The sequence below is a fragment of the Dermacentor andersoni genome, chromosome 5 (assembly GCF_023375885.2).
Source record: "Dermacentor andersoni chromosome 5, qqDerAnde1_hic_scaffold, whole genome shotgun sequence".
NCBI classification, from domain to species: domain Eukaryota; kingdom Metazoa; phylum Arthropoda; class Arachnida; order Ixodida; family Ixodidae; genus Dermacentor; species Dermacentor andersoni.
In genome coordinates, this window is record NC_092818.1 from 133,035,303 (window position 1) to 133,147,699 (window position 112,397).

A 112,397-nucleotide genomic window follows, 5' to 3' on the forward strand; every position below is an offset into this window, starting at 1 on the left:
GGTCCGGTAAGTTTGGTCTAAAGTGTTTGTTCTTGCTATACATCAATATCAGCGCACGTTCTGACACTGATTCGGGCGATAAATACACGAATAAGCTCAGAAAATGTTTCTCAGAAAAATTGAAAAAATGGTAAGCCTATAGCCCAGGAAAAGTTGGTTTCTGCCAAGTCCAGTAAGTTCGGTCTAAAACGTTTGTTCTTTCTATACATCAATATCAGCGCACGTTCAGACACTGATTAGGGCGATAAATACACGAATAAGCTCAGAAAAAGTCTATCAGAAAAATTGCAAAAACGGTAAGCCTATAGCCCAGGGAAAGTTTGTTTCTGCCAAGTCCAGTAAGTTCGGTCTAAAGCGTTTGTTCTTGCTACGCATCACTGTCGGCGCACGTTCTGACACTGATTCAGGCGATAAATACACGAATAAGCTGAGATAACGTTTCTCAGAAAAATATAAAAAATGGTAAGCCTATAGCCCAGGGAAAGTTTGTTTCTGCCAGGTCCAGTAAGTTTGGTGTAAAGCGTTTCTTCTTTCTTTACATCAATATCAGCGCACGTTCTGACACTGATTCGGGCGATAAATACACGAATAAGCTCAGAAAAAGTCTCTCAGAAAAATTGAAAAAACGGTAAGCCTATAGCCCAGGGAAAGTTTTTTTCTGCCAAGTCCAGTAAGTTCGGTCTAAAGCATTTGTTCTTGCTACGCATCACTGTCGGCGCTCGTTCTGACACTGATTCGGGCGATAAGTACAGGAATAAACTCAGAAAAGGTTTCTCAGGAAAATTGAAAAAAACGGTAAGCCTATAGCCCAGGGAAAGTTTGTTTCTGCCAGGTCCGGTAAGTTTGGTCTAACGTGTTTGTTCTTGCTATACATCAATATCAGCGCACGTTCTGACACTGATTCGGGCGATAAATACACGAATAGGCTCAGAAAAAGTTTCTCAGAAAAATTGAAAAAATGGTAAGCCTATAGCCCAGGAAAAGTTGGTCTCTGCCAAGTCCAGTAAGTTCGGTCTAAAGCGTTTGTTCTTGCTACGCATCACTGTCAGCGCACGTTCTGACACTGATTCGGGCGATAAATACACGAATAAGCTCAGAAAAGGTTTCTCAGAAAAATTGAAAAAACGGTAAGCCTATAGCCAAGGGAAAGTTTGTTTCTGCCAGGTCCAGTAAGTTCGGTCTAAAGCGTTTGTTCTTGCTACGCATCACTGTCGGCGCACGTTCTAACACTGATTCGGGCGATAAATACACGAATAAGCTCAGAAAAAGTTTCTCAGAAAAATTGAAAAAACGGTAAGCCTATAGCCCAGGGAAAGTTGGTTTCTGCCAAGTCCAGTAAGTTTGGTGTAAAGCGTTTCTTCTTTCTTTACATCAATATCAGCGCACGTTCTGACACTGATTCGGGCGATAAATACACGAATAAGCTCAGAAAAATCTCTCAGAAAAATTGAAAAAACGGTAAGCCTATAGCCCAGGGAAAGTTTTTTTCTGCCATGTCCAGTAAGTTCGGTCTAAAGCGTTTGTTCTTGCTACGCATCAGTGTCGGCGCACGTTCTGACACTGATTCGGGAGATAAATACACGAATAAGCTCAGAAAAGGTTTCTCAGAAAAATTGAAAAAACGGTAAGCCTATAGCCCAGAGAAAGTTTGTTTCTGCCAGGTCCAGTAAGTTTGGTCTAAAGTGTTTGTTCTTGCTATACATCAATATCAGCGCACGTTCTGACACTGATTCGGGCGATAAATACACGAATAAGCTCAGAAAAAGAATCTCAGAAAAATTGAAAAAATGGGAAGCCTATAGCCCAGGAAAAGTTGGTTTCTGCCAAGTCCAGTAAGTTCGGTCTAAAGCGTTTGTTCTTGCTACGCATCACTGTCGGCGCACGTTCTGACACTGATTCGGGCGATAAATACACGAATAAGCTCAGAAAAGGTTTCTCAGAAAAATTGAAAAAACGGTAAGCCTATAGCCAAGGGAAAGTTTGTTTCTGCCAGGTCCAGTAAGTTCGGTCTAAAGCGTTTGTTCTTGCTACGCATCACTGTCGGCGCACGTTCTAACACTGATTCGGGCGATAAATACACGAATAAGCTCAGAAAAAGTTTATTAGAAAAATTGAAAAAACGGTAAGCCTATAGCCCAGGGAAAGTTGGTTTCTGCCAAGTCCAGTAAGTTCGGTCTAAAGCGTTTGTTCTTGCTACGCATCACTGTCGGCGCACGTTCTGACACTGATTCGGGCGATAAATACACGAATAAGCTCAGAAAAAGTTTCTCAGAAAAATTGAAAAAACGGTAAGCCTATATATAGCCCAGGGAAAGTTGGTTTCTGCCAAGTCCAGTAAGTTCGGTCTAAAGCGTTTGTTCTTGCTACGCATCACTGTCGGCGCACGTTCTGACACTGATTCGGGCGATAAATACACGAATAAGCTCAGAAAAGGTTTCTCAGAAAAATTGAAAAAACGGTAAGCCTATAGCCCAGGGAAAGTTTGTTTCTGCCAGGTCCAGTAAGTTCGGTCTAAAGCGTTTGTTCTTGCTACGCATCACTGTCGGCGCACGTTCTGACACTGATTCAGGCGATAAATACACGAATAAGCTGAGATAACGTTTCTCAGAAAAATATAAAAAATGGTAAGCCTATAGCCCAGGGAAAGTTTGTTTCTGCCAGGTCCAGTAAGTTTGGTGTAAAGCGTTTCTTCTTTCTATACATCAATATCAGCGCACGTTCTGACACTGATTCGGGCGATAAATACACGAATAAGCTCAGAAAAAGTCTCTCAGAAAAATTGAAAGAACGGTAAGCCTATAGCCCAGGGAAAGTTGGTTTCTGCCAAGTCCAGTAAGTTCGGTCTAAAGCATTTGTTCTTGCTACGCATCACTGTCGGCGCTCGTTCTGACACTGATTCGGTCGATAAATACACGAATAAGCTCAGAAAAGGTTTCTCAGGAAAATTGAAAAAACGGTAAGCCTATAGCCCAGGGAAACTTGGTTTCTGCTAAGTCCAGTAAGTTTGGTCTAAAACGTTTGTTCTTTCTATACATCAATATCAGCGCACGTTCAGACACTGATTAGGGCGATAAATACACGAATAAGCTCAGAAAAAGTCTATCAGAAAAATTGCAAAAATGGTAAGCCTATAGCCCAGGGAAAGTTTGTTTTTGCCAGGTCCGGTAAGTTTGGTCTAAAGTGTTTGTTCTTGCTATACATCAATATCAGCGCACGTTCTGACACTGATTCGGGCGATAAATACACGAATAAGCTCCGAAAAAGTTTCTCAGAAAAATTGAAAAAATGGTAAGCCTATAGCCCAGGAAAAGTTGGTTTCTGCCAAGTCCAGTAAGTTCGCTCTAAAGCGTTTGTTCTTGCTACGCATCACTGTCGGCGCACGTTCTGACACTGATTCGGGCGATAAATACACGAATAAGCTCAGAAAAGGTTTCTCAGAAAAATTGAAAAAACGGTAAGCCTATAGCCAAGGGAAAGTTTGTTTCTGCCAGGTCCAGTAAGTTCGGTCTAAAGCGTTTGTTCTTGCTACGCATCACTGTTGGCGCACGTTTTGACACTGATTCGGGCGATAAATACACGAATAAGCTCAGAAAAAGTTTCTCAGAAAAATTGAAAAAACGGTAAGCCTATAGCCCAGGGAAAGTTGGTTTCTGCCAAGTCCAGTAAGTTCGGTCTAAAGCGTTTGTTCTTGCTACGCATCACTGTCGGCGCACGTTCTGACACTGATTCGGGCAATAAATACACGAATAAGCTCAGAGAAGGTTTCTCAGAAAAATTGGAAAAACGGTAAGCCTATAGCCCAGGGAAAGTTTGTTTCTGCCAGGTCCAGTAAGTTCGGTCTAAAGCGTTTGTTCTTGCTACGCATCACTGTCGGCGCACGTTCTGACACTGATTCGGGCGATAAATACACGAATAAGCTCAGAAAAAGTTTCTCAGAAAAATTGAAAAAACGGTAAGCCTATAGCCCAGGGAAAGTTGGTTTCTGCCAAGTCCAGTAAGTTCGGTCTAAAACGTTTGTTCTTTCTATACATCAATATCAGCGCACGTTCAGACACTGATTAGGGCGATAAATACACGAATAACCTCAGAAAAAGTCTCTCAGAAAAATTGCAAAAACGGTAAGCCTATAGCCCAGGGAAAGTTTGTTTCTGCCAAGTCCAGTAAGATCGGTCTAAAGCGTTTGTTCTTGCTACGCATCACTGTCGGCGCACGTTCTGACACTGATTCAGGCGATAAATACACGAATAAGCTGAGATAACATTTCTCAGAAAAATATAAAAAATGGTAAGCCTATAGCCCAGGGAAAGTTTGTTTCTGCCAGGTCCAGTAAGTTTGGTGTAAAGCGTTTCTTCTTTGTATACATCAATATCAGCGCACGTTCTGACACTGATTCGGGCGATAAATACACGAATAAGCTCAGAAAAAGTCTCTCAGAAAAATTGAAAAAACGGTAAGCCTATAGCCCAGGGAAAGTTGGTTTCTGCCAAGTCCAGTAAGTTCGGTCTAAAGCATTTGTTCTTGCTACGCATCACTGTCGGCGCTCGTTCTGACACTGATTCGGGCGATAAGTACACGAATAAACTCAGAAAAGGTTTCTCAGGAAAATTGAAAAAAACGGTAAGCCTATATAGCCCAGGGAAAGTTTGTTTCTGCCAGGTCCGGTAAGTTTGGTCTAAAGTGTTTGTTCTTGCTATACATCAATATCAGCGCACGTTCTGACACTGATTCGGGCGATAAATACACGAATAGGCTCAGAAAAAGTTTCTCAGAAAAATTGAAAAAATGGTAAGCCTATAGCCCAGGAAAAGTTGGTTTCTGCCAAGTCCAGTAAGTTCGGTCTAAAGCGTTTGTTCTTGCTACGCATCACTGTCGGCGCACGTTCTGACACTGATTCGGGCGATAAATACACGAATAAGCTCAGAAAAGGTTTCTCAGAAAAATTGAAAAAACGGTAAGCCTATAGCCAAGGGAAAGTTTGTTTCTGCCAGGTCCAGTAAGTTCGGTCTAAAGCGTTTGTTCTTGCTACGCATCACTGTCGGCGCACGTTCTAACACTGATTCGGGCGATAAATACACGAATAAGCTCAGAAAAAGTTTCTCAGAAAAATTGAAAAAACGGTAAGCCTATAGCCCAGGGAAAGTTGGTTTCTGCCAAGTCCAGTAAGTTTGGTGTAAAGCGTTTCTTCTTTCTTTAAATCAATATCAGCGCACGTTCTGACACTGATTCGGGCGATAAATACACGAATAAGCTCAGAAAAAGTCTCTCAGAAAAATTGAAAAAACGGTAAGCCTATAGCCCAGGGAAAGTTTTTTTCTGCCATGTCCAGTAAGTTCGGTCTAAAGCGTTTGTTCTTGCTACGCATCAGTGTCGGCGCACGTTCTGACACTGATTCGGGAGATAAATACACGAATAAGCTCAGAAAAGGTTTCTCAGAAAAATTGAAAAAACGGTAAGCCTATAGCCCAGAGAAAGTTTGTTTCTGCCAGGTCCAGTAAGTTTGGTCTAAAGTGTTTGTTCTTGCTATACATCAATATCAGCGCACGTTCTGACACTGATTCGGGCGATAAATACACGAATAAGCTCAGAAAAAGTTTCTCAGAAAAATTGAAAAAATGGTAAGCCTATAGCCCAGGAAAAGTTGGTTTCTGCCAAGTCCAGTAAGTTCGGTCTAAAGCGTTTGTTCTTGCTACGCATCACTGTCGGCGCACGTTCTGACACTGATTCGGGCGATAAATACACGAATAAGCTCAGAAAAGGTTTCTCAGAAAAATTGAAAAAACGGTAAGCCTATAGCCAAGGGAAAGTTTGTTTCTGCCAGGTCCAGTAAGTTCGGTCTAAAGCGTTTGTTCTTGCTACGCATCACTGTCGGCGCACGTTCTAACACTGATTCGGGCGATAAATACACGAATAAGCTCAGAAAAAGTTTATCAGAAAAATTGAAAAAACGGTAAGCCTATAGCCCAGGGAAAGTTGGTTTCTGCCAAGTCCAGTAAGTTCGGTCTAAAGCGTTTGTTCTTGCTACGCATCACTGTCGGCGCACGTTCTGACACTGATTCGGGCGATAAATACACAAATAAGCTCAGAAAAAGTTTCTCAGAAAAATTGAAAAAACGGTAAGCCTATATATAGCCCAGGGAAAGTTGGTTTCTGCCAAGTCCAGTAAGTTCGGTCTAAAGCGTTTGTTCTTGCTACGCATCACTGTCGGCGCACGTTCTGACACTGATTCGGGCGATAAATACACGAATAAGCTCAGAAAAGGTTTCTCAGAAAAATTGAAAAAAAACGGTAAGCCTATAGCCCAGGGAAAGTTTGTTTCTGCCAGGTCCAGTAAGTTCGGTCTAAAGCGTTTGTTCTTGCTACGCATCACTGTCGGCGCACGTTCTGACACTGATTCGGGCGATAAATACACGAATAAGCTCAGAAAAAGTCTCTCAGAAAAATTCCAAAAGCGGTAAGCCTATAGCCCAGGGAAAGTTTGTTTCTGCCAAGTCCAGTAAGATCGGTCTAAAGCGTTTGTTCTTGCTACGCATCACTGTCGGCGCACGTTCTGACACTGATTCAGGCGATAAATACACGAATAAGCTGAGATAACATTTCTCAGAAAAATATAAAAAATGGTAAGCCTATAGCCCAGGGAAAGTTTGTTTCTGCCAGGTCCAGTAAGTTTGGTGTAAAGCGTTTCTTCTTTCTATACATCAATATCAGCGCACGTTCTGACACTGATTCGGGCGATAAATACACGAATAAGCTCAGAAAAAGTCTCTCAGAAAAATTGAAAAAACGGTAAGCCTATAGCCCAGGGAAAGTTGGTTTCTGCCAAGTCCAGTAAGTTCGGTCTAAAGCATTTGTTCTTGCTACGCATCACTGTCGGCGCTCGTTCTGACACTGATTCGGGCGATAAGTACACGAATAAACTCAGAAAAGGTTTCTCAGGAAAATTGAAAAAAACGGTAAGCCTATAGCCCAGGGAAAGTTTGTTTCTGCCAGGTCCGGTAAGTTTGGTCTAAAGTGTTTGTTCTTGCTATACATCAATATCAGCGCACGTTCTGACACTGATTCGGGCGATAAATACACGAATAGGCTCAGAAAAAGTTTCTCAGAAAAATTGAAAAAATGGTAAGCCTGTAGCCCAGGAAAAGTTGGTTTCTGCCAAGTCCAGTAAGTTCGGTCTAAAGCGTTTGTTCTTGCTACGCATCACTGTCGGCGCACGTTCTGACACTGATTCGGGCGATAAATACACGAATAAGCTCAGAAAAGGTTTCTCAGAAAAATTGAAAAAACGGTAAGCCTATAGCCAAGGGAAAGTTTGTTTCTGCCAGGTCCAGTAAGTTCGGTCTAAAGCGTTTGTTCTTGCTACGCATCACTGTCGGCGCACGTTCTAACACTGATTCGGGCGATAAATACACGAATAAGCTCAGAAAAAGTTTCTCAGAAAAATTGAAAAAACGGTAAGCCTATAGCCCAGGGAAAGTTGGTTTCTGCCAAGTCCAGTAAGTTTGGTGTAAAGCGTTTCTTCTTTCTTTAAATCAATATCAGCGCACGTTCTGACACTGATTCGGGCGATAAATACACGAATAAGCTCAGAAAAAGTCTCTCAGAAAAATTGAAAAAACGGTAAGCCTATAGCCCAGGGAAAGTTTTTTTCTGCCATGTCCAGTAAGTTCGGTCTAAAGCGTTTGTTCTTGCTACGCATCAGTGTCGGCGCACGTTCTGACACTGATTCGGGAGATAAATACACGAATAAGCTCAGAAAAGGTTTCTCAGAAAAATTGAAAAAACGGTAAGCCTATAGCCCAGAGAAAGTTTGTTTCTGCCAGGTCCAGTAAGTTTGGTCTAAAGTGTTTGTTCTTGCTATACATCAATATCAGCGCACGTTCTGACACCTATTCGGGCGATAAATACACGAATAAGCTCAGAAAAAGTTTCTCAGAAAAATTGAAAAAATGGTAAGCCTATAGCCCAGGAAAAGTTGGTTTCTGCCAAGTCCAGTAAGTTCGGTCTAAAGCGTTTGTTCTTGCTACGCATCACTGTCGGCGCACGTTCTGACACTGATTCGGGCGATAAATACACGAATAAGCTCAGAAAAGGTTTCTCAGAAAAATTGAAAAAACGGTAAGCCTATAGCCAGGGGAAAGTTTGTTTCTGCCAGGTCCAGTAAGTTCGGTCTAAAGCGTTTGTTCTTGCTACGCATCACTGTCGGCGCACGTTCTAACACTGATTCGGGCGATAAATACACGAATAAGCTCAGAAAAAGTTTATCAGAAAAATTGAAAAAACGGTAAGCCTATAGCCCAGGGAAAGTTGGTTTCTGCCAAGTCCAGTAAGTTCGGTCTAAAGCGTTTGTTCTTGCTACGCATCACTGTCGGCGCACGTTCTGACACTGATTCGGGCGATAAATACACGAATAAGCTCAGAAAAAGTTTCTCAGAAAAATTGAAAAAACGGTAAGCCTATATATAGCCCAGGGAAAGTTGGTTTCTGCCAAGTCCAGTAAGTTCGGTCTAAAGCGTTTGTTCTTGCTACGCATCACTGTCGGCGCACGTTCTGACACTGATTCGGGCGATAAATACACGAATAAGCTCAGAAAAGGTTTCTCAGAAAAATTGAAAAAACGGTAAGCCTATAGCCCAGGGAAAGTTTGTTTCTGCCAGGTCCAGTAAGTTTGGTCTAAAGCGTTTGTTCTTGCTACGCATCACTGTCGGCGCACGTTCTGACACTGATTCGGGCGATAAATACACGAATAAGCTCAGAAAAAGTCTCTCAGAAAAATTCCAAAAGCGGTAAGCCTATAGCCCAGGGAAAGTTTGTTTCTGCCAAGTCCAGTAAGTTCGGTCTAAAGCGTTTGTTCTTGCTACGCATCACTGTCGGCGCACGTTCTGACACTGATTCAGGCGATAAATACACGAATAAGCTGAGATAACGTTTCTCAGAAAAATATAAAAAATGGTAAGCCTATAGCCCAGGGAAAGTTTGTTTCTGCCAGGTCCAGTAAGTTTGGTGTAAAGCGTTTCTTCTTTCTATACATCAATATCAGCGCACGTTCTGACACTGATTCGGGCGATAAATACACGAATAAGCTCAGAAAAAGTCTCTCAGAAAAATTGAAAGAACGGTAAGCCTATAGCCCAGGGAAAGTTGGTTTCTGCCAAGTCCAGTAAGTTCGGTCTAAAGCATTTGTTCTTGCTACGCATCACTGTCGGCGCTCGTTCTGACACTGATTCGGTCGATAAATACACGAATAAGCTCAGAAAAGGTTTCTCAGGAAAATTGAAAAAACGGTAAGCCTATAGCCCAGGGAAACTTGGTTTCTGCTAACTCCAGTAAGTTTGGTCTAAAACGTTTGTTCTTTCTATACATCAATATCAGCGCACGTTCAGACACTGATTAGGGCGATAAATACACGAATAAGCTCAGAAAAAGTCTATCAGAAAAATTGCAAAAATGGTAAGCCTATAGCCCAGGGAAAGTTTGTTTTTGCCAGGTCCGGTAAGTTTGGTCTAAAGTGTTTGTTCTTGCTATACATCAATATCAGCGCACGTTCTGACACTGATTCGGGCGATAAATACACGAATAAGCTCCGAAAAAGTTTCTCAGAAAAATTGAAAAAATGGTAAGCCTATAGCCCAGGAAAAGTTGGTTTCTGCCAAGTCCAGTAAGTTCGCTTTAAAGCGTTTGTTCTTGCTACGCATCACTGTCGACGCACGTTCTGACACTGATTCGGGCGATAAATACACGAATAAGCTCAGAAAAGGTTTCTCAGAAAAATTGAAAAAACGGTAAGCCTATAGCCCAGGGAAAGTTTTTTTCTGCCATGTCCAGTAAGTTCGGTCTAAAGCGTTTGTTCTTGCTACGCATCAGTGTCGGCGCACGTTCTGACACTGATTCGGGAGATAAATACACGAATAAGCTCAGAAAAGGTTTCTCAGAAAAATTGAAAAAACGGTAAGCCTATAGCCCAGAGAAAGTTTGTTTCTGCCAGGTCCAGTAAGTTTGGTCTAAAGTGTTTGTTCTTGCTATACATCAATATCAGCGCACGTTCTGACACTGATTCGGGCGATAAATACACGAATAAGCTCAGAAAAAGTTTCTCAGAAAAATTGAAAAAATGGTAAGCCTATAGCCCAGGAAAAGTTGGTTTCTGCCAAGTCCAGTAAGTTCGGTCTAAAGCGTTTGTTCTTGCTACGCATCACTGTCGGCGCACGTTCTGACACTGATTCGGGCGATAAATACACGAATAAGCTCAGAAAAGGTTTCTCAGAAAAATTGAAAAAACGGTAAGCCTATAGCCAAGGGAAAGTTTGTTTCTGCCAGGTCCAGTAAGTTCGGTCTAAAGCGTTTGTTCTTGCTACGCATCACTGTCGGCGCACGTTCTAACACTGATTCGGGCGATAAATACACGAATAAGCTCAGAAAAAGTTTATCAGAAAAATTGAAAAAACGGTAAGCCTATAGCCCAGGGAAAGTTGGTTTCTGCCAAGTCCAGTAAGTTCGGTCTAAAGCGTTTGTTCTTGCTACGCATCACTGTCGGCGCACGTTCTGACACTGATTCGGGCGATAAATACACGAATAAGCTCAGAAAAAGTTTCTCAGAAAAATTGAAAAAACGGTAAGCCTATATATAGCCCAGGGAAAGTTGGTTTCTGCCAAGTCCAGTAAGTTCGGTCTAAAGCGTTTGTTCTTGCTACGCATCACTGTCGGCGCACGTTCTGACACTGATTCGGGCGATAAATACACGAATAAGCTCAGAAAAGGTTTCTCAGAAAAATTGAAAAAACGGTAAGCCTATAGCCCAGGGAAAGTTTGTTTCTGCCAGGTCCAGTAAGTTTGGTCTAAAGCGTTTGTTCTTGCTACGCATCACTGTCGGCGCACGTTCTGACACTGATTCGGGCGATAAATACACGAATAAGCTCAGAAAAAGTCTCAGAAAAATTCCAAAAGCGGTAAGCCTATAGCCCAGGGAAAGTTTGTTTCTGCCAAGTCCAGTAAGTTCGGTCTAAAGCGTTTGTTCTTGCTACGCATCACTGTCGGCGCACGTTCTGACACTGATTCAGGCGATAAATACACGAATAAGCTGAGATAACGTTTCTCAGAAAAATATAAAAAATGGTAAGCCTATAGCCCAGGGAAAGTTTGTTTCTGCCAGGTCCAGTAAGTTTGGTGTAAAGCGTTTCTTCTTTCTATACATCAATATCAGCGCACGTTCTGACACTGATTCGGGCGATAAATACACGAATAAGCTCAGAAAAAGTCTCTCAGAAAAATTGAAAGAACGGTAAGCCTATAGCCCAGGGAAAGTTGGTTTCTGCCAAGTCCAGTAAGTTCGGTCTAAAGCATTTGTTCTTGCTACGCATCACTGTCGGCGCTCGTTCTGACACTGATTCGGTCGATAAATACACGAATAAGCTCAGAAAAGGTTTCTCAGGAAAATTGAAAAAACGGTAAGCCTATAGCCCAGGGAAACTTGGTTTCTGCTAACTCCAGTAAGTTTGGTCTAAAACGTTTGTTCTTTCTATACATCAAAATCAGCGCACGTTCAGACACTGATTAGGGCGATAAATACACGAATAAGCTCAGAAAAAGTCTATCAGAAAAATTGCAAAAATGGTAAGCCTATAGCCCAGGGAAAGTTTGTTTTTGCCAGGTCCGGTAAGTTTGGTCTAAAGTGTTTGTTCTTGCTATACATCAATATCAGCGCACGTTCTGACACTGATTCGGGCGATAAATACACGAATAAGCTCCGAAAAAGTTTCTCAGAAAAATTGAAAAAATGGTAAGCCTATAGCCCAGGAAAAGTTGGTTTCTGCCAAGTCCAGTAAGTTCGCTTTAAAGCGTTTGTTCTTGCTACGCATCACTGTCGACGCACGTTCTGACACTGATTCGGGCGATAAATACACGAATAAGCTCAGAAAAGGTTTCTCAGAAAAATTGAAAAAACGGTAAGCCTATAGCCAAGGGAAAGTTTGTTTCTGCCAGGTCCAGTAAGTTCGGTCTAAAGCGTTTGTTCTTGCTACGCATCACTGTCGGCGCACGTTCTGACACTGATTCGGGCGATAAATACACGAATAAGCTGAGATAACATTTCTCAGAAAAATATAAAAAATGGTAAGCCTATAGCCCAGGGAAAGTTGGTTTCTGCCAAGTCCAGTAAGTTCGGTCTAAAGCGTTTGTTCTTGCTACGCATCACTGTCGGCGCACGTTCTGACACTGATTCGGGCGATAAATACACGAATAAGCTCAGAAAAAGTTTCTCAGAAAAATTGAAAAAACGGTAAGCCTATATATAGCCCAGGGAAAGTTGGTTTCTGCCAAGTCCAGTAAGTTCGGTCTAAAGCGTTTGTTCTTGCTACGCATCACTGTCGGCGCACGTTCTGACACTGATTCGGGCGATAAATACACGAATAAGCTCAGAAAAGGTTTCTCAGAAAAATTGAAAAAACGGTAAGCCTATAGCCCAGGGAAAGTTTGTTTCTGCCAGGTCCAGTAAGTTTGGTCTAAAGCGTTTGTTCTTGCTACGCATCACTGTCGGCGCACGTTCTGACACTGATTCGGGCGATAAATACACGAATAAGCTCAGAAAAAGTCTCTCAGAAAAATTCCAAAAGCGGTAAGCCTATAGCCCAGGGAAAGTTTGTTTCTGCCAAGTCCAGTAAGTTCGGTCTAAAGCGTTTGTTCTTGCTACGCATCACTGTCGGCGCACGTTCTGACACTGATTCAGGCGATAAATACACGAATAAGCTGAGATAACGTTTCTCAGAAAAATATAAAAAATGGTAAGCCTATAGCCCAGGGAAAGTTTGTTTCTGCCAGGTCCAGTAAGTTTGGTGTAAAGCGTTTCTTCTTTCTATACATCAATATCAGCGCACGTTCTGACACTGATTCGGGCGATAAATACACGAATAAGCTCAGAAAAAGTCTCTCAGAAAAATTGAAAGAACGGTAAGCCTATAGCCCAGGGAAAGTTGGTTTCTGCCAAGTCCAGTAAGTTCGGTCTAAAGCATTTGTTCTTGCTACGCATCACTGTCGGCGCTCGTTCTGACACTGATTCGGTCGATAAATACACGAATAAGCTCAGAAAAGGTTTCTCAGGAAAATTGAAAAAACGGTAAGCCTATAGCCCAGGGAAACTTGGTTTCTGCTAACTCCAGTAAGTTTGGTCTAAAACGTTTGTTCTTTCTATACATCAATATCAGCGCACGTTCAGACACTGATTAGGGCGATAAATACACGAATAAGCTCAGAAAAAGTCTATCAGAAAAATTGCAAAAATGGTAAGCCTATAGCCCAGGGAAAGTTTGTTTTTGCCAGGTCCGGTAAGTTTGGTCTAAAGTGTTTGTTCTTGCTATACATCAATATCAGCGCACGTTCTGACACTGATTCGGGCGATAAATACACGAATAAGCTCCGAAAAAGTTTCTCAGAAAAATTGAAAAAATGGTAAGCCTATAGCCCAGGAAAAGTTGGTTTCTGCCAAGTCCAGTAAGTTCGCTTTAAAGCGTTTGTTCTTGCTACGCATCACTGTCGACGCACGTTCTGACACTGATTCGGGCGATAAATACACGAATAAGCTCAGAAAAGGTTTCTCAGAAAAATTGAAAAAACGGTAAGCCTATAGCCAAGGGAAAGTTTGTTTCTGCCAGGTCCAGTAAGTTCGGTCTAAAGCGTTTGTTCTTGCTACGCATCACTGTCGGCGCACGTTCTGACACTGATTCGGGCGATAAATACACGAATAAGCTGAGATAACATTTCTCAGAAAAATATAAAAAATGGTAAGCCTATAGCCCAGGGAAAGTTTGTTTCTGCCAGGTCCAGTAAGTTTGGTGTAAAGCGTTTCTTCTTTCTTTACATCAATATCAGCGCACGTTCTGACACTGATTCGGGCGATAAATACACGAATAAGCTCAGAAAAAGTCGCTCAGAAAAATTGAAAAAACGGTAAGCCTATAGCCCAGGGAAAGTTTGTTTCTGCCAAGTCCAGTAAGTTCGGTCTAAAGCATTTGTTCTTGCTACGCATCACTGTCGGCGCTCGTTCTTACACTGATTCAGGCGATAAATACACGAATAAGCTCAGAAAAGGTTTCTCAGGAAAATTGAAAAAAACGGTAAGCCTATAGCCCAGGGAAAGTTTGTTTCTGCCAGGTCCAGTAAGTTCGGTCTAAAGCGTTTGTTCTTGCTACGCATCACTGTCGGCGCACGTTCTAACACAGATTGGGGCGATAAATACACGAATAAGCTCAGAAAAAGTTTCTCAGAAAAATTGAAAAACGGTAAGCCTATAGCCCAGGGAAAATTGGTTTCTGCCAAGTCCAGTAAGTTCGGTCTAAAGCGTTTGTTCTTGCTACGCATCACTGTCGGCGCACGTTCTGACACTGATTCGGGCGATAAATACACGAATAAGCTCAGAAAAAGTTTCTCAGAAAAATTGAAAAAACGGTAAGCCTATAGCCCAGGGAAAGTTGGTTTCTGCCAAGTCCAGTAAGTTCGGTCTAAAGCGTTTGTTCTTGCTACGCATCACTGTCGGCGCACGTTCTGACACTGATTCGGGCGATAAATACACGAATAAGCTCAGAAAAGGTTTCTCAGAAAAATTGAAAAAACGGTAAGCCTATAGCCCAGGGAAAGTTTGTTTCTGCCAGGTCCAGTAAGTTCGGTCTAAAGCGTTTGTTCTTGCTACGCATCACTGTCGGCGCACGTTCTGACACTGATTCGGGCGATAAATACACGAATAAGCTCAGAAAAAGTTTCTCAGAAAAATTGAAAAAACGGTAAGCCTATAGCCCAGGGAAAGTTGGTTTCTGCCAAGTCCAGTAAGTTCGGTCTAAAGCGTTTGTTCTTGCTACGCATCACTGTCGGCGCACGTTCTGACACTGATTCGGGGGATAAATACACGAATAAGCTCAGAAAAGGTTTCTCAGAAAAATTGAAAAAACGGTAAGCCTATAGCCCAGGGAAAGTTTGTTTCTGCCAGGTCCAGTAAGTTCGGTCTAAAGCGTTTGTTCTTGCTACGCATCACTGTCGGCGCACGTTCTGACACTGATTCGGGCGATAAATACACGAATAAGCTCAGAAAAAGTTTCTCAGAAAAATTTAAAAAACGGTAATCCTAAGCCCAGGGAAAGTTGGTTTCTGCCAAGTCCAGTAAGTTCGGTCTAAAGCGTTTGTTCTTGCTACGCATCACTGTCGGCGCACGTTCTGATACTGATTCGGGCGATAAATACACGAATAAGCTCAGAAAAAGTTTCTCAGAAAAATTGAAAAAACACTAAGCCTATAGCCCAGGGAAAGTTGGTTTCTGCCAAGTCCAGTAAGTTCGGTCTAAAGCGTTTGTTCTTGCTACGCATCACTGTCGGCGCACGTTCTGACACTGATTCGGGCGATAAATACACGAATAAGCTCAGAAAAAGTTTCTCAGAAAAATTTAAAAAACGGTAATCCTATAGCCCAGGGAAAGTTGGTTTCTGCCAAGTCCAGTAAGTTCGGTCTAAAGCGTTTGTTCTTGCTACGCATCACTGTCGGCGCACGTTCTGATACTGATTCGGGCGATAAATACACGAATAAGCTCATAAAAAGTTTCTCAGAAAAATTGAAAAAACGCTAAGCCTATAGCCCAGGGAAAGTTGGTTGCTGCCAAGTCCAGTAAGTTCGGCCTAAGCGTTTGTTCTTGCTACGCATCACTGTCGGCGCACGTTCTGACACTGATTCGGGCGATAAATACACGAATAAGCTCAGAAAAAGTTTCTCAGAAAAAATGAAAAAATGGTAAGCCTATAGCCCAGGAAAAGATGGTTTCTGCCAAGTCCAGTAAGTTCGGTCTAAAGCGTTTGTTCTTGCTACGCATCACTGTCGGCGCACGTTCTGACACTGATTCGGGCGATAAATACACGAATAAGCTCAGAAAAGTTTTCTCAGTAAAATTGAAAAAACGGTAAGCCTATAGCCCAGGGAAAGTTTGTTTCTGCCAGGTCCAGTAAGTTCGGTCTAAAGCGTTTGTTCTTGCTACGCATCACTGTCGGCGCACGTTCTGACACTGATTCGGGCGATAAATACACGAATAAGCTCAGAAAAAGTTTCTCAGAAAAATGGAAAAAACGGTAAGCCTATAGCCCAGGGAAAGTTTGTTTCTGCCAGGTCCAGTAAGTTCGGTCTAAAGCATTTGTTCTTGCTACGCATCACTGTCGGCGCACGTTCTGAAAACGATTCGGGCGATAAATACACGAATAAGCTCAGAAAAAGTTTCTCAGAAAAATTGAAAAAACGGTAAGCCTATAGCCCAGGGTAAGTTGGTTTCTGCCAAGTCCAGTAAGTTCGGTCTAAAACGTTTGTTCTTTCTATACATCAATATCAGCGCACGTTCAGTCACTGATTAGGGCGATAAATACACGAATAAGCTCAGAAAAAGTTTCTCAGAAAAATTGAAAAAACACTAAGCCTATAGCCCAGGGAAAGTTGGTTTCTGCCAAGTCCAGTAAGTTCGGTCTAAAGCGTTTGTTCTTGCTACGCATCACTGTCGGCGCACGTTCTGACACTGATTCGGGCGATAAATACACGAATAAGCTCAGAAAAAGTTTCTCAGAAAAATTGAAAATACGGTAAGCCTATAGCCCAGGGAAAGTTTGTTTCTGCCAGGTCCAGTAAGTTTGGTGTAAAGCGTTTGTTCTTTCGATACATCATTATCAGCGCACGTTCTGACACTGATTAGGGCGATAAATACACGAATAAGCTCAGAAAAAGTCTCTCAGAAAAATTGAAAAAACGGTAAGCCTAAAGCCCAGGGAAAGTTTGTTTCTGCCAGGTCCAGTAAGTTTGGTGTAAAGCGTTTGGTATTTCTGTACATCAATATCAGCGCACGTTCTGACACTGATTCGGGCGATAAATACACGAATAAGCTCAGAAAAGGCTCTCAGAAAAATTGCAAAAACGGTAAGCCTATAGCCCAGGGAAAGTTTGTTTCTGCCAAGTCCAGTAAGTTCGGTCTAAAGCGTTTGTTCTTGCTACGCATCACTGTCGGCGCACGTTCTGACACTGATTCGGGCGATAAATACACGAATAAGCTCAGAAAAAGTTTCTCAGAAAAATAGAAAATACGGTAAGCCTATAGCCCAGGGAAAGTTTGTTTCTGCCAGGTCCAGTTAGTTTAGTCTAAAGCGTTTGTTCTTTCTATACATCAATATCAGCGCACATTCAGACACTGATTCAGGCGATAAATACACGAATAAGCTCAGAAAATGTCTCTCAGAAAAATTGAAAGAACGGTAAGCCTATAGCCCAGGGAAAGTTTGTTTCTGCCAGGTCCAGTAAGTTTGGTGTAAAGCGTTTGTTCTTTCTATACATCAATATCAGCGCACGTTCTGACACTGATTCGGGCGATAAATACACGAATAAGCTCAGAAAAAGTCTCAGAAAAATTGCAAAAACGGTAAGCCTAAAGCCCAGGGAAACTTGGTTTCTGCCAAGTCCAGTAAGTTCGGTCTAAAGCATTTGTTCTTGCTACGCATCACTGTCGGCGCACGTTCTGACACTGATTCAGGCGATAAATACACGAATAAGCTGAGATAACGTTTCTCAGAAAAATATAAATAACGGTAAGCCTATAGCCCAGGGAAAGTTTGTTTCTGCCAGGTCCAGTAAGTTTGCTCTAAAGCGTTTGTTCTTTCTATACATCAATAACAGCGCACGTTCAGACGCTGATTAGGGCGATAAATACACGAATAAGCTCAGAAAAGGTTTCTCAGGAAAATTGAAAAAACGGTAAGCCTATTATAGCCCAGGGAAAGTTTGTTTCTGCCAGGTCCAGTAAGTTCGGTCTAAAGTGTTTGTTCTTTCTATACATCAATATCAGCGCACGTTCTGACACTGATTCGGGCGATAAATACACGAATAAGCTCAGAAAAAGTTTCTCAGAAAAATTGAAAATACGGTAAGCCTATAGCCCAGGGAAAGTTTGTTTCTGCCAAGTCCAGTAAGTTCGGTTTAAAGCGTTTGTTCTTGCTACGCATCACTGTCGGCGCTCGTTCTGACACTGATTCGGGCGATAAATACACGGATAAGCTCAGAAAAAGTTTCTCAGAAAAATTGAAATACGGTAAGCCCAGGGAAAGTTTGTTTCTGCCAGGTCCAGTAAGTTTGGTGTAAAGCGTTTGTTCTTTCGATACATCATTATCAGCGCACGTTCTGACACTGATTCGGGCGATAAATACACGAATAAGCTCAGAAAAAGTCTCTCAGAAAAATTGAAAAAACGGTAAGCCTATAGCCCAGGGAAAGTTTGTTTCTGCCAAGTCCAGTAAGTTCGGTCTAAAGCGTTTGTTCTTGCTACGCATCACTGTCGGCGCTCGTTCTGACACTGATTCGGGCGATAAATACACGAATAAGCTCAGAAAAAGTTTCTCAGAAAAATTGAAAATACGGTAAGCCAATAGCCCAGGGAAAGTTTGTTTCTGCCAGGTCCAGTAAGTTCGGTCTAAAGCGTTTGTTCTTGCTACGCATCAGTGTCGGCGCACGTTCTGACACTGATTCGGGAGATAAATACACGAATAAGCTCAGAAAAGGTTTCTCAGAAAAATTGAAAAAACGGTAAGCCTATAGCCCAGAGAAAGTTTGTTTCTGCCAGGTCCAGTAAGTTTGGTCTAAAGTGTTTGTTCTTGCTATACATCAATATCAGCGCACGTTCTGACACTGATTCGGGCGATAAATACACGAATAAGCTCAGAAAAAGTTTCTCAGAAAAATTGAAAAAATGGTAAGCCTATAGCCCAGGAAAAGTTGGTTTCTGCCAAGTCCAGTAAGTTCGGTCTAAAGCGTTTGTTCTTGCTACGCATCACTGTCGGCGCACGTTCTGACACTGATTCGGGCGATAAATACACGAATAAGCTCAGAAAAGGTTTCTCAGAAAAATTGAAAAAACGGTAAGCCTATAGCCAAGGGAAAGTTTGTTTCTGCCAGGTCCAGTAAGTTCGGTCTAAAGCGTTTGTTCTTGCTACGCATCACTGTCGGCGCACGTTCTAACACTGATTCGGGCGATAAATACACGAATAAGCTCAGAAAAAGTTTATCAGAAAAATTGAAAAAACGGTAAGCCTATAGCCCAGGGAAAGTTGGTTTCTGCCAAGTCCAGTAAGTTCGGTCTAAAGCGTTTGTTCTTGCTACGCATCACTGTCGGCGCACGTTCTGACACTGATTCGGGCGATAAATACACGAATAAGCTCAGAAAAAGTTTCTCAGAAAAATTGAAAAAACGGTAAGCCTATATATAGCCCAGGGAAAGTTGGTTTCTGCCAAGTCCAGTAAGTTCGGTCTAAAGCGTTTGTTCTTGCTACGCATCACTGTCGGCGCACGTTCTGACACTGATTCGGGCGATAAATACACGAATAAGCTCAGAAAAGGTTTCTCAGAAAAATTGAAAAAACGGTAAGCCTATAGCCCAGGGAAAGTTTGTTTCTGCCAGGTCCAGTAAGTTTGGTCTAAAGCGTTTGTTCTTGCTACGCATCACTGTCGGCGCACGTTCTGACACTGATTCGGGCGATAAATACACGAATAAGCTCAGAAAAAGTCTCAGAAAAATTCCAAAAGCGGTAAGCCTATAGCCCAGGGAAAGTTTGTTTCTGCCAAGTCCAGTAAGTTCGGTCTAAAGCGTTTGTTCTTGCTACGCATCACTGTCGGCGCACGTTCTGACACTGATTCAGGCGATAAATACACGAATAAGCTGAGATAACGTTTCTCAGAAAAATATAAAAAATGGTAAGCCTATAGCCCAGGGAAAGTTTGTTTCTGCCAGGTCCAGTAAGTTTGGTGTAAAGCGTTTCTTCTTTCTATACATCAATATCAGCGCACGTTCTGACACTGATTCGGGCGATAAATACACGAATAAGCTCAGAAAAAGTCTCTCAGAAAAATTGAAAGAACGGTAAGCCTATAGCCCAGGGAAAGTTGGTTTCTGCCAAGTCCAGTAAGTTCGGTCTAAAGCATTTGTTCTTGCTACGCATCACTGTCGGCGCTCGTTCTGACACTGATTCGGTCGATAAATACACGAATAAGCTCAGAAAAGGTTTCTCAGGAAAATTGAAAAAACGGTAAGCCTATAGCCCAGGGAAACTTGGTTTCTGCTAACTCCAGTAAGTTTGGTCTAAAACGTTTGTTCTTTCTATACATCAAAATCAGCGCACGTTCAGACACTGATTAGGGCGATAAATACACGAATAAGCTCAGAAAAAGTCTATCAGAAAAATTGCAAAAATGGTAAGCCTATAGCCCAGGGAAAGTTTGTTTTTGCCAGGTCCGGTAAGTTTGGTCTAAAGTGTTTGTTCTTGCTATACATCAATATCAGCGCACGTTCTGACACTGATTCGGGCGATAAATACACGAATAAGCTCCGAAAAAGTTTCTCAGAAAAATTGAAAAAATGGTAAGCCTATAGCCCAGGAAAAGTTGGTTTCTGCCAAGTCCAGTAAGTTCGCTTTAAAGCGTTTGTTCTTGCTACGCATCACTGTCGACGCACGTTCTGACACTGATTCGGGCGATAAATACACGAATAAGCTCAGAAAAGGTTTCTCAGAAAAATTGAAAAAACGGTAAGCCTATAGCCAAGGGAAAGTTTGTTTCTGCCAGGTCCAGTAAGTTCGGTCTAAAGCGTTTGTTCTTGCTACGCATCACTGTCGGCGCACGTTCTGACACTGATTCGGGCGATAAATACACGAATAAGCTGAGATAACATTTCTCAGAAAAATATAAAAAATGGTAAGCCTATAGCCCAGGGAAAGTTGGTTTCTGCCAAGTCCAGTAAGTTCGGTCTAAAGCGTTTGTTCTTGCTACGCATCACTGTCGGCGCACGTTCTGACACTGATTCGGGCGATAAATACACGAATAAGCTCAGAAAAAGTTTCTCAGAAAAATTGAAAAAACGGTAAGCCTATATATAGCCCAGGGAAAGTTGGTTTCTGCCAAGTCCAGTAAGTTCGGTCTAAAGCGTTTGTTCTTGCTACGCATCACTGTCGGCGCACGTTCTGACACTGATTCGGGCGATAAATACACGAATAAGCTCAGAAAAGGTTTCTCAGAAAAATTGAAAAAACGGTAAGCCTATAGCCCAGGGAAAGTTTGTTTCTGCCAGGTCCAGTAAGTTTGGTCTAAAGCGTTTGTTCTTGCTACGCATCACTGTCGGCGCACGTTCTGACACTGATTCGGGCGATAAATACACGAATAAGCTCAGAAAAAGTCTCTCAGAAAAATTCCAAAAGCGGTAAGCCTATAGCCCAGGGAAAGTTTGTTTCTGCCAAGTCCAGTAAGTTCGGTCTAAAGCGTTTGTTCTTGCTACGCATCACTGTCGGCGCACGTTCTGACACTGATTCAGGCGATAAATACACGAATAAGCTGAGATAACGTTTCTCAGAAAAATATAAAAAATGGTAAGCCTATAGCCCAGGGAAAGTTTGTTTCTGCCAGGTCCAGTAAGTTTGGTGTAAAGCGTTTCTTCTTTCTATACATCAATATCAGCGCACGTTCTGACACTGATTCGGGCGATAAATACACGAATAAGCTCAGAAAAAGTCTCTCAGAAAAATTGAAAGAACGGTAAGCCTATAGCCCAGGGAAAGTTGGTTTCTGCCAAGTCCAGTAAGTTCGGTCTAAAGCATTTGTTCTTGCTACGCATCACTGTCGGCGCTCGTTCTGACACTGATTCGGTCGATAAATACACGAATAAGCTCAGAAAAGGTTTCTCAGGAAAATTGAAAAAACGGTAAGCCTATAGCCCAGGGAAACTTGGTTTCTGCTAACTCCAGTAAGTTTGGTCTAAAACGTTTGTTCTTTCTATACATCAATATCAGCGCACGTTCAGACACTGATTAGGGCGATAAATACACGAATAAGCTCAGAAAAAGTCTATCAGAAAAATTGCAAAAATGGTAAGCCTATAGCCCAGGGAAAGTTTGTTTTTGCCAGGTCCGGTAAGTTTGGTCTAAAGTGTTTGTTCTTGCTATACATCAATATCAGCGCACGTTCTGACACTGATTCGGGCGATAAATACACGAATAAGCTCCGAAAAAGTTTCTCAGAAAAATTGAAAAAATGGTAAGCCTATAGCCCAGGAAAAGTTGGTTTCTGCCAAGTCCAGTAAGTTCGCTTTAAAGCGTTTGTTCTTGCTACGCATCACTGTCGACGCACGTTCTGACACTGATTCGGGCGATAAATACACGAATAAGCTCAGAAAAGGTTTCTCAGAAAAATTGAAAAAACGGTAAGCCTATAGCCAAGGGAAAGTTTGTTTCTGCCAGGTCCAGTAAGTTCGGTCTAAAGCGTTTGTTCTTGCTACGCATCACTGTCGGCGCACGTTCTGACACTGATTCGGGCGATAAATACACGAATAAGCTGAGATAACATTTCTCAGAAAAATATAAAAAATGGTAAGCCTATAGCCCAGGGAAAGTTTGTTTCTGCCAGGTCCAGTAAGTTTGGTGTAAAGCGTTTCTTCTTTCTTTACATCAATATCAGCGCACGTTCTGACACTGATTCGGGCGATAAATACACGAATAAGCTCAGAAAAAGTCGCTCAGAAAAATTGAAAAAACGGTAAGCCTATAGCCCAGGGAAAGTTTGTTTCTGCCAAGTCCAGTAAGTTCGGTCTAAAGCATTTGTTCTTGCTACGCATCACTGTCGGCGCTCGTTCTTACACTGATTCAGGCGATAAATACACGAATAAGCTCAGAAAAGGTTTCTCAGGAAAATTGAAAAAAACGGTAAGCCTATAGCCCAGGGAAAGTTTGTTTCTGCCAGGTCCAGTAAGTTCGGTCTAAAGCGTTTGTTCTTGCTACGCATCACTGTCGGCGCACGTTCTAACACAGATTGGGGCGATAAATACACGAATAAGCTCAGAAAAAGTTTCTCAGAAAAATTGAAAAACGGTAAGCCTATAGCCCAGGGAAAATTGGTTTCTGCCAAGTCCAGTAAGTTCGGTCTAAAGCGTTTGTTCTTGCTACGCATCACTGTCGGCGCACGTTCTGACACTGATTCGGGCGATAAATACACGAATAAGCTCAGAAAAAGTTTCTCAGAAAAATTGAAAAAACGGTAAGCCTATAGCCCAGGGAAAGTTGGTTTCTGCCAAGTCCAGTAAGTTCGGTCTAAAGCGTTTGTTCTTGCTACGCATCACTGTCGGCGCACGTTCTGACACTGATTCGGGCGATAAATACACGAATAAGCTCAGAAAAGGTTTCTCAGAAAAAATGAAAAAACGGTAAGCCTATAGCCCAGGGAAAGTTTGTTTCTGCCAGGTCCAGTAAGTTCGGTCTAAAGCGTTTGTTCTTGCTACGCATCACTGTCGGCGCACGTTCTGACACTGATTCGGGCGATAAATACACGAATAAGCTCAGAAAAAGTTTCTCAGAAAAATTGAAAAAACGGTAAGCCTATAGCCCAGGGAAAGTTGGTTTCTGCCAAGTCCAGTAAGTTCGGTCTAAAGCGTTTGTTCTTGCTACGCATCACTGTCGGCGCACGTTCTGACACTGATTCGGGGGATAAATACACGAATAAGCTCAGAAAAGGTTTCTCAGAAAAATTGAAAAAACGGTAAGCCTATAGCCCAGGGAAAGTTTGTTTCTGCCAGGTCCAGTAAGTTCGGTCTAAAGCGTTTGTTCTTGCTACGCATCACTGTCGGCGCACGTTCTGACACTGATTCGGGCGATAAATACACGAATAAGCTCAGAAAAAGTTTCTCAGAAAAATTTAAAAAACGGTAATCCTAAGCCCAGGGAAAGTTGGTTTCTGCCAAGTCCAGTAAGTTCGGTCTAAAGCGTTTGTTCTTGCTACGCATCACTGTCGGCGCACGTTCTGATACTGATTCGGGCGATAAATACACGAATAAGCTCAGAAAAAGTTTCTCAGAAAAATTGAAAAAACACTAAGCCTATAGCCCAGGGAAAGTTGGTTTCTGCCAAGTCCAGTAAGTTCGGTCTAAAGCGTTTGTTCTTGCTACGCATCACTGTCGGCGCACGTTCTGACACTGATTCGGGCGATAAATACACGAATAAGCTCAGAAAAAGTTTCTCAGAAAAATTTAAAAAACGGTAATCCTATAGCCCAGGGAAAGTTGGTTTCTGCCAAGTCCAGTAAGTTCGGTCTAAAGCGTTTGTTCTTGCTACGCATCACTGTCGGCGCACGTTCTGATACTGATTCGGGCGATAAATACACGAATAAGCTCATAAAAAGTTTCTCAGAAAAATTGAAAAAACGCTAAGCCTATAGCCCAGGGAAAGTTGGTTGCTGCCAAGTCCAGTAAGTTCGGCCTAAGCGTTTGTTCTTGCTACGCATCACTGTCGGCGCACGTTCTGACACTGATTCGGGCGATAAATACACGAATAAGCTCAGAAAAAGTTTCTCAGAAAAAATGAAAAAATGGTAAGCCTATAGCCCAGGAAAAGATGGTTTCTGCCAAGTCCAGTAAGTTCGGTCTAAAGCGTTTGTTCTTGCTACGCATCACTGTCGGCGCACGTTCTGACACTGATTCGGGCGATAAATACACGAATAAGCTCAGAAAAGTTTTCTCAGTAAAATTGAAAAAACGGTAAGCCTATAGCCCAGGGAAAGTTTGTTTCTGCCAGGTCCAGTAAGTTCGGTCTAAAGCGTTTGTTCTTGCTACGCATCACTGTCGGCGCACGTTCTGACACTGATTCGGGCGATAAATACACGAATAAGCTCAGAAAAAGTTTCTCAGAAAAATGGAAAAAACGGTAAGCCTATAGCCCAGGGAAAGTTTGTTTCTGCCAGGTCCAGTAAGTTCGGTCTAAAGCATTTGTTCTTGCTACGCATCACTGTCGGCGCACGTTCTGAAAACGATTCGGGCGATAAATACACGAATAAGCTCAGAAAAAGTTTCTCAGAAAAATTGAAAAAACGGTAAGCCTATAGCCCAGGGTAAGTTGGTTTCTGCCAAGTCCAGTAAGTTCGGTCTAAAACGTTTGTTCTTTCTATACATCAATATCAGCGCACGTTCAGTCACTGATTAGGGCGATAAATACACGAATAAGCTCAGAAAAAGTTTCTCAGAAAAATTGAAAAAACACTAAGCCTATAGCCCAGGGAAAGTTGGTTTCTGCCAAGTCCAGTAAGTTCGGTCTAAAGCGTTTGTTCTTGCTACGCATCACTGTCGGCGCACGTTCTGACACTGATTCGGGCGATAAATACACGAATAAGCTCAGAAAAAGTTTCTCAGAAAAATTGAAAATACGGTAAGCCTATAGCCCAGGGAAAGTTTGTTTCTGCCAGGTCCAGTAAGTTTGGTGTAAAGCGTTTGTTCTTTCGATACATCATTATCAGCGCACGTTCTGACACTGATTAGGGCGATAAATACACGAATAAGCTCAGAAAAAGTCTCTCAGAAAAATTGAAAAAACGGTAAGCCTAAAGCCCAGGGAAAGTTTGTTTCTGCCAGGTCCAGTAAGTTTGGTGTAAAGCGTTTGGTATTTCTGTACATCAATATCAGCGCACGTTCTGACACTGATTCGGGCGATAAATACACGAATAAGCTCAGAAAAGGCTCTCAGAAAAATTGCAAAAACGGTAAGCCTATAGCCCAGGGAAAGTTTGTTTCTGCCAAGTCCAGTAAGTTCGGTCTAAAGCGTTTGTTCTTGCTACGCATCACTGTCGGCGCACGTTCTGACACTGATTCGGGCGATAAATACACGAATAAGCTCAGAAAAAGTTTCTCAGAAAAATAGAAAATACGGTAAGCCTATAGCCCAGGGAAAGTTTGTTTCTGCCAGGTCCAGTTAGTTTAGTCTAAAGCGTTTGTTCTTTCTATACATCAATATCAGCGCACATTCAGACACTGATTCAGGCGATAAATACACGAATAAGCTCAGAAAATGTCTCTCAGAAAAATTGAAAGAACGGTAAGCCTATAGCCCAGGGAAAGTTTGTTTCTGCCAGGTCCAGTAAGTTTGGTGTAAAGCGTTTGTTCTTTCTATACATCAATATCAGCGCACGTTCTGACACTGATTCGGGCGATAAATACACGAATAAGCTCAGAAAAAGTCTCAGAAAAATTGCAAAAACGGTAAGCCTAAAGCCCAGGGAAACTTGGTTTCTGCCAAGTCCAGTAAGTTCGGTCTAAAGCATTTGTTCTTGCTACGCATCACTGTCGGCGCACGTTCTGACACTGATTCAGGCGATAAATACACGAATAAGCTGAGATAACGTTTCTCAGAAAAATATAAATAACGGTAAGCCTATAGCCCAGGGAAAGTTTGTTTCTGCCAGGTCCAGTAAGTTTGCTCTAAAGCGTTTGTTCTTTCTATACATCAATAACAGCGCACGTTCAGACGCTGATTAGGGCGATAAATACACGAATAAGCTCAGAAAAGGTTTCTCAGGAAAATTGAAAAAACGGTAAGCCTATTATAGCCCAGGGAAAGTTTGTTTCTGCCAGGTCCAGTAAGTTCGGTCTAAAGTGTTTGTTCTTTCTATACATCAATATCAGCGCACGTTCTGACACTGATTCGGGCGATAAATACACGAATAAGCTCAGAAAAAGTTTCTCAGAAAAATTGAAAATACGGTAAGCCTATAGCCCAGGGAAAGTTTGTTTCTGCCAAGTCCAGTAAGTTCGGTTTAAAGCGTTTGTTCTTGCTACGCATCACTGTCGGCGCTCGTTCTGACACTGATTCGGGCGATAAATACACGGATAAGCTCAGAAAAAGTTTCTCAGAAAAATTGAAATACGGTAAGCCCAGGGAAAGTTTGTTTCTGCCAGGTCCAGTAAGTTTGGTGTAAAGCGTTTGTTCTTTCGATACATCATTATCAGCGCACGTTCTGACACTGATTCGGGCGATAAATACACGAATAAGCTCAGAAAAAGTCTCTCAGAAAAATTGAAAAAACGGTAAGCCTATAGCCCAGGGAAAGTTTGTTTCTGCCAAGTCCAGTAAGTTCGGTCTAAAGCGTTTGTTCTTGCTACGCATCACTGTCGGCGCTCGTTCTGACACTGATTCGGGCGATAAATACACGAATAAGCTCAGAAAAAGTTTCTCAGAAAAATTGAAAATACGGTAAGCCAATAGCCCAGGGAAAGTTTGTTTCTGCCAGGTCCAGTAAGTTCGGTTTAAAGCGTTTGTTCTTGCTACGCATCACTGTCGGCGCACGTTCTGACACTGATTCGGGCGATAAATACACGAATAAGCTCAGAAAAAGTTTCTCAGAAAAATTGAAAATACGGTAAGCCTATAGCCCAGGGAAAGTTTGTTTCTGCCAGGTCCAGTAAGTTTGGTGTAAAGCGTTTGTTCTTTCGATACATCATTATCAGCGCACGTTCTGACACTGATTCGGGCGATAAATACACGAATAAGCTCAGAAAAAGTCTCAGAAAAATTGAAAAAACGGTAAGCCTAAAGCCCAGGGAAAGTTTGTTTCTACCTGGTCCAGTAAGTTTGGTGTAAAGCGTTTGTTATTTCTGTACATCAATATCAGCGCACGTTCTGACACTGATTCGGGCGATAAATACACGAATAAGCTCAGAAAAAGTTTCTCAGAAAAATTGCAAAAACGGTAAGCCTATAGCCCAGGGAAAGTTTGTTTCTGCCAAGTCCAGTAAGTTAGGTCTAAAGCGTTTGTTCTTGCTACGCATCACTGTCGGCGCAGGTTCTGACACTGATTCGAGCGATAAATACACGAATAAGCTCAGAAAAAGTTTCTCAGAAAAATTGAAAATACGGTAAGCCTATAGCCCAGGGAAAGCTTGTTTCTGCCAGGTCCAGTTAGTTTGGTCTAAAGCGTTTGTTCTTTCTATACATCAATATCAGCGCACATTCAGACACTGATTCAGGCGTTAAATACACGAATAAGCTCAGAAAAAGTCTCTCAGAAAAATTGAAAAAACGGTAAGCCTATAGCCCAGGGAAAGTTTGTTTCTGCCAGGGCCAGTAAGTTTGGTGTAAAGCGTTTGTTCTTTCTATACATCAATATCAGCGCACGTTCTGACACTGATTCGGGCGATAAATACACGAATAAGCTCAGAAAAAGTGTCTCAGAAAAATTGCAAAAACGGTAAGCCTATAGCCCAGGGAAACTTGGTTTCTGCCAAGTCCAGTAAGTTCGGTCTAAAGCATTTGTTCTTGCTACGCATCACTGTCGGCGCACGTTCTGACACTGATTCGGGCGATAAATACACGAATAAGCTAAGAAAAAGTTTCTCAGAAAAATTGAAAAAAAGGTAAGCCTATAGCCCAGGGAAGTTTGTTTCTGCCAGGTCCAGTTAGTTTGGTCTAAAGCGTTTGTTCTTTCTATACATCAATATCAGCGCACATTCAGACACTGATTCAGGCGACAAATACACGAATAAACTCAGAAAAAGTCTCTTAAAAAATTGAAAAAACGGTAAGCCTATAGCCCAGGGAGAGTTTGTTTCTGCCAGGTCCCCTAAGTTCGGTCTAAAGCGTTTGTTCTTGCTACTCATCACTCTCATCGCACGTTGTTACACTGATTCAGGCGATAAATATAAGAATAAGCCCAGATGACCTTTCTCATAAAAATGAAAAAAAATGGTAAGCCTATAGCCCAGGGAAAATTTGGTTCTGCCATGTTCAGTAAGCTCAGTGTAAAGCTTTTCTTCTTTCTATACCTTACTCTCCGCGCACGTTCTCACAATGATTAAGGCGATAAATACACGGATAAGCTCAGATAAATTGTCTCACAAAAAGTGAGAAAAGTGTAAGCCTATAGCCCAGGGAAAGTTTGTTTCTGCGAAGTCGTGTTAGTTCGGTTTAGGGCGTTTGTTCTTCCTGCGCATCACTTTCAGCGCATGTTCTGAGACTGGTTCAGGCGATAAATACACGAATAAGCTCAGTTAAATTTTCTTAGAAGTGAAAAATGGTAAGGTTGTTTCTGCCAGGTCCTGTAAGTTCAGTCTAAAGCGTTTGTTTTTCCTATACCTTGCTCTCCGCGCATGGTCTGACCCTGATTAAGGCTATAGCTACACCAGTAATCTGAGATGAATTTTCTCAGAAAAAGTTAAAAAATAGTACGCCTATTGCCCAGGGAGTTTGTTTCTGAAATGTACAGTGTGTTCGGCCTAGAGCGTTTTTGCTTCCTATATTTTACTCTCCGCCCACGTTGTGAGACTGATTAAGGCGATAAATACACGAATAAGCTCAGATACATTTTCTCAGGAAAAGAGAAAAAACAGTAAGCCTGTAACCCAGGGAAATCTTGTTTCTGCCCGGCCTAGTAAGTTCGGTCTAAAGCGTTGCTTTTTCATATACATCACTCTCGGCGCACGTTCTGACACTTATTCAGGCGATAAATACACGTATAAGCTGAGTTAAATTTTCTCAGGGAAGGATAAAAAATGGTAAGGCTATAACCCAGGGAAAATTTTTTTCTGCCCGGCCTAGTAAGTTCAACCTAAAGCGTTTCTTATTCATATACATCACTCTCGGCGCACGTTCTGACACTTATTCAGGCGATAAATACACGATTTAGTTCAGATAAATTTTCTCAGATAAAGTGAAAAAAGTATCAGCCTATAGCCCAGGGAAAGTGTGTTTCTGCCAGGTCCGGTAATTTCGGCCTAAAGCGTTTCTTCTGCCTATACATCACTCCCGGCGCACGTTCCGACACTTATTCAGGTGATATATACACGAATAAGTTCTGATCAGTTTTCTCAGAAAAAGTGAAAAAATGGCAAATTTGTTTCTACCAGGTTCAGTAAGTTCGGCCTAAAGCGTTTTTTCTTCCTATACCTAACTCTCCGCGCACGTTCTGACCCTGATTAAGGCTATAAATACACGCATAAGCTAAGACAAATTTTCTCAGTAATAGTGAAAAAAAATGGTAAGCCTATCGCCCAGGGAAAGTTTGTTTCTGAAAGGTCCAGTAAGTTCGGTCTAAAGCGTTTGTTCTTCCTACACATCACTCTCGGCGCACGTTATGACACTGATTCAGGCGATACATCCACGATTAAGCTCGGCAGTCGGCGCAGACACCTCCCTCGGAGGGCGCCACGCGGCGCAGCGCTTGTTTAGGCCTTGCCTGCGTGGGGCTCAGCGGCGTGGCGGGGTGGTCCGATCACCAAACTGGCGGAGAAATGGGAGAGTCCACCCGCCGTAATAATCTTCATATGGCAGTGATCCTCGGCAGTTCCTGCGTTGACTGGCACACCTTTAACAAAGATTAGAGGTGAATTCCCTACCGAAAGCGTTTCCGAAGGCGGGAGCCGGAGTTTCGACACCCACACTTGTTGCTGTCGTCGTCTTCCAAGCACCGATGGTTGGAAGAAGGCTTTTCGAGGTTGTAAATCTCCCCGAACCCCTGAGGTCTACCGATCAACCCCTATATGCCATTATTCTACGAAAATTATAATTCCGCATGTAATCTATAAAAACACAAATTGCAAATTTGAGACCTTCTGTTAAAAAAGTTTGTGGGGTTCTACGTGCCAAAACCACTTTCTGATTATGAGGCACGCCGTAGTGGAGGACTCCGGAAATTTCGACCACCTGGGGTTCTTTAACGTGCACCTAAATCTAAGTACACGGGTGTTTTTGCATTTCGCCCCCTTCGAAATGCTGCCGCCGTGGCCGGTATTCGATCCCGCGACCTTGTGTTGAACAGCCCAACACCATAGCCACTGGGCGACCACGGCGGGTTGCTCTGTTCTGTTCTGAGACCTTCTGTTCCCACCGAGGAGTTTGCAAGCCGGGTCAGCTACAAAATTCATTTCCGTATATAATTCTCTCCTTGATGTATAAATTGTGCATAACATTGTTTCAATAGCTTTGTAAGCTAAAGCTCATCCTACTTAAAGAACTCGGGAGTAGCTCAACCGTTTACAGGAAGTCACGCCTTGATGAGAGCTGTCCTGCCCGTGATAACGATTTTGTGTGCCTTGAAGAATAAACTCACATACTTTGCCCCCGTATCTTCTGACCATGACTTGTTTTCTGAAGCCTAGCTAGCCCTCGTAGTACCCGCATGTAAATGCTCCCGTTCTACCTCTCGTTTGCAAGTCATGACAATGTTCAATATAACGAAAGCATGAGGCCCACCGACGTGAATGCCAGCCTAATATGCTAACCTACGTTGGTGAGGATTATAACATTAGAGTGAATCCGCAGGTCCCGGTTTAGCAGGCCCAACATCAGAATTCATATCCGGAGGCATGATGCCAAGAGGCCTGGATGAAGGTGCATCGCTACTCTGACATTTCCAACGGCTCACGTCATAGCAGTTTCCGCTTGCTCTAAACACAGAAATGCCACCTGCTGATGCGAAAGGTAGCACCCAGACAGATGCGTCTCGTCATACACTCAGCCTTTGCAAATCCACCTTCTCTGACGCTGGCCTTTTTCTGTATACATTTTACCTCACCTTTTCATCCCATTTGGCCAAACACTTCACACAGGATATTATTTTTTTCTTTAGAAGGGTACTGACAACAATTTGTCTCGTTTTTTTATAGAGGCTACTGGTATGACTTGACATTTTCAACCTTCCATTGTCGCTTTTGCGTTATATAGAGGTCAGAAATATCTACACCATTAAAAAAAGAGCACACAGATAAATGAAGAAGCGCCCAAATTAACTTACTCTAATACCCTATTTAAGGCAGTTTGTCGTGTGCGTATCATGGCCACGCACGCTTATATCGCCTTCCGTTTCTCTACCACGGGATGCGCTTTAAAACCACGGCGCTGTAATTTTGCTTCAGAGACCTTCCTTCCCTCCCATCTTCTCCGCCCTTAAACTGGCTCTCTTAACTACTACACACAGAACAAAGCAACAGCGCGCGCATTAGATCCCATAGATGAGATGAATATTTACAATTAGTATTAGGGTTATAATTATATTCGAGTGCTGATTGCTGTGCTATCGTTTGTTACCGAAGCTTTCCCTCAAGTCTAAATATTTTAAGGCAGTTTGTCGTGTGCGTATCATGGCTACGCACGCTTATATCGCATTCCGTTTCTCTACCACGGGTGCGCTTTAAAACCACGGCGCTGCAGTTTTTGCTTTTCTTTTCTTTCTTCTTCTCCGCCCTTAAACTGGCTCTCTTAACTATACTACACGCAGAGACAAAGCAACAGCGCGCGCATGCGATCCCATAGATGAGATGAATATATATATATATATATATATATATATATATATATATATATATATATATATATATATAGAAAACTATCAGTCATAGCTCTCGTAGTATAGCCCTCTGGGCCGTTTCCTTTTTTTTTCGAAAGTAGTCCTATTAGGATTATTATAATTACACGAAGGTATTTCGCCCTCATCAGCAGCAGTCCTTGGTATAGTTATTCTGGCGGCTAGCTTCCCACGCTATGCGTGCCGCCATCGCACCTGGTTAAGCTTTTCCTAGACGCTAGAGTTATGCTTTGTCCGCGCAACCTTGAGCGTTCGGAAAGCGCGTTTCCCCCTCTTGGCCGGCGGAGAAGGGAGGCTTCGTTCCGGCCGCGAAGCTCTCCACATCTCTGTAAGGTGCCTTGCGGATGTCTTGTGCTGACGATGCCCTCTCGGTGAGCGCATATTTCCCCCCCTCATCTTTTAAGAGGTTCAATACATACAAGCATCTGTCTCGCAAACCAGATTTTTTTTTTCAAGGGAATTTTCCATGTCTCAGTAATTTCTCTCGTCGTATTCGAGTGCCGATTGCCGTGTTATAGTTTGTTAACGAAGCTTTCCCTCAAGTCTAAATATTTTAAGGCAGTTTTCCTAGCCTCTAAAGCTGCTCGAGTTCGCTCTTCTCCTCGAGCGGCCATTTTTCCTAGAAAGTATACCTTCCAACCACTCGGAATATCGCGGACAACATGAGTCTCTTTCCACGTAAGTGTGAGGCTCGGAGCAGGAGCTGTGGCGCTTGAAAGTAGCCTGGGGCCTGACGAACCAACCGACTGAGCTATCTTTCCGGGCAACACCGAAGGGTCACGACTTCAAATCACCTGTTATGTTCCTTTTTTTTTCCGCCCCTTTTTCTTTCTTTTTTTTTTCTTTCTTTTAATGTCTTTTCCTTTATTTTATCACTGTACGGGAACCCTCCTAAAAAAAAAAAAAGAAAGATATATATCTTCAAATATGTATGGCCTCACACTCACATGTGCAGGTCATAAATACCAGGTTCTCTAGCCGAGTGCCATCCATGCGGTATAACCGAGCTCAGATTGGTCCACCTTGACTGACCAAGTAGGGCACCACTGTAGGTTAAATGAGGCGTACAATTCCTGCGGGACCCGCCGTGGTTGCTCAGTGGTTATGGTGTTAGACTGCTGAGCACGAGGTCGCGGGATCGGACCCCGACCACGGCGGCCGCATTTCGATGGGGGCGAAATGCGAAAACACCCGTGTACTTAGAATTAGGTGCACGTTAAAGAACCCCAGGTGGTCGAAATTTTCGGAGTCCTCCACTACGGCGTGCATAATCAGAAAGTGGTTTTGTCACGTAAAACCCCATAAATTAATTTTTAATTTAACTCCTACGGGGACGGTAGAGTATCCGTCTCCAGTGCAAGAGGACCGTGATTCAAATCCCGGTGCCGCGCTATTCTCCACCGGAAAATACAAAAAAAAAACCGTGTGTTGAGAAAATTGCACAAACAGGCCTGGAGTGCGGCCTGATCCCGGTGACCACTGCAGAACCGGTAACGCACTCTCTCACCAGAGCAGGATTGGCCACCCTGGTGCAGTACTTGGCCACAACCTCCTATATGAATACAACAATCGAACCCCGGCCCTCAGTCCCCAGCAGCCGCGAAGCAACTGACCACGGCGGCGGTCAGATCTGTGACGCTGCAGAGGGTGCTAAGAATACCTGGCTCCGGACAGGCCGCCATTGGAATCTGAACCTGGCAACGTTTAACGTTAGAACGCTATCTAGTGAGGCGAGTCTAGCAGTGTTATTGGAGGAATTAGAGGGTAGTAAATGGGATATAATAGGGCTCAGTGAGGTTAGGAGGACAAAAGAAGCATATACAGTGCTAAAAAGCGGGCATGTACTATGTTACCGGGGCTTAGCGGAGAGACGAGAACTAGGAGTCGGATTCCTGATTAATAAGGAAATAGCTGGTAACATACAGGAATTCTATAGCATTAACGAGAGGGTGGCATGTCTTCTTGTGAAACTTAATAAGAGGTACAAAATGAAGGTTGTACAGGTCTACGCTCCTACATCTAGTCATAATGACCAGGAAGTCGAAAGCTTTTATGAAGACGTAGAATCGGCGATGGGTAAAGTCAAAACAAAATACACTATACTGATGGGCGACTTCAATGCCAGGGTAGGCAAGAAGCAGGCTGGAGACAAGTCAGTGGGGGAATATGGCATAGGCTCTAGGAATAGCAGAGGAGAATTATTAGTAGAGTTTGCAGAACAGAATAATATGCGGATAATGAATACCTTTTTCCGCAAGCGGGTTAGCCGAAAGTGGACGTGGAGGAGCCCGAATGGTGAGACTAGAAATGAAATCGACTTCATACTCTGCGCGAACCCTGGCATCATTCAACATGTAGACGTGCTCGGTAAGGTACGCTGCAGTGACCACAGGATGGTAAGAACTCGAATTAGCCTAGACTTGAGGAGGGAACGAAAGAAACTGGTACACAAGAAGCCAATCAATGAGTTAGTGGTAAGAGGGAAACTAGAGGAATTCCGGATCAAACTACAGAACAGGTATTCGGCTTTAACTCAGGAAGAGGACCTTAGTGTTGAAGCAATGAACGACAATCTCATGGGCATCATTAAGGAGTGCGCAATAGAAGTCGGTGGTAACGCCGTTAGACAGGAAACCAGTAAGCTATCGCAGGAGACGAAAGATCTGATCAAGAAACGCCAATGTATGAAAGCCTCTAATCCTACAGCTAGAATAGAACTGGCAGAACTTTCTAAGTTAATCAACAAGCGTAAGACAGCGGACATCAGGAACTATAATATGGATAGAAATGAACAGGCTCTCAGGGACGGAGGAAGCCTAAAAACAGTGAAGAAGAAACTAGGAATAGGCAAGAATCAGATGCGTGCGTTAAGAGACAAAGCCGGCAATATCGTTACTAATATGGACGAGATAGTTCAAGTGGCTGAGGAGTTCTATAGAGATTTATACAGTACCAGTGGCACCCACGACGATAGTGGAAGAGAGAATAGCCTAGAGGAATTCGAAATCCCACAGGTAACGCCAGAAGAAGTAAAGAAAGCCTTAGGAGCTATGCAAAGGGGGAAGGCAGCTGGGGAGGATCAGGTAACAGCAGATTTGTTGAAGGATGGTGGTCAGATTGTTCTAGAGAAACTGGCCACCCTGTATACGCAATGCCTCATAACCTCGAGCGTACCGGAATCTTGGAAGAACGCTAACATAATCCTAATCCATAAGAAAGGGGACGCCAAAGACTTGAAAAATTATAGACCGATCAGCTTACTGTCCGTTGCCTACAAAGTATTTACTAAGGTAATCGCAAATAGAATCAGGAACACCTTAGACTTCTGTCAACCAAAGGACCAGGCAGGATTCCGTAAAGGCTACTCAACAATAGACCATATTCACACTATCAATCAAGTGATAGAGAAATGTGCAGAATATAACCAACCCTTATATATAGCTTTCATTGATTACGAGAAAGCGTTTGATTCAGTCGAAACCTCAGCAGTCATGGAGGCATTACGGAATCAGGGTGTAGATGAGCCATATGTAAAAATACTGGAAGATATCTATAGCGGCTCCACAGCCACCGTAGTCCTCCACAAAGAAAGCAACAAAATCCCTATAAAGAAAGGCGTCAGACAGGGAGATACGATATCTCCAATGCTATTCACAACATGTTTACAGGAGGTATTCAGAGGCCTGGAGTGGGAAGAATTGGGGATAAAAGTTGATGGAGAATACCTTAGCAACTTGCGATTCGCTGATGATATTGCCTTGCTTAGTAACTCAGGAGACCAATTGCAATGCATGCTCACTGACCTGGAGAGGCAAAGCAGAAGGGTGGGTCTGAAAATTAATCTGCAGAAAACTAAAGTACTGTTTAACAGTCTCGGAAGAGAACAGCAGTTTACGATAGGTAGCGAAACACTGGAAGTGCTAAGGGAATACATCTACTTAGGGCAGGTAGTCACCACGGATCCGGATCATGAGACTGAAATAACCAGAAGAATAAGAATGGGTTGGGGTGCGTTTGGGAGGCATTCTCAAATCATGAACAGTAGGTTGCCACTATCCCTCAAAAGGAAAGTGTACAACAGCTCTGTGTTACCGGTACTCACATATGGGGCAGAAACCTGGAGGCTTACGAAAAGGGTTCTACTTAAGTTGAGGACGACGCAACGAGCTATGGAAAGAAGAATGATAGGTGTAACGTTAAGGGATAAGAAAAGAGCAGATTGGGTGAGGGAACAAACGCGCGTTAATGACATCTTAGTTGAAATCAAGAAAAAGAAATGGGCATGGGCAGGACATGTAATGAGGAGGGAAGATAACCGATGGTCACTAAGAGCTACGGACTGGATTCCAAGAGAAGGGAAGCGTAGCAGGGGGCGGCAGAAAGTTAGGTGGGCAGATGACATTAAGACGTTTGCAGGGACAACATGGCCACAATTAGTACATGACCGGGGTAGTTGGAGAAGTATGGGAGAGGCCTTTGCCCTGCAGTGGGCGTAACTAGGCTGATGATGATGATGAATACCCTTTCTACGAAGAAGCTTTGGCGTCGGTGCTCTGGAAATCAATACGTTTCTGTGATCGCTGAGCGCAGCCAAAAGAAACGCGCGCAGCACTCTTGTTAACTTTTTTTTATATGAGCAACGTCATTATACCTAGCCGTATTGCCACAAGACGTCAGCAAATTTTGCTTTCTATCGTGACGTCACAATACCCTCTGTGGCGCCAGGTATTTCGAGGCCAACATTAGTTTCTAAATAAAGCCTCCTATGTTTTCCAAACTTAGCAGGAGGTATTCAAAATGTCAATCGCCTTCTACCGACTTGCCCCAAAACACCATTCGCCATCTCGGTGACGGCACGGAAGACGAAACTACTCGCAGGACAGCATATCGACACGTACAACAGTTGTTTTCACATTTGTTCTGTGGTGACATCCCACTCCCGTTCGCCGATATTACCGAAGGAAGGGATTCGTGACAGCGCTGTCAACAACGTCGCGTTGTCTGTTTTCAGCAGCCGGCGCAGCAAAATAAGATAAAAGCAAATCCGCATGCTAAACAATTGCCGACACTGACGACGTTGCGGACCGAGCGTTGCTGTTAATGCGTAACGGTAGCCTTTAACTTTAATTTCACTTCCTTGACTAGCACAATAGCCTCCTCCCACTGCCACCATGGAGAAGAAGAAAGAAAATGGTTATATTTAACCACGTCAGCTTTGTTTAAATTTGGTTTGAAGGGCATCAAAATTGTATTAAGATATGTATTGAGTACACGAGCACGACATTTTGTTTTCTTTTTGTGGAGGCCATGCTCTATACAGCGAGGCACTTCCAAATCTTTAAGCGCTTTAAGCTTTTTAGAGGAAAAATACGCTTTGCTAATGAAATCAAAAACACATTGCAGGTCGTTGAGGATACATATGGCTGTAAGTTTATTGCGGACCGAGTGGAAATGAAAAACGTTTGAAAAGACAGTGCGATGTTCACAAAAATTGTATTTCAGTCACATACAAAAAAAAAAAAAGAATTTTCTTTGACGCCTTAGTTAAGCGTGCAGACGAAGCAACTATTATTGCTGTTTATTCACTGAAAAATTTAGACAGCACAGCAACTTTAATTGAAGCAGGCTTTGCCAAGCGAGGATAAAGAGAGTGGTTACGACGTCGGTGCCTGTTGATTCAGCAGGTATTCAATGCAGCGTACCAAAGGCCGAGATAGACAAGGCCCAACCGCTATATCCCCAAGCCGTTGCTGCTTTACCACACAGCAGGCTTTTCAATCACATGTGTATTCGTTTTCCGTACTTTCATTGGCCACTTAATTACCTCGTGCTGATTCATTTTCGGCTCTTGTATTCAGAAGCCCCGCTATAGTGTGCATATCCGCGCGCTTGCTGTATTGCTGATGTTATTGCGCTATGCTTGCGTCCTGAGCGTCTTTAAACAGCGAAGTCCCCAGCTTACAGATACAGAACAGTGCGCGAATTAGAAGTTAACATAACGCGGGTGAGAGGGAACGCGCGCATTGCACCATCGTTTGAGAACTTATTACGTGCCATGGCAAACGGAACGAAAAACAGCGCACGCAAGCAAGTCCTGATGTCTAGCCAGCCGATCCAACACTTGTACTCCATTTTCTCGGGACATGCTTGTGCCACCTTATTTGTGCAATTTCCGCTCGCACAGGCAAAGGGAGAATCCTACTCAAGAAAGGGCAACCACACTTCTCACTGGGTGGGTGCTTGAAGTCATCAGCTACGACGCACCGGAGCTTTTATTTCTCTCATGCTACGCGTTTCCTTGCGGACAAAACGGTTCTGGATCATCGCATTGCTATGCCAGGTTGTTTTCCAGGCTTGAAGCGAAAATTCCAATGCGAATGAAAAATTTTTCTTTTTTTCAGATGATTTAGCTCAGGTTCAAAGTGCTCGCATCTTGTGAGTGCAATCCGGACGGATATCAAAGTGTGCAAAAAACCAATGGTGTGGCTTCGTTGATTTGTGACAGTACAGTGAAGTTCGCTGTTCTTCATTCGCTACGACAAACTACAGCAAGCTACGCCATCACCAAGAAGGCTGACAAGTACAGTGCTGCTAGATGAGTACGCACTTTGAACATCTATGTGCAAGCGTATTGCGTGCGAGGAGCGTATGGTAAATACAGCTCTAGCTAATAAACACGTGTCAGTACTTATTTAGTGCAAAGTTGAATTATTTCGAAAATTATATGCTTTTACACGCCAATAATGCAAAGCTGTCGACTCCGTCAATGCCGCATGCAGTATGTAGCGTCACTTCCTTGAGGGCTCTACAAATAAATAAAACACGCCACAGCTTTTTCGAGATCAGTTTGAAACGTGCGTACCAAGTGCAGCGCAGCTTGGAACGTAAAGAAAAAGGCGCACCAGGTAACACAGGCCGGAAATTGGGGTCACGTGATGTCACGCACGCGAGGCTTAGAGCTGTATAAAAATAAAAAAAAATCACACAAAAAGAATGCCACATGCAACTGACGTTGTGCGCGACGAGAGATCGGGGAAGCAGCAGCGGCCAAGGCCGGCAGGCCCAAGCAGCAGCTAACCTGTGTGGGGGTGAGACCCAGAGGTACGGACCGCGCGCCGGCTTCCGAGAGTGAGAGCGAAGGCCACGTGACGTCGAGGCGATGCCCTTTCCCCTCACGCAACACCTGGCGCGTTAGTGCGACAGCAGGCTTGAGAGTAGAGGGTATCGCTGCCCTACTCGCATCGCCCGCTCTAGTTCGTCGAGGCGCTCTCATGACATGCATGGCGCCACAGCCGAAGGTAACGCGATTTTAGGTGCCGTTGCGCAGCTACAGGTGACGCAAGCTACCTTTTCCGCTCCATGGGCCATTTGGCACTTTCACATCGAAAAAAGAATATAAAAGTTGCCTTATCTGGCGACGTCGAACCACGTGCTGTCATGCTGATCATTTTTGGACATTAGTTTTATCCGCGTTGGCTATATGGCGCAGTACACTGCGCAGTCACGAAACGCGAAGGGTAGGAAACTTGTCTAAAACTGTAAATTTGAAATTGACTCATTTGCTGGAGCTTGTACCTGTTGCGATCAAACCGTTCATATTGATACATGCATATATTGCGTGTTTCTTGTGGCCAATGCACCCGGACGCCCCGACGAAGACGACGAACGCTCTCTGCCTCTTGAGCTGTCCGCTGAACTGGTCAGCGCTGCAGTTATCATTTGTAAACATACTTTGTATGTACTCTCCAGTTCATAATCCTTCGCTCGCGCAACAATATCTCGCTACATACAATCGTCGTAGGCTAGGTAAACAAAGCTTCGCAAAAATATAAGAAAAGGAAGATGTAGACCCCCACGCATTGTGGGAATCGATGTTATGCGAAGTATCTTGCAGGTAGCTGGCTGTCAAGCATTATCTGGGGTTCCGCGAAGCGTTACCAAGCGGACCAACAGGTTTGTGTAAATGGAGCGGTTGTACGTTGTACGAGTTGTGGTCGTGCATGAAATAAGTGGTAGCTGGCCCATGCCGTCGTCCATCTCGCCAACGCTTGGGACGTGGTTGTAGGGAGGAATTTGCTCTCATCGAGAACGAGGACCACGGTATTTATTTACAAAATTTACATTAAGACAGGAGATACATTTGAACAGTCTAGCATGACTGCCAAATGTAGCACGAAAGACGAAGCACGAAGCACCCACCCACAAGCACCGAAAAACGGCTCCCTCTCTAGATCACCTTCTGTCCTCCCTAGATCCCTAGGTGAGGTAAAACTGCCGTCCAATCGGAGCGTCCACAATCGGTGGAGGCGTAGTCGATCCGCCTCTGAGGGGAAGGGTTTACACATTCACATCCCCACTTTGGATTCACAGAACACACCGAGTGGAAAGGGCCCTCGTAGACACGGGTTGACAACCCATGTCTACCCAGCTTTACCCCAGCGGGCGCCTCTTGATTCCAGAGCTGACTGCTCAGGTAGCCCTCGCGATTGTCAGCAGGCTGTGACGAATTCTGGGGCCCGCGAAAACGCACCGCAAAACGGCCTTTTCCAGGAGCTTTCTTGCTCCAAGTAGACCATGAAGGCGACAGCGAGAGATAATTTAATTGAAAGAAGGCAGAGAGGTCGGCCTGAGCCAAGGCGCTCTAGCCTGCTACTCTGCACAGAGGGAGGGGGAACGGGGACATAAAGGCGTGATGAGGGATTCGGAAAGGTGAAAGCAAGTTCAACACTCTGATGATAAACATACACAAATGTCATCCATGAAGGCACTATCAGGTTTCGTATCAAGTCTGTAGTCACTAATTCAAGTGAACTTAAAAATAGGGGCGCTAGGACGAAGCTGGTGTGTGCCGCCCCCCCCCCCCCCCCCCCCCCCTGATTGAACAGCACAAACGCCAAACAAAATTTTTATAGCATATAAAGAGCTGCGATAAGCGGCTCTAGCACCGTGAGCACTTGTAGGGCACCTTTAGCGGCCGGAGTCTCGAGACCACCGAGAATCACGCGCGTTGACTCTACTAGGTGCTTCAGCATTTTTTGTACACTCTCCTTCTCATTGTGTTCATCTCCTTGCTTGCCCGTTGTGTCACCGGTTTCATTGGCCCTGTAATTCTTAGCTTCATGGCGTAGAGGACCACTAGTGCCCGCTGGTATGGCCGTGGGCCTATAGGGCAGCAAACGCCATTGCGTGTGAATCAACCGACAATACTCGGTCCGCCGAACGTGGCCAGCCCTGACGGCGTCGCCGACTCTCCGAAGGTGACACATGGTTGACTAGCTTTACTGAGGTCTCCAGTTCTCCGAAGGACGTCACTGCCGCGGCTCGATCGAAACAACTGCAGCGGGCTGGGAGAGGTTTGCAGGTCAGTACCCCTGCAGGCCGATCGTAACAGCGCGAGTAGCCAGTGCCTGAGCGATCGGTGGCAGCCATCATTTATTCCTTTCGGAACGGGACCGCCTGCCGCTATTAAGAGAAAATTCATTTTTGTTCGGTATAATAATGCATCTCTAACGCGTACACGTCACTTTGACGCCGTGAGTTTTCGCGGTTTTGTGACGTCGCGTGACAGGCAGGTGAAATGGTGCAGCTCGAAAATTTTTGACCAATAGCCACAGAGGTGTCAACCGGCGCCACGAGGACGGCAGCGAGCGTGAGGAGCGCCGGAGCGGAACAAGCGGAGGAGGTAGTCATCGCCCTGGCCATCGCAGACGCAGACTGCCACACGGTGCTGAGTGACTCAAGACAGGCGGTGCGAAACTTCGCCAAAGGGCAAATCTGCAGGGAGGCTGTGCGCGTACTGCGAGCGGTAAAACTAGAAGACAGAAAAGTAAGACTCAAGTGGTTCCCAGCGCACGCGGGTGACGCGTCGGAACGCAATGAGAATCACAATGAGATGGCACACGCAGCGGCGCAAGCGCTAACCAACCGCGCCCCGGCGACAGACCGTCCGACGTGGTTCGGAACCAAGGACCACATGACGGAATACAATGAAATCACGAAGTCCTACCGCCTGGCTCGCAGGACTCTCCCGCCCCCGCACCCGAGGCTGAGTCGAGCGGAGGCGGTACTACTGAGACAGATCCAGACCGGATCGCTACCGAGCCCGAGACTGATGCATTGCATGTACCCCGAGACATATCCGACCGATAAGTCTGCCGGAGGGAGACGACAGATTACAGGCACATCCTGTGGGACTGCGTTAAAAACCCGGAAGATGCAAAATCAAGAACGACCCCCCCGCGGCTCGAGGCAGGCACGAAGAGCTACGACCGAGACGAACAGCTCTGGGCCGTCTAGCAGGTCCTCGGGGCGCTCGAAAGGCAGGGACCCAGCGAGCCGGCAACGGCGAGCGGAGACCCGCACTGAGTAACGTCGACTTCGTAGATGACGTAGGCCCTCGTCGGGACGCGCGAGCGCCCAACTGCAGGCACAAATAAAGTTGGCTCCAATCCAATTCAATGACCAATGCCCGAGGGATAATGGCAAAACGGCGTCGAATCAGAAACAACTATTTTTCTTTTGTTCAGTCCAATCATGAATAATCAGTCTGTACAAGTCATATCAGATGGAGAGCTATCGTGGTTTTCGTAACGTCGCGTGACAGACAGCCAAAGTGGGGGTGGTCCAAAAAAGTTTTTGACCAATAGCGGAGGGCTGATTGCAGAATTGGAATAGAAAAATTTGGAATAGCTTTACGTTATAGCACCCAAAGTGCACTCTATAAAGACTCAAGGGGTGTAACTTCCCTATCTTAGTTCATGCATGGAAGATATTTGTTAATAAAGGGCAGTTTCAGCTTCGTCTCTGCCATCCATGAATTGTTTTAATTTAAGAATAAATTACTTGGCTTACTCAAGAAATCAGAATTTAAGGAGTAAGGAAAAGATGGAAGCCCAGTGAGATTATTTAGACATAAATAAAATTTAAATTTAACGTCCCTGTTATGCAGATAACATTTAATTTTTTTTCAGAGAAAAAACTTACGTACTGAAGAACTTGCCTGTCATTTCCAAACGTTGTCACTTCCAATCTCTCGCGTAGCACAGATGCTTTGGTTAAAATCAGAATCTGACTGGGACTAATGGCAACTACCAGCTCAGAAGTATGGGAGAGGCCTTTGCCCTGCAGTGGGCGTAGGCAGGCTGATGATGATGATGAACAGTACCGTGAACAAATAATTTGTCAAATTACTCATTAAGACCTCTCATACATACTTACGGAGGAACTTATGACATTGAGCTCTACTGCGACTTATGATAGCTGTGTCATTTAGCGCAAACTAACGCAGATAGTCCCGTGTACCTGCATCACAGGAAATTATGCAGTGAAAGACGCCAGGCTATCATGCTTTTGGCACATATAATCACTTTGTGCCCGCATATCATAGCATTAAACTACTATGGGAGCCTTTGTATGAAAGCGACTTTTCTTTTGTTCTTGTTTTTTAACGGTCGAGCGAATTTAGGCTAGGAAGCAATGAAATCTCTGCAAGATAGTAAAAATAAACATGTGTTATGGCTTTAGAAAAGGAGCTAAAAAGAAGCAGAAGATTTAGATTATTCACTTTAGAATGCAGCTCTTCTAAATAAATACTGTACATTTCTTATATCGCATTTCGACACCTATTTTTTCGCGACAGTCAAAGTTGTCAAAAACATGCAAAAAGGCCGGTCAGAAACCGGATCTCTAATAATTACAATGGTACACACCTTGAGCTAAGAAATAGGGGGCCGTTTGGCTTCCTCTTGTTTTCGGTGTGAGTCAGATGTGGCGCCTAAGATAACGCTCTTACAGGCCATTTAGAAGTACAGTTGCGTGGAAGAAATCAGGAATTCCAGAATGCAAATCAAATAGCATTTTGTCAAAAATGCTTTTCACTTTTGAGATGTCTGACCGCTAGACCAGTTTACATTTGTATGGGGGGGGGGGGGGGGTGTTGAACTAGGGTAATGACAGCAATAAAAAAGTAGAAGGCGAGTTGTGCAAAAGCAGAATTTATTGAGAAATGCTGCCATGTGCAGCTTTATCATTTTCTTTCGATGGTCAGCTTTCTTGTTCACATTTACTAAGCTTGTTAGAAACTGGCAATGCTTTAGATTTGAACGTTCTTCTTATATTTTTTCCGTTTTGGAGAACGCGGAAGTGCTGTCAGTTTGCTTAGTTATCGAGATATGACTTCTGTGGCCATGTCTGCACGTCCTCTAATTCAGCTGAATCACCGAATCCTTAACATCGCTTCCGAATGTCTCGACTCGATTATATTTAACACGTGTGCATTTACCGTTCATGCAGATCTGCAAAAACATGCCACAAATTCAATGCTTATAATTCTGCCTCTGTAATTACCAAAACAAAACATTCATTGACACTATGCTTTGAACCTTACCGCGCGTGGTCTGGTATCGTTACAGCTCGTGCCATCAGGTGCGTCGTTGATTATTACTACGTCTGGTCTTTCAGGCACGTTGCACGTGATGATGCACTTATCTAAACTCAGTCTCGTGTCAGAATGCTGAAAGAAAATTCATAGTTCTTGTATTAGCTGTAATGTTAGCGTGAATAAACACTGTCATATTTCAAGGCACATGTATGATGATATGGGGTGTTTTATTGGCCAATGGCCAATCATGGCGATAGAACACCAAGCAATGTTGTAATGCACTCAGTGATATATATAAGGACTAATTCAAGGCATGTTTCTTGCTCTGACTAATATACATAAACATTTCAGATCATTGTAGTATTGCTACAGCTTGTTGGCTGCAATCATCCAAAGTATACAAATAGTATAATATTGTGGTGTTGTTCAAAATCGTGTACAGATTCAGCGACTACGCTCCCGTAACATCAAACGTAGTCGGCGTGCCTAATTATTAGTCGTTTTTACAGCGTTGGAAGTTAAGAGCTCAATCATGTCTGTTCTGCAGACCTTCCATATCTCGATTCACGTCTTGTGACAGCGTCAGCTTGAAGGGCTCAGCAACGTTCATTTGTTTCGTTTTACGAGTCTGCAACGCTTCCTGCATTTGAGCGACGTTGAACAATATAGACTGACGAAAACACGTATCGGGGTGAAGCTTTGTAGATGTGGACTGAGGCCAAACAGCATCGCCTAATTTCCAAGACGCTAAGAATCACGAGAATTCAGAAGAAACATTTCGACCAACAACGCACTCACGTGGCAAAGCACATTTTAGGGTACATAAAGCACAAGTGTTGCTTTAGAAATGTGATCGAATCCTGGCCACGGCGGCCGCATTTAGATGGGGGCGAAATGCGAAAACACCCGTGTACTTAGATTTAGGTGCACGTTAAAGAACCCCAGGTGGTTGAAATTTCCGGAGTCCTCCACTACGGCGTGCCTCATAATCAGAAAGTGGTTTTGGCACGTTAAACCACATAAAAAAAAAGAAATGCAAGATCGCTTTCGGGCATCCATGAGTGCATGCATGTTGTTAGCACTTGGACGAAAGGCGGTTCCTTTTTTGTTGCTTCGATAAAACGCTCCACTAAGGAGAAGTAGAGATGTTATTTATTATGAAATTTGGAGGTTTTTACCTGCGAAAAACCAGTATCTGATTATGAGACACACAGTAGTGAGGAACTCCGGAATAATTTTGACCACCGGAGGTTTTCTAATGTACACCTAAATATAAATACACGAACGTTTTTTTGTGTTTCGCTCTTATCAAAATACGGCGGCCGTGGCAGGAGTTGAACAAGTGACCTTGAGCCCAGCAGCGCAACCGCATAGCCAGTGGGCTACAGCGGCGGGTAAGCAGACATGTTTACTGCCCCTATTTTAAAGAAAGAGTAAAAAACTTAGTTCCTTTACCTGCTTGCGTTTTCACAACATACACTGTGCTTTCTTTATTTCATTCATTTTTTACATTGTCGACCCTTGAAAATTATTTTGGTGTGGCCCAAAATTATAAGCTTCGCGGAAGAAGTGCACTCGACAATATTGTTCTGTAGTTCATAAAACATGCGATTCTAGATCATCAAGGTGTTTCATTTTTTCTTTCTTTTTCGCACAGACTTCGTTTTTCAAAAGAATTGAATTGCATGTAGCATATAGCTCAAACAGACCCGTTTAGGCGGTCTACCTCAAGAGACGGATACTGTATACTTGCATGACATATAGCAGTGTCAGGTAGCTAACTAAAAAAAGGTTACCTAATTAGCTTCTAAATAATTCCCTGCAGGGTTGATGTAATTGTGAAACTGAAATCGAACAGCAAAGAACTCATATAAAGATATGCTGAGCAGGAACCCTAAGACTGGCACCAACTTCTGAGTAATCAGCCCTTACAACGTTCAACGAAGCGCGCTGGTGTTCCAGGTAACAGTTTCCGAAAATCCTCACTGCAGCAGTTCGGGATTTTAAATAGAACGCCAACGCACTCCGTAGCTGATTTTAGGGACGGATATCTCAATCGTAGCGCTGTTGTCTTAGAATTCCTGCTAAACTAGCAGACACGACTCCACTAATTCTCGTATTGTATTCTGCAATTACAACACGCACAGCTAAACGAATTAGTATAAAGTTTATTATGGAACCTTACTAGGCTATTTGAATATCGTATGTTCTATAAAGATAGCTTCAGCATCGTTCAAGAATTCACATAAAAAGGCGATACAACTGTTACAGGCGTTGTCTAAAACTTTTTTTCGAAAAAACAAAGAAAAATGGGCCTTAAGTCCGCACAACTACAGGAGCTTGCCTTTTTTTGCGGTCACAAATGTTCAAAATACGACTAGAACATTAACATTGAAGAGGCAACCATGAATTCAGGCCATACTAAATACCTGAGAAGAGGTTAATATAATGCCACAAGTTATGTGTGGCTTTCTTATGTGAAAAGGCCCTTTATTATAGCTGTTGTTTGCCTTAGACATAGGTGTGTACAATAGTACAGGGGTGTCCAGTCAAACTTACTTTTGTGTAACTTGCCCCTGGATATTCTGGATAGTGGCGTTGGCAAAACTCGTCCAGCGAAGCTCGGGTTTCGTTAACATCAACAAAAGTCAACTTTTCAGTCACTTTCGAAGTACTAGTAGTTTTCAAACACTGTCCCTTCTCGCTCCTGGTTTTTTAAAAAGAAAGACAGTGCTGTTGAAAAGTAACTCAACAGAGGCGAAAGATGTTGCTAAATTATGTGCATTGTGTAGAACATTCTGCAATAGCTCGACAAGTTGCGAAGTCAATCTGTGGGCAGCGTCACGAAGTGTTACGAGTATAAATATCTGCTTCGTTCTCAAATATCGCGTGAGAATAACACAACCGGCAAGTCGAACTAATACTTTTGCTGAAGAAAAATACTGGTTATTTCTCTGACCACTTCCCTATCATAAGAACGTCTTATAAGTGCGCAAGCAACGGTATAGGTTGTGAGTTGCACAGGCATGGTCTCACCACAATAACTCGTTACCACAATAGCCAGCTTCTGAAGATGTCTCATAAGAATCACAGTAGATCACTCACTGCCCTGAGTCCCACCAGGATATCCTGTTGGCCGAGGACACAAATACTAATTACAAAAGAGCACGGCACTATAAAAATGTCCAACATTCCTATCAGTGTGTGTGAAAATGCAGCATAATTGTGAGTTATGGCTTGTCACTTGTGCAAATCTTACGCTTAGAGAGGAGAAGAAAGAGCGAAGGAACATAAGCCAGAGAGAATAACTACGTACTGTGTACAGTTTGAAACCCTACACTTTGGGAGGGGAGAGTGAAAGAGAGAATACATGAGTTCAGGTTAATCACGCGTTCTAGGTGACGTGCAGCGGATAGAGTCAGGCCACTCAAACCTGTCGAATTCAGGCACTGCATAAGAGGTCGTGTGGCCTTCTGGGCTGGTGAGTGGGGAGGGCAGGCTACCACCGTTGTTGAACAAAGCAACGTCCCGCTAAGCGCAGCCAAACTCGCTTCGTCTTCCGGAAGCACGAGCCAACCGTATCGTGGTAGCCAACATGGTTTTCGCCCCGCACTGCGGAAACCTACTTTAATCAGCTAAAGCGGGCCTGCTGCAACGGTACTTCCAGTGCGAGGCTGTTGCAGCCTCAGACTAAAGGTGCTACCAGCATGTTTGTTTGCCACTGATATATTTTGCTTGTCAGGAGACGACAGCACGGGCTCCTTGCCATCTTGAATGGCCTCGCTGCCCGTCATGACGTCACGAACTGCTCGACCGTCTGCCGCAAACTCGGGATACAACATGACAACCCCCCTCGTAATAAGAACATGTATTGCTCTTAGAGAACTGCCAGTCACAATTTCAACTCGGGGCACATTGACCTCGGAATGTACGCAGTTGACTGTTTCAGTTTCACTGGTTTTACTGCTGATGTGTTTTGTTGTGATCCCATAAGTTGTGACAAAAATTCACATATGAGGGACTTGGTCGTGCTTTAAGAACAGCGCAAGAGCGTAGAATCAAGGGATGAGAATTAACCTAGTTGGGCACCTTGATAACCACAGCAAATGACACTTTGCATTTCATGATTGAATCCTTTAATGTGTTGCCGAGACACGACAAAGGCCGTAATAATTTAGGCTTGTCATATAAATTAGTAGATGGACGATTGCATGAACATGCCTTCTGTTTCAGTAAGTGACAATGAAAGCACCTTCCTAGAAGTATATGTGCAGTTTCCTGTTTCACAGTGAAACATTTAATGCAAGTGTAAGCGCTCAAAAACGTTATATGCCTGTTTTCACGGTTTCAGGAAAAAATCCCGTATAAATATTTCTAGCAATATTTTTTAGACTGTCTTTAGACTATTGTTACTAGAACCGACCAACAGTCAATTGAAATCCTACCAACTGTCTTTCTACATCCTAGCAACACTCTAGTAACACCCTAGAAACAATTGGCCACCAACTACCAATAGAAACGTGTTTATAGGATGTCGTTAAGCTTCCTACCAATTTCATATGAACACACCCTCTATACACCCTAATAACATTCTTTCAAGCGAAGAATGTTCTTATATTTTCTGCCAACTTCCTACCAATGACCTATTAACATTCTTCCAATTGAAGAATGTTTGTGAACGTTCTGCCAACTTCCTACCAATCCCCTATTAACAGGCCTTCTTTATACAACATATTAACATTCTTCCAATTGAAGAATGTTTGTAAACGTTCTCACAACTTCCTACCAATCCCCCATTAACAGGCCTTCTTTATACACCACATTGGCATTGTTCCAATTGAACAATGTTTGTAAACGTTCTGCTAAGTTCCTACCAATCACCCATTAAAATTTGTCTTTATACACCCTAGTAACATCCTATCAGTAATTGGCTTCAATTGAAGCATGTTCATAGATGGTCTGTAAACATTCTAGTAACCGCCAACCAACACACGTCTTTAGGCTTTGTAGTAACACTCTGGCAATATTTTACTTACATGTGCTTGTGTACTTGCTATTGACGTCTTACTATCCCCCTAGTAATATTTGTCCCACATACGACCTAGTAGCATAGCGTAAAAATTTGTCAGTATGTGTGAACATGCTGGTAAAAGGCAGTATGCAACCTAGAAGGTGCATGTACATGGAAAACAGATGCAAGTTTGCACTAAAAGAAGTTTATTCACACGAAATATTTACACAGAATTGTGAGAGAAGTAATAGAGAAATTAATAACTATAATAAATAAATAATGACTTAGTTGATTACGGCATGGCAGCTGTCGCATATTCTCTAGCAAGCATCGATCATAATATATTTTTTTACATTCAGAGCTGATGTCTCTCAGAATGTTTGCAGAGTGAACCCTGCACAGAAACAAGATGGTCAGTGTTAACATCATGTTCAGGCCAGCACATCACATATGTAGAACAGCTTTTTAACAAGGTTCACATGCAAGTTCACATGAGTGCTAAAATTGTAACCGTCACCCCTGTTTACTTGTAGAGGAAATGGCAAGGATGGAGCACATTTTGCAATTATATCCTTTGCTGCGTTGTATTTACTACATGTTATTAAAGTTAGGAAAGTGTGTAAGGTCGTTTCCGCAAAAAAGGTAACAGCCTAAAACTATTGTTATAGCCCTCAATGTTGTGGCCTGAATAATTTCAGTTTCCCAGAATCTTTTCTTAACCAAATATCTACATAAATAATTTACACCCTCAAAAAGTCAATTACATGGTTTATTCATGGTGAAATTTGTAGCGCGCACAATAGACACGGACGCAGAGAAGGTGGACACGCGAGCGCTTACTCCCAACTGTTTATTTTTGGAAAGACAGAACGTAAAAGCGCCAGCTAGCTGCACCGAGCATCCGCAAAACGTGTCATCCATTTTTATATTGTAAGGAAGATAACGAACGTGCGCACAGAGTCAGCAGCATCGGCAACATCAAGCGCTTAGCAGAGGCTCGAGCTCGGGAACTGCTCGGTGCATCCTAGAGCCGGCGGTCGCTACGAAGCCCAATAAATCTCCTTTATAAATGATGGAGCCGTGCGGGGTAACGTTCCATTCTACCATCCTGGAACTCCGATCTCGGACGCTACCCTCAGCCATGCCGGACGCCGACCAGCAGACTTTTCCATCGCCACCCGTCCCTTGCGCCGGCACCGTTCGCAAGCGGGAGCCTCCTATCTTCGGCGGAACCGACGACAACGACGTTGAAGAGTGGCTGTCGTCCTACGAACGGGTGAGCGTTCACAACAAATGGAATGACTTGGACAAACTGGCTTACGTATCATTCTACCTGGCGGGCGTGGCCTGTCTCTGGTTCAGAAATCATGAGAGAAATATCAGAACGTGGGCGGCGTTCAAGACGTCGATTACAGAAGTACTTGACCGACCCGCCGTCAGGAAACTCCGAGCCGAGCAGCGTTTGCGTACAGGCGCACAGGACACGTGTCAGACATTCACCAGCTATATAGAAGACGTTCTAGATTTGTGCAGGCGCGTGAACGCTGCCATGACGGAAGCGGAAAAGATCAAGCACGTCATGAAGGGAATCGATGATGACGCGTTCCAGATGCTTCTGGCCAAGGACCCGCGCACTGTTGGCGACGTCATCAGCTTTTGCCAGAGCTATGATGAATTACGCAAGCAGCGAGCTCTGACAAGGCGACATCCCACACCAAATGCGGCGTCACTCTGCAGCCTGACCACCGGCCCAGAACAAGCCTCCCTGATAACCCAAATCAAGGATTTCATGCGCGAAGAAGTCGCACGACAGCTATCTCTGGCGTCCGTCACTCAGGAGCCTGCCAACACTTTGCCGTCTCATCTCCGTAACGTGATCGATGAAGAGGTTGTGGAAGCGCTGCTGGCTGTTCCCCAGCAGGATGTCGTGACTACACCAGTCACTTATGCTACGGTTGCTGCAATGGCCCCTCGTACTGTGCCCGCGCGTCGCTTCCAGCAGCCTGTGCACCGCCCTCCCCCTCCCGTCCCCTGGACCACCACTGCCGTCGCTAACCCGTGGCGTACGCCGGACAATCGCCCTATATGCTTCGCATGCAGGTATCCCGGTCATGTCGCAAGGTTCTGCCGCCGCCGATCGCAGGCATTCGATGACGATCGCCGAGCGCCCTATGTGCCGCGTGATTCAAATGCGCCTTACGGACACTTCGACCCATCACCAGCTCGCTCCCAGACTGATCGCCGTTTTCGGCTCGAACGCCTCCGATCACCCTCCTCACGTCGCCGATCGCTTTCCCCTATGCGTCAACGACCCGTCTCTTACGAAGAGGGAAACTAGACGATGCAGTTCCTGAGGCAAGAACTGTGCAAGTGTCGCCATGCCGAAGTCCTCCTCCTTTACCTGCAAATGTTATTGATGTGTTTATCGAAGATGCCGCTACAGTCGTCCTCGTCGATACCGGTGCCGCTATTTCAGTTATGGATGCCAGGTTTTGCCGTTCGCTTCGTAAAGTGACGACGTCTCTGTCTGGATTGTCGCTTCGAACGGCGAGTGCTCAACCCATTTGCCCTACCTCTGCATGTACTGCCCGTGTCACCATACAGGACGTTTTCTACACGATTGAATTCATAATTCTTTCATCGTGCTCCCACGCCGTTATTCTAGGTTGGGATTTTCTCTCACGCCACAATGCGATCATCAATTGTGCTCGGGCTGAGATTGAACTTTTCCACTTTGGCGACCTGGCCTCTGTCGATGCTCATCCTGCCGCTAAAACTGTCGTGAAAGAATACACCTGTATTCCCCCGTGCTCTTCAGCATTCGTACCAGTCTTCTGTAGTACCATATTCGACGGGACGGTCTTCTTCATGCCCTCTCATCACTTTGTTACCCGAAAAGCGCTTCCTCTGCCCTTTGCAGCTCTTGACCTTGCCGCTATTGTCAGCACGATGCCCATTTACTATTATCTTTCATCGCCGCTATCACTGCTCCTCCGCGAATGCCTTGGTTACGTCGAGTCGGTCGATTCAACACGAATTGTCCCCGTCCTCGACGAAGCGCCTTCTACTGCCGTGCCTGAACTGAGTGCCCTCTCCGTACCCGACTCAATATGGACTGGTGTGTTCAGCGCATTCATCGCCGAAGATCTGACGCATTCGCAGCGATCTCAACTTCTCGCAATCCTTCAGCACTTCCGCCGTTCTTACGACGTTGCGTAAACATCTCTTGGCCGTGCATCGACAGTCGAGTATTACATCGACACTGGCTCTCAGTCACCGCTGCGACAAAGACCATATCGCGTGTCCGCTACGGAACGTCGCGTCATTGCAGACCAGGTCGATGACATGCTCTGTCGAGGCGTCATTCAACCTTCCCAAAGCCCACGGGCCTCTCCCGTGGTCCTCGTCACAAAAACAGACGGTTCCATCCGCTTCTGTGTTGATTTTCGACGGTTGAACAAGATTACGCTGAAGGACGTCTACCCATTACCACGCGTCGGTGATGCTCTGGACTGTTTGCAGGGAGCCGAGTTCTTTTCTTCGCTGGATTTGCGGTCAGGCTACTGGCAGGTTCCGATGGCAGAGGCCGATCGCCCGAAAACTGCGTTTGCTACTCCAGACGGCTTGTATATGAATTCACCGTCATGCCTTTAGGACTTTGCAACGCACCTGCTACGTTCGAAAGAATGATGGATAATGTTCTGCGTGGCCTCAAATGGAAAATCTGTCTTTGCTATCTTGACGACATTGTGGTGTTCGACCCTGATTTCGCAACGCACCTGCTCCGCCTCCAACACGTACTCACTTGCTTGACCAACGCCGGGTTGCAACTTAACCTGAAGAAGTGTCCATTGGCAGTTCGTCAGCTCACACTTTTAGGCCATGTCGTGTCAAAGGAGGGCATTCGCCCGGATCCCGAGAAGCTACGTGCTGTTACTGCGTTTCCAAAACCTACCACTATGAAAGAGCGACGCAGTTTTATCGGCTTCTGCTCTTACTTCCTGCGATTCGTTCGAAACTTGGCGTCAATTATATCGCCTCTCACGCAGCTCCTTGGTGGCGCTAGAGATCTCTCATCATGGTCTCCAGCGTGTGACGACGCCTTCACAACGTTGCGCCGTCTTCTCACGACGCCACCCATTTTTCGCCATTTAGACCCTCATGCGCCAACCGAAATCCATACCGATGCAAGCTGTGTAGGCCTTGGCGCTGTGTTGGCACAGCGTCAACCTGGCCACACAGAATACGTCGTCGCATACGCGAGTCGCACGTTAACCAAGGCGGAAACCAATTACAGCGTTACAGAAAAGGAGTGTTTGGCCATTGTGCGGGCGCTTGGCAAGTTTCGCCCATATTTATATGGCCGATCGTTTGACGTAGTGACCGACCACCACGCACTATGTTGGCTGTCGACGCTCAAAGATCCACCGGGCCGCCTTGCCCGCTGGTCATTGCGAATCGAAGAATATGATATCCGCGTGGTTTACCGTTCCGGGCGAAAGCACTCCGACGCTGACGCGCTATCCCGATCGCCGCTTCCCCCGAAGGCCAGTCACGACTCCTCCTGCGAGTGCACATTATCCTTTCTTGACGTTGACACTATTGCTGCTGCACAGCGTAATGATCCCTGGACTGCATCTCTGCTTGACCTTCTCTCGGATACGTCGAAAGTTCCGACGTCACGTAGTCATCGGCGGCAATTTCCTCATTTTGCGATTCGAGATCAGCTACTATATCGACGCAACTATGCCCCAGAGGGACGCACCTGGTTACTCGTCATTCCGGGAATCGTGCGGTCAGAGCTCTGCTCCTCCTTCCACGTCGACCCTCAGTGTGGCCACGCGGGAGTCTTCAAGACCTTAGAAAGACTTCGACACCGCTATTACTGGCGGGGAATGTACAATTTCGTTCGAAAGTTCGTCCGCTCTTGTCAGGAGTGCCAACGCCACAAAGCGCCACCGCACAACTCCGCCGGTGAACTCCAGCCTTTACAATGCCCCTCCCAACCCTTTGTTCGCGTGGGCATAGATCTCTACGGGCAACTTCCGTTGGCTCCTACTGGCAACAGGTGGATAATCGTTGCGATAGACCGCTTAATCCGTTATGTGGAGACTGCTGCTCTACCAAATGCTACAGCGCAGGAGGTCGCCAATTTCATGCTTCACCGTTTCCTCCTTTGTCATGGAGGTCCACGTGAACTTTTAAGCGACAGAGGCAGCGCCTTCTTATCTGAAGTTATCGAATAAGTGCTTGTTGAATGCGCTATCGCTCATCGTAAATGCACTGCTTATCACCCACAGACTAACGGTACCACGGAACGCTTTAATCGAACTCTTGGTGACATGCTCGCCATGTATGTCTCACCTTATCACTCTGATTGGGACCTAGTTCTTCCGTTTGTCACCTACGCCTACAACACCGCGACTCAGGCCACTACCGGATTCTCACCCTTTTACCTTCTTTACGGCCGTCATCCTTCGCACATAATCGACACCATTATGCCCTGCCGGCCGGACCCATCCGAATGCCTGCCGATCTCGGAAGCCGCCAGACACGCCGAAGAATGTCGCCAACTGGCCCGCCGATTCACCTCGAACTACCAGAACCGTCAAAAAGCCGTTTAGGATGCCCAGAACTCGACTCCTACTTTTCTCTCGGGCGCTCTTGTCTGGTTGTTAGTGCCACACCGCATGCCTGGGCTCGCTTCAAAACTCCTTCCGAAGTACGACGGGGCCATACCACGTTCTCGAGAGAACATCACCCGTTAATTACCTGGTTGAGCCGCTAACGCCGTTGTCCGACATGCGCCGTCGTAACCGCGAAGTCGTTCACGTTCAGCGTCTCAAGCCGTATCACCTTTCTACCGTCCTTCCAGAAAACTAAGTCGCCAGGATGGCTCCTTTATTTCCGTGGGGCCATTGGAAGGAAGATAATGAACGTGCGCACAGAGTCAGCAGCATAAGCAGCATCAAGCGCTTGGCAGAGGCTCGAGCTCGGGAACTGCTCAGTGCATCCTAGAACCGGCGGTTGCTGCGTACCCCAATAAATCTCCTTTATTATATAAATAGATTACAGAGCTTGAAGCAGTATTCAAGAATACAAATTCTTTGTCAGTGATAGCAACCAATGGCTGACTGATGCATTCTTAAGCACGCCTTATTATACGCAACGCTTCTGTAATTTGACATGTTCGTTTATTTTTACCTGAAAACAACATATCAGTGTAAAAAAAATACTGGTTCACAATGACATAGGTTGCAGTGGTTAGACAAGTGCGAATTATTTTGAACGGTGAAATTTGAACGGTGAAACTATATGCTCAATATTTTACTATCTCTAATCCTGTACAGCCAGAGTAGGAAAAAGCAAAGAATGGGTTCATGATCAGACAATATTTACCAGACATTAAGTCATTGCGAACGCTGTGAAAACGAAGTATTTGTACGCTGCGTGTTTATAGCAACTTCGAGCGAACGCATGACGCGGTTTTGTTCAAGTTTGTAGGAAAATCGTTCTTAAAACATTTCATGTCGTTACAGTTCGCGCTAAAATAACCTGCCAAAATGCGGCAAAAGAAACTGAAATCAAAATAACATCAAAATAATATGTTTATGAAGAATGATAGAAAAGAACATACCTTTTATTATAATTTGGAGACAGGCAAAACTTCGGCGCAGGGCTGTATTGAGGAAGAGCTGTTCGCTATTTGTGCAGTGTGCAGTTTAAAACACGGAGAGTGCCAATATTAAATCAGTTCGCACGACACTGCATCGCAGCTGGCGGAGAAATTGCAGAAACGTTCACATCACGGAACGAAGAAATCACCGTGGGCTTCGCAAACACGTTGCTGGTTGGCTTGCATCGATGAATTAGCCACAACACAGCATAAGCATAAACAGCAGTAAAAATAGCTAGATTGCTGCTACAATACGCGACCAAACACCTACACCGCTCCGACCACGGCATGCCGGCGTCGCAAAGGAACTGGTGGCGATTGCGATGGTCTCCCTTTTGCCTCGACTCGGACCACTGTCATATTTGTGCGCATGCGTGAGATAGGCATGTGACATTCCTTCCGTCCCCCCTCGTCGCCTTGACCACCACGAAACTAAAGCCCCTCTTTAAGCCGAACCCCCCCCCCCTTGCGATGGTTGACTGACACCTAGAATGATCGCCGCTCGGGAAAAGCTGTGGCCGGCCTTTGTGTGCGCACCCCTTTCTGGGAACTGCACTTAGAGGAAGGAAGGCACCTCATGGCCAACGTTGAAAAAAAAAGAAAACTTGCAAGACAGCCGGCTCAATTTTCTTCTGCATTTAGGGGCTGTCTAGTTTTATCTTTCCAGACAATCATTGTTCTGAAGACAGGTTTTTTTCTCCAAATGTAATAAACATAGTAAAATAAGATCATATGGGGTAAATTATGTGGTTATTCTATTTTGCGCAAGGACATCCTTTAGCACTTGCCGCTTTCAAAGACAAAAATTTGCTCCATGGCGCCCAGCGCAAAATAATGCTGAAGCCTATTGTAGTAGTATTTTTATAGTCAAATTTATATATAGTCAAATATTTTTATAGTTTTTATAAATTTCCAGAGCGTCGCGGCTATGATGCTGGCGCTTTTCAGACGCTCGAAGCACGGCAAAAGCATGACCTTTGATATCCTGGCCCTTAGGTATCCGACATGCCATAATTACAGATATCATGATGACCCCATGTTGGAGCTCAAAATTTTGTCGCCGTGTTATGAAGCGAAATCGCCAAATATTAAGATTGCATAACTATTTCTTTTCAATCTGTTTTCACACACAACAAGCTACCATCGCCGTAAAGCAGATCAGTTGACATATTTACTTTGCCTTCACTTTGATGCAACGTCCTATTAGTTTCCTTTAATGTGCAGAAGCCGTCGGTAGGCGGCAAGGACGAAAGCGTGCGAATGGGTACGCGTACAAAGCTACATATTTTATACAGTAAGCGTAATCTCATTCTTTTTTCCCAGAAAGGTGTTACTTGCAAAGAGTTCAGCTTTTCTTTCTATTAGACCTGTGCGCTTCTCAGGTCAATACTCGCTCTCACTCAGCAGCAGCTGTATTTTGCAGCCTTTTGGACATTTGAGCGGCAACGTTCCAGCGCCGTGTTACCATGAGTTTCGGCTCTTTTTCTTCGTTTTAACAAATATCGCGAGGCTACTATGCCGCCACATTCCAGCTTAGGGCGTACTATTTATATCGCGGAGTGCACTGACCTGATTATCTCCGGGTGTTAACAGCGGAAAACGTAGACGAGATACGAGACGAGATGACGATGGATGGAAAACCAACAAGCCCAAAGCCCAAGCTGCTATTCTAGAGAAATACATTTCTAGTACCTCGGGCCCTTTTCAATCTGTTAACACCAGGATGGAAAACCAACAAGCCCAAGCTGCTATTCTAGCTGATTATCTCGTTGCAAAGCCGATTGGTGGCCTTTGCCATAGTAGTGCGTGGCAAGTGCCGATTTACACTCGAGCCCCACGCCATACCACCCGCCTGCCCGCATGCATATGGTCGGGTGAAAATTTGCACATTTCGCAGACTTATACGCACATTTCGGTTTACACTGCATGTGTGAGCCAAGTGCATACCAAAATTTGTGAACCAGTGTGCGAAATGTGCAGTTTTCTGCACTACCGCACACGTCACGGCTTTATCCCGGCCAAGGCCGGGATAAAGCTGTGCAACTGGTGTGCGGCCTGCACGGTACTCCGCTATCACACCGGTCAGCTGGTGTAGCGCAAGTAAATTTTCTCGGAGTGTGCTGACGTCACCGCACGCTCACGTAGTCCAGTAGAACCTTTAAAAATATTAGTTCTTAAAGTTTACGAACATATTTCTTTAAACATTTTAGTAGCACTCCGTCAACAATTCGCTACCGACTTGGATTGGGACTTCGATTTGAGATATAGAGCTTGATTACTGAGTATGTCCTATATCGGCCTTAATGTGTGTTAGAAAAATTTATAAAAAACTCTGAAGTTACTTCCCATTCTAAATATTTTTCGGCAAACAGTACGAGATGTGGACGTACTGAAGATACATGTCCTTCAGAAAAAAAAATAGTTTGATGATGTATACTAAAACATTATTTACACAAAAGTAACGAGCCTTTTGACGGAGTACTAAAGTTGTTATATAGACAAAAACTAGAAAAAAGTCATGTTGACGGGGCACTTATAATATTCTATGTGCAAAAGTAAGAAGGAAGTCTACTAATGATGTATTTAAAATATGTTTTTATACAAAAGTAAGAAGGAAGTCTTTTAACGGTGTATTTAAAATATTCTTTATACTAAAGTAAGAAGGAAGTCTTAACGGTGTATTTAAAATATTCTTTATGCAAAAGTAACAGAGAAGTCTTTTAACGGTGTACTGAAAACACTCTTTGTAGAAAAGGTAGAAATATTTTGACAGTGTATAAACAAACTTTACTAGAATGTAAATCTAAATAGTCTGTCAATAAAGTAAATAGAAAGTTGGTAGAAGTTCTAAATACTGTTAATAGACATTTTTGTAAGGGATATCACTCCCGAAAAAAGCATTTGTAGGAAATGTAGGAATTGTCTGCGTCAATTAGGGGTCATATGAAAATTGTTAAACCCTCGTTTTCGGCACGTTTAGAAAAGTTGTATGAAACACCTTAAAAGCTTTACCTCTTCCGTGGGCAGACAATAAAGGACAAGGCTCTCATTTCATGAGAAACGAGGGCTACTCTATGGGTGACGTGTACCACTAAGGTTCAAGCGTCTAGCTCAATTATGTGCTTTGAAAACAATTAATGAATGCTCGACTTTTCCCAATATTTCATAATCAAACTTTCATTCAATTTAATTTTATGAATACAGGCATGTAGTTGTTCCTCGGTCTCCTTCATGAAATAAGCAAGGCACGCTCTTGCAGTTATATTTCGTTGAAGTAAGAAGCCTGCTGGGCGTGACGAACGATAAATGTTTCATCTTTGTAGCTCTGTTACAGCCTTTGCAGAACGTTAACTTACCAAAGATTCCAGAGTGTCATACTGCCGTTATTGGCTATATTTTCCAAAGTGCTAGAATACTCCGTTACTACGAAAATTCGGAGGGAACGATCAACACAACGAGGCTCTTACGCCGTGACTCACCCTTCCAGTGGAGACACTCGCCAAACGTGCGAGTTCTTTGTGTTTCCCGCCTTAGTGCGTAAGAGCGCTCAGTTAGATGAAAAGTTGAAGACTGGACAGACGAGTTAACGCGGTAGCACGGTCCTGCAGCTTCAGTTAGTTAATTCCTTACCTTCTCATCAGCTTTCGCTAAAGCACTCACATGACAAACTCTGCTACTTGTACGGTGCTGCAGTAGGAGAACATGTGCCACATGTTCCGGCCAAGGCTTGGTGACATCATCTTTTTATCAGCCGCCGGACAAGTCCTCGGGTCGACCGAACTCTCGGCATTCTCAGAGCCATCGTGCACCGAGCCTACGCTGAAGAGAACAGAAAATAAATTCCTTAATTATCGCTTCAGGACGACGTACAAAAAGAAAAGAACATTGCGCTAAGATAGCTTCACGGGCTGAAGTAAAAATAATGTTTTTCATTCGAAAGTGAGGACTGCCATTCGCCGGCCAGCTTGGCTGATAATGTTCGACATATCAGCTTCGCTGATATGTCCGACATCACGATTACCTGGAATCGGCTCTTACGAACAGTTTTAGCGTAAGAAATGTCTTAAGAATGCATGCAAGTCCATATAGATCATTCCCTCTCAAAAAAACATTTACGCCAAAACTGACTGACACATTCCCTAAAGGCAGCTGGGTACACGATTAACTGGCAACAAACCAAAAGCCCGCAATATTGCGCAGACGTTTAACACGTCCTGAGTTTATCTTTCGCCTTTGAATGTACTGCATCAATTAAATGCCAAAATTCGCTATTTCTTCCCGCAGGCTTGGAATTATAATAGCGCATTTTTAATTATTGCACAGCTTGATAAATTTATAGAATGTGAAGCGCATATTTCGCTTGCTTTCTGACACAAACGGCAGTGCGAGTTTTTCACCGTAAAGCAGGTTCCCGCTTTCAATTAGTTTTTCTGCCATATTGAAACAGTGATAAAACATAAAAATTAAATTCAGAATGACACCGCGAAGCATGAGGTCCGAAGTTATCTGGAAGATTCGGCTGCACTAAATGCAACAATTTAAGACTACGAACCTATAGAGCTGTATAAAACAACGGGACTACGCTAAAACAAATTGGTGAACGAGTTTGCGATAGCGATAGATACAAACAGAAAGATGTGGCAAAATGAAGAGGCAGTTTCTAACTCACAATCCTATCGAGAAATGTGTTATAAATTCAATTTCTGTATCAGCTGCCAAGACGAACAAAGTGATCAAACAATTCAAATTGGTTGTTAGCGCTTCGAAATCAACTACGCTGAGACCCTGCGGCGTGGGTTAGACTCCTGAGACCACCAATAATTGAAGTTGTGCTTTACTTTGCCCGTAGATTTTTTGTGGACAGAGATACAGCGCGAATCCACCACGCCATGAAAGAGGCTCCTTTAGGCGCTATGGATGGGAGGGCAATCGGTAGACTTATAAATGAGGAGAAATGGTGAAAGAAGTACGTATATGCAATGGCCAGCAAGACAATTTTGTCACTCAAAGTGAGAGCCATTTAAATAAATGCATTCTATCAATTCGCCTAAACGATCCTCTTGCGGAAGCTCGCCCCTCTCTCTCACATGTTCCTTTCTGTGGGGACCTTAGACTGACTCGACTCGGCTGGCGTGCGTCTTCCCCGCACAACCCTTGTATGTTCTGACGTTTGGCTACCCCGCATTTTTCTCAGCTGTCCGCTACAGGACAATGCTGGAAACGTTTTGGAAGAGGGCGAGCGTAATCGCCTGGTGATTTGTGCGCTTGTGCGGATGTTGAATGTGCGACGGTTGTAAGTTTTCTGGATCGCGATTAATTAATAATGGCTTCTCCAGGGCAGCATGTAATGCATGCACTGACTACTGAGTAAAAAGGCATAAGTGCACTCTTGTGCTAACAGAGCGGCCGATAATGATTTTCCTATTATTTTTACCAATTATCGAGACGTTTCGCATATTCAAGAAGCCTTAGAGCGCGTGGAACCTTTCGTGTCGGACTACCAATTTACCCAAAGCGGCGATTTTGTTGGCATGTAGGCTAACGACTCGTTGTTTGCTTCGAATACTGATATGAAATATGTCAGAACTTTGCAAGACGCACATGTTTGCACATTTAAACCTTGAAAGCCTGTTTCGATTCACCTAGAGTCGAAACAATGTACATCAATATACATACAAGCGAAGGCGTTGTGGGTTTGCTCATCGACTGATCGCACGCGTGGACCAGCCAAATTATGGTCGGCAGGCTGACTTTGTTGGCGCGGACAGCACGAAAGCCTAGTGTCCTTGTATATGCTTCCGCAGGGACACTACATATACAGGAACACTATATACAGGAACACTACGAAAGCCGACCGCTCTACGGCGAAGCGGTCACCGGTTCCGCCACTACCTGCCTAGAATGATAAAATGGCCTCTCAAAGACACAGCCTGCTGAAGAGTCGGCCACTCGTTGCCGTTGGCGTCTTGTCAGTGTCGCATTGGCGGAGTGTTGCTGCGCCTGCAACGAGTGCGTGGAGTCAAGCACAAGCTGCCACCACCAGCAAAAGGGGGCCGACGCTACAAAAAGACTTGGGCAGCAACGTGATGTTTGTTGAAATGTCACCCACCCAACCATGACGCAGAGATTTCCCGGTCCATTTTTTTTAACCATAAATGAAGAGCGGCTGTACTAAACGTGGTTTAAGGCATCGCCCGGAACATGCCCACGCGGCTCCCCGTTTTTAGGTGAAGTTGGAGCCGTACGCTGCGCATATTTTCGGCACCGCGCCGAAGTAGAGCTATCGGTGGAGTTGCAATGCGGTAGAAAACACGAGCGTTTGCAGCAGTGCGCATCCATGTACATCATGAATCCCTCGAACCCTTGTACGGACTCCGATATCGGGCAGAGCGCGCGGACCCTTCCAAAATGTTTAGCGACTGTTCCACTTTGGAAGGGCACAAGCGCCGTCGCGTCAAGACAAAAATTGGATTCGGATATCGTAACTACAGTTACGCAGCTGCGGCAAGAAATGGCGCGTAAAATTGATGGATCGACATCTTAAAGAACCCCTTTAAAACGGGGCCATGACAGTTGCCGCCAAGTTTACATTATAGTGAATATCATTCTTAGCCTGCTTCGGCAACTTTAGGTTTCTCTGCCTTAATTACGCCGCTCTTCAATTAAAAATAAAAAAGAAGAAGAAATAACATCCTTTTCTAAATGATTTGGCTATGTCCCTAGACACCATTCACATGCGCACGTGCGCGCGAAGTACAGGGAGCTTCCGCAGTAGTTGAGCTCAGTCGAGGAATACACGCACAAGCACAGGACGAGAAGCTTCGGAACTGGAACAGTTGCATTCGAAAAAATAGTGTGCGCGTTTGAAAGGTTACGCATGGTGGAGCGACGTAGCGTTGGATAACGTCAAATTTTGAACGTACAGAAGGTTAACAAAAAAACCGAGCAGGACGCAACTCACAGGTGTCCAATCTCGTGGGCCATAGTGTGCGCGCTGCTGAACGTGCGTGGCATGTCTTCCACGATCGCCGCCTTGTAATCGCCGCAAGCAGTTCCGACTAACGCCAGCCCTGCGAAAATGTGAATTGCCAACAATTTGCCTCCTTTCGTCTGCGACGTGATTTGTGGGAATCAAGATAGCCTGTGCAAAATACTTCGGCACGTCACCTACAAGTGTGTGATTAGTCTTCTTTACAGTAATATTTCCTTCTCTCTAGTGCAGCATGCATTCGGATCCGGCTTTCCTTGCGACACGTAACCAGTAGGATTTACCCGTGACATTGCTGACTAGAATAATTCTGGCAGCCAGACCTGATTCTACCTTTTCGCACTATCACGAAGCGTTCGATTCGGTCTGGCATACACTACCCTAGGAAAAGCTTTCCTGCTTTGAAATCTCCGGTAAAGTTCAGACCTGGCTTCACACTTACCTTCATGAAAGACGACAGCGTGTGGTGCTTGAGAGGGAATCGTCTTCATATGTTCAAGTCTTGTCTCGCGCTCCACAGGGATACGTGATGGGAGCGCTGCCTTTTTTATGTGTTTATCAATAACCTCGCTAAGTGTATTTCCAGTAACGCTGAATTATACGCGGACGATTGCTGCATATGTCCGTGAAGCTAAGAGTGACACTTACTTCGACTCTCTTACCGAAAAAAATAAACTCTGTAATGACGTGGGGTGGTAGGTGAAGCTCGAGTCAATATACCTAAATCCAGCGTATCGCGAATAAAAAGCTGCCGTTTGTTAAGGATTATTTTGTGCAGGTCACCTCCTTGTCTAATGTGACAAGGTACAAGTACCATGACGTTCTTCCGAAGAACAATATGTCCTGCAAGGCTCACGCTGAATGCACGCAGCAAGGGCAAGCCGGATCTTGAACTTTCTTCGACGTAACTTCACACGGTGCCCCTTTAAAAATATAAGAAACGCTATATATCACGAATGCGCGTTCGATCTTAGAGTTCACCTGCAGCGCGTGGCATTCTTCCGCGATCCCGTATGTTGATGTGCTGGAGTGGGTTCAGAAGCGGACAGCTCGGTTTGTGACAGGCAACAATGGTTTCCGAAGGAAGTCACCACATAGAGTCAAATCGCTTGGCTGGCGCTTGCTCTCGGAAAAGCGCAAATTGTTAAGACTGTCAATGCTTTACAACATACTAAACAACAATACCGGCATTGATAAGGACTATCATTTCAAAAAAGCCGACAATCGTGTCTTCACGCGTAGACCACGCTCTTAAGGTACGTCATTATTAATGTCATATCAAATAATTTAAGCACCCATTTTCCCCCCTGTTGTACGTGACTGGACCTCCTTACCGATTTGCCTGGCGCGTCTACATTAAGGCTCTCTGTAGCTGGTGAAGGAAGGTACGCAATATTTGGGCCAGGATTTTGTTGACTTACCTACCATACTTTTGCCAACAGGTCTTCCTGGACCGTAACTCGTGGCCAAGTCAAGCCTGAAAGAACAATGTCAAACAGCCTCTACAGATGCACAGCGCGAAGTCATGGTGGTTTGTGACAATATACTTATTTAACATTTGCATCCATTTCAACTAGTTCTGCTTCGTTCATATGGGCGAATCACGAAGCGAAGTAGCTTTGGAAGTACTACTTTCGTCGATTCGATTTTCTAAAGAAAACGTTTTTTCTAACGAGAGAAGAAGGGGAACCAAATGACTGTATTTGTTAGACACAATGAAAACAACAGACACTCAAGCAAAGGAAAGCACAAGGAAGAACATCCGCTGTTCTAATTGAAATATAAAATTGATAAGGTAAGCCAAAATGAAAGTGGACGAGAAGACAACTGAAACTACTCGGTGTGAAAATCTTGTGTGTTGAGACGTAAAATATGCCAATTTGAACTTTCTAAGAACTATGGTTGCACGGTCGGTGTTTCATTTATATTTCATTTTGTTATTATTCCTTGTCGTGTTTTTTTTTGCTTGTTTTGGGCAGCACTATCTTTGCTATGTACTCTTTGCCTAATCAAACAGGAGTAACCGATATCAGTCATGATTCCAATTTTCCTACAAACATATTTAATAATGATAAAAAGGCAACTGGAAGGCGGGAGTCGTGCTCACATCTTCCGCATTGCGCGTTATTGGTGTTTTTGTGTGAGTGCCCACTAAGTGGACTGCCTACTAAGGCCATGCTGATTGGCTGGAGCAGTACCAGCGGCAAGGAAACCGGCTGGGGCATCTGCTTTTCTTCTCACTGATACCCCAACCCAGCCAATCGCCACTTTAGCAGCAGCCGAAATGGACCGTTAACCGTGTTGCAACTTACAGAATACTCCCTGCACTAGCTCAGTATTGTAGAATACGATTAATCTTGCAGAATCAGTTTGAAACACTGTAACAAGAAAGGCGAAGCAATGCAGCACTGTTAACTGCAGTGTTAGTAGATATTTTTCAGGCCACAATAGCCAAAGATCGTGCAAAATAGTGAAAATAGTCTTTTTTGAAAGAAATTAAGAGGAGTCATAACGTCAACACTACTGACAACACGAAGTCGAAGTGACAAAAAAAAAAAAAAGGTAGAGATAGAGAAAGGACCAAAACGAAAAACTCCATTCAGACAGAAAGTTGTTTATGAAATTGCAAAACTAGGTAAATTAACAGATAGGCTGATCGCGTAAAAAATTTGTCTCGGTGGATTTTTCATCTCAGTCTAATGCTCCAGGTGAGGTATCTAATGATCAGCAGTTGTCGAACAAGGAATGACGCTGGGCCACGTTTCAAGGAGGAAATCGTGTTGAGGAGAGCGGGAAAGGTATGCAGTTGCTCTCTGACAAAGACAATTCTCCTCGCCCAAACATTGGCTTCAACGACATTGCTTATTCTGTGAACTTCTCTATTGTTTGGATTTTGTTAGCTACTTAGATACCCGCCGTGGTTGCTCAGTGGCTATGGTGTTAGGCTGCTGAGCACGAGGTCGCGGGATCGAATCCCGGCCACGGCGGCCGCATTTCGATGGGGGCGAAATGCGAAAACACCCGTGTATTTAGATTTAGGTGCACGTTAAAGAACCCCAGGTGGTCGAAATTTCCGGAGTCCTCCACTACGGCGTGCCTCATAATCAGAAAGTGGTTTTGGCACGTAAAGCCCCATAATTTAATTAATTAGCTACTTAGATAAAGTAGAATTGACCGGCTGAGTAGCACACCAGAGCATAGTGGTCCAGGCCGACCTCTCAGCTTTTCCTTCAATCTCTTTCTCTCTAAAATTGACTTTTTGTTTAATTGTTCACGTCTTCTGCGTTCACTTGTTTACTGCTAAGCTTAGCAAACATGGCAAATTTAGAAAAGCATTAAAGTGCACAATTCTGGCACCGTTTTATTAATACGCCGATATGTAGCGATTGAGTAGAGGTAAAGCATCCGCCTCGCGTGCAAGAGGACCATGGTTCAAATCCCGGTGCCGGGCAATTTTCCACCGGATTAAAAAAAAAACAAAGATATCCGCGTGTTAATAAATGTGGATTAACAGACCTGGAGTGCGGCCTGATCCCGGTGACCAAAACCGGTAACGCACTCCCTCGCCAGAGCAGGATTGGCCACCCTGGTGCAGTATTTGGCCACAACCTCCTATATGAATACAACTTTCAAACCCCGGCCCTCAGTTCCCCAACAGCTGCGAAGCAACTGACCACGGCGGCGATCAGACCTGTGACGCAGCAGAAGGTGCTAAGAATCTCTGGATCCGGACAGGCCGCCATTGGTATGTGAACCTGGCAAAGTTTAATGCAGAACGTTATCTAGTGAGGCGAGTCTAGCACTGCTATTAAAGGAATTAGCGGGCATTAAATTGGATAGGGCTCAGTGAGGTTAGGAGGACAAATGAAGCATATACACTGCTAAAAAGCGGGCACGTCCTGTGCTACCGGGGTTTAGCGGAGAGACGAGAACTAGGAGTCGGATTCCTGATTAACAAGGATATACAGTTGAATCTCGATAAACGGAAATCGGTTAAACGGAATCAACGCTTAAACGGAACAAACGCCTCGCAGTTGGTTGGTTTTCTATTAAGGCAATGTAAAAAAAATCTCGTTAATCGGAACTCGAATTTTCAGACCACCGTATAAACGGAACCGAAAATAGACTCGAAACCGCAACTTGACGTTCACGCAGAGCCCCATCGCGGTACGCATCACTGTCTCCCATTCAATGAAAACGGTTGCGAGAGCTCAAACAAGCAAACATAAAGTTCTTTTTCACAAGCCAATAAATCGCAGTTCCCACTGATTTCCGCGGAATAAGTGGACTATTGAGATTTTTTTTTTTTAATTTTAGTAGTGCTCTGAAAAAAAGTTCAATCTGAACTGTTCAATACACCCCATTACACTTTCATTGATTACGAGAAAGCGTTTGATTCAGTCGAAACCTCAGCAATCATGGAGGCATCGCAGCATCGGGGTGTAGACGAGCCATATGTAAAGATACTGAAAGATATCTATAGTGGCTGCACAGCCACCGCAGTCCTCCATAAAGAAAGCAACAAAATCCCAATAAAGAAAGGCGTCAGGCAGGGAGATACGATCTCTCCAATGCTATTCACAGCGTGTTTATAGGAGGTATTCAGAGACCTGCATTGGGAAGAATTAGGGATAAGAGTTAATGGAGAATACCTTAGTAACTTGCGATTCGCTGATGATATTGCCTTGCTTAGTAACTCAGGGGACCAATTGCAAGGCATGCTCACTGACCTGGAGAGGCAAAGCTGAAGGGTGGGTCTAAAAATTAATCTGCAGGAAACAAAAGTAATGTTTAACAGTCTCGGAAGAGAACAGCAGTTTACGATAGGTAGCGAGGCACTGGAACTGGTAAGAGAATACATTTATTTAGGGCAGGTAGTGACCGCGGACCCGGATCATGAGACTGAAATAATCAGAAGAATAAGAATGGGCTGGGGTGCGTTTGGCAGGCATTCTCAGATCATGAACAGCATGTTGCCATTATTCCTCAAGAGAAAAGTGTATAACAGCGGTGTCTTACCAGTGCTCACGTACGGGGCAGAAACCTGGAGGCTTATGAAAACGGTCCTACTTAAATTGATGACTACGCAACGAGCTATGGAAAGAAGAATGATGGGTGTAACGTTAAGGGATAAGAAAAGAGCAGATTGGGTGAGGGAACAAACGCGAGGTAATGACATCTTAGTTGAAATCAAGAAAAATAAATGGGGCATGGGCAGGGCATGTAATGGGGAGGGAAGGTAACCGATGGTCATTAAGGGTTACGGACTGGATTCCAAGAGAAGGGAAGCGTAGCAAGGAGTGGCAAAAAGTTAGGTGGGTGGATGAGATTAAGTTTGCAGGGACAACATGGGCAAAATTAGTACATGACCTGGACAGTTGGAGAAGTATGGGCGAGGCCTTTGCCTTGCAATGGGCGTAGCCAGGCTGATTATTATTATTATTATTATTATTATTATTATTATTATTATTATTATTATTGTTATTATTATTATTATTATTATTATTATTGTTATAACACCAAATTTTTTTACCGGTTCTCAACCATGCCACTCTAGGGTGCCTTACTTTTCGCTCTTTCAGCATTTTCGCTACCAGATATTTGCAGTCAATATCTTACCCAGTAAATAACACAACGATGTCGTCCTCCTGAAACATGCTCTCGCTTTTTACATATGAGTTGAGTTTGGACAGCGTTTCACTAAGCATTACAGGTGGTTCGTCGGCCAATTTCTCGATAAATGTTTCTCTCGCGGGGTTCTGCGATAAAAATGAAAGATACTTGTTCAAACAATGCAGAAAGGAAACTTGGAGTTCAACATCCACAAGACGAGACTGCGGCTGCACCATTTACCACTTTTACGATCTGAATACAGTAGAGCGCATGCTAAAGATTGATGAAAATAGGCATGGACCCAAAGCCGTGACTGGCTGAATGCCAATTATTTTTAAAAATAAGCTACATAATTAGAATGCGAAGTCATTTTGTTATTAACTCTGCTCGTGCAGATCTCACCGCACTTTTCTTTATTTTGGTTTTATTAGCATTGCTCTCTCTGCATGCAATCAAAAAAAGGAAAAAAATATATGCAGACATCCAACAAACTTCCTGGGCTCTGTAAATGGAGGTTTCTTGAAGCGGCTATCTATATGCTACACAAGTAAACGGGATGCGCACAAATGTCTTTATTTTTACTCTATGCAAAGTGTAATGTTATGTAGTGTCGTTTATGCAAATGCACAGCACAAGTCGCAAAATCATTTTCGAACTATGTTTGATGCACTTTACGCCATGCTCAGGTTATGCCTAAATCCAAATACGCATTTCAGACTGTGAGACGTTGACGCAGCGATGTCACAAGGGCAAATACAATGTTTGCTGTTTGTCGAGGGAAGAAAGGTGAGGAGACGTGCAGGCCTACTCGCGTTAATCTCTCGCACGTGTGCTCCCGCACAAGTGATCGTTTACCCGTAAGTAATCTACTGATAATACAGGCTACGTATGGTGACGCCTAATTCTAAGGCGATGAAATGGGGTAGTTTTCAATCACGGCCCGAAACGTGACAGCCCATCCAGGGGCCACCATCTCAAGCGCCTTAAACAAGACCGCATCGGTGAGACGTAGACTTCATTGTTTTCGCTTCCCTTTATTTTATCGTGGAATGCGATAGCATTCAAAGATCGCTGACTGGTTCGCGCGCTTCCCGGCAACTGCAGCTTATGTAACCGTAATGTTTTCCTCGAAACGCTGGCAGTGAAGGCTATGCAGGAAGGAGAGCTTTCTGGTTCTTTTTTTTTTTATAGCGCTGCAACGCACCGAGAGGGCCGCGGCGCTCCTACTAAGACATACCTCAGACGGCAGCTGGAAAAGCGGCTTGTGTTTTGAGTTTCCGCGTGACAGAATTATGTTTTCTCGTGTTTTCTACTTACAATCCGACACTAGCTATCATGTTTGTAGGTTGTGTGTAATTCGTATTTTACTAATTTTCGGACGAACTTTACTTTGAGAGGGCCTGCGTGGTAAGGGATACGTGGTAAGGGATTATTTTGTCGGCCGCAGACGCCAGCACCGAAATCGACACTGAATTTTCTGCGACACGGAGCCCTTAAGAGGAAGCTTTAGCTCGGGTGCTCCTATCTAAATACATGTAAAATGAGAATTCGTTTTTCTCGGCAACCACTGCACCAAATTTGACGAGGTTTGTTGCTTTTAAAAGAAAAACTTAAAATCTAGTGACTGTTGGTTTCGAATTCTTGATTTAGGTCCTTCATTTTTTATTAAAATTTGACAAATATCGCAAATTTTCAAAAAAAAAAACTATCAAATTTACAACTCTGTAACTCTAAAACGAAAAACGATAATACAATTCTTTGAACTGCATCTAATAGTACATCTAAAGCGGACAAAATTGATATGCTATACATGAATCTAAAAAAATTTAGTAATATGGAAATACAGCATTTGCAGAACCTTTGTAAAGAACGTAACAAATTCACGTAAGATATAAAATGACATATGAAATTTGTCCGCTTTCAATGGTCGAATGGATGCCGTTTACAGAACCGCGATATCTGCTCTTGATGCAGAGTTATGAATTTGTAAACTTCATGCTTCTATTTTTTTCAAACTTTCGAATTTTCGAAGATCTTTTTAACAAAATTCAGGACATAAATAGAAATTCCACGACCAACAGTCACTAGAATTTCACTTTCCCTCTCAAATGCAACAAATTTCATTAAAATCGGTCCAGGGGTTATCTCAGAAAAACCTTTTTGCGTTTTTACATGTATTTGAATAGGCCGCTTCGGAGTTGGGCCCGAGCTATAGCTTCCTCTTAACGAAAATCGACAGCTGAAGGCTTAGGAAGACGCCGTGAGGCACGCGAAATTGCGGAAGTTCCACGTCTTTGTGACTTAGGGCCACACTAATTTCTCTATTGTATGATGAAGCTGATTCAGGAAAATTAATGGCCTAATAAATGGAGAACGTTCCACAAATCTGCATAAATGCCGAGAACAAAGAGATTGACCATTATTTTGTTTTGTTTATCGCGCTCCGTTTAGTGACACTTTTTTATCATAAAAAGTGCCAGTGCGACAAAACTGAGTGTTTTAGGAAAAATTGATGCATTCTGAAGTAAACAATGTTTTCCTAGTCTCTTCGATAGCACTCCGAGAATAAGCGTAGGTCTTTCTCTCGTTAATTTAAAGCTCTAATGCCTTTGTATATAACGAGGACCTTCCACAGATTCGTATGTAGGAATAACCATAACTTTGTGGAAATAATCTAGAAATGGAGCGGCTCTGGACGTCCATTAGCGCAGAGGTTAGTAGGACAGTAATATACTTGCATCATTTCATTTGGAAGCCGTTTTCCGGCTTCAGTGCCTGTAAATGTTTAATAGGACAAAAGGAATTTTATCTAACTAGGATAAGTGAAGTTCACACGGGCATTTAAAGTTAAGCACAATGTCAGGCTTTCGTAACGTCGATAATACGTTTTGATATTGACCACTTACCGAAAAAATGACAATTCCTGTTACACTCAGCTGAAAACTTAATATATTTTCTTGGAAAGTCAGGAACTTGAGGTTCGCCTGAAATTAACAAATGTATGTTAATAACGTCAAGACGTTGAGCAAATGTTAAAACACGTCCAATTGTCCCTAGCGTCATGCATGGATGCTAGTTAACGCAATATTTCACCCGATAGGATGGCTATGAGCGTAACATTGTGTCACACTATGGACGCCCGTGCTGCGTGATTTAGTCGCAAGGAAAACGTACAAGGTTAATTAGGTTCCAGAGTTTTACCTGCCAATACCAGAACACAATTATGAGGGACGCCGTAGTGGCTACGAGAAATGCAAAATATTTTGACAGCTATCGTTAGTAGTATGCTAATAAATTAAATTCTTTTCTATTTAGTGTCTCCCAATAACAACAGTGTGTCACAGCAGTGTGCGGCAAAGGATGCCTTCATCTTAAGACTTGAAGACATTTAAATGCTATGTTCACCAAAATGGACATGATAACTTTAAAAATAAAGGCATATTAGGTCCTGAATATACAGGTATTGTTGCCTTTTATTTTTCTATTATTTGCTCTCTATTTCTGCTCTGCCGCTTGCTGCACTATCTATGTATAAAAAATGGTTTCTTGAGAAGTGCAAAATTTTCTGTCTGAATCTGTAACTGTAAGGAAGTGGAAAAGTCCTGACTCACAAAGGCTACCAGTACGGCCATGTACTGGGCAAGTTTCCGTTCATCCCTACGAAATGAGTCAAAATAAGTTGAGTCTACGGCAATGCGGGTCTCACAAGTGGCTTTCACAGGATCTGTAAATAAAGTTTTGGTGTTCAAAATTAGATGACGCTGGATCTTTAGATATTTTCTTTCCAGCTTAAATCGTAACATTGTTCACCTTCACAAGGCAATAAGACGATTGCAGTTATTTTAATAAAACCAACTTCCCTGACATACTCAAGTCGCCAAGTAAAGAACAGGCACCCTGAAAATATTGGTATTTAAAAGATATTTTCATATACATAGGTTATAGAAAAGAAAAATGAGGTTGGAGGCTCTGCCTTCCTGTTTGCCTTGTTTGCCTTGACAGTCGGTTGGTCGGTACCCGCTCATCTGCCCCGCTTCGTTTCTTCGCAGATGGCATACTCGACAAAAATGGCACGCTTCGTGTCACTTTAGCCCCACAGACAACGATGCACGGGGGAACGGAAAAGCTTTAGTTGACATGGCATAACAAAAAGAAAGAATGTAGACAAGGCTCTTTAGCTGGCGCTAGAGCTGCTTTACGAAATGCGCAGAGTCTCGGTGAACTTTTTGCACTATATTACAATATAGCAAAGTTATTTACATCGGGCTTGGCTATAAACTACTAGCCCACATGGGCAAGCCGCACAAGTGCTTAGACGCAACTTCTTGCTGCTAATCGTGGCTTCTAGAAGAAGGTGCCCTGCTCTGTATTCGGGGTGTCCTTGATAGCTATAAATTCACATTTCGCTTTATTGCTACGACGGTGCAAAAGTTACTCCTCTACTGCCGTTTGATCGCGTCCTTCTTTTCCACCTTACTATAGTTGTACACGCCAATATAATTCGATGTTGAAACGAGAGCTGATTGTTTTGCTAACCGTACTCAACTTACAAGTTGACCCTCCAGACCTTGCCTCGGGAACTTTCCTTGCCGTCGGGATAAAAGGCTCAGACAGCGCGGAATCTGGGTGGCCGCCAGTATCTGCGACGAAGAAAGAATGTCAATATTTTCGTTGGCAAGCATAACGCTGCTGCTGAGGTGGGTCCATCAGACATGTTAGTGAGTTCCCAGATAAACATCTCTTCCCCGATAGAAAATCTCCCCTCACAATTTGCGTACCGGTGGCCATATATATATATATATATATATATATATATATATATATATGTATGTATGTATGTATGTATGTATGTATGTATGTATGTATGTATGTATGTATGTATGTGTGTGTGTGTGTGTGTGTGTGTGTGTGTGTGTGTGCGTGCGTGCGTGCGTGCGTGCGTGCGTGTGTGTGTGTGTGTGTGTGTGTGTGTGTGTGCGCGTGCGTGTGTGTGTGCGCGTGCGTGTGTGTGTGTGTGTGTGTGTGCGTGCGTGCGTGCGTGCGTGCGTGCGTGTGTGCGTGTGTGCGTGCGTGCGTGTGTGTGTGTGTGTGTGTGTGTGTGTGTGTGTGTGTGTGTGTGTGTGTGTGTGTGTGTGTGTGTGTGTGTGTGTGTATGTATGTGTGTGTGTGTGTGTGTGTGTGTGTGCGTGCGTGCGTGCGTGCGTGCGTGTGTGTGTGTGTGTGTGTGTGTGTGTGCGCGTGCGTGTGTGTGTGCGCGTGCGTGTGTGTGTGTGTGTGTGTGTGTGTGTGTGCGTGCGTGCGTGCGTGCGTGTGTGTGTGTGTGTGCGTGTGTGCGTGTGTGCGTGTGTGTGTGTGTGTGTGTGTGTGTGTGTGTGTGTGTGTGTGTGTGTGCGTGCGTGCGTGCGTGCGTGCGTGCGTGCGTGCGTGCGTGCGTGCGTGTGTGTGTGTGTGTGTGTGTGTGTGTGTGTGTGTGTGTGTGTGTGTGTGTGCGTGCGTGCGTGCGTGCGTGCGTGCGCGTGCGTGCGTGCGTGCGTGCGTGCGTGCGTGCGTGCGTGCGTGTGTGTGTGTGTGCGTGCGTGCGTGCGTGCGTGTGTGTGTGTGTGTGTGTGTGTGTGTGTGTGTGTGTGTGTGTGTGTGTGTGTGTGTGTGTGTGTGTGTGTGTGTGTGTGTGTGTGTGTGTGTGTGTGTGTGTGTGTGTGTGTGTGTGTGTGTGTGTGTGTGTGTGTGTGTGTCTGCAACGCTGGCAGTGTTCCTCTCGCTCAAGTATTGACGGTTTTCACGTGATATCGCGAACGAGATGACATGGACGTGACATCGATGCTGTGATGCTGCGGCAGAAGCATTCAATTTGGGACACCTATCGAACGCTGCACTGCTACTTGATGCAGGCGATGTGCACGGGTATATACTCCATCGGGAGAGGTACGTCATTATCATAAAAAAGTACCCTTCATCTGCACTTTATACATAGTGTGTGATTCGCTTCGAAAGCCACTTTTCCCTCATGTTACCGACCGACATATGCGTGTGATACATCAGCGCGAGAAACTCGGAGTACACAAAAGGCGCTCGAGCCTTCATAAAACGAAAAAAAGAAAACACTTCGTAAATAAAGGTTGCGTATGCCAGTGCTGTAATACTCTATTTTCGCCGGCTATTCCCAAGCAAAAATTCTAGGCCCTCACTTGCTCTCTCTCGCCTAAATCTTAAGCGCGTATATTATTTGATTGTATGATATTTCGTAGATGTTTCCCCTTTTAAATGGCGCACGCTACTTCTTTTTACGAAAGAAAATATACAGCAAAACTGAAAGCAACAGAAATGGTAACATCATATTCGTATAAACGTCGCCCTCAATATTTGACAAAACTCTCTTTAAGCAGTCGGGAACCAGAGAATATAACCTTAAGATGGCGCACGCTACTTTTTACGAATGAAAAGTTGCGCGAAAACGCGAAGCAACAGGAAGGATAACATCCTATTTATTTAAAAATTGCCCTCAAGGTTTGAGAAAGCCCCTTTTCCGCAATGGGGAACCAGGGAATATAATTTGGAAATAAACTATGAAATAACTGGCTTGATGAAGGCCAACATCTCGAAGCGTTCATCAAAGCAAGAACCGCGTGGCAACGAGAGGCTAATACTGAAGGTTGCCGGTAGTTTCACCGGAGCTCTCTCGAAGTGAAGCAAACCGTAGACAATTAAGTGCATCTTATCGAGTATCACTATCTCGATGCCTAGTTCCGGGACAAAGTGGTCCAAAGAAACGGAAGCATTCCATTAGTTTCCACCATGTTGACGCACTTCGTTGGGACAGACATCGATGAGAAAACGGCATCGGAAACTAGCAGCTGCAATACTGCGCAGAAGTACACAAAATTGCTGCGCGTGAATGAAAATTTAATCACAGCTTTATCTGGTATAGAAGGCATGACCGTGAGCTTGACAAGGATAGAACGATAAGCGACACCGTAGTTTGAGCGCTTTGGAAGTCAAATTATCAGTGAGTTGCAATAACACAGCGACAATTGGAACTTCCATTTCGACAAGCTGTCTAATGTGAGTCTTTAAAGCACGCTAGGTAAGCGGCCAACCTGCTTTTACATACAGTGTAATACACTCCCTATACATTTATTCTGACGCAACATAGAACAAAAAAATAAAAAACACACAAAAATATATTTATAACCTTTAGCACGAAAACTTACCTTCTCGAAATACGTCTGATGAATTTTCAGCGTCAGAGTCCGTCTGCGCTATAGACAAAATTTCATGTTTTACGCCACCCCTTGTGCCATAATGAGCGGCAGCTGATGGCTGTATTCGTTCGGTAGGGCTCAGAATGCCGACCTTCAAAGAACGAAGATCATAATTACTTGTTTGCATCTTGCATGTCATTCCATGCTACGCAACAAATGCTGCCTCCGTGGCATTAATATTGTTTGCATTACTGTGAAATTCTACAGACCCTCTGAAGCATGTTATTTTCTCTCCGAGTTTCTTGCACACAAGCACACACAGCGCGCGCAGTACTTTTCCTGCCTGTGTGTATGTGTACTTACTGTTTCTGTTGAACAGCTTTTTTGTTTGTTTGTTTGCTGTTGTACGGATTGGTAGCCTTGACCATATATATGTTTTATGTTCTGACTCATCACCCCGTATAGTTATGTATAGATTGCACATAGTGTGGCAGAAAAGAACGGTTAAATACACACGAGTCGAAGTCCGCCGGTGCGCGTAAGTAGGACAGCAGCGCGGGCTTGAGAGTCATGGTATAGGTGCTGGTCCAGACGTGATCCATTCATCTGCAGAAAAATAGGATGCGGCCTAATTACGAACTAATCACAGCAGAGGAAGACTGTCACAGACACCAACGCGAGTTGACTGCATATGTCATGCGTGGTCTACTTCTCGATACCTTTGTGATTATTCAAAATAATAAGTAAATTTCATTTTAAATATTGGTTAGGCATTGACATCAATCCGGAGAGTCCAATTAAAAGTGGCAACCTTCAAGAATACACCAATTAAGTGTTTTCAGTGAAGAAGCTGAGGTTATCACAGCTAGTTTATTTTTATTTATTTATTTTTTTACTTTTCTGAGCCAGTTAGGAAGAGGGGGGGCTAGCAAGGAGGAATCAGTGCTGTTGCATTATAGCTGTAACATGGCTTCGGGAAGCTCGGTGTAAGCGCAGCGTCGCTTCAGAAATCTTTAAAAAGACATCGAAATATCGGTTGACTACTAGCGTCGCAGATGTATCCGGTTTCACATTAACTCTCTTATTTGCTAGCAATCTCACAGGCCACCTGGCTATAAAAAGACTTACTTTTGTAACCTTTGTAACTTTCCTAACGGGAACCTGAAATGGTTTTGATGATTGTGTACAAGCGTGCTCAGTCTGTAGGGCAGGTTCTTCTGATCATTAAGCGGTAGATTTAAGCGCTCCGAGTAAAAGGTGCAATTTATAAGGTTTTAAAAGCGTACATCGCTACCGATCGCAGCGCCGCCCATGCTACATAGCGTGGGTGAGTGACGTCACACTGGCGAGCGATCCGTTACGTCACCGGGAATGCCTAAAACATGCCGCTGCGTTAAGCTGACATTCTAGAGTGTACTTTCGTTATTCGTTTCATTTCAATTTACACGTAAAAGCATCTGCGGAGGGTATAACATAGGGGGAAATACATATAGATATGCACACACGAAAATATGCGGGCATAATAATATGTATACTCTCGACGTACACAGTCTAGAAGTCTAGACGTTTCTTCAAACCAATGACCCCACATCCACGTGGGAAGGCGGCTCGTCTGCTACAGCTCCGGCAATGGCAGTCGATGGGACACGCAGGGGTTTCTCACATGAAAATAGGAGTAGCGGCGCCTTCTTTGGCGGCAGGAACACAATGGTAGCCCGCAGCGCTGCCTTGCGCTCGCCTTGCACCGCCAGGAGGGTGCGGGGAGTAAACTGCAGCCACTGCAGGTTGTAGAAGACGGGAGTGATCTGTGTCGATGTCAACACGAACCTCCTTGGTCAACACAGCAATCACCGGCAGTTATTTTAAAAAAAGGCACTTTTAGCTGTAATCGCGCGTGTCGCATTTGTCAGAGAGCCAGGTTTTGTAAAGGATTTGCTTAGAACGGTAGCAGAAAAAATACGCTAACAAGCCGACGCCCATACCAAAGAAAAACGCATTTCGATGGCGACTCAACGTGCTGTACAACTTGTCAAAACGTCTCCTCAAGAACCTGCCATCTTAAGTTAGACTTTGTTGTAGTGCTACCGTCTGCGCCTCTACCGCAGAAAGTGTGGGTTAGATTGCCGACGTCGATGCATTTGTTTTCTTTAGATCCTAGAGTAGCGAAACCGTTATAAGTAGCCCATTTCACCCCATTCACAAGTTGGCGGCGGCGCTTTCTTTTTCCGCTTATGGCGACAAAGAAATCCCTACGAGCCTAATATATAGACAGCCATAAACGTACATACTATTACATATTTTTATGTTATCATGCGATTATCAAGCCGATACAATAACGGAAGCAGCTGCTTTCTAGGTTGTACAGCCATGCGCAGTGGACGCACGCGGTGGCTCTTTTCGATTCGATAAGCATTATATAAAAAAATAATAATCATCAGAAAGTGGCTTTGGCACGTGAAACCCCAAAATTTAATTTAAAGAAAGAAATGCCAGCGGACATTGTGCCTAGTGCCGCCGCATCTCCCTCGACCGGGCAGAGTTCGGCCTCTCAAGTTTCGCTCCAACTAGACCAGTCTTAACGATAAAACTGCATAGAAAAGGGAAGCGGCAATACACGCGGTTACAACAAACCAGAAGTACACAACACTTGCGTCATCACTTGAAGGAGGCAGGACACAGTGATGGCCACATGGTGTAAAGGTTGAGGGAGAACGCCGTGGCTTAAGGGGAGGGTAATGTTTTACCAACGAACGTGCGTTATTATAGCGCGCTGACACGCAATTCTTGTGATAAAGCATTCCTTGAGCGACACCTTCTGTGTCTATGCATGCGACAGAAACAGCTACAGGGACCCTTTAAGATATAAAGCAGTGTTAGATGCAACGTCATATTTATGTTCGTCATCGTCGTAATCACAATGATCTCTATTACAGTGATAGTCAAGACGTCAGCACAAATGTGTCTTCACTGTTGACAACTTTCAATTTCGAAAGAACTAGTTTTTGGCGGCTCCATATTTCGCTGGTGGCTCCGGCACCAAAACAATCCATCGCCTTTCGTGGCTACTCATCAACCACCACAGGTCAAAGAATCTGACCGTCTGTCAGTACTCTATAAACTGCTTCTTTTCCTCTTCAGCTACCATCTGCGACCTTCGATCTTTCTAAACATATAATTGTATTTAGATGCCTTTCCAGTATACTCAGACGGCTCGCGTTGCATACTGCACAACTGAGAGGAACTTCTTACGTAATGAACTCTTTTCTCATGTTCCTCGAGCGTCGTGACTTCTAGATGTTCCCGCAGCACGGACACTTTCCTCAGAGCCAAAGTCCAACCAGCACGGATGGCCACAACCAGTTCTCCGCTGTCACTCCGTTCTTCCAGGATTCGAGGGACCACGACGGTGGTTGCTGGGGCTCCTGTGCAAAGGAAGCCGGTCGTTAGGGCACAGTTACTTTTATTTGGATGACTCATGTTTTTTTTTTATCTCCGAGGGCGCTGAGTGTAAAAAAAAATCTGGCAGCTTCGGCGAAAGGGTGAAGCACTGACGGCGATAGCAAAGACTAGCTTTGCGCTGAAGCTCTTGCGATGGTGTTCCAACTATACGCCGCAGGGGCTATGCGCGTATGCGACATACGTGGGTGCACCACAATTTCTGGCCCCCTAAACAGCTTTAGCACGTCGCGTAGCGTCTGCGATGGCATCGCACAAACGCCACTGCGCTGCCCGTAAATAGCGGCGCCAGTGAAATTACATCCTTTTCAGATTGTAAGCACTATTATTGTTTTGCAGTTTTTATTAATATGAGAAAATTAAGATAAAAGGCATGCGCTGTTCATAATATCATATAGGACTTTTGATTGCGTGCTGCAGTTCTCAAAGATACTGAAAAATAATTAGTAAAGGATATAAGACCTGGTTTCAGCAACTTCGGCTTTGGAATAGTAAACCATCTCTTTTGCATGGATAGACATAAAGCATAAGTTTACATAGATATGTTCGGAAAATGACGGCGATGGTAACAATTTGGCTGCAATTTACATATTGCTATCGCAATGAAAACATATACGAACAGGGCTGCTCTGTTGGGTCAATCCCCATGGTGGCTGGCGATGGATAGGTGCTTTGTGCTTGCCTGTCCTCCTTGCGTGTATTCAAAGCAGCGCGGAGGCTCTGTTGGGTCAATCACAATGGTGGCTGTCAACGCTTACGTGGTTTGTGCTTGCTTGTGCTCCTTGCGTGTATTGAAAGCCGCGCGGAGAGGTTGTCCTCGCAGTACGTACCTCAACGACCGCTCTCGCAAGTACTCCAGTACATGCTTTATTATTGAACAGAGAATACCCGTAGTCGACTGAACGTGAACGGTAGTCGCAAACCTAAGGTTTTGTTAACATTTTTGCTTCTACTCGGTGCTCACTTATTCCAAAACAATTAGTTATACACAGGTTCGAGAGTCACATTGCTGCAACTTACCCAGTGATGTGTAAGTCGAATATAGAAACTGCAAAGAGGCGATCAGGCCTATCAGGTCGTTTACATGTCGCCACCGCATGTTTAGAGGATGCATCCAAACTCCCAGTAAAGGCAACTCCTATCGTAGTTCTTATAAACTTCACGTAAAACTACCTACAACAATTTACAGCGGGACAACTGCGGGCAAAGGCGATGCTGAAGTGTCTCTGGCCTTGATTCACATTTTCTCTTCGTTCCATCTCTTGTTTTTTGTACTTTTAGACTTGAATATTTGTCATGTGTAAATGGCCCATCTGAAAGTGCCAGTCTTCATTCGAGGATTCGGTCAACGACAACTTAAGGCACATGATTGTTAACATTAATCACTGAGTAGACATTCAGTGAAGCCTTCTTGAAGTTACACATGTTAAGTTATGCAAACATAAAAATACAAAATAGAGACGGACAGCTTTCTATGGCAGCGAAGCGAGACCTACAAATTTGAAACACATATATGTGACATTAATGCTGAAAATGGTTTCCAATTTCATTGCCCTTTTGGATCTAATCCTGGAAGTATTTCCTTGCGTAAGGCATATGCAGAAGCAATATACACGACTGAAAGTGGTGGTTGTGTCTGACCAGGACCTAAATGTGGAGAACCAACAAATGCATTCAATACTCATTGCGTAAAGAAACGCGGCGGAGTTCCTTCATTTGTCTCACTACTTCGCCACTATCCCGACGTTCCATCAATGTTTGGAGCACACTACTAACACAAATGTTCTTAGCAGTCTCTCCTCCTACCTTTAGTGCCACCCTAGAGCAATAAAACGTCTGTAATCGCACCAGAAGTGCGAACGTTCTAGAGTAGCCGAAAGCCCTGGAATTCTGGAGAAACCGAATGTCTTAACACGTAGTACCATGGTGCTCGTTGTTCATCTTTCATGGCTGCAGCTTCTTCGTTAGGATGAGAAACCAGTTCGTTCAGTCCAGAAACTTCTTTAACTTCTTACAAGCATGGGGGGTGACCTGCGAGGGGCATGCCTTATATAGTAATTCCTGAAAGCATCAGAGTAGCCATATAGCTCTAAAATCATGCCTTGTCACTATCTTGACAAGGCACCGGCTGCGCATGAACATATTACAGTCATTATAGCCGACATTTACGAATGAATGAATGAATGAATGAATGAATGAATGAATGAATGAATGAATGAATGAATGAATGAAATAATGAATGAATGAATTAATGAATGAATGAATGAATGAATGAATGGCGGCTAACGAAGCCTGTCGGTGCTCACGTTTGCTAGGGAGTGACGTGACGGTCAATAAGAATTTCGCGATAAGTGATGGATAGGGCCTATTATAGCTTCGTCGTTAGCGATCCGATGCAAGTGTCCTCTGTTATGGTCATTTGTTTTGCCACAGCTGCAACTGAGCTCTTTTTTTCCTTGCTTATGTGGTCAAAGGGGACTGAAAGGGAGACCGAGACGTGCAGAGTGACAGACGAGGCGCTTCGTCTGCCTCAGTCTGCACGTGCAAATCTTTGCGCTGTTACTCGCTTAGTATGTTTTTTTTTTCTTCAGCCTCAAATACCCAGTCACTTGTTACTTTCATACAAAAGAGGGTTTTTCTCTATCAAGTTCTATGCTTTTTTCCTATTTCTCTCAAGTATAGTAAATTACCTCGTGGTACACGCATGATAACAGTGTTAAGTTTTATTACCGTTGTTAAGAATGGCCAGCTGCCGTGCAGGATTGCCAGCCACTTCCGACAATGGCGGCAACGTCCCGGCGCTGTTAAGAATGGCCAGCTGCAGTGCAAGATTGCCACCCACCTACGACTATGACGGCCAACATACCGGGAGCTTCGCCGCCTCCTTCTAGCCACAGCGTGACTAAATCGACTTTGTGACGGAATGAGCTCGGCGGGCCAACTATTGTTCCCAAACTCCCCAACGCGCTACTCGGAACGGCTCCGAGTGCTACGGGGCCCTTCTGACGTCGGCTCCGGACATTCGAGCGTGTGTGCCTTTATGTGCGTAGGCCGTCCTGCGGGAGGCGGTTAGTTTGCGCCGACGAAACGAACGTTCGCTGCCTTGTATCGCCGGAGGACCTAGTGTTTGAAAACTGCTGTTGTGCGGATGCTCGACACACTTCTCTCGAGCAGTCAGGTTGGACTGACACTTCGCTCAAGCAGTCATGTTAGACTGATGTACTTTCTCAAACAGTCATGTTAGACTGATATAAATATTGTAAATAAACCCATATTCCTCGTTCTCGATGAGAAGCAGTCTTTCCCTTCATCAACGTCCTCAGCGTAGATAAGTTGGACGACGGCATGGGCCAGCTACCTTCTAATTCATGCCGGACTCCAATCTGACAACGGATCACGAGCGACGGGATTGAGCCCCCAATCCTGACACCGTTCACTTAGCAGGAACGAATACTTGCAAATAGGTTTTATGTCTGGGTGTTCAGTGTGCTACAGTTGTACTTTCAACATCTGCAAGTGTAGCAGTTTGCAGTTTGCAAGCAGCTTTTTGCAGCGCTGCTTATAACAACGGTAATTGTCCTTTATCATGATGAACGTAAGTGTAATCAAACCTGACGTTGAAAGAGGTAAAATTTTTCGAATATATTTATCATCGTTGAAATTGAACGACACCGTAGTAATAATTTTGATTTCATTAAGCGGGATAACATCATCGGATTGGGAGTGTTCTTCCTGCAACATGACGATACCTTAATAAGAGATGTGCATGCAGCGAGGAGTCCGTACCTGTGTAAATACTAGTAGCCGTGCCTAAATTGATCATATGTGTTATAACTCAACTGTTATGACTGCTACCGAGCGGGAACGGCATCCGGGCGGACGGCCAGGAGCATAATAACGCTCACACAAGAACGGGAACACTGTGCCCGTTTATTCAGTGACAGCCCTTTACTCCGACGTTCCGAATCCACTCCAGCACGTGTGATGACGTCGGTAGCAGGTCCCGGCGAACGCGGTTTTTCAGTCTTTGTTGTCGTTTTCACTTTGCAGCACTCTTCTCTCCTTAAATTGAGTACTGTTGTACCGATTTTCGTATACGGGTCGATCCACGAAGCAGAGCTGGTTCAGCCTCTTCTGGTAGCGTCGGCACACAAGCTGGTGGATCTTGCGACAATTGTGCCGGCACATGACTGTATGGAGGACGGACTTGATCCATGTGACGCTGAAGCTCACCTTCTGCCGTTTCAACGGTGATCATTCGGGATCCTCTTGTTTCTTTCACTGTGGCTGGCAGCCACCTTTCTTCTCCCTCTCCGAAGTTGCGAGCCCGAACGAAGGGGCCCGGGTTCAGCTTGCTTTCTTGATCTGCCTGTGGACAGATAGGAAAGGTTACGGGCGGTGGAAGGCACGTGTTCAACCGAGAACGGATCTGGTACCCCAAAAGTCGTTGAGACGGTGATCTTCCATCAACCAGGGGCGATCTACGGTAGCTAAAGGGCAGTTTAGCCAATAGCTCAGACAAGTCACCGGACCGAACATTCTTGAGGCCATCTTTCAGCGTCCGCACGGCGCGTTCAGCAAGCCCGTTCGATTGGGCGACTTATGGTGCCGTACGCAATGCTTTATGTTATTTTCTTTCGAAAACTTCGTGAAAGTCTCTGACGTGAACTGAGTTCCGTTGCCTGTCACAATGGTTCTTGGTATGCCCAGCCTGCTGAATATTTCACGCAAGGATGTAACTGTCGATTGCGTTGTGGCATGACGCACTGGAATTGCTTCGATCTATTTCGAATGTGAATCTATGACCACTAGGATCATGGTGTTAGTCACTGGACCAGCATAACCCAAATGTACACGTGACCAATTCTCTTGCGTTAGTGGCCAGCTTACTGGTATTTTTCCCGGTGGCATTGCGCTTGCTTATATGCCTATACTACTATCCCTTCTTATTTGTTCGATAGCTCCGTCGATGCCGGGCCACCACACGACCATACGGACCAATGCCTTCATTGCAGACATTCCCTGGTGTGTGTCGTGCAAAAAATTTTAAAAAATTATGTTATGGGGCTTTACGTGCCAAAACCACGTTCTGATTATGAGGCACGGCGTAGTGGGGAACTCCGGAAATTTAGACCACCTGGGGTTCTTTAACGTGCACCTAAATCTAAGTACACTGGGGTTTTCGCATTTCGCCCCCATCGAAATGCGGCCGCCGTGGCCGGGATTCAATCCCGCTACCTCGTGGTCAGCAGCCCAATACCATAGCCACTGAGCAACCACGGCGGGTGCGTCTCGTGCAGGAGTTGCAGCATGTGAGCACGAGCAGCCTCGGGAATCACGGCTCTGTTACCTCAGTAAATGAGATCTTCGTAATAAAGGCCAACGCATCTTTTTTTTAAAGAAACGAGAAAATTTGATGAACATGACACAGCCTTATTTACTCTTTGTCCAGTTTCTAAATGTCGCTAGTCGATACCAAAAGGCGCGTTCTCGTTGGAACTCGGCATCCCAGGTGACGTCGTCCGGCGTTCCTTCGAGTGTGTTCCTTCGAGTGTGCCTTTCTCAAAGCCATGCTGGATAATCTCCGGATTGGTTTTACAATGGACGCGACGGGGAACTGTGTTAGCTCGGTACTTATCTTAGCTGTGTTCACGAATATAGGTCGAGTTTCTTTGGCCACTAATCTCATCTTGTGTAACATTTTCGAAAAAAAAGTTAGGTCTATATCCGAATAATCATGGTCCTGAATGTATTGCCACGATGCGACAAATCACAGCTCTTAAATCGACCGACCGGCTAGAATATATCCACTGAGCTGGCGCTTAACCGCTTTCCATGTACCCGGACTAGCCTGCAAGAATTCCATGTGCTGATCTTACGGACAGGGCTGAAGTGTTGACTTTGGTATTTGCATCTAAATGCGCTCATGCAGTACCGAAAAATGTTGCTAAGAGCTCAGTTCATGTAAAAACCCTAATGGGTTGATCGAATCGCATCTTCAACAATTATGACTGTGTTATAATAACTTCACATAATTATTCAGGAGTGGAAGGCTTTAACCGCACACTGTCACGTAGGCAATAAATTAATAAACTCAGGAATGATAATGTAAATCAGAGATGTTGTTTTAAACTCCTGATCATAGAAATTTGTCTCGCAAATTTTGTCAGCCTGTCTATAAAGCCAAGCCACAGAAGCGGTATTGCAACATACAGTCGATTCTGTAAAACCCCGTTGTAACAAACGAAGAAAAAAATACGCCCTCGTTCTACCCTGTGAAAGTGGATGTAGATTGGAAGTGTTGCCGACGTTAGGCAAGCACCCCCACCACAAGCGGCTTACGTCACGCGCAAACGCCCATGTGCGCAAGTGCCGCAAGCCTCCTCAACCTTCTAGGCCCTCCACCAAGCGCTAGTGCATTATTGAACTAAATGAATGAACCCGCCGTGGTTGCTCAGTGGCTATGGTGTTAGGCTGCTGAGCACGAGGTCGCGGGATTGAATCCCGGCCACGGCGGTCGCATTCCGATTGGGGCGAAATGTGAAAACACCCGTGTACTTAAATTTAGGTGCACGTTAAAAAACCCCAGGTGGTAGAAATTTCCGGAGTCCTCCACTACGGCGTGCCTCATAATCAGAAAGTGGTTTTGGCACGTAAGACCACTTAATTTAAAACTAAATGAATCTTTTAAAGTAAATTGCGTCAGAAAAATGCGTAAAGTACGATCTACACGCAAGCTGCAGTTTCAGTTTATTCTCCATTCAATAACAATGAGTAGGCAACAGATAGTATGTAGACGAGGGTCCCAAAGTCAATGACTGCAGCGGGACCCTCGGTTCAGAGATGATAGCTTCAGATCATTATTCGAATGTAGGTGAAAACATAAATGGGTTTCGCGGAAAGTAAAATGCAAAGCCCTTTTGCAGCTGCCGCTTCAGCTGCCGTTTGGGGTCTCTGAGTGGTCGCGGCCGCTATGTTGCGGTACCGTTATCAAAGCATACGTCCTCATTCTTGTAGGCCCTACGCTTAGCGCAAGTGCTTTATTGAACTAATTGAATCTCTCAATAGAAATTCCTAAAAAATTCGTTTAAACCACGATTGTACACTACCTGCAGGCGTGAAAGCATCGAATAGTAATTCAAATATACGAGAAAACATAATTCTGTTCCGCGGAAACTCGAATACAAATTCCAGCTGCTGTTCGTTCTTGTGTGAGCACCACTCACGCTGACACGAAAAATCCCGACAAACTAGAAGGTAACAGTTTCGCTGTAGAACTTCACATACACGTCGACACACGAATGTTAAGATAAGGTGGTCAGGCTCGCAAAATAAATGAAGAAGACATTTCATACCTTTCTGAGGTCTGCGAAGTTCCAAGCCCGCGTTGTACCTCAAAAGTTCTGCGCAGAAGCAAAGACAAGACAGCACGCGAACATTTGGGAACATTTCAGATGAAAAATAAGAAAAAAATTGTGCTTCCTGCTTCCACTATACTTTTCCAACACAGACATAAAATCTTAAGGCATTCTTAAGAACTTAGGGCATGAAATTCTCTCCTGCACGCGGCAGTACATTTAACAGTGCTAGCGTGTCAGGAAATTTGCTTGCATGGCTGATTTTCTCAACAGAAAACAGATGTTAAGAAGCGCACACGTGTGCGTGACATCTTGTTAGTCAAGCAATTTCACTCGTAGCGCATTTACAGTGCGCGGCCTATCTTTCCGATTACCATTTGCCATTTCTAAAGAGCACGCAGCAGACGCGGTGACATGTTTAATATTTTTAAGACTCGCAGCGATTCCTTCAATCGCCACTCGTACACTCTCAGCACCTTACACGTCCTCTTCAGTAAAAGGCGCTTTGCATGCGTCACTGTCTTACACTTGTGGTGTGCCAGTAGCACAGATGAGCTTTCGAATCGCTATACACCGAGTCACCCTGACGTGCGTCACCCTGCCCTGAGGTACGCCTCCCGCCGGGGGCACCGCCGCACAGGCAGAGTTCGCACCGGAAGGAGAAATTGAAGCTAACGGGCAAATTATCTACTTGACGTCACCAACCCTCCATTAAGGCCGGTAAATTGATAAATAAAGAAAGCTCACAGCCATCCCCCCACCCCCCTCAATGACTTAGCATGTACTGTATTTGCCCGATACCCAACACGAACAACGATATGCTTAAAGAACGAACGCTCGATTTTAATGTCAGAAGGAATAGCTAACGGGCCATTCCGCGCCAAACGAACCAGCTGAAAACTCTACTCTCTCACATTTTTCTTTTGTTTTTTAAATTGTGGGTATTTCCTAGATCTATAGATTCGCATTCCCAAGTTATTTCCTGCAGAAAAAAAAGTTCGTAAGCCTGAGAGTCATTTGAATTCCACCTTTTACATCAGAACATGGTGCACAAGAAAATATTATTTATAAATTATTCCTAATTCGATGAAAGCGGAAATCTTGTTTCAACACCTTAGAAATGGTGTACTTAGCTATGCACTCTCCCTTGTGGGCCCCAACATTACTGTTCATACGTAGACACATATGCGATCAAGAAGATCAATTTATTGGATATTGGAGTTCTTTATTAATGACCTGAGATTTATTTGTGGCAGTTTTCTTAACTATTCCTAGCGGTCTTGTGTCCAACTATTGGCGAAGATATTTTGACATTCAACAACCACGAAACATTAAAGAAAAATTACCCTAAATTCGCGAAAATTGCGTGTGTGCGCAGTTTTCAGTCGCGAATTCTGCCATGAGGTGGTCCACCTGTGGTCCACCTGTCCACCTGCGTGCTTCATAAAAGGACGCCGAACATCTTGTTTCACAAAGCTTAATTGCTAAAATTTTTCTTGCAGACGAGAAAAGAGAAATTGAAATTGGCTCCCTACTCCATAGGGCGCCTTTGACAATCAGTTGCATCTTCAACGCTTGAGGATGGGCTTCAATTATTGCAGATGCGCACAATAGAGTGCGCGCCGAAAATAAGGTGGGTGGTGCAAAACAACGTCCGAAACATCAACAACGATAATTCCAACAGCAACGACGCAACGACAAAGGCAGGCAGTTTACGCAGTCGCTCAAAGGATTCACTGCCGCCAAGTACATCATCAATGCAGTGCAACGCCGTGCTTTACTGCACTGCCTTCGGGAGTGGCCCACATTTTTCGTCAGACGAATACCTACAAAGTGTGTGCAGTCAGCCTATAGTGACAGGCATAAAAATAATAAAATTGTTGCCTTTAATTTCACAATGCTGCACAGCGTGCTATGAAGGACACCGTGGAGGACGTCACCATGTTATTTATACCGCCTGTAGTTATTTACTTTGTGTCTAAATCTACACGTACTTTTACAAAAGAACGATCCATGAATGCTTGAGCGATTCCAATGGTAATGAGAACGTTGGCAAACCTTGCACGAGCCCTTATAACACCGTACATTGTTTCCGCGACAGTGGAAAAGACCACGACGTTGTGCATTGAAGCGTGCATGTTGCGGTCGACCATAACGCTGATAAACCGAGTCCGAACATGAAAATTCTAGATTGCACTCCGCAGAATCTTTGTCTTACCTTGCCTTCCGTGGAAGCCCAATGCCAATGGTGATGTGCTGCCGAGCTGGAGGTCGCGGGCTCAATTCCGCGGCTGTGGCGGCTGCATTTTGATGGGGGCGGAATGCAAAAACGCTCGCGTATACTGTGCATTGGGTGCGCGTTAAACAACCCCAGGTGATCCCCCACCGTACGTCGTACCTCATAATCTGGTCCTAGTTTTGGTACGTAATAACGCAACCTTAATTTGTTTTGTCTTAGGTTGTCCAAGACAACTAGTTCTTGTTTCTGCGAGAAATGCATGTGAGCACTGACAGTATGTTTCAGGCCATATTCGCTAAGCTACTCACTCATGAGAACAGTCCGCTATTGGCTGGCCTTTTCATTTACGTCCTTGTCTGCGGAGTGAGAAAACGCGTACACCGGTATCCCAGCAATAACACCGACCCTATAGGCGGGAATTATTTGTACAATCTGGCCCTTGCTACGTCGAATCGTCAAGACAAACATAGGTAATAATGTTTTGGTCTGCTGCGTTTGTGGGCGCCTTGAAAACCTCACCGCTGTCATGGAAACTAAACGAAGTATTCGCCGATAATACTTGCGTTTATTTGTTTTGGTGCTGGTTCCTTTGAACGAAAGCGCACCGTGTTACGGTCACGTTCTTTTTTTAATTACTTTGACTAGCTAAGAATAAATATTGTCTACTTGATGTAACTTCACTTTAGGGCCCATTCGCACGAATAACGGTTGCTCGCAACAGACTGGAAGGAAGACGAAATTTCTAATTGAAGAAAGACATGTTGTTTGCAGATTCACATTTACACGCAGAAAAAATAAAGTGCATAGAAGGGGCTACACCCGAAATACCAGGAGTGAGAAACACAGGTTTAAGGACCTTTCTCATCTGCTGAAGCCAATGATATACTACTCAGAGGTCGGCAAATGTGTCTTCCGCGTGAAAAGTGTCTTCCGCGTGAAAGATGTCTTCCGCGTGAAAGGTGTCTTCCGCGTGAAAGGTGCGGGCACTTTGGCGCAGGAAAATACAGACTGGTGGTGAAGCATTGACTTGCATTATTTGGAAGTAACTGTAATTATTTAAAAACCAATGTCTTTTTGGCAAGTTCCGCCCCTTCCCCTTGTTTTTTCGCATGCGGTATCTTATTTCTAGCCTATGTTGTGGAACAATCCTGGAGATAGGGCGCTCATTTTAAAGGTATGCACCGATTCCGTAGATAGATCCCGTACTGTGGTACCACCATGCCGTGCCAACACGTGACACTGGCACGGATGGCACTACATGGTGTGGTGCGCCATGTGTTCTCGCATTATTCCCTCGTGACACCTAGCGTTTTGAAACGCTATCATTGCGACGCTCACGACTGAGACGCTGCGAGCCGGAGAACAAATTCTATAGTTCATGAACCCCATTCACACTGACAACTCGCTGAGGAAGACATTGTCTTTCATCGGCGTCGACAAGAACTTAAATCGTCTTTGCTTCTACCCGGTTGCACGTTCCGAAGCCTGAAAAAGGGCCCTATTAAATTTCTTACGTGGACGTATTACGGTTTCATACTATCTCGGTGGTGAATTGGTCTACCTGCTTTATTTATATTGAAATAATTTCTGAAATCGCCTGGTACAGCTGTTCTGCGTTTTCAGAAAATTTGTGGAAGAGATGGAAATTACGTGCATAAGAAATCGCAACGTCTAGACAGCCAATTAAAATTATTCACTAATTATCTTTCTAAATATTCACCTTAGGGCTCGCGAGTCAATTAAGAAATTGTTGCAAAGCAGTGAAGAAGTCCGGTATGCTTAACATTATTCCTGAGGCTAGAACTGCTTTCGAGAGACCAATTACGAAACAGGAGTATTCGTAACTTTTTTTTTAATGAATAGCTAAACAACCAAGAAATAAAAAACAACAATTTCACTCTGTGAAGATGGAATGGCAGCGAAAGCACACAACAGTCAAAGCTCTCAAAGGAAAAGCAAAGTGCTTTCGCTGCCATTCCATCTTCACAGAGTGGAATGGTTGTCAGGAGCCGCGTGCATTTCTCGAAACTTGGCCTTGAGCGCCTTGTGCTTGTACATTTCGTTGAGGTTCTCGGTGGGCGGGAACGGAACGCTCACCATCGTTCTGTTGCTGGGTATGAACGGTGCGCCGAACCGGCTCTTCTCCTTGTTGTTCTTCAAGGACGTGTAGTGTGCTGGTGGATTTGCGTCCGCTTCTGTGGCAGAACCAACGTCTCTAGCGAAATGAGAAACTCGGCCACGCTGATCGGCTCGGGCATGTTCATGCTCAATTCCTCGCTCGGCGCGTTGTTCAGCCACCGTACAATGTGGACGTGTGCGCTTCCTCTCTGCTGAAATTCAACACGCTTGAAGAAGTCCAGAACGTTGTACGGCTTGAACGGAGACACCTTGTTGTCTTTGAGAATGTTCAGGATCACGGCGAACAGAAATGTGTCAAGGGGACACATAGCTGTTCATTTTCTGATAGTCTAGCGGGAGTAAAAGCAATATGCGCATGCGTTGCTCGCCATGCATTTGATCTCTTCGTAGAAGTTACTGTCTATTTTTTTTATTTCTTTATGTTCTATGTTCTAACTTTTGAACTACTATTCTTTAGTTGGCCCGTTTTCTTTTGTCTGGATGCTTTGTGTGCCTACTTGTATCGTGACATGCGTCAGGATAGATCATGGTTTCATTGTCTGTCACTACTGATGAAACTAGTTGTAAAAGCCGTATCCTTCGTTTGTCTGTTCCCAACTTCGCAGTATGTTACTTATAAATACAGGTCTTTATTGCAGTGTCATGTATACATAATATTGCGTGTAAATCAAACTGTATGTACTTATATGCTGACCCATACAAATCATCAATGAGTGTATCCTGTATCAGTCCAACCACTCTGATGTCCGATATTGTGAAAAGATGTAAATCGCCTTTAACTTTTATGCATTTGAATTTGCAGTCAGCACGTCGAAAATATATATATTATTTAATATAATATAATTATTATATATATATATATATATATATATATATATATATATATATATATATATATATATATATATATATATATATATATATATTTAGAAAAGATAACTTAGAACATGACACCGCCTTATTTACTCTTTGTCCAGTTACTAAATCTCGCTAGTCGATACCAAAGGCGCGTTCTCGTCGAAAGTCGGACCCATGTGACGTTGTCCGCGGCGTCTTCGAGTGTGTTGGATTTGCAGCATTTCTCAAAACCAGACTGCATAATCTCCGGATAGGTTTTACGGTGGACGCGACGGGGTAACTCTGTTAGCTCGGCGCTTATTTTAGCTTTGTTCACGAAAATAGGTCGAGATTCCTTGGTCACTAATCTCATCTTGTGTAAAATATTCAAAAAAAAAAGAAAGGTCGGTCTATATCTGAATCATTATGGTACTGATTGTATTGCCACGCTGGGACAAATCACTGCTCTTAAACTGACCGACTGGCTAAAATATATCCACTGAGCTGGCGCTTAAACGGCTTTCCATGTACGCGGACTTGCCTGCAAGAATGCCATGTGCTGATGTTACGGACAGGGTAGAAGTGTTGACTTTGGTATTTGCATCTAAATGCGCTCATGCAGTACCGAAAAATGTTGCTAAGAGCTGAGTTCATTTAAAAACCCTAATGGGTTGATCGAATCGCATCTTCAACAATTATGACTGTGTTATAATAACTTCAGATAATTATATAGGAGTGGAAGGCTTTAACCGCACACTGTCACGTAGGCAATAATGAAATCAGGAATGATAACGTAAATCAGAGATGTTGTTTTAAACGCCTGATCATAGAAATTTATCTCGCGAATTATGTCAGCCTGACTATAACGCCAAGCCATAGAAGCGGTATTGCAACATACAGTCGATTCTGTAAAACCCCGTTCTAACAAACGAAGAAAAAGATACGCCCTGTTCCACCCTGTGAAAGTGGATGTAGATTGAAGCTGTTGCCGACGTTAGGCAAGCACCCCCACCATAAGCGGCTTACGTCACGAGCACACGCCCATGTGCGCAAGTGCAGCACGCCTCCTCATCCTTCCAGGCCCTCCGCCAAGCGCTAGTGCATTATGGAACTAATTGAATCTGTCAAAGTAAATTGCGTCAGAAAACACACAAGCTGCAGTTTAAGTCTCAGTTTATTCTCCATTCAATAACAATGAGTGGGTAACAGGTAGTATGCAGACGAGGGTCCCACACTCAATTACTGCAGCGTGACCCTCCGTTCAGACATGATAGCTTCGGATCAATATTCGAATGTAAAAGAAAGCATAAATCTGTTTTGCGGAAGGGGAAAGACAAAGCCCTCTTGCAGCTGCCGCTTCAGCTGCCGTTTGAGGTCTCTGAGTGGTCGCGGCCGCTATGTTGCGGTACCGTTATCAAAGCATACGTGCTCATTCTTAAGTAAAACTCTTGCTTGGGCTAGTTGGTTCATGCTTGAAGTAGGTAAAGGCAAGGCGCAGAAGACCAGGACTTAGGAAGAAGAACACAAACGACAAGACAAGTCTTGTCGTTTGTGTTCTTCTTCCTAAGTCCTGGTCTTCTGCGCCTTGCCTTTACCTACTTCATGCTCATTCTTGTAGGCCCTACGCCTAGCGCAAGTGCGTTATTGAACTAATTAAATCTCTCAAAGGAAAATTGATACAAAATTTGTGTAAACCACGATTGTGCACTACCTGCAGGCATGATAACATCGGATAGTAATTCAAATATACGAGAAAACATAATTCTGTTACGCGCAAACTGGAACACAAATTCCAGCTGCGGTTTGTTTTTGTTTGAGCACCGCTCACCCGGACACGAAAAATCCCGACAAACTAGTAGGCAATCGTTTCGCTGTGAAACTTCACATACACGTCACAACACGAGTGATAAGATAAGGTGGTCGGGCATGCAAAAAGAAATAAAGAAGACATTTCATACCTTTCTAGGATCTGCGAAGTTCCAAGCCCGCGTTGTACCGTAAACGTTCTGCGCAGAAGAAAAGACAAGACAGCACGCGAACATTTGGGAAGATTTCAGAGGAAAATGAAAAAAAAATTGTGCTTCTTGCTTCCACTATAATTTTGCAACACAGACATGAAAATCTTAACGCTATCTTAAGAGCTTAGGGCACAAAATCCTCTCGTGCAGGTTGCAGTACATTTAACTGTGCCAGCGTGTCAGGAAATTTGCATGCATGACTGGTTTTCTATTCAGAAAAGAGGTGTTAAGATGTGCACACGTGTGCGTGACATCTTGTTAGTCAAAGAATTTCACTTGTAGCGCATTTACAGTGCGCGCCCTTTCTTTGCGATTACCCTTTGCAATTTCTAAAGGGGCCCGGCAGACGCGGTGATATGTTTATTATTTTTAAGGCACGCCGCGTTTCCTTCAATCGCCATTCGTACACTCTCAGCACTTTACACGACCTCTTCATCAAAGGCACTTTGCATGCGTCACTGTCTTACACTTGTGGTGTGCCAGTAGCACAGATGAGCTTTCGAATCGCTATACACCGGAGTCACCCTGCCCTGAGGTACGCCTCCCGTCGGGGGCACCGCCGCACAGGCAGAGTTCGCACCGAAAGGAGAAATTGAAGCTAACGGGCAAATTATCTACTTGACGTCACCAACCCTCCATTAAGGCAGGTAAATTAATAAATAAAAAAAGGTCACAGCCATGACCCCCCCCCCCCCCCGGCCACTCGTTGACGTAGCATATACTGCATTGGCCCGATATCCAGCACGAAGTAGGATATGCTTAAAGAACGAACGCTCGATTGTAATGTCGGAAGGAAAAGCTAGCGGGTCATTCCACGCCAAACGAACCAGTTGAAAACTCCGCTCTCCCATATTCTTCTTTAAATTGTGGGTATTTCCTAGATCTATGGATTCGCATTCCCAAGGTATTTCCTGCACAAAAAAAAAGTTCGTTAGCCTGAGAGTCATTTGAAGGGCACTTTTAAGATCAGAACACGGTGCACAAGAAAATATTATTCATAAGTTATTCCTAATTCGATGAAAGCGCAAATGTCGCCTCAACACCTTAGAAATTATGTACTTTGCTATGCACTCTCCTTTGTTGGCCCCAACATTATTGTTCATACGTACACACACATATGCGATCATGAAGATCAATTTATTGGATATTGGAGTTCTTTATTAATTACCTGAGGTATTTGTGGCAGTTTTGTTTACTATTCCTAGTGGTTTTGGGTCCAAGTATTCAAGAAATTTTGGCGTTCAACGACCACGAAAGATTGAAGATAAATTACCCTAAATTGCGAAAACTGCGTTTGTGTGCAGTTTTCAGTTGCGAATTCTGCCATGAGGTGGTCCACCTGTGTCCACCTGTGTCCACATGTGGTCCATCTGTCCACCTGCGTGTTTCATAAAAGGACACCAATTAATTTGTTTCGCCAAGCTTAATTGCTTGAAATTGAAATTGGCTCCCTACTCCATACGGCGCCTTTGACCATCAGTTGCATCTTCTACGATTGGAGATGGGCCTCAAACATTGCAGATACGCACAATAGAGCTCGCGCCGAAAATAAAGTGGGTGGTGAAAAACAACGTCATAAACATCGTCAACGATAATGCCAACAGCAACGTTGCAGTAACAAAGTCAGGTAGTTTACGCAGTAGCTTAAACGATTCGCTGCCGCCAAGTACATCGGCAGTGCAGTGCTACGCCGTGTTTTACTTCACTGCTTTTTGGGAGTGGCCCACATTTTTCGTCAGCCGAATACCTACAACGTGTGTGCAGTCAGCCTATAATGACAGGCATAAAAATAAATTGTTGCCTGTAACCTCGATGTCCCATCGTGGGAGGCCTAGGCCCAGCCGACTGAACTGCTGGTGTTCATTAAAGTTCACTCTCTCTCTCTCTGCCTGTAACGTCACAATGCTGCAAAACAGGCTATGAAGGACACCTTGGAGGACGTCGCCACGTTATTTACACCAGCTGTAGTTATTATGCGAAGCATATTAACGTAGGTTTCGGGCCTTTGCGCGACGCCCGGCGGTGGCCACCATTGACCCTGAAGTGGGGTCACGTGACATGACGTCACACCGGCTGCAGATGGGGCCTCATATCGCGCCGTCGGTCGCCTCCCGGCGGTGGCCACCATTGACCCTGAAGTGAGATCACATGATGTGACGTCACGTGATGACGTCACACCGGCTGCAGATGGGGCCTCATATCGCGCCGTCGGACGTCGCCCGGCGGAGGCCTCCACGCTTCGGTTCGCGCCGTCGCGCGCGACGCGCCGGCGGCGCCACCATCGCTGCAGCACGTGATGTGTGACGTCACGCGAGGGATGAAGCGGCGCGCGCCCGCCGTCGCGTCAGTCTCTGTGCCCGCAACCGCGCCAGCGTCTTTGCGCCGGGCGTGTATGCGGTCAACATGCCTCCAAACGCTAAGGACGTTAATAATAGGAATGCAAAACGAAGGCTGCAGCGTGCTACGGAAACCGATGAAGAACACGAAGAACGCCTAGCCAAGCGGCGCACATGCTTAACATGCTTCGCATCCACTGGGCTTAACCTTGATAAGCCTTCAATTTTTTACTTTGTGTCTGAATCCAAATGTACTTTCAAAAAGAATGATTCAATGAATGCTTGAGTGATTCCAATAGTAATGAAAACGTTGGCAAACTTTGCACGAGCCCTTGCAGCAAACCTTGCAGGAGCCCGGACCAGGACGAATTTTACTTCAACTACGAGACTTTTCTTCCGAGGAACCCGTATGGGTTTCCTTTGAAGCATCTGCTACGAACGGGTGGATGTCTGATTTTCCCTTTATTAATTAATCCCTTATTATACCATACATTGTTTCCGCTACAGTGGAAAAGACCGCGGCAATCCCGGCCACGGCGGCCGCATTTCGATGGGGGCGAAATGCGAAAACACCCGTGTACTTAATTTAGGTGCACGTTAAAGAACCCCTGGTGGTCGAAATTTCCGGAGTCCCCCACTACGGCGTGCCTCACAATCAGAAAGTGGTTTTGGCACATAAAACATATATATATATATATATGGCACATATATATATATATATAAAAGACCGCGGCGTTGTGCATTGAAGCGTGAACGCTGGGGTCTACCATAACGCTGATAAATCGAGTCCTAACATGAAAATTTTAGATTGTTTTGCACATCTTCTTTGTCTTACCTTGGCTCGCGTATACTGTATACTTAAACGCTCGCGTATACTGTGCATTGGGTGCGCGTTAAACAACTCCAGGTGATCCCCACCATACGTCGTGCCTAATAATCTGACCGTAGTTTTGGTACGTAAGACCGCTACCTTAATTTCTTTGTCTTTAGTTTTCCAAGACAACATGTTCTTGTTTCTGCGAGAAATGCATGTGAGCGCTCACAGACAGTTTCAGGCCATATTCGCTAAGCTACTCACTCATGAGACCAGTCCGCTATTTGCTGGCATTTTCATTTACGTCGTTGTCGGCGGACTGAGAAAACGCGTACGCCGGTCTCCCAGCAATAACACCGACCCTATAGGCGGGAATTATTTATACAATCCGGCCCCTGCTACGTGGAATCGTGAAGACAAACATAGGTAATAATGTTATGGTCTGCTGCTTTTGCGAGCCCCTTGAAAACCTCACCGCCGTCATGGAAACTAAACGAAGTATTCGCCAGTAATACTTGCGTTTATTTGTTTTGGTGCTAGTTCCTTTGAACGAAAACGCCCCGTTTTACGGTCACGTTCTTATTTAATTACTTTGACTGGCTAAGCATAAATATTGTCTACTTGATGTAACTTCACTTTAGGGCCCATTCGCACAAATAACGGTTGCTCACTACAGACTGGAAGCAAGACGAAATTTCTAATTGAAGAAAGACATGTTGTTTTCAGATTCACATTTCCACGCAGAAAAAATAAAGAAGTGCATAGAAGGGGCCACACCCGAAATACCAGGAGTGAAAAACGCAGGTTTACCGACCTCTCTCATCTGTTGAAGTCAATGATATACTACTCAGAGGTCGGGAAATGTGTCTTCGGCATCAAAGGTGTCTTCCGCGTCAAAGGAAGGCAAACCTTCACTGCCCGCACCTTTCACCGCGTGAAAGGTGCGGGCACGTTGGTGCAGAAAAATACCAGACATATGGTAAAGCATTGACTTGCATGAGTTGGAAGTAAGTGTTATTATTAAAAAACAATGTTTTTTTGGCAGGTTACGCCCCCCCCCCCCCCCTTGTTTTTTCGCATGGCGTACCTCATTTCTAGCCTATTTTGTGGGCTGATCGTGGGGATAGGGCAATCATTTTAAATATATGGACCGATCCCGTAGATAGATCTCGTACTGTGGTACTATCGTGACGTGCCAACGACACTGGTACGGATGGCACTACACGGTGTGGTGCGCCATGTTTTCTCGCATTATTCCCTCGTGACACCTAGCATTGTCACATGCTATCGTTATGACGCTCATGACTGAGACGCTGCGAGCCTAAGTACAAATTATATAGTTCACGCACCCCATTCACACCGACAACTCGCTGAGGAAGACATTCTCTTTCAGCGACGTCGACTAGAACTTAAATCGCCTTTGCTTCTACCCGGTCGCGCGTTCCAAAGCCTGAAGAAGGGCCCGATTAAATTTCTTACGCAGATGTATTTCGGTTTCATACTATCTCGGTGATGTACAGCTATGTATGTTTTATTGATATCGAAATAATTTCTGAAATCGCCTGGGACAGCTGTTCTGCGTTTTCACAGCATTTCTGGAAGAGATGGAAATTACGTGCATAAGAAATCGCAATGTCTAGACAGCCAATTAAAATTATTCACTAAGTTTCTTTCTTATTATTCACTTCATGGCTAGCGAGTTAAATTGGAAATTGTTGCCAAGCAGTAGATAAGTCTGGTATGCTTAACATAATTCCTGAGGCTAGAACTGCTTTCGAGATACCAATTACAAAATAGGAGTATTTGTAACTTTTTTTAATGAATAGCTAAACAACTAAGAAATAAACAAATACAACCATTCCACTCTGTGAAGATGGAATGGCAGCGAAAGCTCACGACAGTCAAAACTCTCAAAGGAAAAGCAAAGTGCTTTCGCTGGCATTCCATCTTCACAGAGTGAAATGGTTGTCAGGAGCCGCGTGCATTTCTCGAAACTTGGACTTGAGCGCCTTGTGCTTGTACATCGCTTCCGAGAGAGAGCGAAGGTGACGTGACGTTGAGGCGATGCCTTCTCCCCTCACGCAATACCAGGCCCGTTATTGCGCCAGCAGGCGTGAGGGGAGAAGGCATCGCTGCTCTACTCGCATCGCCCGATCTAGTTCGTCGAGGCGCTCTCATGACATGGCATCGCAGCCAATGGTAACGCAATTTTAGGGGCCCTTGCGCGGCTACAGGTGACGTAAGCGGGCTTTTCCTCTGCATGGGCCATTTGACGCTTTCGCATCAAAAAAAAGAATGCAAAAGCTGCCTTATCTGGCAATGTCGAACCACGTGCTGTCATGCTGTTCATTTTTGGACATTAGTATTATCCGCGTTCGCTGTATGGCGCAGTACACTGCGGAATAGCAAAACGCGAAGAGTAGAAAATTCGTCTAAATCTACAAAACTTGCCGCATCTGTAACATGCTTGAAGGAAAAGGTGCATGCCTACGATGTACACCAGTCTGTACATAGCATATGTGCGTAAAGAGAGCCATTGTGTCACTGGGGCACTTAACCATTATGGACGATTGGCGAGGAGGAGGCTGTTACGTTTCGCCTACAACGCGCGGTAATGCCGGCGCGGATGCAACGGACGCCGGGGCTTCGTTCAAAGCGGCGGACATTTTGGCCCGTGCGACGCCGCCGCAACGCTTCCCCGCCAAGCGTGTCCAGGCGTGTTTCAGTGCCACGTGTCTTCGTGTGTGCGTGTGTGTGTGTGTGCCCTCGCTTGTCAAAGCGCGGCAGCCGGGGAGCGGAGTTCCCCGAATGAGGAGCCTGGAGGTCTCTCGGCTCAACCGTTCGCGCCGTCGTGTGGGCGGGTTGGCGATGCGTCACTGCACTCGGTTCAGCAGGTCTCTCGGCTCGACCGTGCGCGCCGTCGTGGGCTCATGCTCCGCCGTCCCGTGACCTTCATCCCGTGACCTTCATCCCGTGACCTTCCCTTTTGGACCGCGACGCCGAGAGTATAAGAGCAGCTGCCCCCGGACGCCAGGAGAGAGGCTCCGATTTGTACTGTTGAGTTACGTGCTCTCCCGCCTCTCCACTTCGGTCGACCTGACCGGCCGCTCTTTTGCTATGTTAGAATAAACAAGTTGTTCTGTTACCAGTCTTCTCATGCTTTGCCGGGACCTTCGGATGCTTCCTGTGCCCCAGGCCGCCAGGCCAACGCTACCCTTGGGGCTTGCGACCCATTCGCAATAACGGGCGTCAGCACCGAGACCCCAACAACTCGTGCCAGCGGTGCGATTCCTATTATCTGGTTGCCAGCGGTGAGATCGCGACAACGGAGGCCAGCAGCGAAGAGATGCGGTTGACTGTATGCTGAGCAGCACAACGACCATCCGGGAGCAGCGCAACGAGCCCTGTGTGATGACTGGTTGCCTGCAGCGGAACGACTGCGCTGAAGTCTTGGCTGCGAGGTTTGGTGAGTGCGGGACTTTCTTCTTCTGAGTTTTGCCAGGCTTTTGTTAGTGTTAGAAACAGAGCTGGTAATTGGGGTTGTCGTTGCTGCCGGGTTAGTTTGCGGCTAGACAATAGTAGGCAGTAGAGAAAGCAGCATTCAGAGCAGCCATGGATTTGAAGTCGTTGCGCAAACCGAAATTGCTGGAGCTTGCGAGAGAGTTGGGTCTGGATGTCTCAGACAAACTCAGAAAACCAGAACTGCTAAGGGCTATTCTTGAGTTAGAAGCTGAGGATGACGAGCTGTCGGAATGCCTTGAGACCATTGAGGAGAGGGAGCGTGAACTTAAAGAACAGAAAGAGAAAGATGAGCGTGAACTTAAAGAACAAAAAGAGAAAGAAAAAGAAGAGCGCGACCGTCAACACGCTTTGGAAATGAAGCGTCTCGAGTTAGAGATGGAACGCGCTCGTAATGGAAGTCAGGCACACGGTGCAGGAGAACGAGTATTGTTCAAAATGACTGACCTGATGCGGCCGTTTAAGCTTGGAGAGGACATTGGTTTGTTCCTGGTTAACTTTGAGCGAACGTGCGAGAAGCAGGGGTTCTCTCGGGAAACGTGGCCACAGCGCTTGCTCACTTTGCTACCCGGCGAGGCGGCCGACGTAGTCGCTCGCTTGGAGAGAGAGGAGGCAGAGGATTTCGACAAAGTGAAATCGAGTCTGCTAAAAAAGTACAGGCTGTCAGCGGAGGCGTTCCGTCGGAAGTTTCGGGAAAATGAGAAAGGCAAAAGTGAGTCATATACAGAGTTTGCCTACAGGCTTATGTCAAACATGCAGGAGTGGCTCAAAGAAGAGAAAGCGTTTGGTGACCACGAGAAAGTTCTGCAGTGTTTCGGGCTAGAACAGTTTTATAGTCGGTTACCTGAGAACGTGCGGTACTGGGTCTTGGATAGGCCAGACGTTAGTACGGTGGCTAGAGCCGCTGAGCTAGCCGAGGAGTTTGTGACGCGTCGGGCTCGCGGAGCTAAGGACGGTCAAAAGGGTGAATTTGGCTCCAAGTTTGAGAGGCCGAAGTTCACACCCATGAGAGCAAAGGGGGATACACGTAGTGCGGATGCGAGTGAAAGCAGTCCGACCGAACGTAAGGAGACGGCGGCAACCGAAGCCGAACGCAGAAAGCGGTTCGAGACGAGGCAAGCGCGCGTTTGTTATACGTGCCAGAAGCCGGGTCACTTTTCGGCGCAGTGTCCAGAAACAAAAACACAAGTCGTGTTTTTGTCTATATGCAGCACTGACGAGAACATGAAGCTTCTCGAGCCTTACATGCGAGACCTCCTCGTGAACGGGAAAGAGTGCCGAGTGCTTCGCGATTCCGCAGCTACAATGGATGTAGTTCACCCCTCTTACGTAGAACCCGATATGTTCACGGGCGAGTGCGCATGGATCAAGCAAGCAGTGGAAGCTCATAGCGTGTGTCTGCCGGTAGCAAAAGTGCTTATTGAAGGACCTTTCGGAGCACTTGAGACGGAGGCCGCAGTGTCATCTATGCTGCCCCCCCAGTACCCGTACCTATTTTCGAACAGGTCCGATTACCTCCTGCGCGAGAAGGGGCTTTTGTTTGGTGAGGCTAGCGTTCAGGCCTTAACCAGATCGAAGGTTCGGGAGCTCGCTGCAAAGGCGGTAGTTGCGGGGCCGACGTTGTTGAATGATGAGAAAGGGTCAGAGGCGCAGCAAGCTGGTATTCAGAGCACGCCCGAACGGGATAAAATTGAGCCTGTAGCGTTAAAGGCAGCAGATACTGGAGAGGAAATTCCCGATGCGGGAAAGTTAGAAGAGCTTCCGGTCGAGCTTCCGGGACTAGGCTCAGTGACGAACAGGAAAGACACCGATCAAGTCATTAGTGACTTAATAAGTAAAGCATCGCTGTCGCCTGAGCAGAAAACCGAACTACACCAGCTCTTACAAGAGTTTCAAGGTCTGTTCTCTGAGAGGCCTGGTAGGACTTCTGTCCTTACTCATGACATAGAACTTACCTCCCCAGAGCCAGTACGATCCAAGGCGTACCGGGTGTCACCCCGCCAGAGCGATATTATGGAGGCTGAGGTAAAGAAAATGCTACAGCTCGGTGTTATTGAAGCGGGTGAGAGTGATTATACCTCCCCTTTGATTTTAGTTGAGGTACCGGGCAAGGAACCTCGTCCTTGCGTCGACTACCGCAGGCTTAATTCCATCACTAAGGATCAAATTTATCCGATCCCTAACATCGAGGAGCGCCTTGAGAGAGTGAGTAGCGCTCGGTTTATTTCCACCCTAGATCTTGTCAGGGGTTATTGGCAGGTTCCACTTACAGAAGAGGCTAGTAGGTATGCGGCGTTCATTTCAACAATGGGGACATTCCGTCCTAAAGTTTTGAGTTTTGGTTTGAAGAACGCGCCATACTGCTTTTCAAGCCTCATGGATAAAGTGTTGCGGGGACAGCAAGAATTCGCTTTACCGTATCTAGACGACGTAGCGATATTCTCCGCATCCTGGCCTGAGCATATGGCGCACTTGCGGGCAGTGCTAACCCGCCTGCGCGATGCGGGCTTGACAGTCAAGGCTCCCAAGTGCCAGTTAGCACAGGCCGAGGTTGTCTACCTCGGACACGTGATTGGTCGGGGTCGTCGCCGCCCCTCTGAAATAAAGGTGGCCGCTGTGCGAGACTTCCCGCAACCGCGCACGAACACCGATATTCGGTCGTTCTTAGGTGTCGCCGGCTACTATCAGAGGTACATCCCCAGGTACTCTGATATCGCGGCTCCCTTGACGGATGCTCTAAGAAAGACAGAGCCGCAAACAGTCGTCTGGGATGAGACGAAGGAAAGAGCTTTTAGCGCCCTAAAGAGCGCCCTAACAAGCCAGCCTGTGCTACGATCGCCCGACTACACAAAAGGGTTCGTTGTTCAGTGTGATGCTAGTGAGCGAGGCATGGGCGTTGTACTGTGCCAACGGGAAAATGGAGAAGTAGAACACCCCGTCCTGTATGCTAGTCGTAAGCTGACCAGTCGTGAGCAGGCGTATAGCGCCACCGAGAAAGAGTGTGCGTGTATCGTGTGGGCCGTTCAGAAATTGTCATGTTACCTAGCCGGCTCGAGGTTTATCATTGAAACGGATCACTGCCCTCTCCAATGGCTGCAGACCATCTCTCCTAAAAATGGCCGCCTCCTGCGCTGGAGCCTCGCTTTGCAACAATATTCCTTTGAGGTGCGTTACAAAAAGGGGAGTCTCAACGGTAACGCCGATGGCTTAAGTCGAAGCCCCTAACGTGGGAATCAGCCTCAAAATTGCTTGTTACTGATGTTTTTCTTCCTGAGGCAGGATTTTTTTTAACTTATTGCTTTTGTGTAGTGTTTCAAAGTGATGATGTGCTTTCTAGTGCAATTTTCCGATTTGTGGACGCGTTCTGAGTGCTGCTAAACTACTGTAAGGAACTAGGCAGCAGTATAAAAGGGGAAAGAGCCTGGCAGGGCTTAGTGAGGGTTGTGCCGTGCTTGCTGACTGAGCGGTTGACTTTCGGCGTAGTTCTAACGCTTGCCGGAAACGAGAACAAAAATGTCAACTCTCCCGAAGTCACTTTGCAGTGTCCTGTGTGCACCTGAACGTGAGAACGAGGCCTTCTCTGTGCGCTGCGCTCAAGAAACGCCAAAGGACGCCCGACTTCGGTTATGAGCATCATCGAGCGACATCCCTCCGGACAGCGGATGCAGTCCCCTGACCATCGGGATCTCCTTCCCCCGGCGGGGCGGTCTGTTACGTTTCGCCTACAACGCGCGGTAATGCCGGCGCGGATGCAACGGACGCCGGGGCTTCGTTCAAAGCGGCGGACATTTTGGCCCGTGCGACGCCGCCGCAACGCTTCCCCGCCAAGCGTGTCCAGGCGTGTTTCAGTGCCACGTGTCTTCGTGTGTGCGTGTGTGTGTGTGTGCCCTCGCTTGTCAAAGCGCGGCAGCCGGGGAGCGGAGTTCCCCGAATGAGGAGCCTGGAGGTCTCTCGGCTCAACCGTTCGCGCCGTCGTGTGGGCGGGTTGGCGATGCGTCACTGCACTCGGTTCAGCAGGTCTCTCGGCTCGACCGTGCGCGCCATCGTGGGCTCATGCTCCGCCGTCCCGTGACCTTCATCCCGTGACCTTCATCCCGTGACCTTCCCTTTTGGACCGCGACGCCGAGAGTATAAGAGCAGCTGCCCCCGGACGCCAGGAGAGAGGCTCCGATTTGTACTGTTGAGTTACGTGCTCTCCCGCCTCTCCACTTCGGTCGACCTGACCGGCCGCTCTTTTGCTATGTTAGAATAAACAAGTTGTTCTGTTACCAGTCTTCTCATGCTTTGCCGGGACCTTCGGATGCTTCCTGTGCCCCAGGCCGCCAGGCCAACGCTACCCTTGGGGCTTGCGACCCATTCGCAATAACGGGCGTCAGCACCGAGACCCCAACAACTCGTGCCAGCGGTGCGATTCCTATTAAGGCACATACACAGTGAGAAAGCGAGAAGAAACTTTAATAATGAATGGTCCGGCAGTTTTGTTGTGGTGGCCTCATGTGGCGGCACGAAGTCCTTCGACACGGGCGGCATCTTTGGCTTGCCGGACGGCCCAGAGCTGGTCTGCCAACTCTGAACCTTTAAGAGCCGCCTCCCAGCGGCGGCGATGCCGATGGAGAAGGTCCCCGGCGGTCCCCGCAGCCGGGACGGCGTCGGGAAGAAGCGAGCTCGAGGCTTCGCGTACTGTGGCAACGGCCACGATTACGGACACGTCGCGAACGGAGGTGGTCTCATTACCGTGGTTGCCGGCACATTCCCAGATCATGTGTCACAGCGTTGCTCTCTGTGCGCAAGCTTTACAGGCATCTGTTGGCTATAAGCGCGGGTAGCAGTGATGTAGGACGGCGGGGGTAGGGTAGGTTTGTGTCTGGAGCAAGCGTGCAGTTACGGCCTCATTCCTGTTTAATTTATCGTGTGGGGGCGGTAATGTGCGTCTAAGGAGTCTGTAGTGTTGAGTGAGGTCTCTGAACGTATCAGGCGATCGTCTCTTGCCCATTGTGATTCTTGTTGCTACACTTATGTTGTAGTGTCCCGATCCGGCAGATCGATGCCCCGGATCGGGACACTGACGCAGACACAGTGGCAAATAATTTTATCGATCATCTTAAATATCATGCGTTATTCCGTAAAGAAGTTCGTGTGCAGTGCAGATACCTATTGCGCGACATTATACGCACATGTTTTATTTGTTTAGTGATTGCGTGATTACGTAAAACAAAACTGTGTTCACTGGTACTACATTACAGTTCAATATGCGGTGCTTATATAGGCTGATTTGCTGGAGCTCGTTGCGCTCATACCATTTATATATCGCTGCATACAATCGTCGTAGGCTAGGTAAGAAAAGCTTTGCAAAAAAAGAAAAGAAACATGTAGATCCCCACGCATTGTGGGAATCGATGTTATGTGAACTATCTTGCAGGTAGCTAGCTGGCTATCAAGCATTATTTGGGGTTCCGCGGAGCGTTACCAAGTGGACCAACAGGTTTGTGTGAAAAAAAAATTTAATTATGGGGCTTTACGTGCCAAAACCACTTTCTGATTATGAGGCACGCTGTAGTGGAGGACTCCGGAAATTTCGACCACCTGGGGATCTTTAACGTGCACCTAAATCTAAGTTAACGGGCAGGTTTGTGTAAATCGAGCAATTGTATGTGTGTGTTTCACGTGTGCGTGACTGATGCAGACATCCAAACTAGGCTTGCGACGAAGACACACTACCGGGTTTATTTGCGGTCAGTTTTATGGCATACAGTGGGAGAGGGTGCAGTGCACATGAAAGGAGAACATGCACACCGGCCATGCGCCGCGAAGATAGGAGCGTTACATAACTGAAGCACTTGCCGTTATCACGCACACATCTTCCCCTCTCAATAAACATAAGCAAATCAGCTATATGCAAAACTAACTCACTTGATCACTTATGAAGAGCACTGATTAAAGTACTCGTCATAATTCAGGCGTTGAGGGGATCTTCCGTGGCGCGTTGACCTTCTTAAAGGCGCACTCACTGGCTGCGGCATCGCTATACGGTTGAACCTGCTGTTGTCGTGTGTGGCTGCCTTGATATCTGTTTTTCGCCCGCTTCGTTATCGGTGTCGTCAACGGATGTGTCGTTAGTGAAAGGCTCTGTAGTCTTCAGCAGATGCTGCCGGTTTTGGCGAAGAACCTTCCCGTCCTCGGCGACGACACGGTACGGCGTTGGCTGCATAGCACGGATTACCTTTGTTTTTCTTGCCCACGTGCCCTCACGAATTCTTACAAGTTGCCCTTCTAAGGGTGCCAGGAAACGTCTGGGCTGTTCTTGTTGACGTTTTAGTGCAGCCCCATGCGAGGCCCTTCACTGAAATCAGGCAGTAGGGTCCGGAGTCGCTGGCCTCGGAGTAGTTCTCCGGGACGGGCCCTGTAGCCAAGCAGTCCCGGCCAGAAGTCATCGTTGCACTCGGTAGTTTGCTTGAAGATCCGTTTAACTACTCGCACGCCCTTTTCTGCGAGGCCATTCGAACGAGGAAACCGGAGCCCAGAGGTGGGATGTGTGAAATCGTATCTCTTTGAAAAGAGGAAAAATTCGCAGCTGGCAAACTACGTTCTGTTGAGTGCATACCTCTACCGTTATCTCGTGTATGGCGAACAACGCACGAAGCTGCTCAATTACAGTTCCTGCGCATGTGTCACGGAGCAATTCCACCTCTAGCTGGGAAATTGGAAAGCGCGTCATAAGCGCAGAAGTACGCCTTGACATCATAGTCAAAGGTATTCACCTCGACCAGGCATGTTCGGGCACAGGTCGGATCAAAACTGGCTCGCTTTGTTGTTTATACGCATGTGTTTGTGTCACTGCGCACGTCCTGACGAGGTTATCAATGTCGGCGCAGAAGGCTGGCCAAAAAACTAAAAGACGGGCCATTGCATTGCATTTATGTAATCCCATAAGCCCGTCGTGAATTTTGCGCAAAATTTCGGCACGCGTACTGGCTGGGATAACGAGCTTGCATCCCCTCAAAAGCACGCCGTTGATTATCGACAGCTCAGCTGCAAAAGTTTTTAGCTGGCCTGTCACGGGTTTGTTGGTCTGAAGGCATTCAACGACGTTTTTCAAGTAGCCGTCCTCGCTTGTTCCTTTTATTAGGTTGCGTAACGTTGCCTCGCTTAAAAGTGCTGAAATAACACTGCATGAACTTCGATATCCTCCTCAGCGTCGTCCTTTCGGGGCATGCCGACGGGCGCCCACGACAGCATATCAGCCAACAGCAAGCACTTTCCGGGAATAAACTGCAGAGTGAAATCATATTTGAGTAGACGAAGGTCGAAGCGCTGCAACCTCGGTGGCATGTCAACAGTCGCCTTCTGGGATATTCCTATTAGTGGGCGGTGGTCTGTTTCAAGCAATATTTTGCGCCCGTATACAAAATGGAGGAATTTCTCGCATCCGTATACCACCACCATGGCTTCCTTTTCGATCTGGAGTATTGTTTGTGAACATTCGTTAGTATTTGTGACGCATAAGCAACTGGTCTCCAAACGTCATCATGTCGTTGTAGTAGAGCCTAGCCGATAACGTCTTGTGACGCATCTGAGCTTATCCTCATGTGTAGATTGGGGTTGAAATTAGCTAGCATGGGTTGCTCACTCAGAGCGTGATGTATGCTATCCCATTCTTTCGCATGGTTCGCAGTCCACTAAAAAAACGCTGTCCTGTGTACCCTGTGTACCTGTGTACCCGGAATCGCGTCGAATATTTCATTCACACACTTTCGAAAGACCTTCGAGACTGACGGTATTCCGAAAGAAAGTCTGAGGAATCTATAGCGACCAAAGGAGATGGCAAAAGTGCATATTCTGGAAATCTCATCAAGGGCAATCTGATGGAGCCCAGAGCTGGCATCTAGGCGAGTAAAAATTTTCGCTCCTGCAACTCTGCCTTTATGTCCTCTCGGCGCGGCATCTCGTAATGCTCGTGCTTCAAACACTCGTTGATTTTTCTGGGATCTAAGCATACGCGCAATTTGCCGTCTTTCTTTGTGGTGATCGCAAATGGGCTTATCTAGTCTGTTGGCTCTTCCACCTTCGTTATGATGCTGGCCCTCTGTATCCGGTCGAGCTCAGTTCGCAGTGGTCCCTGAAGAGCCAAAGGGACTCGTCTGGCTATTTGCGCTGTAGGAACGCTGCCTGGTTTCAGTACCATTTTGTATTGCCGTTGAATGCATCCAACACCCGTGATGACAGCTTGGTATTCCGACACCGCTTGTTCACTGGTGTTCGTTGTAATTTCGCTAATGGACCTTGTGAATATGCCAAGAATCGCTTGCCGTCCTTTTTTAACAACAGAGAAGTGGATGTGGACATTCTTGCTGTCATTGCTGACCTTTAGCGTGGTGATCCCAAGTTGGCTGATGACTGCTCCCTCATAAGAACGTAGCATTGAGTTGCTGGGTGTTAGCTGCACCTTCGGTTTGAGCTCGCGATATGTGTTTCACGGAAAAAGGTTTGCTTGCGCTCCTGTGTCTGCCTTCAGGGACAGCTCTCCGTTCGCCACTTGAGCTTGGACGATCCAATAACGGTGATTTATTACGCTGCCAATCGAGACGCCAAGAATTTCGAAGTCCTCCTCACCACTCTCCACTTGTGCTACTTCTTTTGCGCTCTTGCATCGCGCAGCAAAATTGTTTTTTTACCTCCACATCTTCGGCACGTGCGCCCAAACGCCAGGCAATTTCGTGAACCATGTTCCCGCCCACACCTACGGCACCTGAAGGTTAAGGGCTGTTCTTTAGTTTTGTTCACACGGCCGACCTGTTGTTGTTCCCGTCGCCATATTTCGTACTGCACCACCAACAGTTCTGCCGCCTTGCATACTTGCTTGGCTTTGGTTAGCGTTAATTCGTTATCACGCAGTAGTTTCTCGCAAACTTTCTCGCTGTTTGATCCGTACACGACTTGGTCCCGAATCATGGAGTTTTATATTACACCGAAGTTGGAGGATCGTGCAATCTTCCTTAAGTGCCTGATGAACTGTGAAGAAGGCCCACTGGCAGCTTGGACTCGTTGCGGGAACAGGTAACGCTCGTGTGCTTCGTTCTGCTGGGCTGCGCACTATTCGTGGAATTTCTTCATCACCATGTCGTAGTCATCTTTGCTCTCACCGTCGAAGAAAGTGAAGTTGTAAACATCTCAGGCATCGTCACCAGCCAGGCTAAGCAGTAAGGCTGTTTTCGTGGCACTTCCCCGGGGCTTGGGGCCTGTTTCCGAAGCTGTCAGGAAGAACTGAAACTTCTGTTTAAATAGCTGCGAGTGCTTACTGACCTCACCGTCGAAATGTACTGGCATGGGGGGCTTCAAAATTTCCATAGTGCTTGCTGGTCGCTTCTTGCCGCTTCTTCTTGCGGTGTGGGCGATCGATGCAGACAGTAAGCCGCGCTTGCGCCGAAGAGACACTACCGGGTTTATTTGCGGCCAGTTTTATGGCATACATTGGGAGAGGGTGTAGTGCACATGAAATGAGAATATCCACACCGGGCATGCGCCGCGAAGATAAGAGATTTGCATAACTGAAGCACTTGCCGTTATCAAACACACACGATGCAGACAGTACTAAGACGACGACGACGGTGATGATGGTCGCACGACAGCGGCGGCATAATGTCAGCTCCAGTCGTTCGACGCGAGTTTACAAGATGCAAATTGCAAAATTCTATAAAGGTACTCGCTTAAACGATAGAAACACGAATTGCAACGTCATCTGCTACTAACTGTTATACAATGGTCCGCACTTACGTTAAGAGACGTAGTCTACGTTAAAACGACGATGGCATTTGTGCTCCGTCGAAGAACCGTTGAAACCTTTGAAAAAAACTAAATTATGGGGTTTTACGTGCCAAAACCACTTTCTGATTATGAGGCACGCCGTAGTGGAGGACTCCGGAAATTTCGACCATCTGGGGTTCCTTAACGCGCACCTAAATCTAAGTACACGGGTGTTTTCGCATTTCGCCCCCATCGAGATGCGGCCGCCGTGGCCGGGATTCGATTCCGCGACCTCGTGCTCAGCAGCCTAACACCATAGCCACTGAGGCGTTGAAACCTGTTCAATCTGTGCAGATCAGGAACGCGGTTCAATGTCGCACAACTTCTACGTAGCGTTAGCTGCTACGTAGAAGTTGAGTAACAGAATGGATGTCATCGAAAAGGAAAACTAGTCGAGAACATCAGAGGATTCATTAGGGACATTATTAGTAGGATGTGCGAATAGGAAATTTCCCAATAGAATCAAATGCGTATATTTGTAAAGAACGGCCTTCGAATATCGAATTGAATACCGAATATTTTCAAGTTTCTACCTAAAATGAAGTATAAGGTTTGAGTGGAGTCCAAATTGGTAAAAAAAGCCTGGGTCATATAACGTAAAACTATTCCGAAATGTTTATATTCCAATCTCCTGACGTCAAATTTGCGTAACCACCGATGCAAGCGTCGGGCGGTCACCCGCAGGGTTCTCCAAACAAACCAATCAAACGCTCTGCTCGTTCACCGGAGGTCACTTTTGTTTGCTTGAAAAACTAACAACATTGCCTACGCTGAGCGGCTTGTCTTATTTAATTGGTTGACAAGAGGCGAAAAGCACGCTAAAGTGGAGAGGGATTCGATGGGGCCGAGCCACTGCACTGAAAATCCATAACCGGATGAAGAGGGTGGTGCCGGCGTCTGTATTTGGCCCGCTTTCCCATACTCAGCTGGCTGTGGCTGATCGAAAATCGCGGCGGCATGCAACGGAAGTTTAACAATGACGCTAAAGCGGATCTCCAATAAAAAAGAGTTGGCAAAATGAGTTCCTGAACGTGACGAAAGTGCTCGAAAACGTTTCACGGCTATGCAAAAAGCTTTATTATACGCAAATAAATTCGTGCTCTCCGGTAGGCGCTGTAACAGTTGGAGGAAAATCCCACAGCTGGCAACATATTTGTAAGCTTTAAACGTTGTGGAAGGGAGGAACTTCCCATCGCTGGCTACCGGTTGTACGGGTTGTAGTCGGGCATGAAATATGTGGAAGCTGGCCCATGCCGTCGTCCAACTCACCCACGCTTGGGACGTGGTTGTAGGAAGGAACTTGCTCTCATCCAGAGCTAGGAGTACGGGGTTTATTTACAATATTTACATTACGACACGAGATGCATTTCAACAGCCTAGCATGACACCGAAATGGAGCACGCAAGACGAAGCACACAGCACTCCAGCACACTAGCAACCGACAAAACGGCTGCTAAGAACCCTCTGTCCTCCCTAGATCCCTAGGTGAGGGAAAACTGCTGTCCAACCTTCGTGCAATCGGAGCGTCCACAGTCGTTCGAGGCGTAGTCGACCGGCCTTTGAGGGGAAGGGTTCACACTCGCATCTGCTCTTTCGATTCCCGGAACACACCCGAGTTGAGTGGGTCCTCGTAGGCAGCTTGTCACGCTTGACCCCAGCAGCGCCTCTTCTTCCTAGAGTTGACTTCTCAGGTAGCCGCTATGACTGTCAGCAGACTGTAACGAATTCTGGGGCCCACGAAAACGCACTGCAAAACACCCTTTTTCAGGAGCTCTCTTGCTCCATGTAGACCATGAAGACGACAGCAAATCAGCCAACAGTACTCGGTCCGTCGAACGTGGCCAGCCCTGACGGCGTCGCCGACACTCCGAAGGTGAC

The 112,397-nt window shown here is 45.2% G+C and overlaps 1 protein-coding gene and 2 long non-coding RNA genes across 3 annotated transcripts; all 3 read right to left on the bottom strand.

Moving 5' to 3' along the window:
• Positions 1–44,113: 44,113 nt before the first annotated feature.
• LOC129384790 (uncharacterized) lies at positions 44,114–48,117 on the bottom strand. The gene is made up of 3 exons (XR_008612431.2): positions 47,075–48,117; positions 44,522–44,647; positions 44,114–44,429 (listed from the first exon to the last, which is right to left on the bottom strand). It is a non-coding gene; the product is annotated as an uncharacterized lncRNA (long non-coding RNA).
• An 11,750-nt stretch (positions 48,118–59,867) lies between these two features.
• Positions 59,868–74,772, bottom strand: LOC126531194 (uncharacterized). Its single transcript, XM_072288360.1, has 7 exons — positions 74,751–74,772; positions 73,354–73,443; positions 72,415–72,527; positions 71,710–71,787; positions 64,612–64,667; positions 63,164–63,272; positions 59,868–60,021 (listed from the first exon to the last, which is right to left on the bottom strand). Exons 1-5 carry the CDS (start codon positions 74,770–74,772, stop codon positions 64,662–64,664), a joined length of 309 nt encoding a protein of 102 aa, XP_072144461.1. The 3' UTR covers positions 59,868–60,021; positions 63,164–63,272; positions 64,612–64,661.
• Positions 74,773–75,421: 649 nt separating this feature from the next.
• On the bottom strand, positions 75,422–79,656 carry LOC129384901 (uncharacterized). Its single transcript, XR_011894653.1, has 3 exons — positions 79,252–79,656; positions 76,519–76,608; positions 75,422–76,153 (listed from the first exon to the last, which is right to left on the bottom strand). It is a non-coding gene; the product is annotated as an uncharacterized lncRNA (long non-coding RNA).
• Positions 79,657–112,397: the final 32,741 nt, after the last annotated feature.

Bases quoted from the DNA above. Each gene is read 5' to 3' on its own strand.
- LOC126531194 (XM_072288360.1), bottom strand. From the start codon at position 74,772: ATGTATAAAGTGCAGATGAAGG. The intron at 73,444-74,750 runs GTACTTTTTTAT...TCTTCGTCGCAG, and splicing joins GTATAAAGTGCAGATGAAGG to ATACTGGCGGCCACCCAGAT. The intron at 72,528-73,353 runs GTAAGTTGAGTA...CTTTATTTACAG, and splicing joins AAGGTCTGGAGGGTCAACTT to ATCCTGTGAAAGCCACTTGT.